The 141,002-nt window shown below is 52.8% G+C and overlaps 1 protein-coding gene and 1 long non-coding RNA gene across 3 annotated transcripts; one reads left to right on the forward strand and one right to left on the reverse strand.

The window, feature by feature from the left end:
* Nucleotides 1-9,977: 9,977 nt before the first annotated feature.
* On the reverse strand, nt 9,978-15,603 carry LOC122154013. The gene is made up of 2 exons (XR_006165902.1): nt 15,516-15,603; nt 9,978-14,024 (listed from the first exon to the last, which is right to left on the reverse strand). It is a non-coding gene; the product is annotated as an uncharacterized LOC122154013 (long non-coding RNA).
* LRFN5 (leucine rich repeat and fibronectin type III domain containing 5) lies at nt 15,353-70,679 on the forward strand. Of its 2 annotated transcripts, XM_042799143.1 has the most exons (4): nt 15,353-15,562; nt 61,516-62,923; nt 63,538-64,250; nt 70,259-70,679. In XM_042799143.1, the coding sequence occupies exons 2-4, from the start codon at nt 61,536-61,538 to the stop codon at nt 70,366-70,368; spliced, it is 2,211 nt and encodes a 736-aa protein (XP_042655077.1). In that variant the 5' UTR covers nt 15,353-15,562; nt 61,516-61,535; the 3' UTR covers nt 70,369-70,679. The 2 variants fall into 2 exon arrangements, with proteins under 2 accessions (XP_042655077.1, XP_042655076.1); XM_042799142.1 differs by lacking the exon at nt 70,259-70,679 and having other exon boundaries at nt 63,538-65,078.
* The last annotated feature ends 70,323 nt before the right edge of the window (nt 70,680-141,002 follow it).

The following is a 141,002-nucleotide window of genomic DNA, read 5'->3' on the forward strand; positions in this document are numbered from 1 at the left end:
GATGGTCTTCCCAAAGAGGCATCCCTCCCCTGGCGTAAGGGGTCCCCCTGTCTTGCTGGATACTGCTCTGAGAACTACTGCCTCATCACACCTTTCCTACGAGTCTTCACCATCAGAGTCATGGGTCTGAACTGCTAGTCCCCTGTTTATGAAAATATGCTGATCGTTGAGTCTGACTTTACTATTGAGATGCTAACCCTCTTCAGACCCAGATGAAGTTAGCAACTGGCTGGTCGGTGTATAGACTAATTTTTATAATGCAAACGTGAAACTTCCAGGAGGAATGGAAGCCCCTGAGAGTTGTTACACAAGTCTTAAATTCATTATTAACAATGTGGAACTGCTAATTGTAGAATTGTAATGTAGAATTTGGTAATTGCTTACTATACAAACACTTTAACGATTTAAAGAATGCATGTAATTACTGGCTTTTGACAGAAAGTAGGCTTGAAATAAGTCCAGGACTGGTAAAGTGAAGTGGCTCAGCATTCTCATAGAGTGTTTGCAGATGAAGTTACAAGCCAAGACTAAGTGGATCCACCAGCCAGTTGCCAGTGAAAGGGTAAATCTTGCTCACCCTCCTCTTCATCATCCTGCTTCCACTTCTGGGTGTGCTGCGTGTCTTCTATAGCAAAGGGCTGAAGGAGATATCAGGAAGCATTTGTTGGTACCATTTTCTGGCCCCGGTAAGAGTTTAACTTCAAATTTATTCCAAGAATAGCCTATGTTTTTTTACTAATCACATGGAATCAGTGTTGAAGATTATGGAGTAGCTGTATCTGAATTAGACACTGTACTGGTTTTGGCTGGGACAGGGTTGATTTTTCCTCGCAGTAGCTTGCATGGGGCTGTGTCTGGGACCAGTGGTGAAGGCAGTGCTGGTCACCCAGGGATGTGTTAGTCACTGCTGAGCAGTGTCACACAGCCCCAGGGGCCGTCCTGCTCCTCACCCTGCCCCGCCAGCGAGTGGCTGGGGGGGCACAAGGAGCTGGGAGGGGGCACAGCCAGGACAGTGACCCCAGCTGCCCCCAGGGATGTCCCAGACCACAGGACATTGTGCTCAGCAATAAAACAGGGGGGAAGGAGGAGGAAGGGGGACGTTCAGGCGATGATGTTTGCATTCCCAAGTCACCATTACGTGCAATAGAGCCCGGCTGTCCTGGGGATGGCTGAGCACCTGCCCATAGGAAGCAGTGGATGAATTCCTGATTCGGCTTTGCTGGTGTGCACAGCTTTTGCTCTACCTGTTAAACTGTCTTTATCTCGAATCACCAGTCTTCACACTTTTACCCGCCTGATTCTCTCCCCGTGGAGGGGAGTGAGCGAGCAGCTGTGTGGGCTGAGGTGCCCACGGGGTGATAGCAGGACAGCCAGACCCGGTGCTGGGCTGGCGGCTGGAGGTCACCGCGCCCGGCACAAGCTGATTACAGCTGTTTGCCGCACACCAATCTCGCCACCACCCCAAGACTACTGCGCCTGGCGGGCAGCGGTGGGGGCACGGCCCGTGGGCACGGCCCGTGTCCCTGCTGTCCCCGGGGGCCCCGCGCCCCAGGCACAGCCCCCAGCCCGCTGCGGGGGAGCAGGAGCAGGCCCGGGGGGGTGCTGAGCCCTCCGCCCAGCCGGTGCTGGGCTGGGAGCTGCTGCTGCCTTGCGTGAGCATATGTTCTGCGGAGCTGCCTGCCTCGACGCACGCGAAGGAAGCAGCAAAGCCGTATTTGGCCAGCAGGGAGTTTTACACATTTTTCATTAAACCTATGTTAAATATGGAAATACTGAAGAAAGGAGACGTGGTATTTCATATGTGAGCTCTTTTGCACATTTTGATGTTTCTCATGTTTGGAGATAAAAACAGGATTGACAAAACTCTCTTCTGGATTTCTGCTGGGAATGTACTTAGGTTTAGTGAATAGTCATGATAAATTTGCTTTAAGAAACTAATCTAAAATCAGATAGAGTTAATAAAATCTCTAGAAATGCTTTTCCGGTCACATGAGCAACATAAAAGGTTATTTCTTTTTATCCTCCTTCTGTTTTTTTGAGAAAGAAAATGAATTCATTGTTGTTGTTTTGGAGTCATAGCCCTCCTTGAAATGCAGCTCTCTCAGATGTGACCAGCAACCTGATCCCATCCTGGACTGAGCCAGCGGTTCAACAAGCTTGTCTCAGAAAAGAAGAGATATTTGGTGGTCATACATGGAGCAGATTTTTGGTTTTGCTGATTGAGAACATCTTATCCATGAGTATCTGTAGTTTTCCAGAAGGTAAAAAGCTTTTTCTGGCAGCAGCTCCCTTTGCTATGTAGTTTGAAATCGGAAAGGGGAATGATGAGAAAGCTAAGTGGAGACAACAGTACCTGTTTCTTTATTGTATATGAGATCTTTCTGTTGGAATGAATAAAGATAAAAACCCCACTTGAATATCAAAAAAATGTCTTTCTGAAACATCGATGTGCACTGCTTTATTTAGGTTCCTCCACAAAAGGAAGAATTTGAGTGAAGTTGCCCCAAATGGATGAACAGTTTTAAAGAGAACATAAGGAGTGAGAAAACTTGAAAAGAGTGGGGGAAAAAAAGATTATCCACCAAAGGGAACTACATCTTGGAGACAGTGAAAATCTTGAAGAAAGCAAAGATTTGCAGAAGACAAGTAAAAAGAGGTCTTTGCAAAGCATGTAGAATACCATGCAAAAGGTCGATCAGCAACACAGGGTGAGGCAGCTACTCTGTGCTGTGGCTGGGGTGAAGACTAAAGGAAATCTGCACAAGGCACACAGACTGAGTGGCTAATTCACTTTATGGTTATTGTTTTGATAAGACCATAGTGTTGAACGCTGGTGCAGGCAGGAGATGGGGAAAGGAAACGAGTTTATGGAGACAGAGGCTGTGGAAATGGATGAGGATGAGGAGCAGCTCAGACCACTAAGTTTTCTGCACACGGAAACCAGGTCTTCATCCCATCATTCATGGTACTGTTGTGACAGACCAGAAGGGAGGATTTTACTAACTGTCAAACTGAGAATGCAATCATTGGGTAGGGGAAAAAAGCTGCACTTGTTCCTGTATTTTAAGAAAGTGGCTGAAGTGAGATGGGGAAACCGGAATCTTTCGGTTAGTCCTCAGCAGTGTGCAAGGTTGCAGGAGAAATTGAAAAGAAATGGCAGCTAAAGACAAGTGGATGTGGATCATTTAGGATTCAAACAAGCCAGGTTCCAGAGAAGCAAATTGCAGCAGCATTCCCCAGCCAGTAACATTTTCTTAATGACGACTCCCCGGTCAAGATTATCATGGACCTGGTGACATACAGACCTAACGTGCAGAGGCTTCAGGAGGGAAAATGTTGATTTAAACGTGACAGGATGGAGACACCTTTGATAACTGCTGGGCAGGCGAGGCTCTGGCTGCATGGGGAGGGGACGGCCGGCCTGGGGGAGGGCTAGTGGGGAGCTCCTCAGGGGGGGGGGGTGGTGGGGTCACCGTGCTCGGTCCGTGAGAGGAGCCGTTGCAAAGAACTGGGGTGCAAAGCTTGGAGAGGACCGCAGAAGGGAGGAATGTCAATAGAGACAAAGGTCCCAACACAGAAAAATGGCCTTGGTTTCCATGGGGGAATAATAGTGTGAACAGATGTGAGACTTACCGCAAACACGGCTCCTGGTCTTGGTACTTTTCTGCTCCCTGGCAACCTTGCCTGGTGGACTGGGAGTTAAATTCGGTGATTCTTACTGCTTCTCTATGATGCCCAGCAGTGAGCCGTGGGGACACGGGTGCTTGGTGGAACCTCTGCATCCCACTGCAGGGTGGGCAGGAACTTGTAACACTGACACGGAAAAAAGCACCTGCAGATTTTACTGCTGAGTGATCAAACGGGTGAGTCCCAGAGGAGTCTCTTGGTGGGTATATATATAAAAGTGCTGCAACAGGCAAAAGAGAGCCCACCTCAGATGCTCCTGTGCTATCTCTCTGCGGTACCTGTAAACCTGAGCACAGTGAGCACCTTTGGGGCTTTATTTGGAAGAGAAATCAAGGGGAAATCCAAGGATGCATCTCAAAGCAGAAGAAACCAGAATGCCCCCCAGGATGTGCCCACTGACAGCGATCTGAAACATGGGCAACCCTCTGCCTGGTCCTAGAACCTTGAGGGCCAATCTGCCTGGCTGTGTAAGGACAGCAAAGCGTTAAGCTGAGCAGAGATTTTTGTGCTGAGTGTTCGCATTTCAGCTGCCAGCAGCCCTGAGCTCCCTCCTACCCAGAAATCAGGTAAGCAGATTTTCAGGTCAGCGCCAAGCGACAGCTCCCGCGCAGGCTAATCAGGAGGACTGCTGAGCGCAGGCTGGAGCCGCTGCTGACGGGAAGGTGCTTTTCATTAAGATGTCTGCCACTGGCGATGCAAAACTGACACCGAGCTGCAGAAACACATAGAGATCTCTGTGCATGGAGAGACTGAGATGGGGAGATTCTGCTACAGCAGGGCAGTCTCTTGGTAATGGGAAAGGCATTTCTGAAGGGTATTATCTCTAACGCAGAGGGGAGTGTTTCCAGAGCTGCCTTTTATTTGGTGTGAAGGGACAACCGCTGTTCCATGCAGCTATCTGAAGTGCTTGGTCATTGCCACGTAAAGGATGTTTTCTGGAGATACAGTTCACACTTCCTGTATAATTTCATGTTCCTATACACACTGAACGCATATTGACATTGCGTATTCACGTTGCTCACTGACTTCATAAGGGCACTGCATCTTTCCAGTCTTGCCTTCTGAGTCTGTAAAATAACAGTGGTGGAGGTCGGTTGTTTTTTTTAGAACCTGGAGCATCTGATTAACTGTTTGATACTCACACACCTCCTTCTGGAGAGCAGAGCTGGGTGAGACAGATGTTCTTCTGGGCAGGCAGGGAAGCAGCAGAGGAGGGCGATGCTTGGGAGTGGGGAGTGTGGTGGCAGCTCTGGACCCTCCTGGGAGCTGGGCTGACCCCCCACCCGGGGGTGCCCATGGGGTGCCTGCCTCTGTGGCAGCACATCGGGTGACCCAAGAGCCCCTGACCTTCCCTGGCAGCAGCCGGGGCAGGGGACGGGGGCCTAGTGGGCGTGGGGAGGCAGGTGGATGTGGGGCTGGGTGCTCGCTGTGCCCTGCGAGGTCTGTTCATCGCAGCGAGGCGAAGCCTGGAACCCCCTGGCCTCTCCCCATGCTTGGGCAGCGGTTTCCAAGAACCCTCTTCCACGAGGCCGCAGTGACCAAGCCCTCGACCCAGTTTGGGAGGGTTGGGGTGACCCCCCCCCCAGGTAGCGGACACCCCACCTCTTGGAGGGGCCGAAGTGCCCCAGAGTGGGGTCTCGCTGGACAAAGGAAACCCATTTCCCAGAGGGGACAACGGTGCAACCCCAGTGCGACCTGGCAGCACGGACACAAGGGGAAAACCATCTGATAACTAATCTCCTCTGGTTTGCAGAGTTTCTCAAACTCTTCAGATGATAAACCCCTTTTTTTGCAGCCATGTTTTCTCAAGCCTGTGTGGCATTATCAGCACTGCCTTTGTTCTCCAGCTTCCCCTGTGCAAGTCTCGAGAGCTGCAGGCATGTGACCTCGCAGGGCAGGACAGCTTGTGAGTGGGAAGAGAGGGGGTTTTTGGCTGAAGATGGCAGTACACATCTTTGTATCTCCTGACCCTTTCCTATTATCCCGTGGCCATACACAGCACACTAGCAAACATTACCCAGTGCCTGAGAAACATTTCTCTTTAAGGGCTAGCCATTAAAACAAGGGAAAAAGAAAAAAAAAAAAAGTCTGGAAGCTACAGTAAGAAACTTAAAAGTAGAAGACGCACATTTTTAACAATAAGGATAGTAAGTCATTGGAGCAACTTACCCAAGCAGCCATTTGAATTTTGTCTATTGAAGCTGTTTTTCTTTAGCCCAGCCTGGGTATGTCTCCAGAAGAACTTCAAACAGCAGCAAAACCCACAAGCGTGTGGGTCTTGGCCTGCTCTCTGTGGCAGGTCAGAGCAGGGATGATATACCTACCTCTTTTCCTTAAATGACAACCCGTGTTTGCCACCTTCGAAGGGGACCTGGGATTCAGCACTTGCTTCTGCTGTCAGAGCATGGTGCTGTGGCACTCGAGACCTTGCAGGATTGAGCATCCTGTCCTCGAAAGGCCAACACCAGCACAAGCCACAGAGAAGCTTGTGTTAGCAACAGGAGGAGTAAAAGGGTAATTAGCAGCGACGGTTCTTGACCCAGGCGTCCCTGATCTCCCTGACTCTTGTAAAGGGAGTTATTAGTCAAATACAGTGCTTGTGTGTGAAACAATTATCGCTAATTACCATCAAGTCATGGCATTCTGAGATTTTTAAACACAGCATGGAAGTATTGTGTGATTAGAGAGACCGTCAGGGCTAGGAGTTTTCTAAGGCAAGTGTCTAAGTGTTTTCCATGCAGCATATTCCTGAAAATACAAGATGGTTCAGTGCCAATCAGGTGACTTTTAATGCCCTTTAAACTGTACATAGTACTAAAAATAAAGCGGGCTGCCAGACTCATCTGGGGAAAGCAGATCAAGCCCTTGTTTGTTGCGTTTGTTTGTTTATTGTATTTCTTAATGAGCTCATAAAATAAAGCTTAATTTACAGAGTATTTTGCCCTGTAAATTTGAGAGATCCAAATGAACCGTGGCACACCTTGGTTAGGTCTCCTCACCCGCTTTGGCCATGCAAGGCAAGCGCCAGGGATGCCAAAGCAGAGATGTACACCCCGGGCAGTGGTGCCTGTGGCAGGGGAAGGACTGACTGCTGGCTGCAGAGCCGGGCAGCAACGCGGTGCCCGCAAAAAGGAAAGGAGGTGGGCATCAGGGAGCAAGGACGTGACTTTTAGCACCTCTAAACCTCTGGAAAGGGTGGCAGGGAGGGGGCTGTGAGCGATCCCGAGTGCTCAGCGCAGCCCTGGCACGCGGGGCAGGAGCCCCTGCCACCCCCAGACCGCAGCGGGGGGCCCCAGCAGGTCAGCTGGGGGGACCCCCCCTGCCTTGGTGGGAGGAAAATCCGCACAGGAAGGGTGCAAGCGCTGCCCAGAGACTGCTCCAGCAGCCGTGCGCAGCGAGCTGGGTCTGAAAGGCCACTGCAAGGTGCTCACTGCCCTGAGCAGACCAAGGAGGGAATCCTAGACTGGAACTGCCGTGTCATGGCTGAACCGAGCAATTCAATAGCGCTTGGAAATTGCTTAGTCTCTTCTTTATTAGATTTATCTCGCAGCTCTTCCTTCCTCCTCTGTTGGGTTCTTTATTTAGAATTTGCTCAAATATTTTCCTTCAGAAGATTTAATATCTCAAAGTGCAAATATCCAAACCCTGTATCATTTTGTAATTTCATACTCCATGGTTCTTTCATATGCATATCACTCATTTGCTATCCCTTTGAAGAATGCAGCTTGAGTAATGGAAGAGAAAGAAAACCCATTCAGTGTTGATTTTAATTGAACAAGCTCAGAAGCTGTGGGGATCCATGCCAGACTCCAGCTTACTCTCTTTTGAAGAGTTATTACTAGACTTCTTTTGCCTGTGTGTCTCTGTTATTTTTTTTTCAATTAGCAACTTCCCCAAAATATTAGTTACCTTATTATTTTCCAGTTATGCTTGTTTGGGATGCTTATGCCTAATAATCATTAAATCTGCCTTCTCTTGCTGTTTCAATGGAATATTGCATTCCTTGTCTGGGGAGAAAAAGCATCAGCCTGCATTCAGGAGTAAAATTTTGCAGTGACAATTGACTCATTTTTGATGTAGCTTTTTTGCTTCAGTGTGGTTATGGCAATGGTAAGCTTCTGTAGGCTTTAAACTGTGACAGTAAAGACTGTAAATTGAAGACTGTAAAGACTGTAAACGAAAGATTTTTTTTTTTTTTCTCTTGTGTGCATAAATGAGGTCTCTGGTAGTTCTCCACTCTCCCATCCCAGGCAGTTGAACATGAGCCCTCAGCTTGTTGCTTGGATATAAGAGAGGAGATGAGACATGCAGAAGGAAGACAGTGCAAACGGCTTGAATGATTGGATACTCTTTTCCATGCAAGATTTGGCTTAAGGAAAACACTTAAATCAGCAACTGGTAGAAGAGCAAACAATTTTCCAGTCTATTATGGAAACGAGCTCTCCACATGGCTCTTACGGAGCAGCAAGCATGCTAAGGGAATTCGAGCAGGCTGGTGATGTTGATTTTGCTATTTTCTACTGAGAAGTTGCCTCAACAAGGAAGGAATAAATTGCGTAAGAAAGAAATGCGAGCAAGGAAGAATTTTAAAAGACCAAAACCCCAAAAAAACAACCGAAGAAAGTGCAAGCGTTAAAGGAGCATGTTCTCAAAATATGGAGGGCACACCTAAATACTGCCAGAAGGGAGGGAGACAGGAAATGGAGTGTATCTTTACCTCAGCTGCTCTGTTCCGTTAAACGGGCAAGGCGAGGGATGCAGAGCCCTGGTGAAGCAGGACAAGGCACCTGTGCCATCTGCCAGGTGAAGCCCATCCCATCTGCATGGCACCCAACACTTCCGTCTGCTTAAGTCACAGAATCACAGAGCGATTTAGCTTGGAAAGGACCCCTAAGATCATCGAGTCCAACCGTTAACCTACTGCTGCCATGTCCACCACCAAGCCATGTCCCTGCGTGCAGTAGAAGCCTGCTCAAGTACGTGGGCTTGAATGATTGCCGACTCAGATCAAAGGCATCTCAGGTGGTGTTCTGCCATTTCCCCACCACCCTCCCCATCCTTCTGTGCCTGTCTTGGCTTGAGAGAGTTGGCAGGTTCCCTTATGTCAGGTGAGGCGATCCTGCTGCCGGCAGACTGTGGCGTGAGGTCTAATACTGGGAGGGAGCCCAGCAGGTGCCTTGCCACGCACCCATCGGAAGCACCCCGATGGGTGATTGGAAGGCTTCATTCAGCGATGGGCAGTCGCTGCCCTTGGATCCAGTGGGGTTAATATGCCTCTGAGGAAGAAATTTCGAGCCAGACTAGCTCATCAAGATACCTCTGCAGCACTGAGTCCTTTCCTGAGGCCGCTGGTTTGCTTTGGCGCCTGCCCACCCCAGGTAGCTGAGATGGGAAAGTAAAAAGCACTCCTACGTCAAGAAACGGCCTTTGTGGAGTGGCGGCTGGGCCAGTCCGCTCAAAACCAGAAGTACTTGTATGTCTGTTTACAGCTGGAGTAATGGGGTTGCCCACGGTGTCAGCAGCCCCCTCCTTTTCATCTAACCTCTGCCCCGGCTCCAACATTCATGTCGGTGCTGCCCTGCAGCCGCGGCAAGCCCGTGGCAGTTCCCCACTGCTTCGGACCCTGCCTGCCCTGGGATCCCTCATCCCTTGGTCTGGAGGTGACAATGAGACCTGGCAGAAGGAAACAGCCTTTTGCAGGTGACAGGTTTTTTGGGGGTAGGCTGTTTTTCTGAATTATGACTGGATTTATTCTCTATTTTTGATTTACAGCCCTGCAATACATCTCTTCCCATTTCATGTGCAGGGTCTCCATCTGCCACAGTTCCTCCCACCCCATCCCTGTGCACACCGAGCTGAACAAGCCGTGCCTGGGGCAAGCTCAGGGCCCGCGGGGCTGGACCTGGGGCAGCCCTGGGAGTGAAAAGTTCCCCCAGGACAGATGCGGAGCTGTGGCTGGACACAGCTGTCCCCTTGCCCCGAGCTCCATGCAGGGCCCTGCCCACCAGCCCTGGGGCTCGGGGTGGGAGGAAAGGCTCTTCAACAGCACAGCAAACTCTTCTCAGCTGCGCCTCTGGGCCTTTCCCAGACAAAAAAGTGCTTGCACAATGCAAAACTGGCCCATGTGCTCGATCGCAACTGGAAATCCAGCATTAATTTGTGTTAGTCCTCCAGCTTATATCTACCGATTAAAAAGTACTGAAAGATATAAACCGCTATTTTGGAAGCCAGGTACCACCTGATAGAAATCTTCATATAATCATGCAGATTTCCAAAAAAAATCCGAAGTATGTCAGTGCATTATTTTATTCCTCAAAAAGCAAACCTGTTAAAAGAACAAGCAAATAGACAGTGCAATTCCTGTCATCATTAATTTAAATCTAAGTTCAACTGGCTTTTTGTAACCAATTAAAAAACGTGAAAAAGGATGCACTTCAGCTATTAAGCATCGCTTTACTTGGTTTGGTTTCAGTGGGTGAACCAAGTCTGCTCGGTACCTCTGCTAGGCAACACATGCTGGCTAGAAACACGATGCCGGTTCACCTTAAATAGAATTAGAAGCAGTGACGAGGAAGGGGCCTCTCCGCAGGCTGTCTGCCTGGGCCAGGTTTAGGCGCTGCTCGCCCCGTGCTTCCCGGCTGGCGAGGGTGATAATGGGGTGCACCACGGGGTCCCCAGGGGGCCGGCGCTGGCTGCAGCCTCGCCTGGCAGCTGGGGAGCCTTCTCACCTCTTGCCTGCTGCAGCCTGGTTACAAGGAGACGTAATGCCTGGGAACTAGCAGGAACGGTCTCTGCCATTTTTTTGTATAATGCAACAGCTCCCCCATCTTACTGACTAAAGAACTTAAAATGGAAAAAAAATCCCCGGGAAACGCGTAGCAGGGCAACTCAACGAGGCTTCACTGCTTCTTCTGGAGGGAGAGGCTGGCACTGTGCTCCCGCCTGCAGCGTTCCGTTTCCCAGGTGCTCTGGAAGAGGGGGATCCACTCCACACAGCACAGCACTTGACATTTCAGTGATTAAGGCATTGAATTTTTGTCTTGTAAGGATGAGTAAACATTGCCGTTTCCAAAGACTTTTTGATGAGGCACAACAGCCTGCCTGAGAGCAACATTTACTGCCTCTTGCCTTAGGAGTTTAACCAGGGATGCTGCAACTTCTGGGCGCCCGGCTATTGCTCTCGCTGCTGTGCTGCACTGCTGCCGGTCTCCTTTAGGGTGTACACGCAGCACGCTGTACTGACAGCCGGAGGGGCCCGAAGAGGCAGGGCTGCTTGTGCCAATGCAAAGCCCTTTGCCGGGTGCCGAGTGGCGTGTGCCTAAAGAGTCACTCCTTCAGACCTCTGCACAGCCATCGCCACCGCCGAAAAGAGGTAGTTCTCCTTTCTTGCCCCAACAACAGTGTCCGGTTTTGCTTGCTCAGCACTTTGGCGCGGCTCCCAAGGACGCGACCTGCTTCAGCCACAGCTCGAAGCACAGCTCTGGTTTAGGAGATGGGGCCAGGGCAGAGGTCTGAAGCGATGAGGGACAAGCAGCCTCCTGTGTCCACCATGGGTGGGTCTGGAAGGTGTGGGGACCCAGCTTGGTGAGCACAGCACCCCATAACCAGCCAGCTTCAGTGAGGCGGCACTGTGCCCAGGCCTGAGGTGCCTCCTTCTCAGGTGATTAAGGGTTAGAAAGAGTGCATAAAAGCAGCTCTACATATTGTTTGTACAAAGCACTTTCCTCAAGAAGCATTCCCTATTCCAGCCCCGCCCCCCCCCCCCCAAAAAAAAATTTATGAGATAATTTTAAAATTTTACCTATGAAGGGGAAAATATTTTAGATTAAGGAGTTACTGGCTTTACCAGGAAAGTGGTTGAGCCCTGGTGGGAGTGAGAGGTCCCCAAGGCAGGGCAAATCCTAGGCGGGACCTCAGCTGAGTAATGCTGAGCATCCCCAGACCTGAGGGGGGTGTGCAGCCAACACCATCTATGGGGGTACGCTGCCAGGCATGCAGCAGCTCCCCCAGGACACAGACCTGCCCCCTCCCAGGGCACTGAGGTCTTTCCCAAACCAGCCCATGCCCGGGCACTGAAGGGAGCATTCAGGCACAGACACCCTCCACGGAGTCACCTGGGGCAGCCAGGAGCTCCCCAGGGAGAGAGCACAGTGGGTGGGGGGGATGAGGGGGGGTGGGGAGGGGAAGAACACATGGGAGGGGAACGATTTCAGGGCAAGAGCTGCAACAGCACAGCAGTCACACATTGTCACTTAGGTCTGGGTCCAGGATTTGCTCTGATTTCCATGCTCAGACACGGAATCAAATGAGGCGTTGACTGCTCCTGTTTGAAAGCTGGTGGGGTTTGCTCTAACTGGCCACGGAGCTATACTTGGTGGTGGGTAAGTGCCAAGTCAGACCAGCACAAAGAGCATCTGGGACAGGGGCAGCTGGGCAGAGCTGGACTACCCAGCAGCACGTAACCACGGGTCCTCCAGCTCCAGAGTCCACGCTCCCGGGAAGGGACACACACGATCTCCTGCAGCTGCAGCGGCTTGCTTTCCGCAAGCAGACCACAGCTGAGAGCATCCCGATGCCTTTGAGGCTGCCCTGCTTCCAAGCAAAGACCCCAGCACCTGCACTGCTGCTGCCGTGGGGCAGCACCCGTGAGGCAGCCTGACGACCAGGCTGAGGGAGCGGGAGATGGCTGGAAGGGACATGTTGTTAGTACGTGAAGTCAGAGCCATCACCCATCCAGTGACCTGACAGACTGGCTGTCCCTCTCACCCATCAGCAAGAGAACCTCCCCCACACACCCACAGCTCCCCACGCGCCCAGACACTCCAGGGAGGAGCCGCTTTTCCACTGGGTATGTTAGCAAGGCAGTGGTGCCATTTCAACCCCACGTCCAACACGGATTTCAGGCTGGCAAGGAAGCTGCAGCAGCCCTTGCTCAGAGTGCTGAGGACAGAGAGTTCAGGACGTTACTGCAGCTGCCTGCGAGGATGCAGAGTTTCTGGACTGTGCTGCAAGGGTGCCAGGTTCCGAGTAGTCCCGAACCAGTCCCCGTGGCGTGCTTGTGCTGGGTGGCAGCAAACCAATGCACCCTCCAGTAGACACAAAGCTCTGAGCGCAAGGTTCCACTGAGCTCCCGCTGGGCTTTTTCACCTCCCTTTCGCCAGGGAAGCCGTACCCAGACACTTGCTTCCTTTCCCGGTGCCAGCCGCGGAGCTGGCATCGCAGTTACACCAGCCGTCCTGCTCCCAGGGCAGCAGAGAACTGACAGAGCAGCAAATGCTTGAGCACGAAGCCCAAGAAGACTGTCTACTCCTGTAGACGTCAGCCAAGGTAACAGACGCTTTACCACGGAGCATCCTCTCATCTCTCTGCTCTCTCCAAAGGAGAGCACATGGTGAAAGCTGAATCGGGGCCGAGCACGAGACTGTCTCCAGCTCCAGAGGACAACTGTGCTGGAACAGAGTGTTAGGGAGGGTAACCGCAGAGCCAACCCTAGCCCAATCAGCTTAATGATGTGAGTTTTGTCTCAAGGGAGCGGAAGATTTAGACTCAGTCCCTCCCACCAGCACTTTAGCCTCTCTGCCCCTGTAACCACCTGAACCAGCTCCACGAAATGGCAGCTGGGACTTGGAGATGAACGCTACCCTAGGAGACCTGGCTCGGCTGCCAGGCCCTGGGGCAGCTTCGGGGGCTGCTGGAAGGGCAGAGGATGGCTGTTGCTCCGGGAGGTGCGTTCCTCCCTAGGCCAGGCTCACATGCTGCCGTGGAGACCACAAAACCAAACTCCCTTTCCGCTTCAGAGTGTGCAAGGCGAGGAAGTTTCTCAGGCCGCATGGACAGACCTGTGCCTGGGAGCAGTGCCGCGTTCCCTTTTCTCACCCGTACCGACGCTGGCCGTTGGATCCCAAGGCACAAACATCTTTTGCAGAGCGTCAGCAGGGAGGCGTGAGGACCGCCACTGCACCTTTCCTCTTCTGGGCCGGGGCTCACCCCACGCGCATCCCTAGCAAAACGCCAGTGTGTCCCAGCAGCATCGCTTCCGTCACCTCTGAGCACGCGGAGCTGAGGACGAGCTCTCCTCCACACCCTGTGGCAGCGCCTGCCCTGCGTGGGGCTCCGGCTGCAGGCAGCGTCCCGAGCGCCGGGGCTGCAGGAGCCAGGCAGAGGCAGGCAGCCCCGGAGGAGCAGGCAGTTGCCCGCTGTCCCGGCAGCAGGGCGTCCAGGGAGACGGGGCCCAGTGCCTGGCAGGTGTAGGGTGCCTGCCTACACCTCCCTCCAGGTGCAGGGCCGCTGGCAGCTGAGCGGGTTTGTTAGATCCTCTTGCTGCTCTGCTTCAGGTCCTGTAACATCACCGACATTTTCTCAGAAAAGAGCATTAGAGAAAGGTGTCAGTATTTCGTAGCACGAAACGCGCTCTCCTCCCCATCAGAGATCCCCGGAGACGGATAACGACCGCTAAATCCCCAAAAGCTCCCAAATGTATTGACCCCCCGAAGATAACTCAGCCTTTCCTTTTCCTGCCAGGATCATCCCCTCCTACAAGTCAGGGGGTCACCGCCCGTGCTCGCAGCCCGGGCGCGTCGAGGCCGGCGGGGCAGGGCCGCCCGCCCGCGGGGGGGAGCGCAGCGCCGGTCCCACCATGCAGGTCAGAGCCGAGCCGCCCCGCCGCCCCTTACCCTCGCGTGTCCGCGAAGTGGCTTCTGCGAACGCGTTTCCCGGAGAAATAACCCAGTCGGAGCCCGAGCGCCCCGCGCCGGGCTGGCAGCGGGGACACCCCCCCCCCGCCCCGGCGCTCCCCCGGCCGAGCCGTCCCGAGGGCCGCCGCCGCGGCGGGGACAAGCGGAAGCGCGTCCGTGTCCGTGTCGGCGCCAGTTCCCCCGGTGCCCGCCCGTTGGAGCGCAGCCCCGGGCCCGGCGCGGCGGGAAGGGGGGGGGGGGGGGTGCGGCTGCGGCTCGTCCGTGCGTGCGGCGGGGCGGGGAAGCGCCCGGCTCCTCCAGCCCGCCCCGGCGCGGCGCGGCGCGGGGGAGGCGGCGGCTGCCTCCCTGCTGCAGCGAGCGGCGCGGCTGCCCGGGGCCGGGGCCGGGGCCGGGGCCGGGGCCGGGGCCGGGGCCGGGGCCGGGGCCGGGCAGCAGCCGGCGGCGCGGAGGATGGGCGCAGCAGCAGCCGCGGAAGGGCGAGCCGCGGAGCTCCCCGCCCGGCGCCGCGGCTGCTCCGCCTGAGCGCGCCCGGTGCGGAGCGGCGCGGAGCCGCGTGGCCCTGCCGCCGGCCGCCCCTGCGCGCTGCGCGGCCGCTCCGCGGTAGCTGCACACCCCACCCCCGCCCCCCCCCCCCCGCCTACCAACCCACCCGCCCACCCACCCACCCTCCCTCCGCCGCCACCCCGGCGGCGGGGCTGACCGCGGCTCCTCGCCCCGTCCCCCCGCCCGTCCCGGCGGCAGCGCCCCGGCCGCTCGGGATTACGCCGCGGAGCGCTTGTAGCGAGGATTAACCTGGCGCAGGTACGCGGCAAGGTCAGCGGCCGGCGGGCGCGGAGCGGGCTCGCCCGCGGCGGGGCGATGCGCGCGGGCTCGGCGGGCTGCGCCGCTGCGTGCCCCGCGCCGCGCCCCCGCCTCCCGCCCGCCGCCCGCGCCGCTCCGCGTGTGCGCTGCCCGCCGCCGCCGCGCCGCATGGGGCCGTCCGCCCGGGCTGCCCTGCCCGCCCCGGCCGCGGGCGGCCGCCGCCGCCGAGCCGCTCTAGGATGCGGCTGCTGAGCGCCGGCACAGGGCGGAGAGGCGGCCGAGCCTGCCCGCCGCCGCGCCGCGGAGCCCGCCGGAGCCCGGCCGCGGCCGCACCTGCAGGGGAAGCGCTCCGGACGCCGTCCTTCCCCGGGAGGCGCCAGGTAATCGCGGAGGGGCCGCCGCGGCCGGCTGCATCTGCATTGCAGCCCGCGGTACTTATTCGCGGGGGAACGGGGCGCGGGGAGGGGAGGGGGGTTGGAGGGGGGGGGGGCGTGGGGGGGGGGCGGCCGCGGCGGGGTCCCGAGCCGGCCCGGGCAGGGCGAGCCCCGCAGCGCGGCGGGCGGCGCCGGGACGGGGGGAGGCGGCGGGACGCCCCTCCCGGGAGGGCGGCGGCCGCGGGGCGCGGAGCGGCGCGGAGGCTGCGCGGTGGGGCGGGTGCCCCGCGGCCGGGCCGGGCCGGGCGGTGCTGCCGCTGCCGCCCGCGGGACGGCGCCGGCGGCCGGGACAGCCGGGGGTGCTGCGGGGCTGGGGAGGCCGGGGGTGCTGCGGGGCCGGGGGTGCTGCGGGGCCGGGGGTGCTGCAGGGCCGCGTGTGCCGCGGAGCCGCCGCCCCCCCCCCCCCCCCGCCGCCGCCGCGGCGCGGTGCTGCCGCCGCCCGGGGAGCGCCGGCACCGCGGGGCCGGGCGAGGGGCCGCGGAGCCGCCGCCGTGCGCGGAGCCGGCCCGGGGGGCGCTCCCGTGGGGGCTGCCTCCGCTCCCGCCCGTGGCGGTCGGGGGGGGGGGCGCGGAGCTCCCCGCGGAAGGGAGCGGGAGATCCGCGGGTCCGGGCGCGCCCCCCCCGGCCGGCCACCCCGTCCCGCAGCCCTCGGCCAGGCTCACGCCGCTCTCCGCGGTGCGGGAGGGCTGCCGCTTGTCCCCGGCATCCCAGGATGCGTACGCGCCGCGCTCCCTTCCCCTCCCCTCCCTCCTCCGTGGAGCGAACACCTCTCATCTGCAGGAAAGCAAATGTAGGACAAGAGAAACCTTTTTTTTTTCCTGCTGGAAGGTTCCCGTTAGGGGAGATGGCAGAGCAGTTGTAGAGGAGCCGGCGGAAACCTTGCAGCCATGTTGATGTCAGGAGCACACAAACGTCCTGGTTCCTGGGAGCAGCCGGGGTCGAGGAGAGGCTGGTGGAGGGGGGAGCGAGCACAGGCCCAGGCCCGGTTTGGGGGCTGCCACGCCCTGGGCAGCATGGGCACGCTTGGGCTGGAAGCACACGTGAAAGCCCCTTCCAGTGTGGCAGCTCGCCAGCGCGGGCTGGGGGGCACAGGGTCTGCCGTGGGAGTTGACGCGAGCACTGCCCTCTTGCCTTGCTATCCGTGGTGTTGGACAGCAGCGCTTCCTCTCCTGCACCTTCGCTTTCCCCCTCCTGCCTGGTCCGTCGCGTGTTTGGGGCAGGGACGGTTTCTCGTTGCGTTGAGTGCCTGGAGCAGAAGGATGTGTTAGTCTCAGCTGTGGGTATGAACGTGACCTCACTGATCCCCCAGGCTGGGGGTGGGAAAGCAGGGTGCCTCCAGCTAAGCCCAGCCCTTTGCAGCCTCCAGCTGACTGTCACGGAGCTGGACAGGCCAGGCGTCCCTGCACCTTGGTCACTGTGCCGTCTTCATAGTGACCTTTCTCACCCATGCTTACGTTTCACGTGTTCCCAGAGCAGCGTGGTGTCAGCTCATTCCTTCTGAGCATCCTCGAGTGAGCGCTGGCGTGTCCAGGCCTGTTCCAGCCAGTGCAGCCTCGCCGCAAACCAGTGAGGTGGAGGGGGATCCATCCCAGGTCGTCAGAGCCTTTTTGGTTACCGCTGCATGTCCATGGGTGGCTGCCTGCGTGAGGGGGCCCTGGCTGGCTCTGGCAGCGCCAATCCTGGCTGTGGATGTGTCCACAGGTGTGGTATGGGGGTGCCCAAATGGGCTGCACATGCTGGGACTGCTTCTGCTGTGTGCGGCGGGGCTGCCCTGGCCTGGGCGCTTGGGGCTGTCCGCACCTTGTCCTGCCCCAGGGACCTGGCTGGGCTCCCCGGTAGCTTAGAGACATCCCCAAACACCGTGGGCTGTCTATGGGCTTCGCCTCGGCGTCAGCCCCAGGCTCCATAGTGCTGCCTCGGCCGGTCCTGGGAGGGGGAGGTGGCTGGGGGGGGCTCCAGAGCAAGGCCAGCGATTTCACTGCTGCTCTGGGAGTCAGGTTCAGTTCTGCACAAAGAGCCATACCAGAGCGTGAGTGTTGTCAGTGCCCAAACACCTTCCCAGTCTACATTTCTAAATGCGTACTGTACTCAAGGGATTATGCATTTGTTTAAATGCATAATAAATGCATTTAAATGCGTGAGGCTGTATCAAAATGCATACCAGAGCTTGCCAGTTAGGCCTCGAGTTGCAAGCCTCACCAAGAATCTTCTCCTGGCATATCAGCTTGCCTTTTTCCTTTCAGAAAGAGCAGTTACTGGTTTCATCGTGGCAGTGCAGCCAGCGGAAGCAAACCCTGGATATTTCAGGTGCCTAGTACAAGTTCAAAGCCGAACGAGTTCACCTGTTTACCAAAACACGAGCAGCTTTGGGAGTGGACTCCAGATTGTCCAGCTGCAGGGAGAGCTGGCTGGCTGCGCGCTTCAGTTTGGTTTATGACCAGGATGAAGGGCTGGGCTCTGTGATGCAGCACCGTTCAGGATGGTTTCTTAGGGTCTTGGTTTGCATTTTCGTACAGCTCTCAGCTGGGAGGGGCTCCCGTTTGCCACCTGGGGTGTGAACGGTGACAGGCTGCGGCCATAGGGCAGGGGAAGAAGGGTAAGGGGTGGTTGCTGGGTGTGTGGGGCAAAACAGCGGGAACTCGAGAAGAAATGTGGCAGGGCAGCGTGGCAAGAAGGAACCAGCTCTTCCCCAAACAGACCTGTGGGCTGCTGCCGCCACCGTGGCTGAGAGTGAGGTTTCTCCCCCCGAGGTGGGGAGACGCCAAGGCGGGTGTGCCGGGAGGGCCGGGCTTGGCAAGCAGGGGTGCCTGCAAACTGGAAGCGCCTGGGGGAGGTGGAGCACCCCGAGGTGCCTGGAGGGCTTGTCTGTCCATGGGGGCACATGGAGATCGTTCAGATGCTGGAGAGCTAATGGCTTGCCATTGCTGATCAATATCGCCTATGCTTTCAGGTGTGGTAGCAGGTTCAGTTTTATAGAGCAATCTTTTGAATATTCTCTGAGCAAGCAACCAGTCCAGAAAATCGTTCTAATAGCTTTGCTATTAACGGGCCTGCAGAACTTGAGCCAAATAGAAAAGGCTTGTCTAAGTGCTATTGAAGCATTTTGGGCCAGGCATATTCCATGCATTAGGGAAGATTTGTACTCCTCTGACCAGACATCACTGAGTGTTGTCTATTTATACACATCTAAATATATCCTCTGCAGTCTTCAGACTTTTCTAGCTAATAGTAAAATCACTTTTCAATACCATGCTATTAAAATGTGCTTGTTGACACTATCTGATGAGTTCTGTGCTGAGAGGGGTGTGTGTGTGTGCGTGTGTGCGTTTTAAATAAAAACTATTCTTGAGGCCGTTACCTAAAATGCGTTGGAAATAAAAGCATGTTGTCCATGTAGATGGATAGCAGAAAGAAACATGGTTGAACAGAAGCAATACTGGAGACGTACTCAAGCCTGGAAAGCCAAATCCAAACCAGTATAAGGTTTGTTGCTCAAGAGTGAGCCATTCTTTCTAGAAATGTATATCAAATAATCATGTACTTTGCCATGAAATAGAAACATTTGCTTCTAATTAGTCAGATACACCTTCTGGTACCCCGAAGTTTGAGACGTTGTTTTGAAAACAGAATGACAAATCTCGAAGAAGAAGTGGCTTCTGATTTGGTTGGGGGGTACAGCAGGTCGGGAGCCGGTGGGTGCCCTTGGCGTGGGTGCTCCGGCCGGTCGGCCCCATCCCGTGGGAGCTCTGAGGTGGGACCCGTCCCGCGATGGGACAGGGGGAGTTCGGAGAGGCGGGAGCGGGGTTCTCCTTCACAGGGGAACTCAGTGGCCCATTCCCATCAAACTGTGGGTCTCGGGGCGTGGGATCCCGATCTGAGGGGCTGGGGCGGGGGGGAGCGGCTGTCCGGGTCGTGTTTTGGAAGCGGTGTTACAGACCCAGCGGTGAAAGGCAGTGCCCTGATTCTGGGCTATCAGAAGTACTCCCACATACGCCTGCTCCAGAGGGGTGAGTCTGTGTCCGTGTGTGCATTTCTCTGGAGCTAGCGAAGGTCTTGCGGGGCTCCTGAGGAGGGATGGAGACCCGAGGTATTCCCGAACAACACACAGGATCACTCGGTGGGTTGTGGTGATGATAGTAATAGCTGTCTGACTGGCCTGCGGCCCATCATGAAATAGTAATGACAGTCATTTTATTTTCTGTGGCAGCTCTCACTGACGGTTCTTGGAGAACTAGGAGAGGCTACAGAGGGAGGGAGAGGGATTGGTAGTCACAAGGGAGGAGATGGGGTGAGGGGAGAGTGAAGGCTGGGCTCTCAGAGGAGGTGGTGGCCCAGAGCCCCCTGAGCCTGGTCACCGTGTGCCTGGGGTAGCCCCAGGACAGGCACTGTGCCCCCCAGGCTACTTCTGGCCCCTTGGTCCAGGGCCCGGGCTCCACAAGCCAGAGGCACGTAGTGTGATGAGACGGCGTGGTGCCAGCAGTGTGCCCTGCCAGGGACCGGCGGGCACGGGTTTGTGTGGCAGCTGCTTTAACTGCTGAATTGCCTCGTTATTTAGACAGCCCTCTGCACCCCACAGACTCCCTGATTGCGTCCCCCCATCCTGCCCCAATGTCCCCTGCCTTGGGGCGGCTGGCTGGGGCGCCTTGGTCCTGTGGCATAAGCAGCTCTACAAATAACACTTGCCCCGAGCAGGCTGAATAACACAAAAGGTGATGTGTCAAATGGCCAATTCAGGGGATAATGGGAACCTGGGTGAAAGCCTCTCCAGTTTCCTAAGGTGGGGACAGCAGTAGCTCTCCGGGCTTGGAGGTGGTTCCCAATGCTGTGAAACCCGTGCCCAACGCCTTGCTTTTGAGGTTGATCTTCTAGATGAAGTTTCTCACCAGGAACCGTCTCTTAGCAAAACATTTCCATAAAAACACATGATTAGCTAGCTTTGCTTTCAAGTGGAGTATCTTTTTTTTAACTTGAAGTTTTTGTTTAGGCTTCTCTGTCAAGATCATGCTGCACTTCTTTTGGATTGGAGACAGATAAAACTCTTTAGTTTTTATTGCCTCAGCATTGTTACGTTGCCAGATACCTGACATTCCCTGCGTATTTATTTCTAATTCTTTGTACTACCTAGTCTCTGTACTTGGCCAAGGGGGACAGAGAAGCAGGAGGCCTGAGCCTGACACAGGAGCCCACAACAGTGAGCTGTGACAGTCGCCTGACCACCGGCTGTAACACAGCAGACGTGCAAGGAAAACACACTCAAGGAAGAAAAAGCATGGTAGAAAAGTCGCACCGAGAGGAAGCCCCCAAATCTGTTTTCAGTACCCTGGTAACAGTGCTGCTGGTCCCAGGAATTGGGATGGGATTTCTTTAACAACACTGAGAAGTAATGCAGAGATGTTCTGCCACATGTGGGTGAGGTGTGGGTTAAACTTCTCTGGGTTTTAGCCAGAGTTAAGAGTTCACCTGTTACATGAAATCTCTGCCCCAGCAAAGAAAGGCACGTACAGTCGGCAGCACTGCCGTGCTCTGGTAACTGCATTGTTTTTGTTTTCACCAACGCACTTTTAAAATAATTTATGTAAAGACCCCCTGATATGGCTCCGTGGGAGCAGGTCTGAGTAAGGCGAGCAGGATTTGTCGCCTTGTCAGCTGTGACTCAGTGGTTCTGCCGGGTACGTGGTGTTTCACAAGAGAGCCTTCTATTCGGGACCATGATTCAGCTCTGCTGCTCTGTACAAAGCTGTTTTTGCTGTGCTGTGGGCAGATTTGCTGTGCTTGGGGCTCTTCCTGACGCGTCAGCATTGCATCTCCTCTCCGCCGGAGCCTGGCTGCAGCGACGCCGCTCCCGTGGCTCGGGACCAGGCTCCGAACTGCAGCTCCGGAGCAGCGGCTCCGCTCTCCTCCCGCCAGCCGAGCCTCAGCCGTGGCCGTTTTGGGGGACAGCTCTGTAGGCATGCTGGAAGCTGTCTGCAGACCGCTGGCACCCTAGGCAGGAGAGTGGCGGGGTCCTGAATGCCACGGCCGAACCCGGGCAAGCTGACGCAGAAAATGAGCATCTTCCACTGCGATGGCGTGAAGAAACGAGATGGAAACAGTACAGGCCCCAGTTCAGGCTCCAGTGGTGTTTGCCAGTGCAGGGTGTCCTGACAGGCACAGTCCTCTGGAGATCCAGATGATGACCTCCCCTCATAGTGTCACTCGTGGGTCTGGCAGCCCTCAGGCCCCGCAGGTGACGGTTTTGGATCCTGGGGAGGTTTTCTTGCACATCCCAGCTCCACGCTGCCCCTCTGTGACTTCTCTGCGTTTGAGCTGTGGGTGCATGCCCTGCTGCCGCCGGGGAGAATAACGGGAAGGGAGCCAGCTCGCAGCCTGGGGAGAGCTGTGGTGTGCGGTGCTGGGGCCGGGGCTGTGGGGTGGACATGCGGAGGACTGGCCCTGCAGGTGATACGTTGCTGCAGAGGCTCTGCTCGGCGTTTGCGCCCGTGCAGGGACGGCTCCTTGGGCTGCTCGTCGCTTGGTGCCCTGGCCTTAGCAGTGGTGGATTGGGCCGGCCCAAACAAATGTGTCCTTGTCCCCAAGCAAGTAGGAAGGATGGCACTTAGTGACCACTTTTGAGGGTGCTGTCTCCTTTCCAGTACTCCTTGCTCCCCTCACGAGCCCCCTCTCACTGCAGGTGGGCACTGCAGGTGCCCCACTTAGGCCTCCCCTCTGCATCCCCATGTCGGCAAGCAGCGGGGAGCCCTCTCGTTGGGGTCTAGCACATGTTGGAAATGCCCATGGGAACGTGGTTAGTGCTCTACGGCGTCTCTTTGGCTGTCCGAAATGAGGAGATTTGCTCCTGTCCCAAACAGAAGGAAGATGTTTCAGCTCGTGGTTTGGTGAACAGAAGCACGTGTGTAGCCCTGGATGCGTGCGGTGATGTTCCCACAGTGAGCAACTCGGTGTGACGGCCGTTCAGCCTGGCTGTTGCCCCTACAACTGTTTTTGCAATTACAAGTTGCAGAGCAATGCTTTTGTCTTACCCTGGTGGTATAAAGCAGTCTTTTGGGATTTTTTTTTAATAGTTTCTTCAGAAAGCTTCAGCACCCCGGAGGTGTAATTCTTGTACCTACAGCATCATTAGAGCGGAGCACTTCTGCCAGAGCTGAAGGAGAGCTCTGCTGGTGCAGGAGCCAAGAGTGGCTCCTTGTCTCGCTGCACCGACGGTGTCACGGGGCGGGGTGTCACAGCTGGGGTGTCATGGGTGGAGTCACGAGTGGTGTGGTCCTTCTTCCAGACCGGCACTTAACATGTTTCTGTAGGTTGAACTCTCTAGATGAGTACGCCTGCCGTCAGTAGGCCTGTCCCCGTGCCGCGGGGTGTTGGTGGCTCTGGCCCAGCTCTGCCATTTCCCTCGTTACTGCAGGCGTGTGGGGCCACATGTAACGTCACTGTGGGGCAGCACCACGCGTGCCAGGCACGCGTGTGCCCGGGTAGCCATGTCCCTGCTGCAGCAAGGTGCTGCCCGGGGCCGGGGGGCACGGGGCATTCTCTGGCACATCTCAGCGTGGAAAACCTCCTGGAAATAGTAGAGGAGTTGTGCACGCTGTAGAACACTGGATTTTAAAAGTTTAATAGGAAGCCATAAAAAATCACAGTGCCTAGCAGTCCTCTGAGTGGGGTGGGCGGTTTACGGTAAAGCACATCTCTGCAGAGGCTCCCAGCTTAGGAGGAGGTTTGCGTTTCTGTGTGTGACATACGGGGTCTTCAGCGAGTGTTGGCCATTAGCGTGGAGTCTTGAGGAGCCACGCCATGGTCCCCAGCCTGGCACGGCGGCGGCTTGCGGGTGGCCTGCCCTGCTCATCGTGGGTGCTGCCTGTGGTGGGCACCCGCTGGGGTGGTCCCGGGGGTGCAGAGAGGGTCCTGGGGGGTGCAGAGAGGGTCCCCGGATGTAGAGAGGGTCCCCGGGGCACTACTGCCCGGACGATCCCTGGATGCAAGTGTCGGGGGGACACAGCCAGCAGCCCCAAGGGCAGAGCTGTCCGCTGCCTGGCTCTTGGTCCCCCCCGTCCTGGAGCGCCTCCAGACCTGGCTGCGGGACGTGGCGCTTCCTGGAGCTGAGGTGGCCTCCAGGGTTCAGCCCTGGCCTTGCTGCGGGTTCAGGGTCTTGGGGTGTCCCCCCTGAGCCCCAGCAAAGCGCTGGGCACTGGGGAACCTCCCGGAGATGGGGATGTGGTGGGGGATGCCCTGCCCGCCGTGGGGACTGCAGCGTGTGTCCCGCAGGTGTCTGTCCCGGCTCTCTGGGAGAGCAGAGCACGCTCTGGCAGCAGCCTGACCTACAGACTTTCTGATGCGCTGGTTGGAATGGGAGGTTACTTCCCCCAGGGCTCACATTTCTGTTGTATTCATTATTGCCCATTACTGCCCTGGGTCACACACTCTATTTCTAACTTGTTTTATTTAAGAAGCATTCAGCAAACAAACACCTTCTGTGGACTGCAATAATCCCCGTGTCCTTCCCTGTTCATAGAAGGAAAACATGATAAATACCACGGAAAAAGACACAGTAGGTCAGGATGGATAGTTACAGCTGCCTGCTAGTTCCAAATGAAGATTGTATTAATTTCTAAGGGAACAAATTAGGAGAATAGTTTTTAAATGAACTTTACTAGTGTAGCATTGTGCAGTATATAAAAATGAGTAAAAGATAAACTGCTTAGGTAAATGCCCTTTGATTGCTTGCATTGCTCAACCTCACGATCAGCAGTGGCTCTGTTCGAGCATCTCAGCCCCTTGCTGCTCACATATGGGCTGCATTATTGTCTTCTGTGGTTACACTGAATGGTACAAAGAGCTGAACTGAATAAGCTTAATTTCTTCTAAGAAACATTAAAGAAGACTATGTACAGACCCTATGAATTTATTTAAATTTCATCTGGAAAGTTAAAATAATAACAATAAATAAATAACAATAACAAGGAGCAAAATTGTGGCCAGCAGGATTTGAGACTTGGAGTGCGGTGGAAAGGCTGGGCTTGCTCATCGCCAGCTGAAATTCAGGCCATACATGAAATCAGATACCCAAATGGTTCCCTGGTGGTCAGTAATGCTTCCCTGATTTACACTGAGAACGTGAAGAGAGGTGATGGATAAAAGAAGAGAGTGAAGGACAACAGCATTGCAATTACCATATGAATCAGAAGAATCACTCATCCTCTAAGGGCGCAGTGTGTTTCTCCGGTAACACTGGTTTGGCCAGCAATGCAAACTTTGGAAGCAGTGCTGCGTATTCAGGTGCAAAAGAGGGTTTTTTGCACAGGAAGCTCGATCCTGAACTGACATTTGCATGCGTGGGGAGTCATGGAGTGGGATATCTGAGTGAAGTGTGGTCTCCCTCCGCCAAGGCTCTGCTGGCTTTTCAAAGCATGCTAAGCTTCGTGGACATAGTCTTGGTTTACATCTACACTAGCAAGTTGTGTGGTGCAATGGAGGAGGCTCTCTGGGGCGAGATGGTGGGTGATGAGGACCCGGTGTCCCCACCATGTATGTTTGGGGAGTTAGGTGGGACTTGTGTTGGTAAGATCTGATGGACCGAGTGCGGACTAGGGGCCGGGGTGCACCCAGGAGGGTGCAGGGCTCCCCTGCCCCTCACGCTGCACCCGTAACGGGTTGGTGTGCCTGCTCTGGGATGGCTCTGCGGTGTGTGCCGCCGTGGGGGGTCACCCCCCGGCATGCTGGGGAGGCTGGCAGCCTGCGAGGGGAGGGTGCCTCCATGGGCAGGGCTGTGCTGGGGGGACGGGACCCTGCTCCTGCGGCGGTGGCAGCTCTGCAGCCCGTGGGAGCGGTGCTGGTGCTGATGCTGGTGCCAGTGTGGTGCTGGTGCTGGTGCTGATGGTGGTGCCAGTGTGGTGCTGGTGCTGATGCTGGTGCCAGTGTGGTGCTGGTGCTGGTGCTGATGGTGGTGCCAGTGTGGTGCTGGTGCTGATGGTGGTGCCAGTGCTGGTGCCGGGCGGTGCGAAGCGGAGCAGCGTGCTGGCTCTCCTCCCTTACTGGCTCAGCCCAGAGCTGAACACCAGCGTAGGACACTCCTTATCTCTCCAGCTCAGAAATGCAGTGCTGAGGGCATCCTGATGGGTTTGTGACACTCCCTGTGGGACTCTGTGCTCATAAACCAATTAAAGGTTTACATCGTTATAATGTGGAGAGTATTCCTTGTTTATTAAGTAATGCAGGTATAATTCAATTAGTGACAGGCTGACCTGCCGATGTCAAGATGTGGATGCCAGCCAGGTCAGAGTCTCGAGCTCTGCTTCCCAGTGTGGCGGCTCGCTCGCGCCTGCCCCTGCGGCCGGGGGGAGCAGCCGCCCCTCTGGTCGCTCTCACTGCCTGGTACAGAGCTGGGGGGAGGCCAGGCGAGGGGGGGCTCAGCAAAATGCCCGCTCTGTAGCACCCTCTCCCTAACGTCTGCCCCTGACCACTCCAGCTCCGAGCAGGGCGTGAGCCCCGGTGAAGATTTGCCCTGACCCTGTCGAGTCGTTTCCCCGTCCCTGCAGCCACGCTCGCTTGCTGCCTTCCCAGGGGGGGCCCTGCGCAGGGTGTGGAAGCAGCAGCGATACCCACCGTGACCATGTCTCATCCCACCAGCGACAGTGTCCCCAGGGCCTTCCCGGCGCTGGGGAGCCACAGACAGGGCTGCTCCAGGCGTGGGCCATGGATGTATGGAATGGCAGGGGGAGAACAGGACCTGGAGGTATGGAATGGCAGGGGATGAGCAGGACCTGGAGGTATGGAATGGCAGGGGATGAGCAGGACCTGGCTCGCCCAGGATTCCAGAGCCCAGGTGTCCAGCCCCTGTGCCTGCGCAGTTTCACTGGAATAGCTGCCCTGGGTTACTGCTGAGAACTAGTTAAACCGGGAAATTTTGTTAAGTCTGTTATTACCCTGTGCCTTCATGAAGCAGTTTCAAGCCAGGCTGGATATTTAATGTTCCGCATGCCTCAGAAAGCACCGTTTCACCAAATGGTGTCCAGAACGAGGTCTGTCTGCAGGCCTGGCATGTGCCCTCTGCACCCCGCCGTGGGGGGACCGTGGGGGACCACGCTCCCCTGCCCGTCCCCAGCTCTGGCTGTGCCGTGGGTGCTGCACCACGTTTCCAGCAGCCCGTGGCACCACGCTGTGGGGTTGGGATCCGCCAAGTGCGGGTGGAGCTGTAAGTGGGGGGCTGAAACACCCGTTCCCTTCGTTGGGGTCCTCAGTGCTCTGAGTCCTGCACACAGGGAAATCCTTCAGGTCGGGTGGTGTGATTACAGCCCATGAGTCCGGGGAAGGCAGAGGACTGCGGATGTTTTCCCCCACGACTGCGTGGCCCTGCTCTGACAAGGGGGAGCGCAGAGGTGGTGGTGGCTTGCAGTGCACAGGCTGGGCACACCTCTGCCAGCAACGAGGGGTGAAGAAATAGAAGTGTAAAAAACCTTTATGTCAGTAAGCCTGTACAGGAGTAACTCAAGAGTAGAACATAACTAATTTGGTGGATCTGCACATTAAATTGAAGTTTAAATCTCAGTGAGAAGTGACTTGCTCCCAGATGAGACACATACCATGAAACTCAGCCAGCACAACTCCAGCGTGTAGCTGGGACCGGGTGGGTACAAAAGGCGTTTCCAGACTGCCAGAACTTTCCAGAAAGATGGGTAGGTTTCACAGTCCAAAATAATGAATACTGGTCAGAAGCATGCTCAGGTTTTCCATGCAATCCCACGACAAAGATACACTTAGTTTGCAGCACAGATGAGGCAATGCCTCCCTCCTTACATGTTCAGTGCAAATACAGTGTGAAAAAAGAGGTTATCTACACACGTGTGTGCAAATACCGAGACAAAAGCAGCTCACGTAGCCTGGCAGTACTGGAGAAATATAAGCACCTGACGGGAGAAAAGAAATATCTCTGAGGACCAAAGACTGATTTGTAAACCCTGGAATAAATTGCTCTTATTTTGTAGCACTTACTTTCTCGGTTGCACTTTGCAGAGAGTTTGCTTCTCTGCCAGTTACTGTTCCTCAGAAGGAAAACCCCAAACTGCCAGTAGTCTGGCAGCTGTCTTTGCAGGAAACTGGGCGCAGAAGGCAAAATAAATAAGGCCCTGGCAGTAAACTGTTCCCCCTGCCAAAAAAAAGTAAAAGGCTGAGGAGAGCGGGAGGACGTACCTGTGCTGCGGGCATGGAGGGGAGAGGAGGAAAGCGGCTGGGGATGCTGCAGAGGAGCTGCCCTCGCACCCCCTGCCCTCCTCCGCTGCTGCCCTTGCCCGCTGCTGGGCAGGGGGAAGCTCGTGCCCTCAGCAGACCGATTCCTGCCTTCCCCGGGGGAATAAAGCCTTTATTTCCATCCTGGCAGTTTGTGAGGTATTAGATCATAAAATCCTGACTCTCCTTGTAGAAAACCCCTCACAGGAGAAAAGCATGTACTTTTTTGGGCGCAGGGGGAAATTAATGCTGACTTCCCAGTTGCAGTGAGGCCGTTCAGTGGTAACCATGGCAACCAGGCTTCAAAGACAAGGGGTTAAAATACAGGGTTTCCCAACTTTGGTATCCGCAGAGGAGATGTCCTTTAAATGCCTTTTCCCAGGAAGATGGGGGTTCTGGGGAGCGGGAGGGACGCGTGGCTCTCCTGGGAACGGGCTGGTGCTAGCAGCATGTCTGTCCAAAACGCTCAGCCGGGCAGCACCCTTCACACCAGCCTTCTCTTCCTGGGACTGACACCTTCCCCTACAATATTTGTAATGCTTGAAACCTCCCAGGTGCTGCGTCTCTCCATGAAGCTCAAGCAGCTTCTTCAAATCCTTCCAGAAATGACAAGATTTGAGCCTGTTTCCTTGGAGGGCAAAAGCAAAAGCCTGGGATCTCCGTGGTCAGTCCAGCCTAGCAGCTCTCCAGTGATGCTTGGCCTGAGTTTCTGTCTGCTGGCAGTCATCAGCTCTCCTGACATTTTTCTGTTCCCCGTCCGTGTGTGATTTAATGTCTTGTTTTCTATTTACCTGTGCCCTGGTGCCACTTCTAAAATGTGCAGTTGGTTAAGGCTGTAGTTTTGACATGGCATTAATTCCCATAAAGAAGTTTGTATACTAATACGATGCAACTATGTTGCAGTAGGATGGTGTCTAAATACTTCTAAATGCCAGTTCGTGTTGATGCATGGGTGGTGTTTCATTATGAAATTTAATTGCAAGTACACCACCTCTGGGCATCCAGGAACGACAGTGTCTCCAACACTCCTGCAGCCAAGATAATGGTGTATGAATGAGTTAATGGCAGGGTGAGGGGCTGCGGGGGGAGGATACCTGTTCCCACTTAACTAAGGGGACAAAGACAACGGAGGGAAGTCAGTTCCCCAGCAGTTGACAATGGAAATGGCAACGGCCAAAGTCACCTCCGGGGACCCCAGAGCCGGGGCCGTTTCCTGGGAAGGGGCAGTCCCACCAGGCGCCCGGACAGCAGCCCCGTGTCCGCGGCAGCAGCGGGGCCTGGCCCGGCGCTCCGGAGTCGGGCGGCAGCACCCGCTGTGCCCTTCCCGGAGGGTTAACGTGGCCGAGGCTTTGGGTGGGGAGGGGGCGAGCAGCATCCCGGCTGGGCTGGCCAGGGTTGGGCTGCCTGCACGCTGGTGGGACTTCCACAACGGCCCCTGGGCACAGAGGGGCTTCCCCACTCCTCTGGGCTGGGCCCTGGGGGAGGCTGTTACAACCCAGGCTGGGAGCCCAGGGAGTCCTAAAGGGTCTGCGATCCCCTCAGGTTGAATTAAGGTGAAATGACACCAAATGAATCTTTAAAATGCTTTACTTGTGATAAAAACAACTTAAACTTGGACAAGGATAGTAAGCAATGGGGCCTCTTATTGATAAATCTATAAGAAAGAAAAGAAAGAAAGAAAAGAAAAAGAAAGGAGAGAAAGAGAGTCCAGATCACCACTCCAGGTTCCAGCAGTCTCAGGTCTGGTAATCTTGCGTGGTGGGTGCACACCCAGCAAAGTTTTCTGTCACCTTTTATGTTCAACTTATCGGCTGATTTGCATACTAGACCAAGAGAGTCAGATCTGGTGCCAGGTGTTTATCCCTCTTATTGGTCTTTTTCCCCAAACATGTAGTTTCAATCAGTCTGAAAATATAGTTTCACTCAGGCTAGTTTCCTTCCTTCTGTGCTTACTTCGACTAATCACAAAGGCCACCACTTGTCCCTGAGGCTTTCAGTGCCAAGGAATGTTTGAGGCATTAACTCCTTCAGTTCTGTACAGAGGACTCACACGGGCTCTTCCTTTCCGGCGCTCTCCTGTGCTGGCCTGCCGGGTGATGAGGGGTGTTTGCGTTGGGCCGTGAGCCTGGTGTGTTGGTTGTGTCAGGCTGTCAGCGGGGAGGGGGACAGGGTCCCCGAGCTCCCGGAGCTGTGTGGGCTGGGCTGAGCACATGTTCCAGGGCTGGTCTAAGTGCGTGCGGAGGGATGTGCAGGCTGCCGGGGAGGGGAGGGGGCCGTTGTGGGCCCCCCCTGCCTGCAGCGCTGCTGGCCTTCCTCCTCAACAGGGAGGCTGCTGGTGCCGGGAGGAGGAGTGTGCTGGGAGTGCCCCAGTGCACGGCAGTGCCTGTCAGGGCGATGTGTCCCCGTGTCCCTGTCCTGCCCCCGTGTCCCTGTCCTGTCCCCGTGTCCCTGTCCTGTCCCCGTGTCCCTGTTCTGCCCCCGTGTCCCTGTCCTGCCTCTGTGTCCCTGTCCTGTCCCCGTGTCCCTGTCCTGTCCCCGTGTCCCTGTCCTGCCCCCGTGTCCCTGTCCTGCCTCCGTCTCCCTGTCCTGTCCCCGTGTCCCTGTCCTGCCCCCGTGTCCCTGTCCTGCCTCCGTCTCCCTGTCCTGTCTCTGTGTCCCTGTCCTGCCCCCGTGTCCCTGTCCTGTCCCCGTGTCCCTGTCCTGCCTCTGTGTCCCTGTCCTGTCCCCGTGTCCCTGTCCTGCCCCCGTGTCCCTGTCCTGCCTCTGTGTCCCTGTCCTGCCTCTGTGTCCCTGTCCTGCCCCCGTGTCCCTGTCCTGTCCCCGTGTCCCTGTCCTGCCCCCGTGTCCCTGTCCTGCCCCCATGTCCCTGTCCTGCCTCTGTGTCCCTGTCCTGTCCCCGTGTCCCTGTCCTGTCCCCGTGTCCCTGTCCTGCCTCTGTGTCCCTGTCCTGCCCCGTGTCCCTGTCCTGCCCCCGTGTCCCTGTCCTGCCCCCGTGTCCCTGTCCTGTCCCCGTGTCCCTGTCCTGCCTCTGTGTCCCTGTCCTGTCCCCGTGTCCCTGTCCTGTCTCTGTGTCCCTGTCCTGCCCCCGTGTCCCTGTCCTGTCCCCGTGTCCCTGTCCTGCCTCTGTGTCCCTGTCCTGTCCCCGTGTCCCTGTCCTGCCCCCGTGTCCCTGTCCTGTCTCTGTGTCCCTGTCCTGCCCCTGTGTCCCTGTCCTGTCCCCGTGTCCCTGTCCTGTCCCCGTGTCCCTGTCCTGTCTCTGTGTCCCTGTCCTGCCCCCGTGTCCCTGTCCTGCCCCCGTGTCCCTGTCCTGTCCCTGTGTCCCTGTCCTGCCCCCGTGTCCCTGTCCTGTCCCCGTGTCCCTGTCCTGTCTCTGTGTCCCTGTCCTGCCCCCGTGTCCCTGTCCTGTCCCCGTGTCCCTGTCCTGCCCCCGTGTCCCTGTCCTGTCCCCATGTCCCTGTCATGTTGGCACAGACTCCCAGGCAGTGGGGCGCATCCTCCTGCAGGAAACCTCCCGTTTGTGGCGCTGCCCTGTCTCATCACTTCTGCAGAGGTGATGATGCCTGTGTCCTACACATTTCCCATTTTTCACATTAGATCAATGTATTCCTGCGTGTTATCACAGAGGACAGAGCTGATGGCTGAATCCTTCTACTGTGAGTGTGGGCCGCTCTGCTGTTTCATTAAATGTGGTTACTGAGGGGCACCGGGCTTCAAAATGGAATCACTTTGCTTCATGAAGTCTTTTCCAATATATTTTCAGCTGTGCCATGGTGGTGCATGTGCTGAGTGTCAATATGTCGGAAGGAAATTGCACATGAAGCCAGCTCTTTGCACCAAGAAGATGCAGTAAGGACAGTCAGATCTCACTCAGAGACTATGTGAAAGAAAGGCTGCCGTGGTATCACTAGGAGATATTGCTTAGTGCTTTGGGGATTTGTTTGTTTGTTTTTATGTGTGCATATGTAAATGAGAGTTTAACTGATTGCAAATAGCGAAGTAGCACATTCCCCTAATTTAAATGGGTAAAGCAGAGTGAAGCATTGCAATATTCCTTCCTAGTGGCGTGAGCTGCCTCACACTGCTGCACGGCTGGGTGAGGAACCCCTGTCCCCCATGTCACCGCTGAATGCCAGAGCCTGGCAGATCAGACCGTGCTTGCGCTGCGTGGTACCAGTTCACCCCTTCTGCAAGCTGCCTGCCCTGCTCTGTGGCGGCAGCGGGGCAGGTCGCGGCATGGCTGCTGCTTTCGGGGAGCTGTGTGGGCCCCTGATGGCAGCCTGGCCGGGGGAGCCCCAGCTGGCGCCGCGGTGGAAGGTGGGGTGCCTGGGCAGAGTGCTGGAGCAGAGGATGGCAGGCATTCACCGCCTTCCTCTCCTTCAGTTCAAAGAGAGCAATTTCATGCCTTGAGGGCATCGCTCCTGGGAACAAATATATTCCTATTTTCTTGGGCAATGTTCCTGGCAGCGCTCCTGCCTGCTCTTTCTAACACAGCCTGCTTGTGGCTGCCCTTCTCCCCGCGCTCCTGGGTGGTACGGGTGGTGTTTGGGCAGCAATGGACCTGTTGCTGATGCCTCCAGCCGCTTCCCCCGGTCAGTTGTTCTGAGAGTGGCAGGGTGACGCTGGGCTGCTGCTGCTGTCTGGTGTCGGTCCTTGGCCCATCACTGTCAAAGCCGAGCGGGTCCTGGTGCCAGAGCAGACACACACCTGCTGCTGTGGTGTGCGGGGGTCACCCCCGGAGCTGGCCGAGCTGTTGCTGCTCCTTCCAGCGGGTTCCTGGCAGCACCATGACTGCTCTCAGTGATGGTCGAGAGATGCTGGTCTGCTGCCACTGGGTATTTATGTGTCTCCATGATGTTTCATGGTGTTTTTCCGTGACTAGAGAAAAGCAAACCCAAGGGTCAGCTCCTGCCCTGTTGTGTTTCCCAGTTAGTGTTGCTCAGCCTGGGCAATTCTGTCCTTATGGCAGATCTGAGCTGGGGGGAAGCTCAGCACCCATCCCTGCACCAGACAAGGAGTCCCCTCCCAGGGGTGGCAGGTCATTAGCAGTGAGAGACTCTGCCTGCAGGCTTGGATCCTGCCCGCAGCCTCTAGCTGGCCCACAGCTCTTCTCGTCTATGGACACCATTTATTTATTCCTTCCTTCTTCCAATACACAACTACCCTTTCTTTTTTTTTTTTTGGTCTTCATTTCTCCATGCTGCTTGTCCCTGGTTGTGAAAAGTAGGGAACGAGAGGATGGAGATTACTGCCTCCATCTGCCAGAGCAACAGCACTGTGGCTTTCTTTTAAAAATAATAATAGTTATTGTTACCCGTGTTACTGTTTTTATTTTTATATTTGTTTCTCAAACACTTCAAGGAAGTTTATTCTGGAAAGCTTATAATTAGCAGGTGCTGCTGGAGTTTGGGGAAAGGTGCTGGGTGGTTCCCCATAGCAACGGAGTGCTGGCACTGGGAGAGGGGAGGTGCTGATTCAGCATCCCTGGAGCTCACGCCCTGAGGGGAGAAGGGGTAGGCGATGGGCTCCGGAGGGAGCAGAGGCATTTCAGGGGTCTGCTGCGGGCAAGCTGGGGCATGGCAGGGGGGCTGCACTGAGAGATGTGGCACAGAGGTGTCCGAAGCAGGCAGCCACGCTGCGGGTGCCGAGCACCCACGGGGTGCCCAGGGGAGCGTGGCAGTGGGCTTCTTCCCGCTCACAGGCGATGGGCGTACTGGGGAGGAACACGGCAAGTCATTTGCTGTCAGTCACCTATAGCAGATGTGCGTGTTGTTCAGCTGCTCTCTGCCGCCGTGGGCACGTGTGCCCTGGCATGGGGCTGGCGTGGCTCTGCCATCCCTGGATGACCAGTGGATGCCAGGGGAGGTTCCCACGCTGGGGTTCAGCCTCCCCTCTCTGCCACGGGTCCCCTCAGCCCCCTGCTCAGCCCCACCTCATCCCCAACTCATCCCCTGCTCATCCCTGGCTCAGCCCCTCTCAGCCCCCACGCTCCTGTCCACAGGTTGGTTCTGGAGTGCGTGGCCGTAGCTGAGATGAAGCGGGGGTTTTGGTGGCAGATCGCCCCTCTGCCCGGGCCCCCAGCGCAGCCGCTGTGGCTGTTTTGGGACCTGTGCGGTTTGTCCCCGCCTGGCCATGGGGCTGGCAGGGGCTGCGTGATGGTGGGTGAGTGCCTGACCCGGGGCCTGCCCTCTGAAACACCAGTTTCTGATGGATCCCGATGTGGCAGTTGGTCTCCTCCATAGTGCTGGGCCAGCACCAGCCACTCTCTCCAGCTGGTTCCAGTATTAACCTCCAGCTCGTTAACGTCTTCAGTGCAGTAGTGGGGCTCGAGGCAGAGCTCGCGAGACACTGTGGTGCTGCTGGGGAAGGGGAGGGGGGCATGACTTTCCCTTCCCTTCAGCCAGCTCCTTGGATGGTGAAGTGTACGGGAGCAGCCGCCTTGCCAAAGGAGAGGGAGCAACAGAGAGGTGTCTGTGCCCTCCTCCACAGCGAGTGCAGTGGAGAGGGAGGCAGAGTAGAGAGCAGCAGCATCCCCTCCACCACACCAGGACCTGCCCCGCCATCCCCTGCACCAGCACTGGGACCTGCCCCTCCATCCCCTCCACCACACCGGGACCTGCTCCACCATCCTCTGCACCAGCACTGGGACCTGCCCCTCCATCCCCTCCTCCTCACTGGGACCTGCCCCTCCATCCCCTCCACCACACCGGGACCTGCCCCACCATCCCCTGCACCAGCACTGGGACCTGCCCCTCCATCCCCTCCACCACACCGGGACCTGCTCCACCATCCTCTGCACCAGCACTGGGACCTGCCCCTCCATCCCCTCCTCCTCACTGGGACCTGCCCCTCCATCCCCTCCACCACACCGGGACCTGCCCCACCATCCCCTGCACCAGCACTGGGACCTGCCCTACTGTCCTTTCTGCTGGTACTGGGACCTGCCCCTCCATCTGCATGCCTGGGGGGCACAGGATCCGTGGTTTAGCTGGGCTTGAGCCTCTGGGTGTTTCCTGCAGTTGTAACTCATGGGCAACTCTGTCTCACAAAATACCTCAGAAGTTTTCTGATTAAACTTTTCTGCTAAAAAAATGCCTTTTTTTTTTTTTTTTAATACAAAATGCTCCCCTCAAAATGTTTCAAGTTTGATAACTTTTCCTTACGTTTAGGACACGTTTTATAATGGCCTGCCCAGGATGATGGGTTTTGCAGGTACCTCAGTGTGTGGTGTTGTGCCAGACATCCCGAGCCCACCGTGTGAAGCTGGGGGGGCCTGGGATGGCTGCACCGCTCCATTGCTGCCACTGGTGCTGTGCAGGCTGCTGGTGATACTGGCCCCTGGCACGCTGAGGTGTTCGGGCTCCCGAAGAAAAAAGATTAATTCTTGTTCAGTTCAGGGTGAAACAAAAGTTAAAATGCTCTCGCAAAATCCCCTCCTGTCACCTGTGTCTCAGTGGTGCTGCTCTGCAGGTGGGGGCACACTATTTTTTTTTTTTTTTTGCTGTAGCAAACACAAACAGTTGAAAAACTATGAGGAATCTGCCCGGGCGGGGACCGTCCCCCCGCCCCTCTCGATCCCCTGCAGCAGCAGAGGGTCAGAAAGGCTCAGAGCCCCCCCTCAGCCCTGCAAAGGGCCCCTCTGGGGGGGGTAGCCCTGCTCCCCCCGCAGCCGCCCTTTCGCTGCTGAGCGGGGTGCTGCGGGGGTTGCACGCCCAGGAGCAGCCCCCTCCGCTGCATCTCCCCCCGCCTCTCAGCTCCCCGTGTCGATGGGCAGCAGGAGCGGGGTGGGGGGGCACTGGGAGCCGCGGCCGTGCACCGCTCCCGGGGCCTCATCCAGCCCACCCCGGCGATGGGCTTTCCCATCCACCCTCCCAGCCCTCCCTCTTGTTAAGCTCCTTTGTGACAAACCTGCCGGGGTTGGTGAGTAGGATGTGACATGAGCCACATCACGGGAAAACGCATTCCTGTGCCTAGAAGCCTAGAAATGAGGAAAAGTAATGCATTTTTAAAGAGGACATTCTGGGGAAAGCGAAGTACCTCCTTTGATTTCTGTGCATAATTTAAGGGTAACTCAATTAGCTTCAGTAAAGTCATGCTAATTTACCTGAAGTAAAAGTTTGAGGTTTCTTGTTTCTACAAGCATTTTCCTGCATAATGCTGCTCTTTCTCCTTTTGTGAAAAGGGAACTGCGTAATTTTCCTGATATTAATTAAGATAAGAGAGAATTATACCTAAATGTATTCAGTGCAAAATAAATAAATTTAAAACATGCCCAAACTCCAGATTAAAATCACTGTCCTGGTCACCGACTGAGCCCAGGCATCCAGAGCAGTGGGGGTTTCTGTGCCTAGCTGATACGGTGGCATAGCCAGGGGTGCAGGCTGCAGAGCCGCTTGGGATCTGCATGGACTTCGTTTTCATTTTTCTTTGAAAATTGGGGAGAGCGGGGGAGCCTTATTCAGGGACGAGATGCAACGGCGAGCAGCGGTGCTGCGGCCGCGGGAGCCAACGGATGGACGTGGTGCATTCTCTCTCCCGTGGTGCGTTCCCTTTTGCAAGTTAGCGACGGGTTTTGTTCCCCTGAGCCGCAGGTTGCAGCGCAGCCCCGGGCAGCTCCCGTGGGCGGTGGACGTGCAGCTTGGGTGGGAGGGCATGGGCAGAGGTCTCTGTCTTCCCCGGGCGCCCGTCGAAGGCGGCGAGGGGGTGCAAGCCGGAGCAACCCGCTGCGGGGTGTGCGGCACGGCAGCCAGAGCTGGCTCCAGCACAGCTGCCCCACAGCTGCCCCACAGCTGCCCCACAGCTGCCCCACAGCTGGCTGCCGCTGCGTTACAGCGTGGAAGCGGAGATCCCAGGCACGCAGCCCTCGCCGGGCCGGGGTGAGCCGCTTCTTGCTGCGCTGGTGGGTTTGGGTGGGGGTGCAGGTGTCCCTCTCTCAGCGTTTGTTTCGTGAGTTCAACAGAAATCACGCAGCAGCAGCACGGCTGATCAATTTTTGAAGCGGCAATTAAAATCTAAACTTCTTTGCCAAGGCCTTAAGTACGTCTCTTATCTAAAATGCTCAGACACATTGCTGAGTTAAGAACATTAGGACCAAGAGAGCCATTAAATTATCTGGCGCAGAAGAGAGAGCTATAAAACCTGCAAACTGACTGGATCTCACACTGCAGATTTGATGGTATCTTCTTTATACACTGACATGTAGAAAAGAAGGGAAAAGACCTTTCAGAATAATTCCTCTGGGCTGGAAGTTTTGAAAGTGGCTAAGGATTTCATTTTCTTTTTCCAAAAATCTGTGTAAAGTATTTTTGATCTTGTCCAGCTAAAGGGAAACCTGCTTTGTTTATTTTCACTTTTTCCATCCTACAAGATGTTTGATCTGTCTTTAGGAAAAAGACAAAAAGATGCAGCACTGTTCTGTCAGGCCTTCCCTGATTAATTAAAATGATCTGTGATAATTAAGTTCAGAAACTGTTCAAAACTGTAACTCAAAGATGAGGTAAGGTCATAAAAATAATCACTGTATAGTTTCTGCAGATTTCAGCGATGCTGTTCATTAGTAATCCAGTGTCTTTGCAAGTTCTGAGTTGTGGTTTGTTGCAAGAAATAGCCTCGTGTTAAGTTGTAGGCTGTACTTATTAGCCAGAGCTCGGTGCTTAATAACCAGCAAACACTTGTGTCGACACTACCCCAAGTAGTCCAAACAGTGTGGTTTATTAATGCGAAGAAACGGAGGGTGGAGACACGGCCAATTAACACGTGAAATAATGATGCACTTGCTTTAGTGACAACTTGTTTAAAACTGCGGGCCCAGAGCTGGGAGCTGGCGGGGCGCTGGAGGAGCTAGGGTGCTCTTGGGGTGCTGGAGTAGCCGGGGTGCAGGCAGGGTGCCGGAGGGCCAGGGTGCTGGTGGGACCCCTCTGCCCCATCCCCGGCGGCGTGCGGAGCTGGGGGCACAGGGCAGCAGCTGCTGCTGCAGCCGCCCTGCTCACCGCCCTTTCACGAGTCGCGTTTCTCATGGGTTTAGTTCTCGGCCCTGCTCCTCAAAAAAATTTCTGCACACCGAGGGTCTTCTTTTGTGCCTGTATATCTGCCTTCTGAAGTCACTGGAGGTTTTCTAATTAAAATGTTAAATATCCTTCAGTCAGGTACCAGGTGAAGAAGGAGAATTACATTTTAGATACAAATAAAAGCCTGTCGTAGGACTGGACCTAACTGTAGGCAAAGAGAGAAATACCGTCAAGGGTGATGCAGGAGAGGGAGAAATTTTCAGTGGTTATTTCTGTTTGCCGTTTGCAAAGAAGCAGAGAAACACAAACTCACGGAGACAGTGAGGTATTTTCTACTTCTACAGGAACTAAGAAGGTTAAAAAGTGACAATTTAAGAAAGACGTTTTAAAAGTGGCAGAACTGGATAACTGGTACCCAGGAGTATTAAAATAATTGGCCAAGGAGCTCCCTGAGACAGTAATGGTATATTTTTAACAAATCCTGGAACACTGTGGACAAACCAGAGGAATGGAAAAAGGCTAATGAAAATTGATAGAAAAATTAAATATGATTGGGTCCGGGGGGAGTTGTGCTGTCATCCCCTCCCGGGACGAATCCCTCTCCTCTCCCTGCCAGCCTCCCACCGCCTTTGCTCTCCTCCCACTCCCACGCCCTCACCATTTCCACCGCAGGCTCTTCCTGCAGACGTGGTGGTGGGAAGTGGTGGGGTCTCCTGCCCTTCCTGCCCCTGGCAAGCTGGTCCTTGGGGCGCGCTGTCGGGACGGCCCCGACCGTGCTCGGCCCCTCTCCCACACCCCATCCCAGCCGGGGATGCTCAGCCTGCCCCGGCCCCTCTCTCTGCCTGTCCCTGGTGACTTAGGGGGGTGCAGGATTTCTGGGCTTCTCCAATGCTTGCGTTCCCCAAGGCACCCTTGAGCAGCCGGAGCCCCTGGAGCCAGCCGGGATGTGTGCCCACCGCTGGCAGCAGTCCCAGCTGTGCGGGCAGAGTGGGGGGGAGCGAGCTGCCGCAGCCCTGCAGCCCCACCCCAGGCAGAGCATCGGCGTGAGCCCCCTCGCCCCGGCAAGCCCTTTCTCTGTGGGTCGCTGTGCTGGGGGCAGCTGCCACGGGCCCGCATCGGGGTCCCCGCGAGCAGGAGGGGCAGTGGGGAGGGGTGTGAAGCACCCAGTGCTCTGAACGTGAGGTCGTGGGCGCCAAGCAGCCCCTCGGCCCAGGACTCCACCTCCAGCCTCGACAGCTCCAGCTGGCGTGTTTTGCTGGAGCTCGGCTCTTCCAGGGCGAGTGCTTGCTCCTTGAGGACATGGACACCCCTGGCACCTTGAGATGCTCTCAGGGTGCTCCGTGATTTGCGGTGCTGTTTCGGGAACGTTCCTAGTTTTACAGGGGTCAGGGTGTCTTGCTGTCCAGCCCAGCTCCCAATTCCTCTCTGGGTTTATGCGTTAGACTTAGGTTTCATGGCTTCCCCCTCCACATCAGAAATAGAGGTTTTATTGTCTCCACTCCCATCTCTTTCCCCAGCCTGTCTCTCAGCAGTCTGTACTTCCCAGGGGTGATCACCCCTCAGTGTCTTTGGCCCTTCTCTCTGGGATCAGAGGCTTTAGCTGCCCTGTTTCATGTTTTTGTTAGGTACAGATTTTACTGTGGCTTGACAGATGTAGGAAGGATGATTTCCAGCCGCCAGTTCCACAAAATCCCACCCAGCGACCGGGGACCCCCTGAGCTCCACTCCAGATCTGTGGAGCGGGGAGCTGCCTCGGGCTGGGTAGCCAGCACAGCAAGCTCCTCGCTGCTGTAGCTCTTCGGAGAGTTGCAGGTTTGTTTGGCTGTTGTTAAAGTGCTGGTGTTGGAGGCTGTATGACAGAGGTGAGTCCGTAGCCCCGGAACGCTGGTCCCGTTGCGGCCCGGCAGAGCTCTGCCGCTCCCAACCGCCTCTGGGAGGTCCCGACGTGACCGTGGGACAGTGCAAACCTGCGTACGAACCCGCCGTGGCCACGCGTCCCTGTCCCCGAGCGAAAGTACATCTGACCCTGGTTCGATGGTCCTCACGTGTCCCGATCTCTGCTCATGGACCTTCGTTTGAGAGCAAGCCTTTGCATTTCACAGGCTTCGGAAGGTTCTGCTGTCTCCATCCTGCCCAGCACAGCTTTCCTTACACATTTCCCTACACCCAGGGACATCGTATAGTCTCCAAAGCATACCAGGTTTTTAAGCCCTTTGGCATCATTATTCCATGGCCTCTGAATAGTAAGCCGGCAATTATGGTAAAAAATGATAGGAACTGATAGTACAGGCTTGGCATATAATTTCCTGATTGTGCTACAGAGATAGGCTTAATGACTTTCTGCAGTGTTATCTTCTGCTGTGTCCTCTGCAAATTTACTTTTCACTCTTTCTGAGAGGGTCAACTCCCTGATTTTAGAATCCAGTGGAGACTCAATGAGTTGTGTTGTGAGTCACCCGAGGGAGCGGCTCGCCAGGTGTCCCCAGGATGGGGATGCTGGCAGCGGTCCTCGGTCATTGCAGCCTGCGTGGGCCGAGTTGCTGCCCGGGGTCTCCCTGCCAGACTGGGCTGAGCACCCTGCGCCCGAGCACCCTGCGCCCGAGCACCCTGCGCCCGAGCACCCTGCGCCCGAGCACCCTGCACCCGAGCACCCTGCGCCCGAGCACCCTGCGCCTGAGCACCCTGCACCCGAGCACCCTGCGCCCGAGCACCCTGCGCCTGAGCACCCTGCACCCGAGCACCGAGCACCCTGTGCCTGAGCACCCTGCGCCTGAGCACCCTGTGCCCGAGCACCCCTGCATTGGAGCACCCTGTGCCCAAGCACCCCTGCGCCTGAGCACCCTGCACCTGACCACCCTGTGCCCGAGCACGCTGTGCCCAAGCACCCTGTGCCTGAGCACCTTGCACTCGCCTGGCCTCCCCTGGCAGACAGCACCGGGGCAGTGCCTGGGGTTCAGCACCTCAGTAACCCTTTCATAACCAGGGCAGTGGCTGGTGTTCAGCGCCTCTGCCTGAGTAACCCTTTCATTTCTGTCTGCAACCCGACTCTGCCACTGATCCCCAATTTGCTCTCTGTTCTGTTTCCAGAGCTCTGCTAGCATTTTGTGCAGCTTATCATTAGTTTCTTCTGTTGTTTTTCCCTATATCAGGAAACCATAAATATGTATTTTGGAGCAGTCAGTTTCTTCAAGTGTGCGGAGCACTACCTCCTGAAAAAATCCCAGCAGCAGATTTTGAGCCAAAGGGAAGATTGCAAAAATAGTTTCTCCCTTATGGCACATTGTAAGTTTCTCTTTTAGGTGAAATTGCCCAACCCTGACAGATGTATCTGAAGTTTTATAAAATATACGTCCCAGTATTTCACTGAAACTGTCATCTTTGGTAGGTGAAGGAAAACACTCCTTTTAGTACGCCCGTTGATTTCCTTTAGATCTACATAGAGACCGGGGCCCCTCGGTTCCCAGCTGCAGCAGTGTGTGTGGTCAGTAAGCCCTCGGGTCTGTGTTTCCAGCAGCGCCGTTTCAGACTTGCTCCGTGGTCGAGCTCTGCTCTGGGTTCCGACGTGCGCTGGGGGATTGTCCCCTCGCTGCCTGCGAGGAGGACGTGGGCACGGGGCCCGTACGGGGACCCGAGTGTCAGCCGCCGCCGTTGCGGTCCTGACCCTCTTCAGTGCACGCACTCAGAGCCAGCGCTGGGGAAGGCAGGCCTTTCTGCTGGGTGCTGGTGTTCTGCTGGGGGCTGAACTGCCTCTGTTTCCTCCCCGGCCTTCAGCCAAGGGGAGGCAGCCGCCGCTCCCAGCCTCCCCCCGTGTCCCCAGTGTCCCCGTCAGGCAGGGGTGCTGGGACGGGGTGTGCGCTGCCGCTCCTGCCCCAGCTGCATCACTGGGGGCTGGGGACCTGGGGGCTGGGGACCTGGGGGCTGGGGACCTGGGGGCTGGCCCGGCTCTCCCCCTGGCCCGGCACTGCCCTGTTGGGCTAAACACAAACTGGGTGCGGTGATGGTGCCGTTCCCAGTCGTCACACGGCCGTCAGATACAGGGTGTTTGCTGAGTTGAGTTGCGGGGTGCTTCAGCATCCCTGGGATATCCCATCTCATGGAACTGCTTGGAATTTGCTGCAGGGTCAGCCAGAGCCTCTGGCAGGGACAGTCCCCTCAAACTGTCCCTTTGGGGAGTTTCCTTCCCTGGGGCATGCCGTGCTCAGGCTGCAGCGTGGGGCGCAGGGCAGTCGGTGGCTTTGGGCACGGTGGTCCCAGGGCAGCGGGTCCTTGCTGGGGCTTCTCCTTCCTGCCAGAGCCCAGCCGGAGCGGGGCCGTCACTCCCAGTGCCACAGCGCCTGTCCCCACCATCCCCGTTCTTGGGCTTCGTTGCGCCGAACACACAGTTCTGGCCCTCGGTGCTGCTGGAGTGTCAGGGAGCTGGGATGGATGGAGGCTGCGGGCAGGGACGGGCAGGGACAGGCAGGGACGGGCAGGGACGGGCAGGAGCAGGCAGGGGCGGGCAGGGACAGGCAGGAGCAGGCAGGGATGGGCAGGGGTGGGCAGGGGCGGGCAGGGGTGCGCAGGGATGGGCAGGGACGGTCAGGGGTGGGCAGGGACGGGCAGGGATGGGCAGGAGCGGGCAGGGACGGGCAGGGACGGGCAGGGGCGGGCAGAGACGGGCAGGAGCAGGCAGGGACAGGCAGGGATGGGCAGGAGCAGGCAGGGACAGGCAGAGCACATCCCTGTCAGGGCTCCGGCGAGTGCTGCCCACCGGGCTCCTCCAGCCTCCCCCTGTCACCCCACGCCCCAGGCCGGGGCCGTCAGTCCCCTTCCCGCGAAGGGGGCTGCAGGGGCTTCCAGGCAGGGTAACGGGGGGGATTCATTAGGGAGTTAAGTGCTAGCAGCAATTGAAAAGAGATGTACTTGCTGTATGCCCCTAAGTTTGAATTTATTAAAACTCCTTTCTGTACAGCCTATTAATTTTTGATGACTTTAGATAAATTACACTCAGCCTGAAAATAAATTAAAATAAGTGCATATAAATCATTTACTATTCCTGGCTTCTGCAAAACAAACTTTCATTTCAGCTCTTGTTGTCCTTCTTTATATTACATGTATTCTGCCGGAGCACATAATTCGTTATTGTGATGAAAATGTTTTATCTGCTTGAGGTTCCCTGGTTTTGTCTTTGAAGTGTCAGGGCTGCTGTAGACATGGCACATCTTACATCATTTCAGTAGCTAATTTGACCACATCCGTTTTGATTTACCAGTTAACAGGCCAGACCTAGATACTAAATAGGTATTGTTTCACGAGAGTTCTACGGTTTGTACCCGGTATTCCTTGACATTAAATTAAACTTTGGAAATTAAAATCCAGCTTATGTTTTATGACTCACATCCACAAATGATGTTCAGGCAAGTGCAGAGGCAACCCTAATAAATGCCCGTCTGGTTTTAGATCGTTTAATTTACTATATGTTTATGTAAGAGAACTGTGACTAAGAAAAGAATTGGCCTCAGTTAATCCTGCAACGATTGCAAGATGTATTACTAGGATAATAAATGCCCATCTGGAGTAAATCATTGTTAGTTTACTTTTCATTTGATTTTGTAGACTGTGCAGAAGTGGTGCAGTGGCAGAAATTAGTTGTTTTTACAGCGCTTGATAAAACCTATGGCCTGTTGAGGCTTGGAAATCTGTTGAGGATTACCCCCCAGTCTGGCTTTGCCGTGTCGTGCTGATGATGGCCCCTTTGGCAGTTTGCTCCGCTGCCCCAGGCAAGCCACGGGTGAGTTTGCTGGGCAGGTGAGGTGGTTTGGCCGCAGCACCCTGGCCCGGGTGCCCCTTTGTGCCCGTCCCCTTTCGGTCCCCGGGCCCGGTGCCCGTCGGGGAACGCGCGTGTCGGTGCCTTAACCAGCATGGTGTTTGGCAAAGGAAACCTCAGGAAAAACGTCATTTCAGGGGCTGGCGGAGGTCGTGTGGCAGGCAGGCTGCATGTCCCGCTGTCCATTCTGGGGTCCATTTGCTCACCCTTACTGGAGTAACTGGGCGCCCCAGTTCCTTGTACGTGCCCTCACTCCCCACGGCAGCTCGGCAGAATCACTGCCCCACTCCCCGCGCTGCCGGAGGCTTTAACCACACAGAGGGGTGCAGACAGAGCCCATCAGCTCTCCTGGAAGGCTCCTGGGCCGTCTTCCTCTCTCCTGCAAAAACCAGTTGCACTTGCAAAGCCGATCCTAAAGGCAGATGTGCCAGAGCTGGGGTTTGACTCTGCGACTCGGTGCCTTCCCGCACGCTCCCACCCTCACCGCAGGCACTCCCCGGTCGCGGCCGAGCTCCCTGACGGTGCCGGGATGGGGCTCTGTGAGCATCCTCCTGCCTCCCCCGGCTGCTTCAGCCTGCTGCCCTCCTCCGGTGCGCGCCAGCGCACAGGCGGCACAGCTCACGCGATTGGGGTGGATGGAATATTTTGATGTCGGTGTTCAGTCCGCTGCGCGCTGTTCACACCCTCTTCTCGAGGTGCAAGTACTTGCTTTCTCACGGGTCCTCCTGGGAGACCTAGCCATGCAATGCTCGAATGCTTCACAAACAGTATTTTTGGGATCTCCTATTGTAGAATGAATAAAATTGAAATTAGCGGGGTTTGTTTCACTTTGCGAGTGCTTTAGTCCTTGCAGAATGCATTTTGATTAATCCAAACTGTTAATGCTGGCCAAATTTTTAAGACGAGTAGCTGGAGAGGAGCAGATGGAGGAACCCTTGGGGTCACCTGCCCGTGTGAGACCGAGCACCATCCCTCCTGCACCTCCTTGAGCTTGCCCCTGGCCCCTTTCCCTGCCCACTGTGGTGAACAGTGGTTTATCAGCCACAGCCCCTCGGAGCACGTTGACCCTGGGCGTTCAGCCGCACCCCAGAGCAGGGGGGAATCCTGGGTCTGATCCCAGTTTTGGCTCCGTGGGTGAAGCTCCCTGAGCCGCGGATGGGTGAAGGCAGCAGAGCCGAGCCGTGCCATGCCCCTGAGCACCGAGGCCCCTGCGAGCAGCGGCTGTGCCGGGGGGCTGCGAGCAGTCCTGCCCCTCCCTGAATCACTCGCCTGCTCCTGCTCGCCCGATTTCATAGCAAAGCCTGGCTGCCCGGGTGTGTCACGCCTTCACAGCAAGAGCGCTCTGTGGTTGCAGATCTTCCTCATCACTTAGTTAAGAAGTGTCCGAGTAGCGACAAGGAGGAAGCTCCCCTCGCGCAGAGGTGTGGGGGTCCCGGCTGCCCACCCGGAGGGGTGCGCGGTGCCCCCAGCTCCCCAGCGAGATTGGAGCACGTGGCGGCAGGAGGGCTGGTGATGCACCGTGGGCTCCTGGCAGAGAGCAGCCCGCACAGCTCGGGCTCCTGGATTTCAGATGTCCCTGGCGCGTACCCCCGAGCACGGGGCTCTGCGGTGCTCTGGGGTTGCGGCGGGGGCCAGAAGTGGGTCCCTTCCCAAGCACGGGTGCTGGGGTGATCCTCAGAGGGAGGATGAAGGACTGAATCCTGAAGCAGAGGTGATGCTCGTACTTGTGGGTGAAGTGCTGCCTTTAAACTTAGGAGTGCGAGGACATTATTGAAAATACAGCCTTTTTATTAAAGAGCGTTCTCCTGAATTTGAGGGAGGGGCTGGATTGGGAAAACAGACCAGGAGTTTTGCAGCATTGAATTTATCTGTGTCCTGGGACAGCCGGAGCGGTTCCTGTTGATGGCACATTTAAAATACAAGGGACCCCTGGGTGCCCTTGGGCCTTCGCACGTGGATGTCTTTGGCTGTGGGTAAATCTGAGCTTTCCCTGCTCCAAAAGCCCTCATGTGACACAACCCTGAGTTAAGGTGAAGCTTCCTCCATCCCGTGTGCTTTCTGTGGTTTCCAGGAGTGACCCGGTGCCTCCGAGGTGAATCCAGAGTTGGCGGAGATGTTTGCTTTGCTGTTTTCAGGAAAGGGTGCCCGCAGCCAGAGCACTGACATTCTGATTTTGCTGCTTGCCCTGCCTGTCCCACGTGCCCGCCCGCAGCAGCATGTGCCGGGGTTTGGCATGGGGTGTTTCAGGACTCAGCATGCACCAGCCTTTCTTCAGGATCTGATTATGGATGGAATAATCCTTCTAGATGATTTTCATGCTGAGCCTCCTGTTCATCTGTGTGCAGAGGGAAGAAAGGACATTCTGGTGTCCCTGATTTTGGGATATATAGTTTCACGATCCCTTTTGCTACCCCAGGTCCCTGTGGGTACCTGAATGAAATAGCTCTCCTGACTCCTTGGCAGACAGATGATCCGATCCCCGTGCGTGTTCGTGTGCTGTCTGGGGTTTCCTCACCTCGCTGGCTGGCCGTGGCACTGCGACGTGCAGCGCGATGGGAGCAGGAGCCTCCGGCTCAGACACTGGGACTGGGCTCCAGCCTCCAAAACTCAGGTCAGGGAGGAAGATAAATCTGAGCCTTCACGTTGGGGCACAGAGCATCGCACAAGGGCACGCTGAGTTGGCTGAACTTCGGATGTGTCAAGGCATTTTCTTAGTCTCTGTTCAATTTAATATAACGTATAATTTCAAAATTATCTGAGTGAAACTACGAGTCACATTGTTTTGAACTTTTCAAATCTTTCTGCCTGCCAGCCTGGGGAGTGGTTTGTGCTGCTGCGTCCGTGCCCCGGGGTGACAAGGAGATGCAGACGTTGACGCTGGCCCTGGCACTGCTGGCACGTTGGAGAGTGCTGGGGCCGCTCAGCAGTGGGAAATATCCCGATCAGTGTCCAAACAAGCTGGAGCAAAGCACCTCATTGTGGTTCTCTGAATGGCATATCAGGGGGGGTTTGGTAGGAAAAATCAGATTTTTCCTCATGGGAAAATTGAATTTGGGAAATGCTGTTTTGCTGTTGAAAAGTGTTGAGGTGGTTGGGAAAGTCACCGAGCCCCCCACAGCCCCCCACAGCTGCCCACAGACACCCATAGACACCCACAGCCCCCCACAGACACCCACAGCCCCACACAGACACCCACAGCCCCCCGCAGACACGTGCAGCCGTGATGGGAGGGGCAGTGGCGTGTGGGGGTGGGCAGCACCTGGGATGCTCCCTCCGGGGCTTTGTGGAAGGCTGTTTGTGAAAAAAGAAAATCAGAGTAATCTATTTTGAGGGGTTTTGGTTAAATTTTCTAAGGAATTTTGTAATCTGAGATGAAAACTCCATCAAAGCAGATCTGCAGCTTTGGCGAAAGTCTGCTCTCTCAAGAATAGTTCTAACATTTTGATCTCGTAAACTCCTCGTGTTGAGGATAAACCTTGTGACTGTGCTTATTAGTAGGGCTGTCGGACTTTTCCACGTCTTACCTTTATTTTCCCTGGTTGATAACAACGTTATGCACCAAGTGTTGAGGCTGTGTTTGGGCTGAAGCGCTGGGTATCTGTTGCCTCCCTCCGGCTGAGGTCTGTCTGACTGGATCCGTACAATCACCGAACGGTTTGGGTTGGGAGGGACCTTTGAAGATCCTCTCATAATCTGATACAGTGCTTTTCAGCAGTTGCTGAGATGACTTTTATTTATTTTTCAGTAGAAAGCAAACCAGTGACTTATTCTGGGGAGGGCTTTGCCGTCTGCCTTGCTCGATACCCGTTAAAAATCCACGCAGGACTTTGCTGGGAGGAAGAGCATCACTGGTGTTGCACGTCTGTGAACCTCACCATCCTGCCTGGCCGGGGCTGGCTCCTGGGTGAGGGTCCTGTCCTACCGGGGTGCTCTTGGGCGACCTGCCCTACCTTCCCTTGTGCCACCAGAAGATCCCTGTGCCTTTCCTCCCTGCACCTGGGACGCGGGGAGCCGGGGCAGGCATCCCAGTGATCATCTCTGTGATGCCAGATCCTATGTGTGAAACGGGGCTGGCATTGCCTTCCCTTTCAGGGGATCTGAGGAAACAGGCGAACGTTGTGGACATCACTCAGAAAAGCCAAAGGAGAAGATGATAACTCTCTTCTGAGCAAGGCTTGAGCAGTGAGCGGTAAATAAATTGTGATGCCAGAAGTGAACAATCCGGATAAAACAAAGTATTTAATGGCTAATTATCAGGTGAGCACCACCCACCCTGACTCCTCGACAGGACTGGATCCTTCCGCAAGTACTGAGCGTGCACGTGGTGGTGTCGGCGTGGGGGGAGCCGAGCGGCACCGGCTGCAATTGGCGCTCCCGGGATCGGTGTGTCTGACCCCTGCACCCTCCCTCCGCCCCATGCCTTCTGGGCTTCGGCGTTTGAGCGGACACCTCCGAAAGGCCCGCTTTGTGCTGAATTCTCAAACCTACGTTTCCTTTAAAACGGAAGTCAAAAGTGAAAGGGGAAGCTGGAAGCGCACGTTCTGGGATGGCCCCAGGATCTGTGCTGTGAGCGAAGCCAGGGCAGCCCGTGCCCCAGCCCAGACGTGTCTGTTCTACAGGGAGAGCGGCCGCTTGCTCAGCCAGCACCCCCAGGCTGGGGCAGTCACCCCTCTTTTTGGCTCCCTGCCGTTGCGGTAGATCTCTTGGCTCCCTGCGCCCCTTCACAGCAGCTAGCCAGCAGTTGGGGCTGGTGGCCCCAAGGAGCCTCTTCCCCGCCCCGCACCCAGGCTTGCCACTTGCCCCCTCCGCGCACAGACCAGCCTCAGCTCCCAGGTCGCGCGCCTGCTCCCAGTGAGCTGTGGCAGCCGGGCAGGCTTTGCAGGGGCGAGTGCGGCAGCCTCGCCCCCCCGTGCTGCCTGGAACGGGCTGCTTTGGCAAACTCGGTGACAGAGAAGTGTCAAAGCAAATCCCTTCGCGTTTCCGTTGTGTTTTGATGTTGCAAAAACACTTATTTTTGAAAATGCCACTATATTCCAATTCAATAAGAATGTTTTGATAAGTTAAAAGCTGTTTTGTTTGAACAATTATTCACTTTATTCACTTAGGCTTGCTCGTGTTTTTAAGCTGTGCAGTTGACGCCGATATGACAGTCAGCATTTAGCATATTTGAATAGTGTGTCCTGTGGCAACACCTCAGGAGCTGGAAGATGCGATCGCTTGGTGTTCCTGGCTTTAAAAGGCAGTGTTTGTTTGCTGACGTACCCAAGGTGGTTTTTGGTGAGATCTCCCTCTGCGGAGCTCTGTCCCCGGGGGGCTGCGCTGCCGCTGCTGCTGCCTGGGTGCAGGGGCCGGGGGCTCTGGACACCCAGGGCCGGGGTGTGGGGAGGGGGCTGCAGCCGGGCTGCCCCCCACCCCCAGGTCCCGTCCCGTTGTGCCGCGGGGCTGGGAGCTCTGGGAGCTGATGGTGTGAGGCAACGGGACGTGGTAGAGGCGGTTGTGCTGCCTTTCCTGCATCGCGCACAGCCGCGTGAATAGTCACCGGGGGCTCGAGCAGGAGAGGAAAGGGTTCAGTGCGCACGTTTTATAGCGGGGGCTGGGGAAGGTGAGCACTGCCTGAGCCCGGCTGTGCTTGCAGGGCCCTGCCCGCCAGGACACCAAGCAGGCAGCCCCAGCTGCTTGTGTTTTACTAGTGCATGCTGCTTTTGGCGAGTGCAGAAGAAAAATTGTGGGTGGTGGTGGCGGGCAGTACAGGTGGTAACTCTGCTGCTGGCTGGTAGTTGCTAATGTACACCGGTTTGGAGTTGCCATGAGAAGTTGGTGTTTCACCGGGAGGGAACACTGCTGCTGGACCAAGAGGATGTGTTGCTGAGACTTTCTATTTCAAGGAGGAAATATGATGAAAAAAGCCAAAATAGGCTCTCAGCTCTGCCTACTTGAGCCTAGGGTAATTATTCAGCTACAGACTTAGCTTGTTGGGTTTTACACTGGACAAGATGGGAGCACGAGTATCTCCCTTACTTGTTAGAAGTAAGAAACCGGGAGGTGATTTCTCTGCGGGTTCAATGCCTAAAACCAGAGGCTCCGTGTTCAGAGGAGCGGTGAGGGGCTGGGGCGTGCGTGGCCTGTGTATTTTGGTTGCAGGGTGTCACCTTCAGCCCTGGTGATGCTGGGGCCGGGGTGCAGGTGGCGTGTGGCTGTGGCACCCACCACGGGACGGAGCAGTGGGTGCTGGGGGAGCGGGTGGGAGAGCACCCCCAGGGCCCCCGCAGCCCTCCCGTGACCGCGGCACATTTCTCACCATTCTCAATGCGTATTATTAATCATGTTTTAACCAGCGTTTTTCTCTGGTTTGCTCTTGTTTAAGCATCCCTCTCCCCAAGCTGTGGTGGAGCCAGCGAGGGGTGTGCCCCCCTGCCGAGCCCCACGTATCAGGGGGCCGCAGGGGATCACCTGTCTCGTTTTTCTCATGGCACAGCTATTAATAAATTACGGAGCTGCAGTTGTGTTCCTGTGCTGCTGCGTTGAGTCATCCTGGGTATCGCTCTCAGCTCCTTGCCTGTGCTACAAATGCCTAATGAGCTGCCTCCGCCGCAGCCCCGCGTGTCGGAGCTCCTCTTTGCCCTGCGCCTTGCTCAGCGTTTCATTCACGGTGTGTCAAACGCGTCCAGTTCAGCCACCGACGGCGGCAGCTGAGCAGCTCCCATGCATGGCTGTGGGCTTGGGGCCGCGCCGGCAGCAGGCATGCAGGAGGCATGCAGGAAGCATGCAGGAGGCATGCAGGAGGCGTGCAGGAGGCATGCAGGAAGCGTGCAGGAGGCGTGCAGGAGGCATGCAGGAAGCATGCAGGAGGCGTGCAGGAGGCGTGCAGGAAGCGTGCAGGAGGCGTGCAGGAGGCATGCAGGAGGCGTGCAGGAGGCATGCAGGAGGCGTGCAGGAGGCGTGCAGGAAGCGTGCAGGAAGCGTGCAGGAGGCGTGCAGGAGGCGTGCAGGAAGCGTGCAGGAGGCGTGCAGGAGGCGTGCAGGAGGCGTGCAGGAAGCGTGCAGGAGGCGTGCAGGAGGCATGCAGGAGGCGTGCAGGAGGCGTGCAGGAGGCGTGCAGGAGGCGTGCAGGAAGCGTGCAGGAGGCGTGCAGGAAGCGTGCAGGAGGCGTGCAGGAGGCGTGCAGGAGGCGTGCAGGAAGCGTGCAGGAAGCGTGCAGGAGGCGTGCAGGAAGCGTGCAGGAGGCGTGCAGGAGGCATGCAGGAAGCGTGCAGGAGGCGTGCAGGAAGCGTGCAGGAGGCGTGCAGGAGGCGTGCAGGAGGCGTGCAGGAAGCGTGCAGGAGGCGTGCAGGAGGCGTGCAGGAGGCGTGCAGGAAGCGTGCAGGAGGCGTGCAGGAAGCGTGCAGGAGGCGTGCAGGAGGCGTGCAGGAGGCGTGCTGCCACCTTGCTTGCCCAGTGCAGCGGGGAGCAGGACAAAAAGGAAGAAGGAAGCGGAGCTGCTGTGGCTCCGTGCGGCCAGCCCCGCCTGTGCTGCCGGCGTGGCTCGCGGTCCAGCCGAGCCGGTTGCCAGCCCGCAGCGCACCGGTGCTGGAGCGAGCGTGGGGCCAGCTGCGGGTTTGGGCTCCTGAGCCTCCCCTCGCCTCGCGGGAAGGCTCCGGCACTGCTGTGGAAAGGCAGGGCACGAGAGTCATGTCAGCACCTGAGTGCCTGGGGAGTGTCCGGGATCCCCGCGCCTGCTGGAAACTCTTCAGCCGTGACTCGGAGCCGTGCTCCATGGAGCTCGGTATTGCTCTTGCCTTTTTGAGGACTTGACATTCTTGAGTGTTGTCTGCTCCAGACAGTATGAAACAATTCTAAAATAAAGTGCTTTAAAAGTACGTAAAAGATAATTACCCTATTTTTCTCCTCAGTTGCTGAGCTTTACAGGCTTATTTTTAATCTGTACTCTGCAAGGGCAGGAGCTGAAGCATTTTGTTGTGTAGGAGACAGGTGAGAAACAGCACAAATCCAGAAACAGAACTTTTGAGGAAGAAACTTTGCATATGGCAGGAGAGGCAGCACCCCTGTGTGAAGGGGCCGTGCTGCCCCGGGCCCAGGCTCTGAGCCTGGTCCCGCCTTGCGCCCACTTTGCAAGGCTCGGGGCCACCCCACGTCTCGGGAATCCGTCTCAGGGCTGCCTGAGCACGAGGTGGGCTCCGCAGGTCCTGCCAGCCTCGGCAGCTCTCTCTTCTGCAGAGGGGTCTGCCTTCCCCTGGTTCAGTTCCCTCTACATCATTTCCCGTTGTTTCCTGAATAAGCTGGACAGCCGTGATGACGCAAGGGAGGTTTTTTTTTACCCAGGATGTGTGATACAATATATGTGAAGGTCGTTTGAGGTCAGTGACCAAACAGAGCATGGGAATCGAGGACAGATGAGTAATTTTAAAATCATCAGTGGCACTGCAGGCTGAGATAATCGCATCCCAGGTAGCAGGGCATGCACGGAGAAGTGAAAAGCACGCAGGAGGTGTGGGTCTGGCCCTGGGAGGGTCACGTTGTTTGCTCAGGGCTGCCTGCTGGCACCGGGTGAGGATCCGCCGCTTCCAGCAGCAAAGTGCAGGACGAGATGTCCTGGCGACCTGGTTTTGTGTAGCAGGTCCCAGGTTCCCCGTTAGCGGTGCCGGTGCTCACCAGGTGACTCTTAATACAGCCACCCACCGTGTCCCTGTCCCTGCCCGGCCCCGCCGCTCCCCCAAGGCCAGGTTGGAGGCAGCGGATGGGCTTGGGCCCGGGGCGCCCGTCCCGGCTGCGGGGGATCTCTGGTTCTGCTCGTGGGGCAGCGGGCGAGCGAGGGGACGTGGGGTGCCAGTGGCTGGCAGTGGGTGCGGCAGCAATCCCTCCAGCTGCCGAGGGTGCCCTGGCCCAGCGGGACGCGTGGGCTGTGCTCCCCCGGGAGCTGTGCTGGGGGGTCCTGCTGTGCCCAGCCTTAAAGCTGGAACAGGCGTCCTCTTACCTCCCTCTCTGCTCTGAAGGGCTGCCCAGGCGCTGGGACCGTCGCAGAAAGACGTGGGGCCGCTGGTTTCCCGTGGGGCGGCAGGCACAGCAGGTCGCAGGCCAGGGCACCCGCCCCAAGGCAGCAGGAATTTGCAAGGATGTTGGTGGCCTTGGTGCATCATCCATCTGTTTTACACTGATGAGATTTTGAAATAAAGCATTATATCAAAACACTCTAATCTTATGGGTTATAATAAAATCAGCAGACAAAATAAGTGCAAATAGCAACTTGCGAATTATGTTGAAGATTACAATCAATCGAAGGCAATAGAGTTGCTCACGAAACAGATGAACCGTGGGGAATAAAAAGCCAAACTGCTGCAACACCTCAGTTCTCAGTTCTTACTGCTTGGCTGTCTCCATGGCAGATGGACAACTGAGGAATGTGTAAAATTAACAGCAATAATGAGTTTAGTATCCTTTTAGTACAGTCCAAGACACAGCCTCTCTCCTACCGCAGCAAACCCCCAGGGCTGCTTCGGGCTGTCGGGCGTTTGTCCAGGTGGGTGAGAACCTGCCCACCCGAAATAGCCACCACGTCCCCTCGTGTCCGTGTCAGCCCCCTTGGCTGCACGGGAGCTCGTGGCTCCCTTCCTTCTGGTGATCCTTCAGCAGAGACACCAAACCTCTCAGCGAAAGGCTAAACCCTCAGCCTAAACGTCACACCGCAGCGTGATATATTTCCCTGTACACCAGACCCAGGCGTTGGGAGGCCCCGAGCTGTCCCACCTCACCCCACGTGCCAGAACACGGGTGGGACGCTGCTGCCCAGCACGGTGTAGCGCGGGAGAAGTCAGATGCGTGACAAAATTGGACCACGCTGGAGACCAGGTGCAAGGGCTCCCGTGCCCCACAGTCCCACGGTAGCTGGGGGTCGGTCCCCGGTCGCAGGTGGCAGCCCTGGCTTTAGGGGACGTGTCCATCATGCCCAGTAATGCTGGTCCCTGCCTGAAGGTGCTCGCGTCCCTCCCCGAGCTCCTCATTCCAGTTTGCTTGCCCTTGCCTCCGTTTGCTCCGTGCTGCTTTCCTTCCAGCCCTGGCCCTTCCTCTGGGAGCACCGTTTGCCTGGGTTACCGCTCGATCTGGTTCTGGTTCCGCTTGTGCCAGACAAACCGTCTCGGTGCCCTTGTAATCAGACACAGGCAAATGTTCTCAAGATAGAGGTTTTTCTTACAAAGTGTCTTTAGGACATGGGTATGTGCTTGAGTGAAGGACACCCGGGTAGTTCGCATAATCCCTCCTTCCTTCAGGGAAGGGCTTCCTGTGCACCGAGAATACAGAAGTGCTGTGTTTGTGAACCAAAGCATTGATCACTTGGAGGGAGTTGGTGTTCCATGGGTTTGTTTCCTTGTATTCTGCATGTAATAGTTTCATGCTATTCTCTATTCTCAGTACTCTGGATAATGTCATTATTTTTTACTGCCGTCCTGCCCAGCTCTTCCTAGTGCAAACCTTTCGTCCGGGTGTTGAGCCCAGGGGCCGGGGAGGTGGGGGGCGCTGCCTCCCCCGTGCCCGGGCTGCCCGGGATCGCTGGGGACTCACCGCCCAGGGGGGCAGACGTGCCAGCACATGCTATCCGTGTTGTTACACAGCAGCTAGTATTTTTTTCTAGCAGGTTAATATTTGCACTTTTCCTCAAAAACTTAGTAAGATACCAGTTTAGTAAGACGCCAAGTTAGATGCCAATTTAGTAAGTGGTTAGCTGATTAATAAAGAAATTAATATACTGACAGGGAGGGTGTTTTGTCCTGTAACAGAGCAATGACCGCTGCGTTACACCGGCTGCCGCGGTCCCAGGCTGGAGCGGGGGGTGGCTGGAGTGGGGGAACCCGAGCTGGGCTCTGGCTGCCCACGCTGCCCCCCGCCTGCCCCCCGTCCCTGCCGTCCCGGGAGCAGTATTTCCCCCCCCCCCCCCATCCCTTAGTGCCTCCCCAGCCACCTCCCAGCGAGGAGGCCCTTGCAGCCCTGCCGCTGCCAGCTCTGCCGCTGCCCCCCCGGCTGCCCTCCTGTTCCCGCACGCTCCGGGGAGGGGGTGCACACCCGTGGGAGCTCTCGGGGAGGGGGTGCACACCCGTGGGAGCTCTCGGGGAGGGGGTGCACACCCGTGGGAGCTCTCGGGCAGGGGGTGCACACCCGTGGGAGCTCTCGGGGAGGGGGTGCACACCCGTGGGAGCTCTCGGGGAGGGGGTGCACACCCGTGGGAGCTCTCGGGCAGGGGGTGCACACCCGTGGGAGCTCTCGGGGAGGGGGTGCACACCCGTGGGAGCTCTCGGGCAGGGGGTGCACACCCGTGGGAGCTCTCGGGCAGGGGCTGCCTCACCCTTCATTCTCGGCACCGTGCCCTGCCGCCAGCTGCCAGAACAGCAGAAGCTTTGCTCTGCGGCAGCCAGGAGTGCGGCGCGGCCCAGGGCTCACTGATACCGGTTCTACTTTCTGTAGAAATCTCCTTAATTAAAATAATTGTTATTGTTGACTTTAATCTTGCCAGTTTAGACCTCATTACGGGGAGAAAAATTGCCTCCCAGAATGCATTGCTTTGCACGCGCATCGTTTGCGGCTTAAGGCTGGAGGAAAATGAGAGCAGCTACGTGAAGCAGCTCATTAGCCAGCCTGCCGCCAGCGCTGGGCTGTACGCCGCTATTTACACGGGGACACAACCTCCGGAGCACACCTGACCACTGCTGCAGCAGCATCAGGCGCACCGAAGGAGGCCCTGGAGCAAGCACAATGTGATGTCCAGTAGCTTTTAAAATTCCCAGAGGTGAGAGGGAGTGCAGCTGTATCTGCTGCAGCATTTGAAGCCCTTTAACAAAGACTGGGCTACTGTATTTCCTCCATAGCGTGGCTCCCCGTGGTAATTAACCTGTTCAGTCCTACAGCAAATATTGCAAGCACCAAAGAATCAAAACAGCATGTTCTCCCCTCAAAGCGAATAGGCAGGCTGGACCTCAGAAGGAGCTGCCTTGGAGCTGAGGGCTCCCTTGCTGCTGGTGTTGGGAGATTTTGTTCCTCACTGGTGTGAGAGGGCTTTGCGGCTGCTGGATCGCTTTGTGCATGCTGCTGAGGCGAGGGACCATGGTCTTGGCCCGTGGTCCTGGCTGGTGGTCCTGGCCCATGGTCCTGACCGGTGCAAGGGCTGGGGCAGCCAGCAGAGCCCCCAGAGGAACCTCTGGGTGAGGTTCTTTGATCTGAGTGTTTATGTTTTCTTAGGTGCTTTGTTTCCAATTCAGCAAGCACTCAGGCGTGTTTACAAACCATTGACCTTTGTGAAATTGAAGCTCCTTGTTCTCTACTTAAGTAGTTTTAGCAGCTGGTATGCCATATATCACAGCATCTTCATTTATATGCACCCATTTTAGCATGGCTGCAGGATGCCTTTGTGACTGGTGTCAGCTATTTCCCCATCCTTCATCCCCAGCAGGTGAATATCATCAGCTTCTAGACTTTTTTTTCCCCCAGCACAGAACTGCATTTGCAAAGACCTTGAAAATCACAACTTCTGCTGAGGCCTGGAGGGGTAGGAAAAGCAGTCAATAATTTCTGTCATGACCTTAGTGATGACAGATTATGTCTGAGCCAGGCACCGTATTAGCAGCTGGATCTGAACAGCTATCGGTGTGCTGCGTTGGGTTTCCCTGGCACGCTGACTTTGTGTAGCACCTACCGTCTGAACAGAATCGGATACAGTGGAAGTCATTTGCTAATTAATTACTGTGTCCTGGATCCCACTGCTTCCGTGCGTTATGTAATTCACAATATGCAATGACCCTTTGTAGCATTGGACACGTCAGCAGACGCTGTACTATGTTATCATAAAATCTGTTACTCCCAAAGAAGATGGGGGCAAAAAAATCCCAGAAAACAGCACATGGGGAAAAAGAAGCAATCTCAGCCTAGCGTGCGTGACATTTCATTCCCATGTCCCCTGGATCAATTCCAGGCAGAAATTTCAAATTCATCAGCTCTTTTACAGGACCTCAGCTTGTTGCTGGAACCAGCGGGTGGTCATTTATTTTCCTAGCCCGCTGCCGGTCGCAGCGCAGCACCCGGGCCGTGCTGGGTGGGAGCCTTTGCCATGGTGGTGTCCCCAACTCGCCCCAGCTCGCCCACGAGCCCCCGCAGAGGTGCCCGATCCGGGTCTGCAGCCTGGGGAGATGCTGCACGGAGGGTCCGCGTGCCCCAGGGCAGGCGGCTCCCGGCGGCATCGGCGTGGCCCCTCTTGGATGTGGTGGGAGATGGCCCCCTCCAGTGGGTCTTGCACTCGGGGGGCCGGAGTGTCCGCCCTGGCTGCCCCCGCACCCCAGCTGGGCTCATGACACCTCCTCCGTGCTGGGACGGCTGTTTGGGGGCAGCGGGAGCCCGAAGTCCGCACGGGAAACACGGCTGAGATGGAGCCGGGACAAAGCCCAGAAGGCACCTGAGGAGCACCCGGCAGGGGATGAGATGCTGAATTGTTGCCCATCGCATCGGCACGCCGCGCCTGAGAGCTGCCAGGGCAGGGGTGGGGAGGGGGGTGGCAGGGAAGACAGGTCCCTGCCCCCACGAGCCCAGGCTCTGCCGGCCCGCTGTTGGACCCGTGCTGTAGCTGGGAAAAGTGAGAAAGGGCAAGGACTACTCTGCTCTGACACAGAAACAGCAGTCTGGGGACGGTGCCTTAGTTCGGGCATCGCAGGTCGATGGGAGGGCAGCAGGCAGGTCTGCCCCAGTCCTGAAGGCAGCGGGCGCTGCAGGTTTGCTCTTTGGAGGCATAATTTTTGCATCTGTATGGCAGTGAGCCATGCAGCCCGCTGTAATTTGTAGTTGGCTTTTATAGACAGATTGAAAAACTCAACTTATCAAACGGAGGAACCAAATTGACTTAAAATTTAGTGTATGAGAGCCTTTTTTGTGTGAATCACAGATGTCGCATGAAGAGCTTCACTATCCCTCTCCTGCAGATACCAAGTAGTAAATGAAAGCAATGCGCACCTTCCTAGGAAACTACATTCCTCTGTATCTTTTATGGTAGTAAAGTGCTTTCTTTTTCTCCTCTCTTATTTTTTTAAACAAGTAATGAGAATCAGCTAATTCTTTGCTTAGTTGAAAAGGTGTTTTCTCCAACAGGCTGTAAGCTGCGCCGAGGGGTGATGTCCAGCCTGGGCAGGACAGGCTGTCCCCAGCTCTGCATGGCAGAGGCACGCAGCCTGGGGCACCGGCCTGATCATATAAATTCAAGTGTGGTTTTGCTTTTTCTGTCAGTTGAAGTGTCCAGCACTGTTTTGCACCTGCAAATGTCAGTACATCTTTGCATGACATACAGATCTTAGAGTACTTGTGAGCATCTGTGCAAACACACATCTTTTTTTAAGCCTTGCTCATATTTCTGTTACAACTTATGTGACACTTTAAAAAAAACGAGTCAGGGTGGGTGAGGAACCACTTACCAGGGACAGCTGGGTGCTGGGCTGCAGTGGGAGCCCACAGGCACCTCTGGCTTTGGGTAAGTCAGCTCAGTGTGGAGACAGGCTCCGGTGCGGGGCTCGGACACAGTCCAAGAGAAACGGCGTGCCTGCTTCTCTCTGCCCTCCCCGTTTGTCCCCCAGCACCTGCCCCAGCAGTTTCCTAAACCGCAGTATGAGAGCACTGATGGACTTGGCGGGATTTTGAGATGCTGGTGCTGGGTAGTTTCTTATCACCTTGTCCCTCATTGGTTAGTTATATTTAAATTAGCCTTGCTTGCTATGTAAATTATCATGCATGCTCGTTAGAAGCGTGGGGGGCATGTCATTTTTGGTCTTGAATTGAGTCAGTGGTTGTGATCTCCCCCCACCGCCTTCATGTTTCCCCCAGTTACCATAGATTTTTGCTGACTTTCTGCTTCTTTGGCAATTACTCAAGTTTCAGCACCTTCTGGCAGGATGGTCCCTTTTTATCAGTGTGTTAGTTTCTCTTCAAGGGTGTATTTATTTGTAAAGCCTGCATTGCTCATACAAAGTAACCAGGCTCACACAATAAAGCCTGGATTCCCTGCCCTCCTTGGAGAATTTAAATGCAATATATATCATTCTAACTTGAATAGTGTCACTATAACCTAGGCACTTACTCAAACATACAGTTTTATACAAGTAACAACTGTAGCCCTGAAAATAGGAAGCGACCTGGGGTGCTTGTCCATGGTCCAGTTTCCCTCCACTGGGGAGCTGTGGCCATGGGACACGTTCACAGGCTGCGACTGGGGTGACAGACCTGGTGGGATGGGGGTGACAGACCTGGTGGGATGGGGGTGACAGACCTGGTGGGACGGGGGTGACAGACCTGGTGGGACAATGGTGACAGACCTGGTGGGACGGGGGTGACAGACCTGGTGGGACGGGGGTGACAGACCTGGTGGGATGGGGGTGACAGACCCGGCGAGCCTGGCCACGAAGCTGCGGCCATGGAGGGCTGTGGTGTGCCGGGACGGGACAGGCAGACACCGAATCTGCCTTTGTCCTCGTTACAGTCGATGGGGCTGGTGCTTGCCCAGCGCTGGGATCCACCGCGACCTCTCCATGAGCACGCTCTGCTCTCCTAATTGAGTGTCCTCGGCAGGCGCATGTGCTGCGCGCTCGCTTCCCTGTCGGGGTCCCTGATGGAAACACCGGGGAGCACTGGCCCTAAACCCGAGTCCTGGGGGACACTGCTCGCGACTGGCCACCAGCCGGCTCTTGCCCCATTTACCCTTTGAGCCCGGCCCTTCAGCCCGCCGTTCACCTATCACACGGTGTCTAGCTCTCGCCGTGTGCTGGGCATTTTGTCCAGAGGGTACTGTCAGAGACAAGCTCTCCTAAAATCAAAAAAACCCGTGTCCACTGGTGGGTTAACCTCATCCTAACCTTGTCATTCCAGCTATGGTACAAGTCTACATCTCCTTATGTCACCGCTTCATCTTGTAACAGTATTTCCAAACTTACAAATGCACCATGCTGATTTGGTTCTAATCTGGTATAGCTCTTCAAATGAACTTGGCTGAATCCAAGCACATTGCTTTAATCACAGCTACAAATCTAAATTAGCAGTAATAAGTTAGCAAATCTAAATGAGGATGGTGTCCCCTGCCAAGACTGTCTGGGGACCCCAGCAGTCGTGCCACCAGTGCCCCCGCCGAGCTGCTCAGTCCATTTGAAGCTGGTACGTGCCAGACCTACATTAAAAGAGAAGGAGCGGGTGGGTGACAGCCCACGGCCGTGACTGCAGCCGCCACGTCGGGAGGTGGCCGGCCGGGCGTCACCAGTGGGGTTTGGGGGTTGCTCTGCCGTGCTTCCTCCCCCGCTGCCCAGCATCACCAGTCTCCTCCAAGTCCATTTCGCCTGCAGGCCCACCCCGACCTGCCGTGCTGGCATGGGCCGGGCAGGACGGGATCCAGCAAACATATTTGAACGCTGCCTGGGAAGTTTGCTTTCTGCCACAATTCACGGCAGCAGGAACGGCAATGGTTGTGGTAGCGGTTCCCAGCACTGCAGGAGCGACGGGCCGTGCCCGCAGCAGCACGCTCAGCTGAAGACCGCAGCCGCGTTCTCAGGTTGTTTTTCCAATGGGGACTCAAGGCTTGGAGCCAGCAGTCGTGAAAACCTACAGTCCCCAGAAGTATCGGGAAAGAAATAAATGGACAGAGCTGAAGAGCAGGGTTTAGAGGCCAGTATTTTCACTCATCCTTTCTGCAACTTGTTGGCTGCTCTTGGTTTGCATGGTACTGTGGATGAAATGTGGACGGACTGGACAGCAGGAGCAGTAATTATTGTTCTGACGTTAAACGTCTTTAAATATCCATGATGAGTCAAGACTCCTGCTTAAGGCTAGCTGTGAAACTTTTATTTTATTTTAGATGCGCTTCATTAGTACGTTTCTGGGATGATAGTGAGTAATCCGACCCGTGCACATATAACTTGATCCGTCCGGGAGGGAGAGGAGCGCTCCCTTTGGGACGCGGAGTCCCCCCGAGCCCCGCTGCTTGCGGGTGCGCGGCTCCTCGCGGACACGGGGGGACGCGGCTCGGGGCCACGCACAGACCGGCCCTGCGGCTCTGGCAGAGCTTCAGCCGTGCTCACTGGGAGATGATTTCGTTTAGCTGGTGTGGGCGCTGTGTTATCTCCGTTGTTTCCATACTCCGCGAGGATCCTGGATCTGGCAATGGAGGAGATAAGGCTAATTGAACTGTCAGGCTTTCTGGGAGAAGAATGCAGCGCTGCTGGCTGTGGCAGCCGGGAAAACAGCGATGGTCTAAAATTAGCCCATGTTCCATTTTTATTTAGATCCCTGTTGTTGTGGGGGCTTTTCTTGGGTGTTTTGTTGGGTTTTTTTTGTTTTGTTTTATTTGCATTTGTGGGTTTTGAATGACATAAAATTAGCTCCTTCTGAGTTTATTCTGAAAATAGCATTAAGAGCTTAAATGTTCAGTGGAGGTGGCTATAAACCCATTGAATTGCCATGATTTAGAGGCCTCTGAGAGTTTCAGCTGAGCAAGTAAAGCACACGTGAAACATCCCTCATTTTCCATACGTACACGGCACTGTGGCAGAGTGACTCGGGAGCATCCATCGGAAAGCTCCGTCCCTGGAGCGGATTGCTTCCAGGCTGCTTTGTCATTTGCTTATAAGTGTCTGGGTGTCTATACGTGTGTGCGCAAACCTAGCTATCTCTCAGTTGTTCTTCTGGAGGGTGGTATAGAAGCTCTTGTGTCAGGATGTGGAGAATGGTAAAGACATCGGGCAACAAAATGAGGACGACACACTGTTACGTGAACCTCAGTTTCACGACCTGAGCACAGACAGTGTGCCTTTGCTTTTTTATTAAGTCATGTGCTTATCTTGCAGAGACTAACAGGCGTTTGCTCTCCCTTACAGGCTCTTGAATCTGATCTACAATGGAAAAACTGCTTTTGTTTCTGCTGTTCATTGGCACAGCGGTGAGAGCTCAGATCTGCCCAAAGCGCTGTGTCTGTCAGATTTTGTCTCCGAACCTTGCCACCCTTTGTGCCAAGAAAGGGCTCTTGTTTGTTCCTCCCAACATTGACAGGAGGACCGTGGAGTTACGGCTGGCAGACAACTTTGTTACAAACATTAAAAGGAAAGACTTTGCCAATATGACCAGCCTGGTGGACCTGACGCTGTCCAGGAATACAATCAGTTTTATTACACCTCACGCATTTGCCGACTTGCGCAATTTGCGGGCTTTGCATTTGAACAGCAACCGATTGACTAAGATCACTAATGACATGTTCAGTGGACTCTCCAATCTTCATCACTTGATACTTAACAACAACCAGCTGACTTTAATTTCTTCCACAGCTTTTGATGATGTTTTAGCTCTCGAGGAATTGGATTTGTCTTACAACAATCTGGAAACCATCCCCTGGGATGCAGTGGAGAAGATGGTTAGTTTGCACACTCTCAGTCTAGACCACAACATGATTGACCATATTCCTAAGGGGACCTTCTCCCACCTCCACAAGATGACCAGACTGGACGTCACGTCTAACAAACTGCAGAAGCTACCACCTGATCCTCTCTTTCAGCGGGCTCAGGTACTAGCAACCTCAGGAATTATCAGCCCCTCGACTTTTGCATTGAGCTTCGGTGGGAACCCTTTGCATTGTAACTGTGAGCTGTTGTGGCTGAGGCGTCTTTCGAGAGAGGATGACCTGGAGACCTGTGCTTCTCCCACGCTCTTGTCAGGCCGGTACTTCTGGTCGATCCCCGAGGAGGAGTTCCTGTGCGAGCCCCCTCTCATCACCCGGCACACCCACGAGCTGCGAGTGCTGGAGGGGCAGCGGGCAGCGCTGCGGTGCAAGGCCCGGGGGGACCCCGAACCAGCAATTCATTGGATTTCACCCGAGGGCAAACTGATTTCCAATGCAACGAGGTCTGTGGTGTACGACAATGGGACGCTCGACATCCTGATAACAACGGTGAAGGATACGGGCTCCTTCACCTGCATTGCTTCCAATCCGGCTGGGGAGGCCACGCAGACGGTGGACCTGCACATAATCAAACTCCCCCACTTGCTGAACAGCACGAACCACATCCATGAGCCCGACCCCGGCTCCTCGGATATCTCCACTTCCACCAAGTCGGGCTCCAACGCCAGCAGTAGCAACGGGGACACTAAAGTCAGCCAAGACAAGAAGGTGGTGGTTGCGGAAGCAACATCCTCTACCGCTCTGCTGAAATTCAATTTTCAGAGGAATATACCTGGGATACGTATGTTCCAAATCCAGTACAACGGTACTTACGATGACTCCCTTGTTTACAGGTAAGGCAGCCCCAGCCCGCCGGCGCGGGGCCCGGCCAGGCAGCTCGGCACTGCAGAGCCCAGCCCGTGGGAGCCGCGGGAAAGGCTCATGCGATTTCCTACCCGCAAACAGGGAATATCACCTTCAACGGTGTTATTTTCAGATGATCCAAACGGACCTCAAATTCTCTGAACTAACCTGATTGGCAGAAAGGTTGTAAAGTTAGATGAGTTAAACTGATGTTAATGCTCTCAGCTTTATGACAACCCAGGGAGAACGGTGCCTGTAAGCGCGTTCCTCGCAGCGCGTTCTGGCAATGTCCATGCTGGAGCGCTGGTGGAGCGCAGAGAGGCTTTGTGCTGTGGGGTGCAACACTCACACCACTCAAAACTGTCTTTGCTGGGCAATTTCTTTTACGTTTTTGACGCGGTCGCTCTCGTGGGGGGCTCTGCCACACCGAGCTGTGCCGGGGGGAGGGGCTTGGCGGCGGCTGCTGCCGCACGGAACGCAGGGCAGCAGTGCTGCGGGGACGGCGGCAGGAGCGGAGGAGCCGAGCCCGGGGGATGCCCCCCACGGCGGGGAGGTGCCTGCGGGTCTGCAGGGTTCGTTCACGCTGGTTTCCTTCTCCCCCCAGAATGATACCTCCCACAAGCAAAACCTTCCTGGTCAACAACCTGGCCGCTGGGACTGCATACGACCTGTGTGTCCTGGCCATCTACGATGACGGGATCACCTCGCTCACTGCCACCAGGGTGGTGGGCTGCACGCAGTTCACCACCGAGCAGGATTACGTGCGCTGCCACTTCATGCAGTCCCAGTTCCTGGGTGGGACCATGATTATCATCATTGGTGGGATCATTGTGGCCTCCGTGCTTGTGTTCATCATCATCCTCATGATCCGCTACAAGGTGTGTAACAACAACGGGCAGCAGAAGGCCACCAAGGTCAGCAACGTGTACTCGCAGACGAACGGGGCTCAGATCCAGGGCTGCAGCGGGGTGCTGTCGCAGTCGGTGTCCAAGCAGGCTGTCGGGCACGAAGAGGGCATCCAGTGCTGCAAGGCTGCCAGCGACGGCGTGACGCAGTCGCCAGAGACCGGCTCCAGCCAGGACTCGGCCACCACTACCTCCGCTTTGCCTCCCGCCTGGACTTCCAGCGCTTCTGTGTCGCAGAAGCAGAAGCGAAAGCCGGGGCCAAAGCCAAGCAGCGAGCCGCAGAGCGAAGCTGTCGGCAGCATCGAGTCCCAAAACACTAACAGAAATAACTCCACTGCCCTGCAGTTAGCTAGCCGTCCCCCCGACTCTCTCAAAGGGGCCCCCACGTACAAAAGAGCACAATCAAAGCCAAGTAAGTTCCTCACTTTGCCAGCTGACACATCCCGAGCCAAGCGCAGGCTTTCCCTGGGTGGCGAGCCGATGGAGCCCCGCTGCCCCGGCAGCGCCCGGGGCGCCGGCGGACTGCGGTCCAAACGGAGCATGTCCGTGAACGGGATGCTAGTCCAGTCAGAGAGCTCTGATGTGGATAGTGGAAAAGCAACTTTCTCCTGTTCTGAGTGGATATTGGAAAGCACTGTGTGACCTGCTTTTTTTTTTTTTTTTTCTTTTTTTTTTTTTTTTTAATTTTAATTTTGATTTTAACGAAAAACAAAACACCAAACGTTGTGTGAAACTCCCTCTCCTGGGGAATTGGATTTGGAAGTCCACTGCTGTCTCGCTGATTAATGGCTTGTTCATGCGGGGTTCTGTATAAGCTACCCAGTGCACACAGGGTTCTGTTTAGTTTTCATTTGATTTTATTTAATATCAAAACCGAAGGCAACATTCAGAGATAAAAAAAAAAAAAAAAAAAAGGAAAAAAAAAGATTAAGGGGTGAAAAAAGCAAGAAACAGCACCAGTGCCTTCCCTACTCTAGGACTGGCTTCCTGGTTCTGCAGTAGCAGAAAACAAAAGAGAGAGTTTTCACAGAAAAAGCCTTTTATAAAGGAAACGAAATTTCCTCCAAGCTAACAAATAACCACTTCTGGATCAATCAGTAAAATGATATTTTTTAAAACAGTCAGACTGTATATTTCTTTTCCGTGACAATGGTGTTGCCTTTGTTTTTAGGCAGATGCTGTACAGAAACAACAGCGCTGTGTTGTTATGTTGTGTAAAATAAAATATTCACTCCGTACACCAGCCAGCCTCGCGGTGACTGCCCGCCCAGGAGCCGTGCCCGGGGCCGGGAGGAGGAGGAGGAGGAGAAGGGTGCCCTGGGCGAGGGGTCCCTCTCCTCCCGCCGGGGTCCGGCTCGCTGGAGCAGGGGGGCTCCGCCAGGTCTCCCTTGGCGGGTGCCCGGCCCGCGGTCCCCGAGCTCCCTCGTCCCGCCCGGCCCGTGGTCCCCGAGCACCCTCATCCTGCCCGGCCCGTGGTCCCCGAGCTCCCTCGTCCCGCCCGGCCCGCGGTCCCCGAGCTCCCTCGTCCCGCCCGGCCCGCGGTCCCCGAGCTCCCTCGTCCCGTGGCGCTGGGGCACCGCTCCCAGCGCACCCTCCGCAGCCCCATCCCGCGGCCGTGGCTTTGCCTGGTGCCAGCGCTGGGAAAACCTGTTGCCGTTGGGCACGGGCGGTCTGCTCTGTTTTGGGAGCTGGCCCCCGCCCTGGCACTCGGTGCTGTGGGGGCCCATCCCCTTCCCATCACCATCACGTGAAACGCGGGTGAGGGGAGCCTACGGGAAACTGGGGAGCAGCCCCCCCCCCCCCCCTCCCTGGGCATTGCTGTGGTCCTGCAGACCTCCCTTGGGGCCTGGAGCTGTGACCCGGTGGGGGTCATCTCCTTCTTTCCTAGACTTTTTGGGGCATATTCCCTGTAAACTCTGCGGTTTGTTCGAGTTCTCTCTAATCCCCGTGCACAGTGAAGGGGCTGGAAGATGGTCTCGTCTTTAACCTGCTGTTTGCTCGCAGTGCCTGTGGGATAGAATAATTTCAGGCCACTATGTAAGGGCATAAACATGTGTCAATAGGTGATAGCGATTGAAAACCCCACGTTGGGAGGATGGCAGACATGCTTCTGCTGCTCTGCTTGTTCTAAAGAAAAGTCTACAATTAATATTAGTAACTCGTATGGTCATCCTGTTTAAATTAGAGGCAGCTTAACTAACTCTGCAACATTAGTGCATTCTCAGATGCCAAGTAATAGGCTTGATATGGGCTTTGTGGCTATTAAAGTGGTAGAGTAGTTAAATTTTACTCACTGTGTGCTCGTTCTTGAGGGCGACGTAACCCACCCTGGCTGTGGCCGGGCAGCGGCTGGGCCGGGAGCAGCCGTGGCAGGGACCGTGCCCCCGCACGCAGCTGGGGCGATGCCTGCCCCGCGGGACCCTCCCCGGGTTGCTCTCGGCGGTTTTACTGCCTGTTGTGGAAAAGCAGAGTCTGCGTGGGGGTGGTGTAAAGGACATAAAAAGAAGAGGCTGGGTTTTTTTTTTTTTTTTTTTAGAAAGTCCTTTTACATCTCTTGGGAAATGCAGAGACCAAAAAGGAAACGAAGACTCAAAATTAGAATACCCACTTCCTGCTGGAAAAGTGGAAACAACAACAACAACAAAAAAGTAAAAAGAGCCATCCTTAGATTTCCTTGGAAGGCCACATACTTCTCGAGGGGCTGCACACGCAGAAACTAGCTGTTAGAATAGTGCACCGTCAGAGGCAGTGATGTATTTGTCCGAGTGCTGGTGGTCTGACAAGGAAGGTGTGGTCAAGCATGGGAAAAACGAGCGCTGCCGTGCCCCGGCAAGGAGCTGCTCTCTGCAGACAGGACCTTCACTTTGTGCTTGGGTGTGGAGATAGCTTTAAAGGTTTTCTGCTGAGGTATTTCTTCTAATTGTGCATTTTAAAAACATCAAATGAAAATGCTTTATATGTTGTCTAAAATTGGACATAAATGTGTCTAATGTTTTGTGAAAGTGCTAAAGTATTAATAGCTTCTTGTGGTTTAGGGACGTTTATTTTTATATTTTTAATTTTTTATTCAAAGGAATCATTTTCTAAACACTGAAGCTGAGTGTTCTGTCCACAGTGCATCTGTATAAGCAGCTTAGAAGGACCATATGTCCCTGCACTTGATTTAATTCTCTGCTAATAGTGTAGAATTCTCTGCTAATAGTTAGACCTGGCTAGCTGAGGGTTCTTCTCGTGCAGCTTCCTCTCTCCGGCAGAGAGGAGTGTCCCTTGGGAATGCACTGGGCATGAAATCTGCCATTTCCACTGGAGTAATGGTGCAGCAGGACATCTCGTTTTATTCAGGCTCGATTCAGTCAAAGTGTGGAAAGCGTTATGAAGGAGGAAATTCTCTGTCCTTTCTGTTCTGCAAAACCAGAGGTTGCCAACAGTTTGAGGCAGAGAAAGTGCTGAGACACTCCTTGATCAGAGTAACGTCGGTACGTCAGGAGTGCGGGACCGCAACATTTCCTAATGCTTCCGAAATGAGAAATCGAGTTCCACAAACCGGAGCAGAGTGCTGCCCGGGGCGGTTGGGGGGTGCTGACGGGTAGGGCAGCCCTGGGGGTGCGCCCTGCGCCGCCTCTCGGAAACAGGTTAACCAGGGGTTTGCCTGCGAGGTGGGCTCTTGTTTCACAAGCGCCTAGGGAGAAACTACTTCAGATATTTGTTTACTCTTACTCAATTCATTTACTCTTTCCTAATCCTTTTCTCAGAGCATACGTGTTGTGTTACACAGGGCTGGTACAAACAATGTTTGGATGGAGAAGCAGGGCTTTGCTGGGCGAAAAGTTTGTTGTGTTGGTTGTTTTCTGTGCTGCCTTTCCGCTTGTGTTCCGGGCGTGTTCTTTACAGTGAATATATGGTGCTGCTCCGCTCTGGGTGCCCCTGTGGCTTTATTTCTGCCAGCGTGTTCCCGTGTGTCTGACCACCTGCCGCGCAGCCCTGTGGTAACGAAGAGGAGCCCTGCGATAACGTGCCCGGGAGAGGGGACACGGCCCCCGGGAAGGGCTGGCGGCGGGGTGGCCGCTGCGGGGGCATGCTGCCTGCCCGAGGGGGTCCTGCCGAGGTGCTGCCACGAGGTTGGCTTTCCCCACCGGCTGCAAAGCTGCCCGAGGCCACAGCAGGACCCTGCGCGGGGAGGGAGCGCGGTTCTTCCCCTCGTAATTGAGTCAACCAGCAGGACTAATGGTCACAGCTGCTGTTGCTTACTGTCGCTTCTCTTCCTGTTAATCGAGAGGAACTGGCGTCTCGGCAGTACCGCTCGCAGAGTGGCAACATCTGCCAGCATTGCCATAGCTCAAGAACATTTACTGTCCCATTCTAGTGTGTCGCTTGCAACCAGGGGTGTGCTATTGCTCTCCTCAGGCAGCAATAGCAACAGCCACGAAATCACACAGTGCCTATCCCCTGGTAACGGTAATTTTAATGTTGGTCAAAGTTCTGGTTTAAAAGCAGCAAGCCATGTCAAAGTCAGTAGGGTCCTGCTTACAGAAAACATGTTTTCCCTTTGCAAATGTGTTCCTGCCTGCCTTGCTGCGTGTTGGGGTGTCTGGACATGGTGCCGCAGCCCGCGCTGCTGGATCCGTCCCGTGCTGGGCCAGTAACCCACGGCAGCACCCCTGCAGCAAGCCCTTCTGCAAGTCGTTCTGTCCTGCTGCACCCGCCGGGGCCCGCGGGGCTGAATCGTCCCTCTGGGCATCGGGCACCCGCCGAGGGGTCCGGCTGGCACCAGCCCACCCCGCGGGCAGCAGGGATGGCTTTCCCTCCGTGCAGGCTGCGGGCAGGTACAGGGCACTGGGCACTGAATGTCAGATTAAATCAATGCTGCAAATAAGAATACACGTGCCCTGTACTGGCTTTCACTCTTTGAATGCATCTGTGGTCTTGCTCTCGCAGCGGTACAGATGCCCCCAAAACAGAAGTGTGCAGCTTAGTGGGGCTGAAGTGGTACAGGTTAAGGCACCTACCCCTGTCAGTAAGACAAGACCCACAAAAGGCAAATTGTACTGGCCTTGCTGACTGTAGACTTTTAACATAATTGATTTATTCACAAGAGCTGGGCATGAAGGCTGCTGCTGTAGAAGGAAGCAGGCTTAGCTTGGAAGGAAGGGAACTAAAAAGGGAAGAAAGCAAACGTGGCACATTGCTGGCTGCAGAGAGACCCCACGTCAGAAATGCTATATGAAAATAAACAGAATAAGCTCCTGTTTTTGTTGTGCTGGAACAAGCTGTGTCACTCAGGTCGTTTCAAGCACGGCACTTCAGAAAGCATTCCTGTCACAGATCTGGAAGTTGAGACCAAGTTGGTGTGCTTGGCTTGGTGCCGAGCTGGTTTTCCTCCCCGACTGCCGGTTTTATTGTGGGTGCCGGGTCGCTTCTTTAGAGACACCCAGTTTTGTGTGCGAGCCGTGCAATCTCCTCTGCAGGGGAAATTTCCACTGGGAAATGAGGGAAACCAGTAAGGGTTGTGGCCCCGGGCCCTTTGGTTTCCCCAGGAGGCCCTCAGAGGGGGTGGCAGCCCCAGCCTGCCCAGGGGGTGGGCACGGGGGACCCCCGCCAGCCCCGAGCCTTGGCATCACGCGGCCGATCTGTAGGGATCTGTAACCCGCAGCAAACCAAGGATGAATTTAAACCTTGGTGGCTGGTTTGTACGTGCGTAGCGCAGCTGCGGCTTTGCATTCCCCAAGGTAAGTGGGGCCGTGTCGGGGTGGCAGGGAGAGGCCGGGCACAGCGGGACCGCAGGCGAGGCATGCTCCTCCTGGTGAAAACCAGCTGCCCCACGGGCTGTGTGCTACGCCGCGGATCGGGGCAAACAATGTGGGAGCTCGGGGCAGGACAATTAAACATCTGCACATTCTCTCTACAGTGACTTTTGCATGCAAGCCTCACGCGGGCAAGTGCTGGACTCGTGCCCATCTGGTGCTCTGTTCTGGTGTTTTCAGTTCTGTGCAAACCGTGCGCAGAGCTGATATCCCTGTCATGGAAAACAGCTTGGCCTCAGCGAGGACAGAAGCAAGTCTAGAAACTGGAAAATTCTCTGATTCTGGAACAATGAGATTTCCTGGTTCCGTCTGGGGAAGTTTTTTTGTTAGTTTGATTTTCCTGGTAGCAGCAGCAGCAGCGTGGGTGGTGGCTCAGGAGCTGCCGGCTGGCGATGCCGGGTGCCATTAACCCTTTCTCCTGTTCCCTCCCGACGGCAGGCTCTGCTGCCTGCTCCTGCCCGGCAGCTCCCAGCGCCGTCAGTGCGGTGCTGTGCCGGCGCTGGCCCCGCCGAGCACCTCCCGGTGCTGCCTGCCCCGCCGCAGGTCGGCTTCGGCTGTGGGGAAGGGCCGGATCCTGCTCCTTGTCCCCTCATGGTCTCTGTTTTGTCTCTTTGCACAGAAGCTGGGGCCGATCCACAGGACGCCTGCCCTCCTCCGCTCCCCGAAAACATTGCCACCGATGTTCTTACTTGGCAGAAATCAATACGATTCCAACTCACCGAAGATTAATGTGTCGCACCACGCTCACCCCACCGAAACCTTTATTTGATGCTGCAGCCGAAGCCAAGAGGCCATCGAGGTTGGCTGCATTGGATAAACTTTCTTCCCCTATTCACAAATTGCCCATCTCCCATCCGCCACATTAAGTCTAAATACCTTTTTTTCTGGTGTCCAAGGTTTTTATAAAACTAAAAATTATGATGAAAAATCTGGTGGCAACAGCTGCAGTCCCAAGTCATGTTAAATGTCGCCAGTGGTGAGTTCACAAACTGTAAACATGGTAGCTTATATCACCTGAACAAATAAATGTTTTATTACGATGGCGTGGGCATGTTGGATGATCGGGAGGGTTTTTGCGCCGAGGTCGGTGCGTGGTGCTGCTTCTGCACTTGGCGCTGGGCGAGGGGATGGGCTCTGAGCGGAGAGGGAGAACCTCGGTTGCCCCCCGCCCGCAGTGGGGGCACTGGGGACGTGGTGGGTTACGGCACCGCGGGCTCCTGCAGCACCCTGCGCCCCCGGGTGCCGCGAAGCGCCGGCGTGCCACTCGCTCTTGTGCAAAGCCAGCCCCAACACGGGAAAGCGGGGGGCAGAGGGGACAGCGGGGGGCCCACCTGGGGCTGCGCCCCTCCCGCGGCTGCACCAGCCCCTTTGGCCACACTGCCAGCCCGGCCTGACAGCAGCTCTCCCTGTCGTCCCTTGCTTCTCAGACAACACCAAGGGGCTTTGTTGCTTTTTTCTTTTCTTCCTCATCAAGAATCCCATAGGGCTTACAGATATAATTATAGCTTCTATGAAACCCGCAGTGAATCAACCAGCTTTAATGTAACTTCTGAAGAACAGATTACAGCTGGTATAAATATTTACTACCGGCTGGACTGGCTTTATGTTGGCTGTGCAAAGGGCAGGAGATGGAGCTGCCCAGACGTGGCTCCCCTGGCCCTGCTGCTCCCCACGGTGGGGACTGGTCCCACTGGTGGCTTCCACCACGCTGTGCAAGCGATGGGCCTCAGCCCGGGCAGCAGCTCACCCACGGTTCGCCCAAACCCACAGACACCAGCATCTCCCCAGGACGGGGCAGCCCATGGGAGCAGAGTCTGAGCTAAGCCAGGAGCCTCACCCTTCGCTCCTCTTCTTCCTCCTCTGACGGCTGCAGAGCCAAGGGCTGCAGAGCTGAGAGCGGCAGCCAGGGCTCACCCCACGGTGTCGGTGGTGGGGACGCCGAGCTCGCCAGTGGGGACAGCACCCAAGGGCTTCTGCGCACGCAGAAAACTCAGTGCTGGTCTGGCCCTGCAGGCCCTGGGGATAAGTAGTCCGTGTTTCATCCAGTGCACGAGGATGCTATGCCAAGTGGTGACTTCAAGGGGGAAAAAACATCCATTTTTGATCAGGAGTTGGACTCATTGCTCTTATTCTCTCAAAGTGTGACTGGAGATCTTTCTGGTGCTGCACATAGCCTGGGTTTTATGTGGATTATAATAACATCACACATTGCTCTTCCTTTTCCTTACTGTATAATGTAATTGGGGTTTGAATTCTGGAAGAGGATGAGCCCAAAATAAACTACTTTTCAATAAAATGTTTAGTGGAAATTGAGTCCTCAAAGTCATCACCTCTTTTATTGCAGACCCAAGTGACTTCCCCGGTGAGGTTACAGGACAACTGACCTTTCTGAGAGCAAGCAGATGACCCTCGGGTCTGCGAAACAGCTGGACAGAGGGAATTCATGACTCAGAAGTGTGAGTTCCAAGAAGACCTGAGAGGCTGCTGCTTCCTTTTGACATCCCGTATTAGGCTGTGCAGCTGCTGAAACCCTTATTAAACCAACAAGCTCCAAACTCTTGCTGCACAGACTGTTTCGGCTCTCAGGATTTCATTCACATTAATATCATGTTATTACCCTCATTCAATGGCTCCAATTTCAAGCTTTCATGCACATAGCAGAGCTGCTTTTCCCTTGCTGATTCCTTTCTATATCCTTCTAATTAATTGTCAAGGTAAGTTCAACCTGTCAGCTCAATGTTAGTTAGAAATCCAGCTTTCACTGTTGCAAAATTGCTGAAGTTGTATTTTGGAAAAAAACCCTGGAAGGTCTGTGGAGTAGGGCATGCCAGATGTGCAGAGTCATGAGTAGTCCTGTTGGCGGACCAGCAATAGGGGCTGCTTTGCCAAGGATGGCTTAGTAGCTGTTCGTCCATACATTGAGAGCTTAGGGGAATATCATCGTTATCAACAAGCAAAAATGACCTGTTCTAGAGACCCAGAACCTGGATACTTACATGCAAATCATCTCGGTTGAAAAAGATTAAGGAAATTCTGGCCCACAAATAGTACTTTCTTAACCACCGGCCGACACTCCGTGCATCAGCATCCTCTGCCCAGCCTGGACGCGGGCCGGTGGCTGGAATGCTTTGAAGGCTCCACGGGGCTGCCGCCACTCAGCATCGGCACTGCTGCTCACCAAAGAAGTAAATGGATTAATATTGGAAAGTGCTTTTCCTCATAGGTTGAGAAAGGTCAGGAAAACATGTCCATGGGCACTGAGAAGCTGGTGGGAAGTTAGTGGTCCAGGAAAGGCAGATGGGGATGGTGCACCCCCCCACCCCAGCAGCCTTCTGGGCATCTTGGGCTCCTGGGCAGCCTGGCTGCTGCTCACAGAGTCTGCGTGAAGCCCAAACAATGGGGGGATGATGGGTTACATCTTGGTGCTCTTCCAGGGCATCTTCAGTGAGAAAATCCCAGGTGGTACAGCCTGCCAGCATTCATTACTGCAGCGTGCACTCAGCTCTTGCAGTCCTGCAATGCACTAGGGAGAGCTAGCTGGGAATCTTCTGATTAAACCTTGTTTTCACAGAAATACACAGATTTATCATGGTCTTGTTCTGGTTTTGTTGTTTCTTGTTGTGGCTTTTTTTGTTTGTTTGTTTGTTTTCAGTGGGGGAAAAATTAATTGAAGACAAGATTTCTGTTCAGAGACAAATTAAACCCTAGAGCAGCCTATACAGGATCAATTCCTGGGAAGCAGGAAACCCAGATTTGACGAGACCTGCAGTGGAGATTTTCCACGTCTAATGCAAACATCATTCAATATTGGCCCCAAACAGTAACCCCAAATTAGTGTGGGCAGTTTTCCTCCTCCTCTCTGCTCCTGGCAGGAAGTAATTGCCTTATCCTGTTCTTGCTACAACCGAAGGACGGCGGTCTTACTCAGTTGTGATGAATTGCTAATGAGTTCCAGACAGCTCTCGCTGCACAGCGAAGCTGGTCCTTGGGCTGCTGTGCCCAGGGTCCCCTTCTCCTGCAGTGCTTGGCAGAGAGGGAGGCTGTGCCCTGGCTGCAGAACAGCTTCCAGTGTGGCCCTAACCTCACCACACCAGGAGAACAGCAAGACGCCCGCCTTAACCCTGTCTTTGAAGCGCTGTAAACGTGGGCTCAAGCTGCGCCAGCAGATCCATGTAGCCCCAGCCCTGAGGGCCAGTTCTGTGTGGCCTGCGAGCCACGGCGATCTCTTTGCGCACTGATGGCAGTGCCCTTTTCACAAATCTGCATCATACCAGATCCAACTCCTGAGGAGGCACAGACCCAGGGACTAGCCATGAGTACATCCTTAGGATTAAACACCAAAATGAATAGACGCTGCTAACAGGTTACTCACTTTTTTGTTTGGGGCTTTTTTTTTTTTCTTTTTAATTTGCTATTAATCTCCTGGAAACTGAATGAGACTATGGAAGCACTTCCAGGCTGCACTTCCAGGTTGTCCCTCTACCCTAGGAAGGCCATGTCCTGGAGCATCAAGGATTCAGCTCCTCCGGGATGTCTCCATCTGAGCAGGGCATGTGGAATGTGTGGGAGCTGGATGTGCTGCAAGCCAGCCTCCTAATTGCTAGCCCTGCTTGTGAGATTTCCAGAGGCACTTTCACAGAAATCTGGAAACCTGTCCATTTTGTTCATGCATTCAGTGCTAGTGGCTATTGTCTGGTTAGCGTGCATGTGGAAAGCAATTAGCCAGAGAATCTGCTGAGTCCCAATTACTGCGATGCTGGTAAGAATGCTCCTGCCCTCACTGACTCAGAGAGTTCATTTTACAAGCTCTGCACCCTGGTTGCTCCCTACGCACCTCTGCAGACCCTCTGCAGCCGCTGTGCGTCATGGTGCGTGACAGAGCCCCTATGCATCTCCTGCTTCGGTGGGGGACTAGCTCACCCGAGATCCCCCAGCCCCGGGAACCGAGACGCTTCAGCACGACCCAGCCACTAGAAAGTCTTTGCCATGGGCTTGTGTCTCTGCCCGTTGTCCCTGCCCATGGTAAGGTTTTACACCTCTTGGTTTCCTGAAGCATTGTCTCTGGACATTTCTGAAACAGGATTTCCTTTGCGGTTGCTTCCCTTTGCAGTTAGCAGCCATTTCTCCCAGCCTGATCTAAGACCACATTTAATGGGCTCCCTGGACACGTGCAAGCATGTTCCCCTCTTGGTGCTCCTCCAACTGGGGGCTGCAGACAGGCTTGTGCTGGATGCGGGGTGAAACATCTTCTGGTGGGCTGGGGGAACTTGGCTTGAATGAGACACAACCAGCTGCCCTGGCTCCATTTCTCCACATCTCTCCCGTTTCCTTCCAACCCATCAGAGCCCACCACAGACTCGGAGCCTCCTGTGAGAGCTTGGTGGTCAGCGCTGAGCAGCACATTCCTGCTGACACACTGGTGCAGGGCTGCTCTCCTCCCTCAACTCCGAAAACTCGTCTACGAAAGCCAGCAGGAGAGAAGACAAGGTGGTGACCTGTGGCACGGGAAGCCCCCACGACAGCCACTGCTGCCAGAGCTGCTGGTGCTCCTTACCCACAGGGGTCCCCTGGGAAGACCCCAGGACAGCAACGTTGTCCATGGACCACAGAGGGACACCAGGCAGTTGCTGGGCGTGCTGTTAGCCCCCACCACCCTTACAAATCCTTGGATGGGGTCTACGTGTGCCGGACGGCTGCAGCCAGTTGCAGGATACAGCATCTCTGTACGGGGTGATGACACCTTTACCAGCTGCACAAGATGGACACAGTGACGGAGCAGAATTTTGTCTTCATCCAAGAAGCCCAGTGAAAATTAAAAGGATGGGAAATGAATACAGAAACAGTCCAACAGTGGGAATCAGGCCTGGGAGTGGTGGCCGGAGACATTCAGTTCCCTCTTTTCTGCTTGCAGGCAACAGCCCATAGATGAACCAGGTCTCTCTCCTCTACAGATCCTCCTGAGGGATCTTTCCAGGATGTCCTTCAGACATTTCTATTTGTTGCCAGCTCATGTAATTTCTTTTTTGTTGATACTGCCTCATAACACAGGTAACTTTTTTTCACCCCAAGGTGTTTTTCTCACTAGCACACCTGTAGAGTGTGTCATACCTGCTCTAGGCCAGCTGGTTTCCCTTACTGCCTCCACCCCCCTTGTAATTATTCCTCTTACACCTCCTGCTCCCCATCAACTCCTCTTTCTCCGCTATGTTAGTCGGGGCATTGCACACCAGGGCAAAATTTGCATGGTGTCCCTGCAACAATAGTTATGGCTCTGTGGGAGGGTTTGAACGGGCTGTGGTTGCCTGTTGCTCTGTATCCGTAACTCCTGGGCTGCCCCTTGGATGGGGCCGCTGCTCAGCGCCAGCCTGGCTCTGGCACCCGGCGTGTCTTTGGGCTGACTGAAACTTGCTCATCACCTTGGGCTTTTTTATTTTACAACACCTATTACATTACATATTCATGTCTCAGGAAAACTTTAGGACTCCACCCTAGGATACCAGGCTTGGTCAGGTGTGGAAAGCAAACACATTAGACTGTCCCAGGGCAAGAGAAATACCAGTCACCACCATGCCCGTGTCCCAGAACCACCTGTGCAGCAACAGGCTTGGGGACAGGATTGACAGCAATGAAGAGGCTTTTCCTCCCTGGCACGTGCAGTATCAGTCTTCCTTGCCAGTGAAAATGTGTCCCACTGTTATCTGTCAGCAAAGATACAGTAAGAATGGACTGGGTATGCTGGGAAATCGAAGCAAGGAACTGCCTTCAGTCTCTCTACTGAAATACCAGCTGTCTGCTGCCACCTCCCTTGTTACCAGCACCCGTCGCTCTTGGTCTTGACTGCAGGGAGGGAGCAACAGTCTGTACCCCCAAATCCTGACCAAGGTAAGAGGGAGAAAAGGGAAACTGCCTCTTAACCTTAGTGATGAGTACAATATTCAAAATAATCAGAAAATGTTATTTGACCAAGTGGGCGAACAAGTTGGGAATGGGAAAATGATTCCCAGTGATCTAACTGGTGTGTTCCCGACACTCCGATCTCATTGCAAATGGCACTTTGAACAAAAACTGCTTCAGCAAGACCACAGCTGTAGCTTACTGAGACCATGAGTCACTCCTTCACCTGTACTGGTGAAGGCTGAAACCGAGAAGTCAAAACACAGTTTTCACTTTTTTAAAGAAGAACTGACAAAAAAAAAAAAAAAAAAAAAAAAAAAAAAACCACAGAAAAGATATTGCCGGAATTGGGATAAAGCTGAGAAGACACAGGGACAAGCGTTCGTAAATTTGTCCTGCCCTTTTTCTCGCACCTCCGGCAGCCAGGCGGGGGTCCCAGAGGAGGCTGCCCGCAGCTGAGTGGGGGTCTGCAGGAGGCGCAGTGTGCCCTGCCGACACGGGACGCGGGGTCCCGGTGCCACGGGGGCTGCCCCAGCCCCGTCCCACCCGGGGCCGAGCTGCAGTGGGCTCCGCGCCCGAGGCACGCGTCAGCCAGGTGACCGCAGCCGCTGCCCACGAGCTGCGAGACCTCCCCGCGCGCCGGTTCGGCACTGGAGGCGAGCGTTAGGGACAAAGGCTGGTCGTCGGGCCGGAGCTGGCGGGAGCAGAAAGGCCAGCTATGCATTCCCATGCCACAGGGCACCTCCCGGCCGTGCACCCCCTCTTTCCACCCTGCCAACAGCCACCCGCTTTTCCAGACAGTTCCTGCCGGTTCTCACGTACCGTGAAAGCAACCAGACGTGAGGGGTGAGTGAGAGCCTCCCGGAGCAGACGAGAGGTTGTCACTGCTGGAGCAGAACCTTTCCCCCTGCCTCTGCACCCCTGATAAATGTGTGCTGCCCAGGGGAGACCGCACAGCAACTCCAGCAAAGGGCAAGCTCCCTTCTGGGACACGAAGGTGAGGGCTCAGGGGATCGACAGCGCATTTTAGGAGAGGTGGCACTGACCTTCTCAACAGTGCAAGGAAGCTGCACACACCCAAGAAGGCGCCTTCCTCGGAGGAGTCCCACCATGTGGCTTCAGCCTCGCCTGCACTGTCAGGGGCTCGGGGTCCAGGGCGAGAGCTCTCAGCAATGGGTGTCTGCGGGGGCTGCAAAGGGACCTCCACAAACAGAGGCAGGGGACTGCACCCTCCAGCTCCCACCCAGCTGAGATACCCTGGGAATTTTGAGGCGAGTGGGAAAAAGCTTTTGAATTGTGGGCTACCTTTTAAGTTACCGCATGTTTTCCAGTAATTTTCTTCCATAAACTATCTTGTATATACAAGATGTGAGGTGGACTGGTTCAGCATCGACACAAGCCATTGGATGACAGTTGTCCAACAGGCTCCTAAAAGAGACCTTCTCTGGCTACCAGAGAGTAAAAAATGTGTGAGATAAAGAGGATGTCAACATGCTGCTGTCATCTGCCTTGATGCAGACATTTCACTGTTGATTAATGACATGGCAACCCCTTTTTCCAGTTATATTGGAAATAATGCAGTCCTTTGGAATTATTTCAGGTTGCAATATCCACTGCTGCATCTGTGCACATGCTTCTGAATGGCAGTAATTATACAGCTCTTAAACATTCATTCTCTTCTAAGTGGTCAAATATTCATCTTCATTATTTAGGAGTAGTCAACCCTAAAAAATTGTCTGACCTTTAAAGTCCTAAAACCCTACGGAATTTTAAAATACGTGGAATCTGATCTGTGTCTGGACTGATGTCCTGTCACTCTCTCGGAGGACAAATGTGGTGGTACTGGGTAATTTACTGCTGGGGCTGAACCTTTCCTGAACGTTATTGAGATAAACAGGTTTTTGTGTATTAGTATTTTGTGCCCAGCCTCTGGAAGAGGCAGGGGAGAGGTAGGACTTGGTGATCCTGTATTGCCTCACCAGCTGCTGACCAAGCGACTGGGGCTGGATGTGGGCAGAAATCTTCCCCCCCCTCAGGCATCAGAGCAGGGAGGAAAGTCTGTGGGATTTCTGTCTGTGGGGATTTTTCAGAGTCCACGGGGAAAATCCCTGAGCAACCCGGTCTGAGCCCAGGGCTGGCCCCACGCTGAGAAGGGGCTGGGGCAGAGACTCCCCACGGGTGTCCGGTCCCACCTGGGCAATTCTGTGTTTCTGTGATTTGGGCAGGACCAAGGGGATGGTCTTGGCCAAAGGTGATGGTTGTGCTGGTTTGGTTCACTTAATTCTGTGTTTACTGCCCGGTGAGCAGTGATGCCCTGGCCAAGGTGGCACATCACAGGGAGGCGGCATAAATACCTGCAGAGGAGGGGACAGCACTGCCTCTGGGGAACAGCAGGTCCCACTGCTTCCACCGCTCTGTCCACATGAGTTATATCAACGTTTCGGCTTGCAGTTGTGCGGTTTTCTTGAGCGGGCGAGTAGAGAACTAGTGGTTTTCTCACATCAGCTTGTCGCTGTGCTTGGCAGTGGCACTGCTTGGTGGCTCTGTGTGGGGACCAGCCTGCACCCAAAGCAGAGAAGAGGTGAGTCAAGGTTGAATGTGATTGTTAAGTAAAACCACTGTATCTTCCTGTGCTGTAAATCAGTGCTGATGCATCCCGGGCCTCTTCTGCAAGACCTTTGGTAAGGGTCTTTTTAAGACGAAGGACAGCAGAAGTCTTTGCCAGCAGCAGCATGGTGGCCACCACGGGGCAGAGGGCTAGTGTGGGTCTGAGAGCCTCTCCCGAGCTGGCACAGCCTTGGGGAATTTCCTGGGAGACCTTCTCTCTCCTTCCAAGGTCCTGCCCAGGTGTGGTCTGCGTTTGGGTCTGAACCCGCAGTGAATCGACGGTGGCATCGCCAGCCGCGCCTGCAGCAGCGGGGCTCTTCCCCCCCCATTGCCATTTGCCCTTTGTGTCCCTCCTCGCAGGGAGGGGAGGGAAGGCGAGCCCCTCACCTCACAGCTGGCCGACCGCTGGCTTTCTGAGGACATCTGCCACGAGTCTGGTCACCCCCTGCCCTGGCACATAACGCACTGTCCCGGTTAGGTCAGTCTGCAGGAGACGTGTGCCCCCCTCCAGCCCACTGGCTCCCTGGCCACAGTGGCGAGTGCCTGCAGCCCCCGCAGCTCTCGGCAGAGAGGGTGGCATCTCCTCTCGGCAGAGAGGGTGGCATCTCCCCGGCGCCGGCGTGGCTGGCGAGATAACCTGCTGCATGGGGAAGTGTGTGCTGCACCGAGGGTACCTCCAAAATACCAAACATGCACTTGCTTTTTGCCTAAGGGCGTCACGCTGATGATGCCTCGAGCTGGGGTGATGCAGCCCAGCGCCGGCTGAGCACTGGAGCCTACTGAAGCTGGAGACATGGGGGTGACAAAACAGCTGTCCCACTGCCAGCCTGCAGACCAGTGACCCGGTGGAAATGTGGCCCAGCTGGGCTGGGCAGGGACACAGGGAAGAGGGGTGGGGAGGAGTGGGGAGGCTGCGTTTGATTTTCTGGACCAAGAGCAGCACTGGGCTTAACCTACTAGGAGCAGCTTAATGCCTGTGAGAGAAGTTTGTCTGCTTTGCTGGGCTGAAAGGCCAAGTTATAAAAAGGAAGGGATGCCGTCCCCAAGCACGTCCCAGACAGCCTCTCGCTTGGGGGTAGGTGTGAGGACCCTGCTTCAGTGCAGCCCGTGCTGGAGGGAGGAAAGCGGCCCCAGAGCTTGAGGGTGGCTCTGACTTGTGCCGGCTGCGTGGGTGGGGGGGAAGGCACGCGTCGAGGCTTTGGCTGGCTGTGCTCAGGGGTCCCAGGCGTGTGGGTGACCCCTCATGCCACGCAGCTCAGCAAAGCCGAGCCCTTCCAGGAGGTGGCTTGTGCAGCCCTGCTGGGCTCAGAGCAATGCCAAAGGCAGCGTTCGAAAGCCAGTCTGATGTCAACAGCTTAGGTTTTCTATACCGAAGTTCACAAAACTTCTGCGGTTTGGGGTGTTAATAGATTGCGGGAAGCTGAACGTCCCTGGCAGCGTGGTTTTTTTGCATGGGCATCAGGGCTCCTGGCTCTGTTACGTGGCACTTTCAGGTGCTTCACAGAAAAACTGCGCTGCGCAAGAGTAACAGCTCAGTCTGCCAGGGCTTTACAGGGGACTGGGTGGGATCTGTTCCTTCGTTTGATTAAATGGTCTAAGGCTGTTGAGCTTTTGTTTCTGGGTGGTATTCAATTTTAGAAATGCAGGGCTCCTGCTATCTGCAGCCTGCTGAGTTTTTATCTCCTTGGCTGTAAAAGGAGGGGGGGAGGGACTGTTTTCCTGTGTCTTTGTTGTTTTTTGACTTTCTCTGATCTCTTACTGCTTTTGCATTCGGGACTGTGGCAGTGCCCGGAGGGGTCTTCAGGCACTTGGCTCACTAGGATGGTGGGAGAAGGGGCCCAGCCCGGCCAGTTCATCTCTGGGTACTGGCCTGAACAGATCAGCTCCTGTGTCAGATCTGTCCCCTCATGCCCTGAACACTGGCTGCATCTACCTGTGACTGCAAACCCAAGGGCAGACCGTGGTTTCTCAGGAGTGCTTTGGCCTCCGGGCAGGCTGCCCATGAAGCTTGTCCGGGTGTGCAGTGCTCTGTGCTTACAGCTGATGTGTTTCCCTCTGAAACCTGCAGCCTTCACAACCCCTTTAGGGGAAAGATTTCTTTCCCTACAAGTACATTATTCCTTGTGAAGTTCACTAAAACCAGAGAAAATTTAAAATCAAATATGTATATCTAGCATTATTGTTATGTTGAAACCAGTTATAACGGGTAGGTGGAAGGCAAAAACTTGGAAGAACATGTATTTTGTAATTACATTTTAAAAAATTATTGAAAGCAAAAAAAAAAAAAAAATAGTTGTAGCTTTCTCAGGAGGCTTCTTACTATATAAAATCTAACCTGAGTTTCCAATTGACCTAATGGTCCTTGCACAGCAATTTATAAAATGCATTAAAAAATGTAGAGAAGGGCAGGTGGCCAGAGGAGACCTGAGGCTCTCAAGGTGGTGACAGTCCCTGGGTGCTCTCAGCTTGGTGCTCAGATGCGCTGCAACGCCTCGCCAGCAGCGTGCTGTGAAGCTTTTGAAGTCCTTAAAAAGTGAATATACCTGACACCACAATTAGAGTCATCTCTGGTGAATAATTGTGCTATAAAGCACAACTGTGAAGACAGCTAGTTTAGAATATGCTGCACTGTAGTTCCCGTTACTTGTGCTGGAAAAACTTTTGTCTGCAGCTATGCTGAATAACAATGCTGCTTTTTAAACAGGGTTGAAATATATTTGTATATTTTTGCTGATGTAGTAGATAAATGTAGTGCACAAGTATCTTTTCTGTCCCTATTACTCTCTAACATTAGATGAACAAATAACTAGTTTAGCTTGTGTGTGAAGACGCAGGTTATACTTCACAGTGATACAGCAGGGTACAAATTGCAAATAACGTTTTTGACAGGCTGCAATAAACTGAACTTAAAAAATCCCTGCAATATAGAGGAGCTGAGGCTGTGTTCCCGTTTCTCTTTGGGAAATGGCGGCAGCATTATTAATCGTGCACTGGCTGTGCCCGCGGGACTCGGGCAGGCTGGCCCGGCGTGCTCCGGCTGTGCGGAGGTGTGGGTGCCGGCGCGGGGGCACGGCCCGGGCCCCCTCCCCGCCCTGCCAGCCGTCAGGCAAAGCTGCTTCTAAGGGCACTGCGCAACGGCACCCTACCCAGCGCTTCGGACGTAGGAAACGGGGATCCGACTCCTAAAGGGCAGGTGAAATGCAGCCGTTGGCGGGGACGCCGGCAGCGCTGCACCGGCAAAGCTGCAGCACTAGCCCCTCGGCTCATGCTGTCTGCTATAAAAACCCGGCCTTTGGCTTAGGGTGCGTGAGAGGGTGTCGGGGGGGGGCTGCATGGAGAAATCTGCTCCTGTTTGCTGGTCTTGGTCACAGGGCCTGGGTCTGCCGGGTGTGCTCAACCTCGGCGCATCGCTGCTGGGCTGCGGCGCAGGCTGCGCACTGACTGTCAGGCCAGCTCTGTGCGTGCTGCCCCTGAGGCAAAGCCTGGCTTGAATAGAGCGGAGACCAGGTGTCCCGGTTAGGGCTGGCCTAGAGCTCCCGTGGGTCCGGCAGCGGGAGGAGCTGCAGCCCCCCGAGACCCCCCGAGACCCCCGGGGCTCCCCAGTGCCCTCACCCGTGCGCGGGGGTGGGGGGAGCACAGCTGGAGGGCTGGGCCCCCATTGGCTGATATCCCCTGTCATGTGACCTTGTGCTCACCATATAAAGGCAGGAGAGGGCCGGGAGGGGCTGCCACTCTCTGGGAGTGGGGCTGTGGGGCCTGTGTGTCTGGGATCGCTGGCCGGGAGCAGGCAGGTGGTGAGCGGCTGTGTGGTACGTTACCCGCTGATACCGCTGTCACTGTGTTGTTCTGTTACTAAACTGTTTTTATCTCAACCCGCGAGTCTCCCTTTGCCCCTCCGATTCCCTCCCTGGTCCCAACTGGGGGGACGGTGGGTGAGCGGCTGTGGGGCGTTTAGCTGCTGAGTAGTCTCAAACGACACCACCAGGCTGGTGGGACAGGCAAAGAGTCAGAGGGGACCTCCCAGCTCAGCGCTGGTGGCAAAGCTTGTGTTCCCATTGATGTAGTTAATGGCACATCATCAGTTTCTTTCTAGCCCTCACTGGTCAGGGGTCTGAAGAGTAGATGCTAAAATACGATCTAAAATGTGATGCAGGTGAAGCGAGGAGGCTTTTCTTCAGCACTAAGGGCACACTGGCTTTGGTGTGGTTCAGCTGTGGGGTCGTACCTGCTGTCTGCATCCCTAAATGCCTCAGAAAGCAAGGAAATGCTCTGTGATTTTTGTGATACTGAAGGGAGAACTTGGTAAATGGAAACATTTGGAAATAACCTCGCGGAAGAATGTGGATGACTGCTTGCGGCTGGCTGTGGCACTGCAGAGGCTCAGCAGGATCCCAGCAGGTCTGGACGGAATCCCACTGGGAGGCTGTGGCCTCCGAGGGCTCCTCACCTTAACCTGCTTCCACTGCCTGTTCACATTCAAATTACCACATGTACACAGCTAGAGGTTAATTGTTCTTCACAGATTATCAAAATCATGTGACCTTTTGAAACGTAGATAAATGTATATTTATTCCATGTTTAGGTCTAAAATATAAATCTGTATATTATAAAAATTAGCGCCATGTTTAGCTGGGCCTCCCAGACAAGCATGCTTTTCCTGCTCGTGAACTAATTACTGCAAAAGCATTGGTACAGGCTGCACGGACTGAGCCCTGTCAGTGGCACTGGCACATGGGGAGGGGTGTGGGACCCAGGAGGAGGGAGCGTGTGTCAATGTGGCTCATTTCTGCAGCTCTCTGAAACTGTATTTTCATAGTTCCCTTAAACCCAGAGTCCTGGGTGCTGGGCGAGCACAGGCAGAGCCCCAGGGCTCGCACCCCGCGCCTCGGTCAGTCGGTGCACGGCCCGACGCAGAGCTCCCGACACGCTCTCCGTCACTGGAAGCCCCTCAGCTACTGGGAGCTGGAGGGAAGCCAGTGTTTGATCCTACCTATGTGTTTTTCTTTTTTTCAGCAGCCCTTGTGCCTCCTGTCAGGCGGTCAGGCAGCTCTTGCTGGGGCTCTGTGTCCCATGGGAGCATCTCCCGGCGCTGGGCCGTGGGGCTCCGCACCCTGCGTGGGTGTGGGGAGAGCAGGGCCTGAGCAGGAGCTGCTGTGGTCAGAGCCGGTGAGCGTGTGTATGGACATCTCTCCAGGGGTGCAACGGCTGACTTGGGGTTTTATGTAGACACGCTGACTCTGAGCTTTCCTTTCCTCTGCCCACGCAGCAGCAAACCCCTGACCTTCTGTGGAGCGGGGCAGACGCAGGCAGACCACCGCTGGCCCTGGCACACTCTGTGCATCTTGTTCTGGGGAAGTTGCACACTTCGTTCTGCTCTGCTCTGTGTTTGCTCTAAGAAAACCCCTCCAGCTGTTAAATATTTTCTACCTCCACCCCTCTAAATAAACAGCAGAAGCTGCTGTTGTTTGGTGGCAGATGGAGTTGATGAAGTGCTCTCTCTGCTTAGCATTTGCATGGTGCAGAGCCAATGCTGCAGTTCTCGCTCTCCAGGGGAGGTGGGGGGTCAGAGCTGGGGTAGGCTCTTGCTGCTGCACCTCTGCCAGGGCAGGGCTCATGCAGCATCTCACCAGCCAGAGCTGCAAAGGGCTTTGCCAGGGCCATTTCCTGCTCGGTGCCACCATTATCACCCTCTGGGAAGTGTCACAATAAAACTTGATGCTGGGGAGCAGGGGGAGGCTGGAGGAACAGGCCCTGGGGAGATGGCAGGAAAGGCTCTGGCCACTTGCCCCGTCTCCTCAGCTCTGGGGAGAGGCGGTTTCAGCCCCAGGGCTGCATGGCACCAAGCAGAGGGGTGGCCTTGTGTGGCCCGTCCAAGCGGTGACTGGCACTGACCCCTCCTGCCCTGGTGACACTGCTGGCACCGGCTCTGCAGCTCCTACCGCCGTGCCGCCTCAGCCCGCGCGGTGCGTGCGCATCGCCACAGCTCCTCGTGCTGAGGGACGTGTCCGAGTGCACCGGGGCACTGCCCGAAACACCGAGGGGGCCAGAGCAGAACAGGATGGCACAGCGGAGACTTGCAGAAGGTGCACAGAGGGTTCCGTGTGCATGTTCAGACACAGGGTTCTCCTTCATCTTTTCCTTGTTCCTTCTGACTCTGTCTTGATGCTGTAACGCAAACAGGCTCAGCGTTCAGCCTCTGAACTGAACTGAAATGCTGGTTTTGAAGCCTCTCAGAATATAACTCCCCCCTTTCTATTCTGTTTTGCTTTTTTATCCAACCTGGTGCAATTCAGAGGTTAATTGTTTTCCTACTGTGGCATTAAGTACTTGTCTCTTTCTCCACACCACCAAGGTGACCTGACTTGACTGATGTGAACCAGAGCTCAGTTCCCCGGGGAGCTCTGGTCCCAGCAGCCCTGCCTCGCTGGGAGAAGATGCCCGGGCATGATGTGCAGGGTGGGGGACAGCAGTGCTGGCGTCTCCTCCTCACACAGCACTGGACCAGCCGCTCGGCCCCCCTGGCACACCTAACCCTCTGGGAGACCCAGCTCTTGGCCCGGAGGGAGGCAGCGGGAGATGGGCACCGCTATTTTTATGTCTCGCCTGCCTGTCGTGACAGCGCGGATGCCGGTGTGGAAGGAGCGTTCGCGCGGCTCAGCCCACGCAGAGGTATTTTTGTGCCGGAGGAACGTGTGGGTTTTGTTGCCGCCGCGTTCCTGGAGTGCCGACAGGCATGGCTGGCAAAACACAGCCCCCTGCTCGGGGGGTGAAGGCTCCGTCTGGGGCTCGCCTTCCCAGCTGCTGGCAGGACCCGCGTTTGCAGTGCCTACCGGCGCTCAGCTGGCTGCCCCCTCTGAGTGTATCGCGATATCCCGGTTTCACACCTGGTGTCGGGTGGGCAGTCGCAGGCAGGGCTGACTGGAGATGGACACTTCTGCATCCTGTCCCCAGAGGATGACCTCCACCGCAAGCCAGCGCTGCCATGAGCAAGGGTGGGCACAAAGCCCTTGGCCATGAGCTGGCCCAGGAGCCAGCTTTGCCCTGGTAGAGAAGGGAGGAAGGGCTGATTTCTGGGGGTCGTTTGCTGTGAACGCAGCCTGTGCATTGAGCTGGGAGCGAGAGGGCTTTGGTTGAGCCCCGGCAGCGTGTCGGTGACCCACACGACAAGGCTGCAGCCCTCCAGCAACCGGCGCGAGGAGCAGGGCTCAGGAGCAGGGCAGGGGCTGCGCCGCAGGGGCTGGGGGGCCGAGGGCGTGTGGCACTGATGGGGCAGGGCTGCTGCCAGGTCTCCGTGCACTGCATCGAGCGGGCACAGGCCACGGATGCTTCAGTCCTGCAGGACAGGCAGGCTTGCCTCTGCTCCCCAGAGGACCACAGGGACTTCTCCTGGGGCTGCAGGTCCCTCTGTGGCTCCCATTGTACGAGGAGGGTGGCAAGAAGTGGCATTTCAGGACCGAGGGCTATCAAATATGCTAACTGTCTCCAAATGTGTTTTAAGGAAAAAGGAGCATGGTGACTGAAAGAGGAAAAGAATAACCTGCTTGGTGCCCGTGATGGACAGGGAAACACATTGTGCATTTGCACAGCCGGTGGCCTGGAGGAGAGAACTGGGAACAGCCTGAGGTGGTGGTGCTGGGGGCCTGGGGCAGCTCGCTCAGGAGGACTGTCAGGTCCGCAGGGAGCTTCTTCCAGGACAGATACCTCTGCCAGGAGCAACACAGGTCCTGCTTGGCCAGGGGGCTCACTGAGGGCTCTGAGGCCATTTCCTGCAATTCTGTCATTCTGTGAGAACAAAAAGTACTCCTTTTAAACAAAAGTCTTCTAATTTTGTAAGGAAACCAAGTGAACCATGGGACTTTTGCTCGTAACCTTTTGCATCTGCCTTTGCTGCATTTAAGTAGCTATTTTGCCCAGCATGCCAAATGAGGTGCAAGTCATGGGATGAAGCCTCTTGTCCTACTGTGACACCTGCAAAGTTTCCTTGAGGTGGATCTAGGGGAAAAGAATCTTGAATCACACTAGCAATTGCTTTTGAAGGAATGCATGGAAAGGGGGAGTTCGGCTGCTAAGAGAATGGTGGCTTTCTCTTCAGAAGACAAGTGTGCACCAGTAGGCACTTACGGAGCTGTAAAACAAGAGAGCCCACTGTCCAGTGACCTCGTGACTGAGCAGGTACTGGGCACACGCTACCCGGTGGTTAAAAAGGCTTTCCTTTGTTGTGCTTCACTATTCCAGCTACAGTATGTCACCTTGGACTGGTTCGGAAGATGCTGACAGTGACCACAAGCATAAGGGAACCATTGCAGGAAACATTACAAAGACTGGGCATGAGTCTTGGGGCCTCTTTTTAAACCTAATTGAACCGTGCTGACAGGAAGGTGAGTGCCTGTGATGCTCCGCTGTTGAACCATCTGTGAGAACAATCGTGGTCACCACGCTGCTGGCTTCCAGCTCGTGTGATTTCTCCAGGCTGCCGGCTCCTGGGCTCCGGAGTTTACCCCTCCGGACGGAGTTTTCCTTACCCGTGTGTGTAGGTACCACCACGGAAGCCTCCCCCACCTCCGTGCTGCCGGTCCCTCCACGGCTGCCGTGGCCAGGATGTGCCTGCGGCACCGGGACCTGCTCGCTGCCACTTCACTCGTTCTTCCCGCTTGCTTCTGGTGCCAGTAATAACTGCGGAGCAAAATTAAGTTTCCTTAGTAGACTCTTGTGGGGATCTTATCAAAAGGCATTTGCAATTCTTCAGGACTTTTCCTTCTGCTGTATATAAAGTATGTTTGTGGCATGAAACAACGGTCAGTGACTGTCACTTATGATAAAATACTTATTACCATTCACAGCAGCGCTGGCCACTGCGAAGCCGAGTGCGTGGAGTCAGTAGTGAATACTGAGTGGGTGCTCAATCATGATGGTTTTTCACTCCCTCCACAGATTTCACAATGAAGTTGCCCAGGATTTCTACTTTAACAAGCTCCCTCCCTCCTCCCCCAGCCGGTTTGTTAAGAAGGATCCCAAATGGCTCATTGTCTCCCCAGCCTGCGGGAAGCGTGGCCCAGCTCCGGCAGTGACCTTGGCTGGGCACCCCGGCCCCAGCATCTGAGCTGGAGGAGCCGTCTGTCTGCCTGCACACACACTCGGGAGGCTGGGATGGAGGGGTCTTATGGGAAACCCAAATCCTTGTCATTCCTTAAAAAAAAAAATAATAGAAAAGAAAAAAAATCAGTGTCGTTTTAAAAAAAGAGAATTAAACAGAGCTGATTGAAGGTTTGTAGGGGGTTGTAAGTTGGCATTTTTTTTTTTTATGTGGGGGAACTATGGATGGAGTAAGAAGGGCCTTTTTTTGGTATAATCCATCCCTGAATGGTGAAATAGTAAAATCCAGTCCACCTCTGACCCAGGCAAATGCATTCTGGTTTCCAAGCGCATACTGATGCTTTAAAGGAAGTAAAAAAGAGGAGGGGAATCTGCAACACTTTAGTAGTCTGTTTTTACATTAAATCTCCATTACCTTTCTTCCACTGGGGGTGTGGATACCACTTCATTAGCTTGCTGCTGAGCAGCTAGGTGCTTCCTCAGCTAGGAGCACAGCTTCCCTTCACTGAGGGAGGGGTGGAAAGGTGATGGGGAGAGCACCCACCCACCCATCCAATCTCTCAGCGTTAACCTGCTGCTCCTGCCTGGCCCTGCCAACATCCAGGGACCAAGGTTTCTCACCTGGTCTCGCCTTACTAATAACTGACATTAAATAGGCTACGGTTCATGCTGTTGCTATCTGTATCAAGCCTCTTTCCCTTCTCCCCCAGCTGCAAGCCTGTGTCTGAAGCAATAAAAATATTTAAGAAATAATAGAGGGAGCAGGAGGAAGTGGTGTTTCTTTCTGCTTTTTGAGATTATCTCTATGGTGAATGTAACTATTTGATGTGAAATAAGAAATTGTTGTCTTTAACAGCTCTCTTTTTCATCTCATCTTATCTTTTGTTTTTTTTCCCCCCCTCCCAGGAAGGTTGTTTAGTTTTTCCTATTTGGTATATCTTCTTGTGCTTTAAATTTATCTCAGCATTATTAATCTTTACACCCTATTCAGAATCAATGAGGCAGTGGAAAAGGGAGATTTACATGAGAAGCAGTTTGTGTATTTTAACAAGGGTACTTGGAGCTTCCTCTGACAGTGGTCTCAGTTATTTCAAAAGCAGGATAAGCAGCTCATTTGAGGGTTTTTCGTTGTTTGGTGTTTGTTGTTTTTTTGTTGTTGTTGTTTTGGTTTTTTTCAGTCCCTTTACTGGCTGGAACCTCTTTAATTCTCTTATGTCTCCAGCTGTTGTTCTCACTGATACCAAAGTCATTGCAAACACATTTTTCCCATCAAAATGTGTTAAGAAAATAAATCACCACTGAAATGCTTTTTCCTGTGTGGGCTTTTGCCTTTAGTGCCTTCACTAAGCTAAAGTGAGATGGTCTCCCAGCACCTCTTCTGGTGATAGGAGACTCAAAGTTGGCAGAAATGGTGATGGATGGGAGAGGCAAAACGCTCCGGGTGTGGAATTTGTCACCTGTAGTTGCGGTGTCAGGCGAGGTCTCTGCAGACCCCCACCACGGGAAGCAGCGTGCGAGGGAAGGGGGGGTTGTGGGCGGCGAGCCCCGGGCAGGAGCTGGTGCTGCCGGAGGACCACGGTGAGCATCCCCCCTTGGTGCTGGGGCCTGCAGGCGGTGCGGGGGCAGAAAACAGTCGCAGGCTGGGACTAGAGGGAAGACGCAATTGCGCTTGCCCTGTTATATTAAACACTTTACCCACATGAGCCCCAGCAAGGCCCTCTGCGGTCACTTACACGTGCTCCTGACTTGTTTCCAGTACCGCCACATCCACTGAATCCAGCCTGTCTGAAGATGAGCTGACTGTCCACTAATTGCTCTTTATCGTTTTGGGGGAAAGTACCAGCTTCTAACAAAGGGAACAAGCAAGGTCACTGCACTGCTGCACCTATTATTCTGCACTGGCTCAGTTTCTCTTGCTGCATTTGAGTCCAAGAATGAAATCTGGTGCTGTGAGCTGCCGCGTGGTCCCGCGGCCAGGCCAGGTGGGCGCAGGGAGAAGCCCCCGGGCCACGATGGCACGTGAGAGACGGTGCCTGGCCAGTCATCAGGGTTATTGACTGGCCTGAGACCTCGCGTGGCGTTGAATGAGAGGTTGTGCTGGGCTGAAAACAGATTGTGATGGATTACTTTAATATTTTACCTCTAGCTCTGTTCAGAAACTTTCGACAGTCATGTTGTTTATTACAGATATTTTGTTGTAAAATACAAAAAGTGCTAAGTCCCTGGCTGCGTATGAGTAAACTTGGACTAAAAATGTTTCCTGACCTTGGAAGGGTGGAAAAAACAGAGGCAGGCAAATGCCTCCATATGATGTTTGAGAAAGTCATAAATCCAAGCTGGAATGAAAAGTAATTTAGTCATCCCTTTGGAGTTATTTTCCATAAGAAAATACACACTGAATATCAATTTTACATCCAGTTGCTTTGATATCAATGGTACTAGACAGCATGAATTTCTTAAAAGGCAGAATTTAAATTTATAGCCTCTGTCTGAGTTTGCGGGTAGCGCAGAGCCGCGCTGGCGGCTGGAGCCGGGCTCTGAGCGGGCTCCTCGGGGCAGCGCTGGGCGCTTTGCTTCGGGGGTGACAAGCTGGTTTGCACAGAGCGTGTTCTTTGAAACGCTGCTGCCAAAGCCACTGGGCCAAACCCGTGAGTGCATTACAGTTGAAAGATCTCTAAATCAAAGAAAGCTCTTAATTAGTCCAACAATTAGCTTAGATGTAAGAGAGAACAGTGTAGCGCCGAGTGCCCCTGCGAGCAGCTTTCTGAAGCTCCGTTTACCCATCTAACGCCCGGCTGATTGTTTTGAACGTTATAGGGGGCTAATGGTGAACAAGTCCCCCGGGCAGGATGCTGGTCCTGCCCACCCCTGCGTGCGCTGGGGCTGAGCCCCATCCCGGGGCGAGCGGGGGGCCAGCAGCCCCCAGCCAAGGGCCGGCTGTGCCCGCGCCTGGCTGCAGCTCCAACCTGCTGCTACTCAGGCTGCTCGGAGGTTACTCTCCGAGTTACATCTGCGAGCTGAGCCCGTGGGGAGGTGGGACCCCTCGGCGGGAGGAACGCCCGTGCGTGGGTCGCTTCTCCGCGTCCCACAAACCCGGAGGTGATGGGGGGGAGGTGATGTGCAGGGCTCGGCCATCGCTGGGGACCTCCTCCTCCCCGGCGTGTCTGTCCCCAGCATTTGATAATGGCCCAGCTCTCCTCAATGTTTTTCCTCACCAAATTAACTAACTAACACCTTGTTAGTTTTAATTTTGCTGATGCTAAAGCAAGCGCTGTGGGCCCTGCACCGGCCAGGGGCTCTCGAGCCTGCCCAGGGCTCCGCTGCCTGTTGCCTGACTTTGTTTTGGCTTTGGATTAACTGCTGTTTGTTAATTACATGCTAATGCTAACAAGGAGATCTGCTGGTTGGTGTGAATCATCTGTGACCCCGTAATTAATGAAAGTGCGATGCGGATGAGCGTGGGCGCAGGAGGGTGCCAGCAGCCCGGGGGCCCGGTGGGAGTAGAGCCCCAGTGCTGGGGAGCTCCCCCTCGCAGAAACTCCAGGGAATTTACCTAGAAAGGTTTTAGCCATATTTTTAATGATTTTTTAAGTAATGGCTAGATAATTTGGAGTGTGTTAGTGCTGTTGTAACTGGACTAATAGTAACTGCTTCTCATATTTTGATTAGGCTGGTAAAACGTTAATTAGACGAGAAATAAATTCCTGGTACCTCACATGTGTGCTCCCTTTTGCCTATAACAAGATTTTGAATCTAACAAATGAAGTGTATATATTTTTATGGCAAGCTGTAACACTTCCTCTGAGGTATCCTAGGTTTCACTGGATGATTCCAGCTAATTGTCATTGAATTCATTATAGAGAAAACTCTCTGCTGTTATTTGAAATGACTGAGATTTTTAGACAGGGAAAGTGACCATTCAGTGGTGATAACCTACCAGAAATCCTTATGGCAGAGCGCTGTGTTTAACATCTTGGCATTCCTCCTTTGTTTCAGCTGATGTAAGGCAATAATGATCATTACTGTGTCATTTTCCTGGAGTAGGGCTCGTCTTCTGAACTTCTCTTGGAGCAAACTAACTCTGTATTTCCTAACTGCTGGGTTGCTGTTTTGAGCTGGCGAGGCTGACCGCTGGCGGGATGGGCACCGGGCGCAAGGAGGGAGCTGCAGACCCGGCCACGCTGCCCAGCCCAGGGCAGCTCCAGCATCCTTTCGAAGGGCAGTTCCCCAGCCTGCAGCAGCTTTGGTTCGTAATTTACAATCCATTCACTGGGGTTGTTGTGCAAACATATGAAAGCAATTGCCTTTACATGATTATATACACACATGGAATACATAAACATAAAATGAGATTTGCAGAGGTTGATATAGCAGCCATACTTCCTACCGGGGGCAGATCTCTTCTTTGAAATGCCTTTTTTTTTTTTTTTTTTTCCTCCTTCTTCTTGTTGGCATTTCAGTGAAGGAAAGGTTTAAAATACAGCATATTTTAAGGGTATGAATAATCATTCTCACTATCTGATTTATGTTAACTTATGTAAAGACTAAGAGCTTAGGAAAGTCATCTTGTCATTTGAGGTTTTCTTTTACCCTGTTTTTGTTGAAGGTTTTTTGATAGGAAACCAGATGCAAAGCAGAGTACATGTAAGGAACAGACACAGCCACAGGACTGATGTTTTGCAAATCCCTTAAAACTTTCCACATATATTGATGTGAAACCTGTGATCAGACTGCATCAAACTGTTTGACATATGGATCTGTGCTGTTCGTATCTGTCAAGAGCACAAGAGACAGCACAGTAAGTCAAACAGCGGAATGTGGGAAACAACAGAATTCAGGTCCTAAGAAAATTGAGAATTAATAAATTCATGGTACAGCCCTTGGGAATCCATGTTCCCTCAGCCCTACTCTGGGAGTTGACGGGGTGGGGGGGGCTGTTTGTGTGGGGTGACAGTTTGGTGTTCAGGATGGAATAAAATAAAAAGGGCAGAAAACGCAGCGTGCTCTGGCTTTGCCAAGATCACACTTCACTGTTAGCGTGGGGATTTTTCTGGTGGTGCTGGATGTAGCAGCTGCTGCCTTGGAGGATCTCGCTTCTGAACTGAAAAGGACTTTACTCCAACTCGGGTGCCTTCATGCACCTTAGTGCCCTGAAAGAGCAGAGTACTCACCCAGCAAATCTACATCCCAGCTTGGGCAAAACACTGGTTTCTTGCAAACAGCTGTTTTCCGACTGCAGAGCCATAATCTTGCAGAACCATAATGTTACACTTCACACCAGATTTATTCAGCACTTCCAGAGCTGCGCTTAGGGTCAGAGGCGAGCCCCTGGACTCTACACCCAGAGCATCATTGCTCATCTTCAGAAGCTGTCTTTGCCCTGACATTCAGGACAGCTGTTTTGCAGAAATTGAAGCTGAAGTTGTGTCTAAGTCAGTCTGAAAATTTGCGGTTTGGGATAAAGAATATTAAATAACCTGACCGTGCTTAATTCAGAGGCCTGGCATTGCTCTTGTACGTTTGGTGCCGATGCCTGGCTGCTGTCCGTAGGAGGAGAAAGCCCCTGTGCTGCAGCGGTTTGCAGCGACATGCGTGTGTATCAGGGTCTCACCGCAAGCCCTGGCCTGAGCGTGGCTCCCCGCAGGATCTGTCCCCTCTCCCTTCAGGTGCGGTGCTCCCAGCACCCCCCGCCCTGCGGAGGAGTTGGGGTCCCCAGGAACAGCCACCCCAGCCCAGGCAGCACTGAGGGCAGGAGTGGGGTGCCTGCTCCTCCAGGGCCCGCAGGGATGGAGCAATGTCCCTTCTCTACCCCTCCCTTTATTTGTTTGCTGTTTTGGTTTTGGTTGATTGGTTTTTTTTTGTTTGTGTTTTTTTTTTTTTTGTTGTTTTTTTTTTTTTTTGGTGGGAGGGTGTTATTGAATAGTTAAATCTTGTCTCAGCTTGGGAGAGTCTCTGGTACAAGCTGTCTGAGGTGTTCCTCTAACGACCATCCTGAAGGGACCAGACCTGCCTTGCAGCTGGGGCAGGGGCAGGCTGTGCATTGAGAGCTGCAGAGCACCCTGAGCGCTGCTCTGTGCGTTGAGCAGGGGTTGTGCCTCAGCTGACAGCTGATGTATTCATATTAACTTGCTAACACCACAGGAGAGACTCATTAATTGCACTGAGAACTGATAGGCAATGGCTGAGACTTGTTATCATTATCTAGAAATGATGCTATACAAGCCAACATGGGATTTATAAAAAAAAAAAAAGTGTGATCCTGGCATTTGTCCTTTATAGACGTGTCAGCCCATGCAGAGCACAGCGCGTCCTCCGAACTGGCCGTGGGACACAGCGGCAGCTCGGCAGTTGGTATCGCTGGGATTCTTCTAATGCCAGGGGCAAAAGCTGGGCGTCCCTCCGAAGGAGAGGCGCAAAGGCTGCACCCTGCCTGTATTCCTCGGGGGGCTGACAGCCCTCTTTCACCTGGTTCCCGTGAGCAGCTCACCCGAAACAGAGGGAGGCTGAGGCTGGTAGGTCAGGGAGGGGCAGGGGGGTCCCCGCTGCCGGCGGTGGCCTCGTGCCTGCCATCGGGAATGCCATCGGGGTGCAGGGCACGGGGCAGCAGGACTGGGAGCTGCACCCCCCATGGAGAGCATCCCCCAGGAGAAAGCCGGTGGCTCTGCGCCGTTCCACCGCTCCCGCAGCCCGGGGGTGCTGGCCTCCACGGGGAAAGGAACTCAGCCTCTGCCGAAGGGGCTTCGGAGGGCCCTGAGAAACATTCACAGCCAAGCACAAGAAACGGACACTGCCCTGTGGGTGCCTTCAGCACGTGGAAAAAAAAAACCAAAAAACAAGCAAAAATAATTTATTTTCAGTTAGAATTGAAAGGGATCTTTGCTGATTTTCAGAAGTGTATTTATCTAAAGCACAGATGAAAGAATAACAAACCACAGTGGTTGAAAAGGCATCTGCCCACTTTTGGCAAGATCGGTGCTACGGCTCAATGTTGAGGCCACTCTGTAGGTTCATACCAGAGTAATGTTGGGAGAATTGTGATCTTAGCATTCCTGTAAGTGAAGGAAAGGCTCAATTTCTTTGTTTTTCAGATTAGTAGGAAGAGATACAATGCCTTACTGTCCATTAAAAAAAAAAAAAAAAAAGGAAAGAAAAAATCACCTGTGCCTAATGCAGTGCCATTATAAAGCAGTAGCCTCTGAGCTCAGTTTATCTGTATACAGGAGTTCGGTCTCCAGCTGGTACTTAAATGAGGCACTCTCCTCAGTGAATGAATTTTCGGAGAAAGTCCGGTGTTAGATGGCTTTTTATATAAGTGTTTCAGCAGAGGAGACCCCAGAGTGCTGGTCTGAAGTTGCAGCTTGCATTTAAAGTGTATATCCAGAAAAGCATGTTCCTTTCTCTCTGTCTTGGAAAAGCATCCAGATGAAACTATTACCATAATGGCACAGCGTATCAGCTGCGCTGCATGGACACACAAACCAGAGCGTTTCTTCAAAACCTAACTAATTTATTGGGATCTTGGCACAGGGTGTTGCACCAACAGGGAAGGAAATATTGTTCCGTTATAAAAGTCCCTGTGAACCCCCCCAGACTCTGCTTCCCTTTGCCATGGAAAGCTGACACCTGCATCCCACCCACCCCATCAACAGCCCTACAGGGACCCTGACTTTGTGCCCCCCCGGGACCTGCCTCCCTGCCCTGTCCCTGAAGCAGCTCCCGCAGGTGGGTGGTGGTGGGACGGATGGGCTGCAGGGTGCCACTGCAGGGATGGGGACACGGATGGGGACACAAGGGCTGCAGGAATAGGGACATGGATGGGGACACAAGGGCTGCAGGAATGGGGACATGGATGGGGACACAAGGGCTGCAGGGTGCTGCTGCAGGGACAGGGACATGGATGGGGACACATGGGCTGCAGGGTGCTGCTGCAGGGATGGGGACACACGGGCTGCAGGGTGCTGCTGCAGGGACAGGGATACACGGGCTGCAGGAATGGGGACAGGGATGGGGACACACGGGCTGCAGGGTGCTGCTGCAGGGATGGGGACACACTGGCTGCAGGAATGGGGACATGGATGGGGACACACGGGCTGCAGGGTGCTGCTGCAGGGATGGGGACACACGGGCTGCAGGGTGCCACTGCAGGGACGGGGACATGGTGCAGCAAGAGCCTGTGCTTTGCACCCACTGAGAGGAAAGGGGCTGCGCTGCTCGGCCACACCACTGGCAGCTGAAACCGAGCAGGATCAAGGGGACAGTGAAGCCTTAAAAACACCAGAGAGAAAACGTGGCTGGCACAGAAAACAGTTCCAGCAGGTCATTTCTACAGGGACGCTTGTTTCGAGGCCAAAACGCCTCACTGCCAGTTGCACTGCCCGACACTGGCTGCTGGTCCCCTGACACATATCGCTGCTCCTCCACGGGAGCTCAGCTCCCTCCCATCTTACCCCACTCCTTTACTGGTGAGCAAGTGAAGAGCGATGCTCTGAAAGCTTGGACGCAGAACCGCGGCTGGGCAATGGAGAGGAAAGGAGAAATATTTTTCTCCACTGAGCTTGTTATGAGTTTTGTCCTCATGAATCTTCATAACAAGAAAATAAATACATTTTTAACACAGTAATGGTACAGATAAGTCACAGGGAAACCTCAGGGCTTGGCCCAGCTGCTGAGCCCTGCAACAAATGCCATGAGATTTCAGGACTAGAGTGCAGGATGCAGGGGTAAACTTCTTTTGGGATCTGAGGTGGGGGAAGAGCACTAGATTTCTCAGACAAGCTTAATATCCCTGGGTTACTCATTCCCATCTATAATCAGAAACAGTAATGGACCTTTGCCGTCACTTTTTTCTCTTCCACAATTTTTTAGATCAGAACATTTGCAGGCAGACTATGCTTTTCCCTGGTATTTCTACATGTGCTGCACCCCACACAAGGGAGCCTGGCTCATGCCAAAAGTCTTGGCAGATATTAATGGAATACAAAGTCCTTAATCTCAATGCAAACACTTCCTATGCTTTGCTCTAAACCCTTGGTCGGTGTTCCCATTGCTAACTTGATCTGCTCAGCTTCTGTCAGACATCTGGGGGTTGGTGTCTCTTATGTGTCTTTTCCGCACAGTACTTTGATATCATGGATGGAACAATAAAGCGAGCATGAGAATGACATGACTAAAGGTAGTGTTATTTATCATTAAATCCAAAGGAATTCCTACATATCTTTAGGCACGGCACCTACAAAATGAATGTGTAGGTCTTGGTTAGAATTGTTAGATACACCAGGAAGGCGATTATCTCGTGTAATATATGTGATGTTACTAGCACCCAGGTGGAACAGAGCAGGAGGAAGAGGGGATCCTCCATTCTGGCCTTCGCACATACTGGAGAAACTCAGACAGTTACTGTGGGAGCACTATGCTACCATTTAATCATCTATACAGTCAGTGAAGCAGGCTAACTTGGTCCTTTCATGAGCCTCACGGATAACTTCATTTCATCATGATGTTACCTAGTTAAATACTGTGCTCATAACAAATGACTTGACAAGCTTAGGACTGACTTAAGGCATTTTGATTAAACCCCTGTATTATTTTATCTTCTTAATTATTTGCACCTTGGTCCCATTAAGCAAGTATATCCCTATATGTGTACATGAATACTGACCTTATAATTTAACTATAATAACATTAAAAGTTCCAAGTCCTAAAAATAGGTTGCAATGCAAGTATAAATTCAAATTCTACAGTGAATTACAGGGCATCGCACATGTCTCAAAAAAATCAAGTAGTCACAAAAATAAATCTATGCCCCATGAACTGGTAAACCTCAGGTACAAACACAGATGAAGCTTCCTTACCCGATAGCAGCGCAAAGCTGGGCGCTGTGGCAGGCCACAGCCAAGGCACGCTGTTGTCTTTAACGGGGACTTCTGGAAGGCAGAGAGTGCTGCAGCAGGCTGGGGCAGGGGAAGGGCCCTGCCCCTGCACGGGTGCTGCACCCTGGCTTAGCTACGGGCTCACATCCACAGCAGCTGTCTGAGCTAGCCGCAGACCCACTGCGGCTGCCCTGGAGCCCACCCGTGGGTCCCCCAGATCCTCTTGACACCGGCCACAGTTCAGCACAGGCACCACTGCAGCAGGGAAAACCCATTCTCCCCAAATCAGGACCCCTGTCTCCTTAGCCCCTAAGTGCACTGCTTCTGAGGCACCATCCTGCCCTGGGCTCCGCAGTGTGGGGCTGGTACCTTGCAAAAGGAAAAGTTTAGTTGGGGAGCACAGCCTCCAAAAGAACCAGCCTTACCAGAGCGTCCAGCACCCTATAAATGCACTCTCAGCTCCTAAGGAGAGGCACCTGGAGGCTGGGCTGCTCACAGGTGAGTTACATCAGCTAAATACACACCTACTGACTCAGCAATTACCAATCACAAAGGCCTTCTATAAAACCGGGTACAGCTGCATTTTTTTTCCCCCCTCTCTTCTCCTTCCTCTATCAGGTTTTCAAGTCTTGCTTGTGTTCCTGTATAAGGTAAGTCAGGAGATAGTATGAGGCTTGCTTATTCAAAAATAATCCCTTATACTTGCATAGGAATTTATATGTATCTGCTTACTCTTAAGCTATCTAGAAAGATGATTTCTGAAGCTGGCGAGAGCCTGGGAGGGATCAGGGTATTTGTGAAACAAGGAGTTGGTGAATTGCTAGGCTATAAGATTGGTGTATACAAAAATAAATAATCAGTTGTGCCAAGTAGGGCTGTGTGTGCAGAGGGGAATTGTATGTGGGCTGAGGCAGGTCTTAGTGAAATTTTCTGTAGTATTGACTGTCACTGTCCAGAAAAGGTAGTGTCCACTGAAAATTACCTCTAGATCAGTTAGTGCCCTTACTATGTGCAGAGAAGGGCTGCTTCTCTTATTTTATTCTCTAAGCACAGTTCCTTTACATTTGTTGGTACAAAGGGTCGTTGTTAGCAGCTCATGCTCCTTCTTCTTTGGCAGTGCTAAACTTCTGTCCTACAGGCTTGACTGCTCTCAGCTCTGCTCTAGTATTTCACTACTCCTCCTGCTCTTTGGCTGAATTCTTGACCTTGGAAGCCCTTCCATCTCTCCCGGTTCAGGGAAGGACAGGTGTGATTCTCCTGGGCTGGCTGGTCCTGCCTTAGTTCCATGCTGCATCCCGTGGAGGGGTCCTGGTGGCATCCTGGAGTTTGGGGACCTGCTCAGCACCTCCCTCAGCCACCCTTGGGTGCTCCCGTGGGCTCCTGGGCGCCGCTGTGCTACTCGGCGGGTGGGGAGATGTGGCCCATCCCCGGGCAAGGGCAGCTGCCCTCACAGCGGCAAAACTCGCATTGTTTTCTGGCTCCTGTTCTGCTGATTTCCATCGCTGGTGACCCGCGACGGTGGCTACAGCTCACGCCTCAAGGGCAGCCATCTCTGCTGAAGCTGAGCCAGGGTGCAGAGGTCTTGCACCAAGCTCCAGCTCCCTTCGAGGAGGGGTTTTGCCACGAAGCCTGGCAAGGTCTGCAGGTGCGCCTGCTTTGCATTCGGCGAGCAATTTCCTTTGGAAAGAGGCATCTTCTCTACTGCTGGGCGCTGCGTGCCTCCTGCCCCTTTTGCAAGCCCTGGGTGCTGAGAGGGCCCAGCTCTGTGCAGGGGCCATGGTGCTGAGCGCTGAGAGGTGCGCAGACAAGGATAGCTTCTGCCATGGCGAATCGCAGGCAGAACTGGGGATGGTGGAAAAAGCTTCATCCCACCTTTACAGTGGTGCCAGATGTGCAGCACACTTATTAGTCAGCTCCAGAGTTGTGCCTTTGAATCCCAGGCTGGGGAGGGGGTCCTGGGTGCAGTGTGCCACGGGGGGCTTCGAGGGCTGAAGTGCCTGTGCCATTGTCGGCTGGAGACCCATGGGTCGTCCTGAAAGCTGAGCTGCAGCTCCCTGGTCTGAGCAGCAAAAGGTGTGAGGAAAATAAAGGAATGCTCCCCCATTTCCCATGTCCTGAGCCCGATGAAACCAGCCTTTCCCTCATTCACAGGCTGCAGTGTGTCCCCCGGCTCTGGATTCTAAACCACATGAATCGTTTCTGTGGATGGGTTTTGCATACGAGGTTAGTAACTCCTGCAGCGGGGATAATACCCTCCCACTTACATAAATGGACACAATAGGCTCCAAACCTGCAGTTTAACTAGAGCGTCTCCTTCTCAAGCGAAAGGAAAAAATCTCTTCTCAGTTTGAAGACACCAAGTGCTGATCAAATGATACCAGCCTACTTCAGAGGATTTGTTTGATCCCTTTCTAAGTGGCTTAGTCTCCTTTACACTGAATATACAAAATCTTTTCTTATATCCAATTAAGATTTCTTCTAGGTACAGGTAACACTTCACTCCCTGTTCAAAGGATCTCCTCTCCCTGCTACAGGCGAGCTCGGTGCACAGGGCGAGCTGGCATGCAAAGGCATGGGGAAGGTGGGAAGTGCCTCGCTTGTTTTTCCGGTCAATTTGTCAATTGAACAGGGCATTTCAGATCCACAGATACAGAATAATTGGCTACACTGCATTTTTCTATGTAGGTACCTGGAAGTCAGCGTTGGAGAGCAGCTGGTTCTGCTGGGGTGATGCTGTGGGTGGGCAGTGAGCGGCCCCGGGGCAGGAACCTCACCGGCTGTTCCTCCCAGCACCCCGGTGCAGGCACCCTGGGGAGACCAGTGTGGTTTTTCTTCCAGCTGTACTGGGCCATACTGGTTGTGAGGGGTCTGGGGAATCGCCTTGGCAGGACTGCCCACACTGTCCTGTCCCCTCTCCTCCTGCACCATCCCCACCATCACATTTGGGTGCAACCGCACAGGGCTGGCCCCATGCCCTCATTGGCCACGGATCACCTCTTGATGGGGGAAACGGATGCTCTAGCAATCCAAAAGGACACTTTTCAGGGAGAGATTATTTTTCTGTGAGCAGTTCCCTGATGTCTGAGTGACATAAAACCTGTCTGCACTTTAGCTCTGCTGCCGCTGCAGACCCTGTGCAGCAGGAGCCCTGAGCCGAGTCGTCTCCTTCTGCATCTTCAGTTATCTCCGCTTACATGGCTGGTCAATTATACTTTAGCAATGCCTTTGAAGGAATTTTGTTTGCACAGGTGTCACTGAAGATTAAATTTAGCATATGAAGTCTATTATTTGCAACTCATGCTTTCCCTATCCCCAGGAAGAAACTTGGCTCAATTGTCAGAGCCTTGGAGAGGTTTGCAGAGCTGGCAGCTAGAAGTATAAACATCTTTTAACAGCTCTTTTAATCTAGCAGAAATAAAGTCTAGCGAAAGCCAGCCAGTGAAAGCTAAAACCTGACAAACTCAGACTAGACATAAGACGTGTATCCTGATGGCTGACTCCGATTAGCCAGAACTGCAGCTCACCCAGGGGTGTGGTAGGCTCTCTGCCACGTGAAGTCCTTACATCAAAACTGGATGTCTCTAAACATCTGGGAGCTGGTGGGTGGCTGCGTGTATTGGCTCCTAGAAGATGAGGCCCTGAGGTTGAAGGGGACTTTGCTCCTCACCCCCATTGGGGATATTTTCCCCTAGGATCCCGGTGAACAGTGACCACTCTCAGTGCAATGTATAGATGGGAGGTGCCTTTATTTCAGTTGGGTTCAGAGCTAATGTGCCTCAAATGCCGGTAGAGAAATCTGTATCTTTTCATTATTTCCCCTCTTTCCTTGGGTTTAGTGATCAATAATGTTGTTATTGACAATCTCTCTGAAAAATGGCTAAAATGCACTGTAGGACAAACTGTTCATTCATTACTCATTCGTGACTGGGAAACTTTGTGTATGATAGATTAGGCTTGTGGATTAGTTGTAGATGCAGTATATCTGATATCAAGCGTGAGATCCCAGAGCTGGTTTCCAGTGCTTCAGAAGATGGGGAGATCTCACATGAAGAGTGGTGGTACTAAGCAATTGGTCCTTCTTCCTCAGGAATCATCACACCCCAATAATTTCAACAGTCTTGCCCTAATGAAGTTCCTATTTTCCTTTTTGTAAAGTTCCTCAGCCCCGCCTTTAATATCGCAGCTCAGTGTAGCTGTTTTCTGTCTTCATGGCTGCCTTCTGACACGTCTGATAATAGTTTTGCATGTTACAAAAATACTTCTACTTTTGGTTATGCATAGTCACAGTTTGTATTAAGCTTCTATTTATTAGAATTACTTCATAAAATGCTATTGAACAAGGTCAGATATTTGAAGGGATTAGCTGATAGATCATCTTTCAAGTCAATCTAGTAAATGCAAGCTGATAAGTCGCATTGTTTTCTATCTGAGCAGTTTGGGGTAGGAATGCTATTTTCCTAAGCACAGTCACTACTTGGTACAACACTTCCTCAATGTAGGTGAAGGACCTAGCCACTACCATGTATGCTGGCAATGGCATCAGTGAATCCCTGAAGTAATTAAACATTGACTGCTCATTCCTAAATCAATCTGTGAGATTTATATGAAGGTTTATATGAATTAGTATATCCTTAGGAGTAAATTTCCAAGGCTTGAAATTCTCCATAGAGTAAGTTCAAAGATCCTCAATCCTTCTAAAAGTGGTTTGCTGGCTTTAGCCTGGTTGAGCACTTACAGATATACTGATTTCTGCTGTTGAGAAGTCTCTGCTGCCGAGCTGGGTTTGCAGCGGGGAATCGCCTGCTAAATATTCCTAATAGCATCCAGCTGATGCAGCCCCCGGTGATGTTAGTGAAGCAGCGATTTGTTGATAACTGGTCACAAGCCCCTGGGCAGCATCAAAGGTCCCTGGGAGCATGGGGGGACGCGCCGTGGTGGGGATGCCTGGTCCCACCCTGCGGTCCCCGTGTCTCTGCAGCTGCAGTGGTGGGCGAGTTCAGGGGGAGGAATTTGCTCTGTACCCTGCCCTCCCTGTGCCACAGTGGGCTGGGATGTTCCCCCATCGCCGGTGGGAGGTGTGCTGCAGCCAGATTTGGGGGGTGGGCCAGCCCATCACCGATGGCCGGCAGGACACTGTCAGGCACACGACGTGGGTTGCAGCGAGCTGCTGGCTCTCGTGGTGCAGACCCTCAGCACCAGCCACGGACCACGGAGCTGGAGATGTGTACTGAAGTAAAGTGATTTTTATCACAGAGTGGCTGCTGAGATTTCATGCCCCAGACCATCGCTCCCACTGTCTGGGGTCTTAGCTCTGCTGAAGCCAGAGATCTTAAAGCCAGGGATTTAAGAAAACTCCTTCCCTGCTAGAGGAAGCAGCATACACTGACTTTATTGGCAAGGGTGCCCTGTACCACAAGACACTTCTAGGATAATGAGGCCACCACTATTTCTTCCTACCCTGCAACATTTTGTCCAGGAGTTGCAACTTTTCCATCGCATTACACTGATCCCAACAACAAAATGGATTTGCCCTTGGAAGGAGTCAGAGCATGGCTTCAGTTGATATGGATGCAGAACAGCAGCCTTGTTGGAGACTTGCACAAATCATCACTGCCCGTGACACTGTTGTATGTTTTTTTTCCTCATTTCTTTGTCTGATGGTCCCTTAGGGAAGCTCTCCAGGCAGCTCCTGTCAGTAGTGCCCAGGACTGTTGTAGTAACTGCTCCAAAATATCTCGCCAAGTGTGGGAGCAGGCTGTAATGCAAATGCTAGCATGCCGGACTGAAATGTCCTTTGGGCTGTGATTTCTCTCAGTCTTCAGTGTTTCTTTATTTATGGGAGCTGTGGATATCCGTACATTGAAATCCTCACTGCACCCTAAGGGGGTGTATTTGATTTGGCTAAGATGGAGTTAATTTTCCCCACAGCAGCCCTCAGTGTCCTGTTCTGTGTGTTGGTAGCTCAAAGGTGCTGATGACACCCCAGCGTTTTGGCCGTCGCTGAGCCGTGCTCCACAGCATCCAGGCTCTCTCCAGCATCCCCCCTCACCAGTGGGCTGGGGGTGGGCAAGATCTTGGGAGGGGACACGGCCAGGACAGCTGATCCCCACTGCCCAAAGGGATATTCCATACCCCGGGATGTCTGCTCAGCAATAGAAGCTCAGAGACAGGAGGGTGAGGGGGCATTCGGTATTTATGATGTGTGTCTCCTGGAGCAACCACTGCGGGTACTGAAGCCCTTCTTCCTGGGGAGTGACTGGACATCACCTGCTGGTGGGAAGCAGAGAATGCATCTTATGTTTTGCTTCCATGCACAGCTTTTGCTTTATTAAACTGCCTTTATCTTGTTCTGTGATTTTTTTTTTTTTTTCTTTCCCTTTTATTTTCTTCCCCACCTGTCCCTTCCTGCTGAGAAGGGTGGTGATAGAGCAGCTTGGTGGGCACCTGGTCTCCAGCCAAGGTTGGCCCGCCACAGGAGGTGACTGCTTTCTCATTTTTGGGTAGAAGTTAAGCCCGGCTGAGCCTCGTGCAAGGCTGAGCTGGTGGCTGGAAATCACAGCAGGTCAGACAACACCGTTCTTGGCAGTGCTGAAGGGCTTCAGCTCTGCTGATGTTGTTCGTGCTGTGCAAGCAAGGAGCTTTCTCTGTCTTTCACTGTATTGCAGAAGAAGGAATGATGTCTGTGAAACTTAAGAACGGACCCTTTTTCCAAATGCAGCTTTTCCTGCTGGAGCTTTTGGGCCAATATTGCAGTCCCCAAAGGTATTGGAGGGGACTGTTCAAGTTTTAACCAACACTTGGTGGGGATGAATTCACATTTTTCAAGACTGCTGTTGGTACAATTGCTCTCAGATATTACCTTCTCAGTGGTGTAGAGGTTAAGTGTACATTAACAACCACTTTACTTTTGCACTCGCTCCAGAGGCTCACCTCTGTAGGTGTTTTTAGAAGAACTCACTTTTCTGCAATGTGACCTTTTGAGCAGTGAAATTACAGAAGCAGCAGACCGCTCATCAGACTCGCTTTTAAGACTTGTTCTTTCTGCTTGTAAAATAATCCAGGTAAGTCTTCACTTACTGTCTCAAATAGTTGCAAGGAGCCCTCCCGATTCCCTGTGGATTGTGTGCTGTCGATCTGATAGATCTCGATTTGTCATCGACATCGGATCCTGTCGTGTTCCCGATTGCACTGGAGGATCCCCTTGGCTTGCCTTCCACAAAGCAGCTGTTGCTGCCGTGGGCCATGACGGTGATCACAGCCAAAGCTCACGGGTGCTGGCGACCGCTGAGCCTTACAGAGTTCACAGTGCTGGTGTTTTATTTGTGGCACCTTATGATGCATTTGCATTTTTTTCCCCCCTCCCTGATGGAAATTCATAATGTAACAGCAATTTCTCATTGCTGTGGGCATTTAAATCTGCTTTACATTGTTATCATTTTTGGAGTGTTCATTTTGTACCTCTGAGAGGTCTCCATCTGGCATACTGAGTCAGCTTTCTTCAGAAAGGCAGAGATGATGCTCTTTGAATGCCCTCAATCTTGTTTCTTAATTTTGGTGGCTTTTTTCCTCTACAATCCATGAAATGGTGTATTGGTCCACAAGCCTTGTCTGGTTTTGAGACCGCTGATCTTGCTGAATTTCGACCACTCCGGCAAGGGCCGTGCGGTCAGTGGCTGCTGAAGCAGCGGTGAATCTCAGCAGAACAGATGCCTTTTTCTTGCCACTCGTATCATTATCTAATTGCCCTCCTCCATCTCCCTGTTTAGCCCTGGCCTGGATGAGCTCTCCAAGCAGTCAGCTTTCCCTGGGCAGCCCCAGGTGTTTCCAGTCTCTCCCCCTTCCCTGTGCATGGCTCTGGCTCAGCACCCAGCAGGCTGCAATCCCAGTTTTGCTACCCTTGTGCTCTGCAGCTCAGACCTGTCCCCCCACCCTGGCTGTCTGAGCCCTCCTTCCCAAGGGCTCTCAGCTGTAACCCTGTCCCTCGTGGATTTTACTTGGGAATTTTTACCATTGACAGACTTGGAAGCAGGCCTATATGACTTGCAGATGTGTAGGAAATGTATTTATTGGGCAATAAAAAAGAGATGTCTGCTGCTGAGGTGGCCAGGGCTGTCAGCATTAGAGGGCAAGGCGGTGATGTGCTGATGGCTGTGGCTTGTTTCCCTGAGGGCTGGGGGCTGTCACGTCCCCCTCAGATGAGGGGCACAAGTGACTTGGATTCATAAATCTCCAAGGGGAGGACAATGGTGAGATGAGTCTCAAAGTCCATGCACAGAGACTTACTAAGTCCCCACAATATACTAAATGGATACACAGTAATTGGCTAAGTATATAACAAATGATGGCAAGGGACACTTAATGGTAAGAAGGGGAAAGAGGAGAGTTAGAGAGAGAGAATAGGGATCACCGGTCCGGGGTGCTGCGCTGGTCCCGTCCGAGCGCATCAGGGTTCCATCCATCCTGCTCCTTTCTCTCTTGCTCGCTCACTCGCTTGCCTGCCCCACTCCTCACCCCCCCCCCCCAGTTTATACACACCTCCCCTGGGCCCGTCCCCTGGCCGACCCCCACACCCCCACACCCCATGGCTGGGGAGGGCTAAGGGGCTTCGTGGGGTGATGGAACTGGCGTGAGCTTGTCAATCTTGGCCAGCACATTCAACTGTGAGGTGCGTTTGGTGGCTGATGGAGCAAAGGCCGCTCAGGGGACCGATGGCCCTTGGAGCTTCACCCGCTGCGCCAGAGCAGAGCCGTCCTGCCTTCCCAGGACTCCCTCCCCCAGCCCCCCCCGGGCTATTCCGTTCGCCGTGTCGGCCCCAGACTCCACATTATTCCCCCCGGGACTCGAGTTTCGCTGTTGCGAGTGTTTGAGGCGTTCCTCGGCTCGGAGGGGCTCCGCTCCCCCCATCCCTCGGCTCTTTCCCGGGCTGTTGCCCCAGCCCCTGTTTCGGGGGGTCCAAGTCAGCTCTGCCAGGGGCCAAGTAGGTGCCTGTGGCTGGGCACTGCTACCCGCACTGCTGGTCCTGCCCCCCAGGGCTCAGCTCCCCCATGCTGGAGTGCGGCGGCTTTTTTTTTTGGGGGGTGTGTGTGTGTGTGTGGTGTGTCTCTCGTTTCATACTGTTCATCACTCAGGAATTTCACTTCTGTCTGGTTTTGATTTTATTTTCACAGTGTAAGCTGGCTCACTCTCCCTTGGAGAGCCCAGTGGTGGTTTTGCGGTGAAGGTTGGCACAGTTGTACCTCTAAAAATGGGATGGGGGGCCTGTGGCATGCAGAAAAATGTACTTGCACTGTTGGGTCTGTGTTACTGCTGGGTTCTGGTTTAGGCCTGCAGAAACATACAGGGCGTGACTACACATGCGAGTGCCTGTCCTGGTAGGGTTCAGGTGGTTCCTGTCATGGGGGACGAGAAGATCCCTCAGTGGTCTCCCAGGCTATTAAAGGGGGCTTAACCTATTCTGCCTTCTCCTGCTGAAGTGCTCAACTCATGACAAAGTATTTTGCTTATCGAAGAATTTTTAGCAGCCGTATGGTCTCCTCCTCTTACAGTTCCTTTGATGAAAACTGCTCATAGCATGAAGCCCACGGTGCTGTGTGGAGAACATCACAGCACCAGCCTGGCCCAGCCCCGAAGCGTGTGCTCAGCGGAGAAGCGTTTGCCCGCACCAAAGTCAGAGCGAAGAACGCTGCGAGGCTGCCAGCCACCGGAGAGCCCAAAAAGGCATCGTGGTGCCAAAATACGGACAAGTCTGTGGCTTACCTCTCGCTAGGTCAGTGTTTTCTGCCTCTCGTCACCCTACAGAGCACAAAGAGTTTGTTGTCTGTCTTAGACTGGCAGTTAGCCTCCTCCTCTGGAGGCAGGAGGTGGGTTTTGTGGCACGTGGGGAGCACGGGGGAGGCAAGTGGGGGGTGTGTGGGTGCCACCAGTTGCCCCAGAAGACCCAGCACGGAGCCCCTGGTCCTGCCCGGAGGGTGAGTGTGCAGGGGGAGCACCCGGCCCCCCGGGGTCCCTCGCCAGGGCTCCCGGCACAGACCGTGTGCCGAGGTGTCTCTTTAATGCTGGGCTGGGACCTATTCTTTCTCTGTTATCCTTTTGCTGCAGCTTTGAAAGTAATTAACACTTCTTTTGAGAGCAGAGGCTTCTCAAAGCATTTACCATCTGGTATCACTTACCACATTAATCATAGTCCAAGGAACAAACTAGTTTTGACTTGAGGTTTCCCGAGTAACTGGATTTCTCCATTTCAGATGCTATTATTGATAAGTCTGAAGTTTTGCGAGATACCTTATGTTCATGTCACTGCTTGAATGGAAGAAAACAAATAAAAATAGTCCAAAACCCCCAAATCTGAAAACAAACCTTGGACTCCTCTGATTTTACACTGAGGCTTGGGAAAACATGATGTCTAAATTTTTGACAGTATTACAATTTAAACTTTCATGACCCAAACTGGAAAACATACCTCTGGCAATATTTTAATATTGATAGGCAAAATTGTGATTCATCAACATCAAACTGTTTAGTTCATTAGCCAACAACTTCTATGCAATGTGGGAATACATTTAAAAGTGAATGAGATGAGACCAAGTATTAATTATGCAGTCACCGCACAAATTAGTAATTTTATGTTGCAAAGAGCTTCCTGTGTGTTAACACTTTAGAACCTGTTTCTTATTTTTAAATTCTTTTGAAGTACATGGATACACTGTATTTTTAAATCAACTTTTCTCAGAAATGGTAGGCAGAACTAAGTATGAAAGACTGACATAACACCATGTTTTTGGTGGAGGTGAAGCTTTTAAGTTCTCCGATTTCCATATGCGTGTGTGATTTTCGTACACAAATGTCAGTATGAATCATCCCTAATAGTTTTGTGCTGTATAATGCTTTTACTGCCTTTTGTAATGCTTGCCTTGACCACATGAAGATGTTAATACTTGTGAGTGTCTATCCTCACTGAAATGCTGCCATCTGAAAGTCAAACGAAGGAGCGCGGGCAGCTGTGGGATGTGAGGAGAGGGTGGGAGGCAGCCCGTTAGGAGGGCTGAGATACTCGGGATGTGCAATTCGGGCTCTGGGCTGGCGTGTGGGTGTCCCCGCCGTGAAGGGGCAGGTCGTGGGTGCGTGGGTCGGGGGTCTCGGCGGCAGGCAGCGGGGTCGTGGCCCCCTCTCCTCGCCCACCAGCAACGCCCCGACCCCCACGCCGGACCAGCTCGGGGGAAGCTTCTGCGGTGGCTGCTGCAGGGAATGGGGACAATTCACGCATATTTCAGCTTTTCCCTCTCGCTTCCAAGTCTCAGCCCTCGGATAGAGGAGGGGAGCTCCCTGCAGCCTGGGCGTGCAGAAGGGATCACCCAGAGGGGAGCCCACAGACCTGCTGTCCGTGACACTGAAGCAAAGACCCACCTTCCCGGGAGGAGCCAGGTGCTGCAAAACAGCTTGGCATGGTGGGAAAGTACGGTCTGTCCCCGGGACAGAAACTGTGTTTTCATCTTTGCCATATTGCTGATGTTTAATTTTTAATTGCTCTGCAATGTGGCGATCTCCATAACAAAGCATAAAAAGAAAAAAAAAAAAAAAGACAAAATTTGTCCTGAAGATATGAAAGCTGCTGGATGTTCTCAAAGCCAGAGCTTGAGTTGAGAGCCATAATGAGCCATTTGAGAGCCATAATGAGCCATTTGAGAGCCATAATGAGCCATTTGAGAGCCAGAGCTAAGGCAGCCACTTCCCACGGTGCGACGTGCACGGACTTAGGCTGGAGGACTCTGGTGGCACAGAAGCTTTTGAGAGTGAAACGCGCTGGAAGGATGCACTGGGGCCAGAAGCCTTCACCCTGCCCCTGAGGGGTCTGAATTTCAAGAAAACTGAGCCCCAAAAGGCACAGGAATCCTTCACCTTACACCATCCTATTAAAAAGCTACAAAGAGTGGCTGCCAAACTGAAACTTAACCTCAGTAGTTTTAAGACCAAAGATCTGAAATTCCATCCTGCCTTGCTGTTAACGTATTGGTTTAGGTGAGATTTAAATTGGAACCAAATGTTACACATATTTGGCTGGAGCAATTTCTTCAAGAATGTTTTCCTAAATTAGGGATGAGGGTGATAATGCTCCTACTTCTTGGCTGTTGCCTGCTACTGGCTGAGATTTCATCTGCTAACAACCATGTTTCTAAAAACTCACAATCTGCTTTTACAGCTACTTCACAGAGTATGTGAAAACACTTTTTAACAACATTGCATTCACGAGCTTTGCTATTTCCATGATATAATTGATTTTGCATGTTAAATTATTGTGTTTCTTCTTCTTGACAGAGACGTGCAATTTTATTAAAAAAGATTATTTTTTTTCCTCAGATAATCTTTTCAGTGAGCTTTACATTTTTAATCCATAGTGCAAGGACTAGAAGAGATCTTTTCCCCCTGAATACCCAAGGATGTGGGCAGGGATGCCCTGAGGGTGCCTCCAGTCCCTAGAATATTCTGGCTCCTTTTGCTGTTTTGCATACTTCTGTGTGGTTTCTACAAATACTTTTTGTAAATTAATTCCTCAAATGTTTCCAGTAAAGGGGTCAAAACATTTATGGGTGCTAGAAAATCTAATGATTTGTTTTCAAATTCATGAGGACTCCTCATTTCCTTCATCAAAGATGTTGATTTGTTAAGTTTAGCCATATAACTGTCCCTGTGCAGATGTAGTGGTAAAACCTAGCTGTCTCTAACAAGAATGTTGTATACGTTTAACTGTAGAGCAGTGAGCCATAGTCTGCATTTTTCCTATTCATTTACCTATTCCAAAATCTATAAGCTTATTTTTAATAATTTTCAGAGCATTTCTGCCAGTGTACGTCTTGCTAGAAACTAGCACTATGGGTGTTATTTTAGCATGTTATGAGAGGTGCCTGGGAAGCATCTTTCCGGTGGTTATTTCTCCATCACCCCCGGTGCTGCACGCCCCTCTGCTCCATCAGCTGCTTCTTGCCCGAGCACGGCGGGGGGTGTCTTCCCTTGGGTGCGCGGGGCCGTGCTGGCTGCTGAACAACGAGCTGCACGCTTGTGCTTCGGGGGGGGGGGGAGCAGGTTGAACCTGAACGTTGTCCCTTTGCTGTCAATGTTCCTCTCGTGTGCTCCTGTGGGCGTGCTGCAGGACCCCCTCAGGCTGGCTGGGGGGTCCCAGGGCTAGCCGGGGCCGCGTGGCACGGGCCGTGCCAGGCTGGCTTTGCCCCGTGCCATGGGTAGGAGCTGCTGGAGACGCTGGTCCTCGTGTGGTGGTCTGAGACAGGGTGACACCCCCCCCATTTGGGATGCCAGGCTCTTTGGTGGGGACTGTACTTTGTGGGGTCCCTGTCAGGGACAGGCGCTGGCCTCCACGGTCCCAGCAAAGGGGTGGGAGAGCGGGGAACTTGGTCTCTGTGCTGCAGCATCTCCTGGAAAGCTGCTGGGGGGGCAAATTGCTGCCTGCTCGGCAAGACCCCCTCTGCCTGGAGAGAGCGAGATGCCCATCCAGGGATGAATGGGTGATGACCAAATGTGTATCTGCTATGGGAGAGTTGTGAGCTCTGTCACACCACCTGCTTTTCACTAGATGAGTGCCTGGAAAGCCTCTGCAGGAGCCTGGGATCGGTGTTATGGCACTGGTGGCTGCTCTTTGGGGGCACAGTGGAGCCAAACCTCCTGTCCCACTGGAGCCTTGGCTCCCAGGGGCTCTCAGGGATTCTCAGGGGCATGGGACCCAGCAGTGGCCCTGTGCTCCTCTGTGGTGCCCACCCTGGTAAGAAGAGGGATGAGGAAAGGAGCCCAGGGCATGAAGGGGGCAGGAGCAGGGCTGGGGTGACCTCCCCCTTCAGCAGCACAGGGTGTGGGGCACTAAGCTTCTTCATTCTAGTCCACGGTTCATGGTATGAGATTGATGCTTTGTGATTAACCTGAATATATGTCAGGATAAAGGGTGTTTTTTTTACACGTGGAATTATTTTTGAAGGTGGGGCAAATTGTCATGAATGCTAAGTAGAAATCCCCTAGCAAATGGGTTCAGTGCTGCCACCAGGAAGGCAGCTGTGAATGCGAATATGAAAAATCTGCACTTCTCCTAAGGTTTGGCGGTGCTCCTTACCAGTGAGGTTTGTTCGTGGGTTCACCAGGTCAGAGAACAAAGTCTGTCTATGTCAAATCCCAGAAACATGCGGTCTGAAAGGGCCTTGGATGTGCACATAAGCTGGTTTTATTGTATCAGGGAGAGTGGCCCAGAGAAACAGAGTGATGACAGAGGAAGAGCCATGTGAGAGATACCTCTGGCTCCTGCCCCCAGGCCAGTGGCCACAGCCTGGCGAGACTTTTGCCGTGACAACCCAGGCAGAGCAATCATAATATTTTTTGCTTGGAATGAGTAAAAGCAAATCAGCTCATGTCTGTAGCTTGCTGGCACCGGGGAGGAAACTGCCTGGTACTTAGCTGGTAATTCTTCAGACTATGTGTAGATGTTTCATGTAATTTTAGATATCCTGGTAATTGGCAGTGATTCACGCCGGCTCTGCTGCTGGCTGCCTCCCCATCAAAACAGCCCCCCTGCAGCCGCGGTCTCTGCCCACCCCCCCGCCCTGCGTCAGCACACGGGCCGTAAGCCCACGGCCGGTGATGCGGTGACGCAGGGCTGCTCAGCCCCGCTGCTCCGCGGTAGCCAGCCCCTGGCCCACAGTGCTTTGGCAGGTGCCACCTTCCCGCCCCACCGAGCCAAGCTGGTGACGGCCGTGCAGCCGCGCGGGGGGTGTGCGGGGAAAGGGGCAGCTCTGCCGTCATCCTGGGACCAGGGCTGGAGAGGGCGGGTAAATCTGGAGCGGAGAGTCTGCTTCTGCTGCTGCTGTAGGCAGAGGAACCCCCAATCTGCTGGTGTGTGCAGGATGCTTCGAGGCGTGAGTGGGGAATTTTTCCAGGCGGAGGACGGCCCTTTTCTCCCCACCCTTGTCCTCAGCCACGAGGAGAGATGATGCTGAGTGCGTGCTTGAGTCTGTCCTACGAGTAAATTCAGTGAAACTGTACGTTGCCAGGGTTAGAGAACAAGAAAGGCTCAAAGTTCAGGATGAAGGACCACACACGCTCCTGCGCTCCTGGCAAGGTAAAAAGCAGCCAGATGTGTCTGTATCCACTCGTCATCCTCTGTAGGAGGGCGGAGAGGGAAACGGGTGGGTGCGGAGATAGCACGGACAATGCTTACCAAAGCTCAGACAGAAAAGACTGAGCAGGCCTTCAGGCTGATCACAGTTTCTGGAGACTGTTCAGAAGATGGAGCTGAGGAACGAGACATGCAAATGGTGAACAGAGCTCATGACATGAGCAAAATCTTCTGTTGTTCAAACACAGCTAGACAGGAGCAGGGAAGAGGCAAAGGTTATGTCTTTGTGTTAATAGGTACAGTTAAGCGTCCCTGACCTTCAGTCACAGCTGCACTTGTTTCTCCTGCTCTCCCATGCAGCGTTTGTTTTATTTTTGATTTTCGCTAGTTTTTTTCCTTTTCTTTGGTTGCTTTTTTAGCAGCTGTTTGTGGAGCCAGAGGTCTCCACAGGGCAGGCAGGATGTAAGACCAGTTCTTTGACTGCCCATGTGAAGCGAGGCTCTCCCCCTGCTCCAGTTACCCCCAGCAGTTGCTGAGTGGTGAGGTTAGCACCGTAATCACCTTTGATGTAAGCTAATGGCAGTCACTAGATGACAGGGTGGCTCACCAGGGACAGACCTGCACGTTCTCTTAGTTTATAAATTAATTGCACTGATTGGAAAGAGCAGAAAAGCTCCTGCTGTTTACTGATATCTCAGAGTTGAGAGCGGGGAGGCGAAGCCCGGCTGAAGGCAACGGGGGGTACCCCTGTGTGCAAAGCTGGGGGGGGCTGCGGGGCTGGGGTGGTCTCTGTCACACCTCTGTGAAGCTTCACATTTTGCATCAGCCCCGTACTGCTGCCTGACCTCCGCTCCGCGCGGCCCCTGCTGCTAATTAGATTACAAAAGAGAACTCCCAAAATGCTAAATGGGCAGGCTGTGAGATTTGCAGACACTGCACTGGCCGCACAGGGAAGCAGTAAATTCTGCAATGCATCGCCTCTGCGTGATACGGCGAGAGGTGGGGAGGCTTTCTCGGTGAAAATGCGGAGTGATAGGAACAGTGGATTGGGTCCTTGGGGGCCAAGATCTGGGGATACTGTTGGTATGATGGCTGAGCCCACTGCTCCCATTTCATAATGCATAGATTTTTAAAGTAAAACAGCATCTCAATACAGAAAATTTTGGTCTAAGATCATAATAATTTAAGCAATGAATTGTTTAACTCATACAAATTCACACAAAAGAAAAAAATGCAACCCTTCATGCCTATTGTGTGGTGATGGGAAGGAAACAGAAATTATGCTTTGACTTTGTGATAGCAGAGGGCACCAGCTATAGACGCTATAAAATTAAATAACATGGGAGAAGAGGAGCAGCTTTGCAAAGGTACCCTACCTGTGGGGAAACAGGTTCCTTTCAATCCATTTCCTCTCCTCTAGAAGTTCTAAACTTCTGTATCTAAATTGTGTCTTATTCCAGCTGTTATTTGTATAAACCTAACCATTAGTTTCTATTTTCAGTGATAGGATGTTCATCTTAGAGGGGAGGTGGAGGCAGTCTGACAGCTCCTACTGAGCAGGGATCCCGTAGCAGTTCAGGTGTTTGGGTTTCCCACACACAGCCAAGCCTTCACCCTCCTCCAGAGAAAATGTTTCTCCACACATCTTATACAGGGAGGAGGAACTGAACTTGTTCAGAGCTGTTGTGTGCGACTTCACTCTCCATCTTGGTGCGACAAGACTGGAGTTCTCTTGACAGGAAAGCAGTCAGTCCAGGTTTACAGAGCAGGAGTGAGAAGTGGTTCAAGACTATTTTTTTCTGCTGCAAACTAAGAAAAGCTGCCTGTGGCAGCAAGACCTTCAGTCAGTTTTGTCTGGGGTACAGTGCTGGAGCACTTCTTGTGTAAAGAGGCTCCTAGAGGCAAGGCTCGAGAGGTTCTCTGCATCCCATCCCTTGTGTCCTCGCTCAGAGAGAGAAGGATGGGCTCAGTGCAAGAGCTTTGCATCTGGATTTTTGAAGTTGGTGCAGTGGCCCTGTGTCATGGTATATCCAGGAGACTGAGCTGGGAGGCAGTGATTCCTGGCAAGATGCCACAGACAGTTTATGTTCCCAGTTGTAATAATAAAAGTCTTCCTTTCTGGTGTTCTGCAGTACAACATCGACTGCATTGCTGGTAGTGGTATGAAATACTCCTCTGTGAATTAAATATGCTTTTGTGTTTTCTGGCATCAGTCTCTGGGTGCTCCACTGCCATTCAGTGTTATCTCCCAGGATGGCAGTAAGATGTGTTGTCAGCAGCTGCTGAGCTGTGCCTTGTAGGTGAAAGAGAAATGAGGGTTCGGGAGAAGACAATAGCAGAATTTATTCTGCAGGTGGGTGAGTGCAGTTTTGAAAGGAGGTGTTTGTTTTCAGGGTGAGATGTATGTGTGACTTTTTTGGTGTTCAGATGCTTTTACGTGTATGCATTCTGCTCATGTTCTGTTAAGGCAAATGAGAGGCAGGATGTGAAAGACAAATCAGGGAGAAATGGGCTTTTTTGTCCTCCAAAACCTTGTGAATCAGAAAGTCCAGGAGTGGCAGAAGGGCCAAGGTGGTACATGACAGGTTAAACTTCCCAAACAAAGGCTGGAATTATTTTGTTTTTGTTTTGGAAAGCAACAGTAAGACCAAGAGAGACACTGAAAGCCTGCTCTGAGCCAAGAAAATGTTTACAAATCCCCCTGCAACAACCAAATCGATAAATCTATACATTCTGCTCTGACTTATCAGAGTCACAGGAGCCACAAATAGTTGTTGGTTGTTGGAGGTGTTTGTGGAGAGGCTGGTTTTGTTTTTTGTTTTTTTTTTTTTTTTTTTTCTTTTTTCTCTCTCTGGATTTTATTTTACTATATGAGGAAGGCATTTATTTAAGAAGAAATGAAAACCAAACAAGGCTGTATTTGGCGCAATGAGAAGGTTTCTACAGAATTGCTTTTGTGAGAGTTAAGGTTGTTGACATAACTTGGAAAACAAAAGCTGGCATCATGAGGCACACAATGAGTGGGACTGCATTTCAGCTAGCAGCAGAGAGGTCTGGCCGACGGCTCGGTTGTGACATTGCCATCGCTTCGGCAGTGCAGCTGTGGTGGGGGGATGTACACGTGAGGATGCTGCGGGGCACGGCCGGAGGTGTTGGGGACCGGGCTGGGGAGGGACGGGTGGCACTGGGGACCGGGCTGGGGAGGGACGGGTGGCACTGGGGACCGGGCTGGGGAGGGACGGGTGGCACTGGGGACCGGGCTGGGGAGGGACGGGTGGCACTGGGGATCGGGCTGGGGAGGGACGGGTGGCACTGGGGACCAGGCTGGGGAGGGACGGGTGGCACTGGGGACCAGGCTGGTCCCCCCATCTCGTGGGGAGGAAGGCTGGGCAGCGGCAGCACAGTGGGCACAGCCTGGCTGAGCTGTGCCTTGGAGGGCTGGGGCACCTCGGCAGATCTCCTCCAAGCCCTCAGCGGGCATGCTGTGCCAGGAGGCCTCTGGAGCTTCCTATGGCTCCCTTCTTCCTCCTTCAGGTTTTTCAGCCTGAACGCAGAGCCAGGTCCTCCTAACACGTGTGTTTCTCCTCGGTTAGCTGTTCTAACGGTTCACCCGACTTCGGGTCTGTGTGTTAGGACCCGCATTGCTGCAGCGGCTCGGCACGGCTCCAGAACGTGTCTGGCTGCCCTGTCAGCTGGATCTGTGGCTGTGGGGTACTGCTTCCGCAGCACAAAGCACCAGCACTGAGAATGCACCAGTGCTTCTGCCTCTGCATGTCCGAAACCCCAGAAAGGTTGCCTCATCAGATGCTTTCCTGGGGAACACCGCCGTCCCCACATGCTGATCACAATTGGCTGTGCTTCAGCAGCCACCCAAGGCCATCCGTGCATTCCTCAAAGACATCAAGCTGTATTCTCACCATGCCTGGCACTGAGGCCCTCCTCAAATGCCTCCTCAGTCACTGGTTGGGATGCTCGTTCCCCTCCTTTGCTTGTTTGCTGACTCACAACCTCACTCCTGGTGCCCTTCCTCATCCTCGCTTTCCTTGGACGAGGTACCTTTATTTCCCTTTATGACACCGGGGTGAGTTGTAGCGAGGCTGCTGTACATCACCTGTGAGCAAACCAAACGCCAGCTCCAAAGACGGTGTCTGTGTTACCACAAGCCATCCTCTGCTGTGGGATCAGCCTTGTCCTTTTCTCAAGGTTTGGGGGGTTTGGCCGAGGTTGGCAGGTGGCTTTCCAAAGCCTCCTGTTTTGATTTATCAGCTCCTGTACCAGAAAGTGCCCCTGTCTGAGTCAGTTTCTGTGCTGGCAAAGAAAAGGGGCCATGGGAGCCACCAGGGCATAATTAAATCATAAATGACAACAGTTGGATTTACAAAGACATTGCTCCAGGCCAACCAGTGAGCTAACACCAGTCCTGTGCTGGAAAGGTAAATGCGGAAAAACTGGGCACTCCAGTTCAGATAAATGACTAATTCTAATTTCTAGATTTAATTATTAACAGCAAACTCTTAAATACCCACTGCAGACAAGTGAACCGCTGTGCCTTCCTTGTGTTTGATGTACTAAGCATAAATATTCAGCTCAGTCTCTCAAGAAAACATGAGGTTTTACACAAGAACAACTATCCCAGATGAGCAGGATTTATAGCTCCAAAATGGTCTGGTTTCATAATTTGCAAAAGCTTTAACCTTTCAAGCATTTCCAAACCTATTTTAGCATGCAGGGAGTAGTGATGCAGAGACATTAACATTAAAACTTTGTGTGTCTCCAGTGAATACTCTTACAACAAGAAGCATAACATATCCTTTTTCCTATTTCATTTTCTAATATTTCAATGCTCTTTGCTTCCATGAAAGAAAAAAAAGTGAATATATTCTTATAAAATTAACAAATATTACAAAGCTTTAGATACCAATTAAGATGAATAATTTAACGTGTAGATATCAGCGCATGACAATTCTGCACTTCATCTGCCTGTTCACGAGCTTATGGTGAAAACTTGAGGCAGATTTGCTGAAGCAGTTCACATTTCCTTGAAGGCCATTTAAATGAATTTTCAGATTTCCTTTCAGTCTTCAGGTGATCCCACTAATGACTGGAAAAAGCAAACAAACAATCAAACAAAAAAAAACCACAAGGGGAAGCAAAACCAGATTGAATAAATCATATGGCAATCCTTGGTAACCCAATATCATGTGCACCAGCTCTGCAAGGGTGTAGATCAGACATTTATCTTGGTTCCCATCCCTAAAAGGTGAAGAGCCCCATGCTGAGCTACCCGACAGGGTGCTTCATGCCTGCGAGGAGCCTGCTGCCACCTCTGCCAAAGCAGCGTGGAACAGGATCACCCCCACCTTGGCTGCCATCCTCTCTACAGGCTGTCACAGGGGATGCACAGAACCTGCCTCCAGCCTGGCCTGGCGTGCACGTTTACAGGGCAGCCAGCCTCGAGACTCAGCCGTCTGGAGCAGCGGGGGGGTTTGCTGGTGCAGGTCTCCTCCAGGCACTGGTTCCCGCGGGGAAGGTGGCTGGGCAGGAGGAGGCATGGCAGAGCCAAGGTAACCACAGGTCTGGCAAAAGAAGGGATCTAAAATGGCTGGGTGGGCTGACATTTCCCGGAAAATGCCTTTGTTTGAACAGATGGGGTCCACCGTTTGCTTCTCCTGCTGCGAGGTGAGGACCTCATCTGAAAGTGGAAGGTGGGATAAGTGGCTCCTGTCTTTAATTGAAACAATCATTATACAGAATTCCTGTTACATCGGACCTAGAAAACCAGGTTGGGAAAATGTCCCTCTGAATATGTAGATAATTATTATGTCTGTCTTTATTAAAGAGGCAACTCTGAAACTCCTACATACTGTCCTGATGTGGAGATCTTGCTACCTGCCTTTAGCCTGTTTGCAGCTCTGAAGGTTAAGCACTAATACTAGAGCACAGGGATTATGCTTGTAACAGTCTGTTCAGCTCTTAACTGCATTGCTCTTTTTAAAAAACAATCTATGTTCAGATTTGGGAAAGGAAGTCTGGTATGAAAACTGCTAGATCACATGCATCTGCTGCACTTGGGAACGATCTATATCTGTCATCTTCACCCTGATGGAATCAATTGTACCAGCAAGTATTGACAGCCCCGGGCAGGAGAACAGATCCAGCAACGTGCAGATGTATTTTGATGTTGTCAACTAATGTGCAAGCTTTTCAGAGGTACTGTGCTTCCTCTTTCCTCTTCTGTCAGCTGAAGTCCTCCAGCAGTGAAAAAGCAATGGTGAAGGGCAGAGGTTTCCAGTCACAGACAAGTCAGGCAGGAGTGATCTCTGCAAGCATCTGGCTTGGGGATGCAGTTGAGTTGGGATACTTCTTCACCACAGGCTTGAGGACAGCCTTGTTTTTCGCACCGGAGAATCTTTAGAAATGCTTCTTAAGTACTTCCCTTTGCCTAGATCCAGACAGCCCTGGACATCTGGGCCACTCTAGTGCAAGTTAGAGTACCAAGTGGAGAAGCAGTTTGAACTTTGCAGCATGTAGTCTCCATATTCCTCCCGGCGCTGGGGAGCAGAATGCCGCACAGCCCTTCTGGCTTGTGACCCCACTTCTTGTGACTCTGGCTCATCTTGCTGGAACTTAACAGCTGGCAAAACCTGTTTGTGAAACATTTTGGGGGCTGGGTGTATAATCTGATTAGAAGATAGCAATATTTTGGAGTGGGTTGTTGAACGAGTGTCAGAGGGTGAGACAACAGACGTTGGTGTTTTTCCTCTCATCGTATTCCAGCTTTGTGGCCAAAGCAGAGAGCTGTTTATTGTTGTTGGCACGAGGTGATGATTTCTCAGAAGCAAAAAGCTCTGCAGCCATTGTTGTACTTTAGAAACAAAAGATGGCAAATGTGGGCGATGCGATGTCTGTAGGCTGTTACTTCTTCCAGCTTCTGGAAGAATTTTACTGTGACTCTAGGATTTGTATGGCCGAGCTCTCGCAAAGGACATGGCGAGAGTAAAATCTAACAAACTTCAGTACTGTCAGCTGAGCGAGTCTTCAGACTTCCCGTCGCAGACACATTTGTGAAAACTGCTCATCATCCCACGATAGCCTGGTAACGCCAGAACTGTTTCATAATTAAAAATAGCATGGAGACAGGCTTTTCCTTGCACTGTTCTTCAGTTACCGTCTTCCATGCAGCAACCTGTGATACATTTAGAGATAATAAACAATGATGGTAAGTTTTATCACCCTATGAAGGGTGGATTTTTCAACCTTCCTCTTTAGAGCTAAACCAAAATTTACAGGATTGCATTTCCACAAAAGGGCATTTGGCAACAATTGTACTTTGGTCGTGCATAAATTAAAGTGTTACAGAACACTATTAATAGTTTTGATGGTGATTTTGTTCAGAGGTTTTCCTCAAATATCAGCATAAAGAGCACAGTGATGCTGTATCAATCTAGCTTTGGCAGAAAAATGTGTCAACCAGAATTGTGCTTTGAATATACAGCAACAAAAATCTGCAAGAAAATTTCACAGCAGGACACCTTATACCACCATGACTGCTAAAGAAGGGCAGCTGGAGACAGTAAAGAGTGCAACTCTGGGGAGATTTCGGCAGGGTCTCTGGAAGGATGCTCTGGAGTCCTTGACTTCAGAGGGGAGTTGATGTGCACTGCACTTGTCTCGTGGTGCTGGAGCTTAGGGCAGGCTGCAGTCAAGTGTCTCCATCAGATTTTCTGTGCTATCTTCATGTCCTTGCAGTGAAAACTGGCAGGACAAGAGTCCAGGCGTAAGAGTCCTGGAGCAACATCAAATAGCCAGCACTGAAATAATTATTCTGCTGGCTCACTTAATCTGTTCAGTCAAAGATGCCTTCTGTCAAAAGTGGAGTGATTAAAGTGATTTTTGAGGACAGCTAAAATAAACTGAATGGGTAAGAAACCGATAACTGACATGATACACCATGCAAAACTAGTCTGAAAGCCTCTGCCACAGTAGAATTCAGGAAACTGAAGAGAGCAGCTCTAGCAGAAATATATTGAAACTGCTAGAGATTATAAACAAGGTTAGATTAATGCTGCACAGCAGAAAATGCTCAGAGGAAATGGGGCATAACGAGTACAGGAAGCAACACCTGTAGCACCTGTAACCACTAATTACTGTGCAAATTGGACTAATTTCTCACTTTCTGCCATCTAAAATCTTAATCTTTGTGCACTGAATTGAAAGAAAATTCTATCACCATGTAACCCTTGCAAGAATAAAAGATTCTTCTTTGAACAGCTACACCCTTGTCCAGCAAAAAATAACCCACCTCTGTTAATGTTAAATGCCAGTGTCCTGGGTTGAGTGAGTGGTGGAGTTTTTTGGTGGCAGGGGAGGGGGCTATCGGGGTGGCCCCCTGTGAGAAGCTTCTCGAAGCTCCCCCAGCTCCACGTCAGCTCCATTTCTGTTTGGGAAACTGAGCCAATCGGCTGCGCCTCTGCGATAACGTATTTAAGAAGGGATGTGGTGACAGGCAGTGGGACTTGTGAGGAGGAGTCGCTGCAGCTGCATGAACACCAAGGTCAGTGGAGGAACGGAGGAAGAAAGGAGGGGGGAGGTGTGCCGGAGCAGAGACCCCCCTGTATCCTGTGGGGAGACGGCAGGGCGGCCCCCCCCTGCCACCCAGGGAGATCTACGGTGGAGCAGACACTGATTTATGGCCTGTGGCTCCTGCTCAGAAAATCAAGGTTCTGTGCCCGAAGAAGGCCGGGGTCTCATGGGAAAAGGCAGCCCCGCTGCTGTAATTCTGCGCTGGGAGGATTGCAGCATGCGGGGGAGTCCCACGCCGGAGCAGCTCGGGAAGGGCTGCAGCCGTGGGAGGGAATCCAGTCGGAGGAAGTTAGTGACCCATGACGGAGCAGTGTGGGGAACGCTGCGGCCCGTGGGAGGAATTCAAGTTGGAGAAAGTTTGTGGAGGACTGTCTCCTGTGAGAGGGGGACCACGCTGGAGCAGGAGGAACAAGTTCCGGACACTCCCCTCACCGAACATGAAGGAAGTGGCAGCACTGCCTGCACCCCCCATTCCCTGCCCCTGCGCCACTGGGGGAGGAGGTAGAGATATCGGGAGCAGAGCTGAGCCCGGGAAGAAGGGAGGGGTGGGGGGAAGGTGTTCTCAAGATGTGGCAATGCTGCTCACTGGCCTATTCTGTTATGTGTTGTTAGTGTCTGTAATAAATGTATGTTCTTTTTTTCCTTCCCCTAACCAGTCTGCCTTTTGCTCGTGATCATAAAAGGGGGATTTTCTCCCCATCCCAGTCCTATCTTGAACCCCAATCCTGGCTCTCTGTCCCTTCTCATTGCCGGAGGGGAAGGGAGAGAGAGCTGCTGCATTGTGGTTGGCTGCCAACCAAGCCTAAACCACGACAGCCAGCTATGTAGAAGAACTATTTTTAAAGAGCCTCTCTGTGATGGGTTTGTAAATTACTTAGCATTTACCTTTATACTGTTTCCTTTTTTACCCCATCTTTGTTTTGATGATCAGAAAGCTTGAATCTTTGGAGATGAAGTGCAGCCACTCCTTCATCTTTCTTTGCTTTTTCAGGAAGAACAGAAGCGTAGCATTATCCCATGTTCTGTCTGCTCAGCCTTGGGATCTTGGAGAAACACATTAGGTACACATTTGCATAGGGCTCTTGAAGAAAGTTCAGTTTTTAGATAATTTCCTGTAACCTCTTGTCATACCGTTTCAGCCCAGAGGGCTTAAGAAACTTCTCTTTTCAGGCAGTGGATGCTCAACATGCACCTGAAGCAAAGATGCTGCCGTGAAGTCAATGTCAGGATGCTCATCTGCTGGTGCAGGACAGCAGGGCTGCCCTCTGTTTGCCCTACTGAATTACTGAAGAAATTGATAAGAAGTAATTTCTTATTAGTAAGAAGTAACTACTTGTCTCTCACATGGACTAATTAAGCATTAAAAAGAAGTGATTCGGAAAGAGCTGCACAATGCATAGAGGTCTGTAAAATCTGCATTTCAGAAAAAGGCTAAATCACTGCCTGCTGCAGAGTATTGGAGAGGGTTGCATGGTAACCCGAGTGCAGGCTGCAGCACAGGCAGCAACCCACAACCAGCTGCCCCGTGCTTCATGTAACAGGCAAAAAGCACAAAGGTGGAAGGGAGCTAGATAAACTACAAGCACTCTTAATGTGGTCTTTTCCCAGAGATATGAATGAGTTCTTATCATCTGAGGTTTTTTAACATGTCTGCATGTCATTTGGAGAAGCAAGGTGTCTCTGAACTGGAAAAAACTTATGAAAATTTCAGCGTCCGGTTCAGTGGGGAGAAATGGAAAGTTGCTTATTTTGGTAGAAAGAGAACAGAATAGAATAGGAAAAAATCACCTGAAAAGTATGACTGGTGAATGACTGGCTCTGTAGCAGCTCTTCAGAAAATGATCTGGGAGCTCCTACGAGTTGCAAGACGGCCAGATTTCACCGAAGTCCTGTTGGTGTGAGAAAGTCAGTGTGTCGGCGCCTGCGAAGAGCAGCACGGGCTGGAAGGCAGGGGAAGCGTCCCCGCCAGCCAGACCCTCACTGGTGGCCGGGCCGGGGACCTCGCTGCCGGCAGTGGGCCCGGGAGCAGCAAGAGTAGCCGGTGGTGCAGCAGCTCAGCCCCTGGAGGAAACACTGATGTATAAAATAGTTGCTCACTGGGGAACGGAGAAGATGTCATCAGCTGAAATACATCTAATGTTATCTGAAAACCCGTGGTGTACACCAGACAAGTCTGTTTCTACTACTTCGTGTCCGCTTAGGAATATTTTAATCTGCAATTATGGAACAATTAGTATGAACACTGCAGGGCCAGTGGTTGGCTATACAGAAGTATATCGCAGTTATCAGCACAGCAGCTGAAGGCAAAGCTCTGAGGCCAAGTGATGACTAATCTTCAGAGCTCTGTTTTGAGGGAAGGTCATGGTAGCAAGAGAAATAAACAGTTAAACCAAACCCTAGGCTCCTCAGGCCCTGTGAGGAAATTCTGCATCTCTGGCTGAAAATCAAATAACCTGCTTCTCAGAAATACATTGCTTCAATGTGTTTCTACATGACTCTAAGTGGCACTGCTTTTGGTGTTTAATAAATCTCTCCAGAAAATGTCATTCGCTATAAAATTATATATTTTGAATAGAAGCTAAGGTCCCAGCATGCATAATAAATTATTCTTGTGTCTGGGCCCATGGTCTTTTATCCCAAATAGGAAATCAGACAATTGCTGAATAGAAACTTCTTGAGTGTTCTCAAATTCTCAGCTGCCACCACCCACCACGTCACAGACTGCAGGATTTCAGCTCTTTCCATCCAATATATATAGTGTACAAATATACTTGTACATACATACATACATATAAGCAGTAGGGGTACATACATTGCACATCACAGCAGAATCGGTCTCCAGTGGAGCTGATTACACAATGGACCCCCCTAAAATCTGGCGATGCTACCCTAGGCTTGATCCTGGGAGCAGATCCCCGAGCTGGCGGCAGCCCGGGGTGGCCCAGCGCTGCTTCTCGCGCGCTCAGCGGAGGGATGCTCGAGCACGGAGCGGGGTCTCTGGGTGCAGGCACATCCAGGAGAGCTCACACAGTGGCTAGTGACTGACCCTCTGAATATGTCCCTTGAACCCATATCCTGGCCCCAGCTCCTGGCTCTGTTTCTGCTCACCTATAATCAGACAATTTGGGTTGACTGAAAAGGAAGCCTTGCACAGAGCCATCCTGAGATGCTCCTAAAGGCTTCTTGTGAGATCCACAGCCTGATGAGCGACTGTGCTGATCACAGATCATGGACAGAAGGCTTTTCATTTCTTGTTGTTTTATTTATGTTCCTTTTCATACAACCTAGGCCTTACCTGACCAAGTGAAAAAACACACCTGAGGTCACCTAATCCAGTACTTTCCCATCCCATGTGTCTTCATCGTTGTGAAGGCAGTGATGACCCTGCTCCACTGGAGATCCTCGGAGCTCCCTGGCCTTGGGAAAGCCAGTGGCCACACACCCGCGCTCCTGTGGACCGGGAAGGCTTGTGAAAAGGTAAAGGCAGTGTTAATAAGGTGGCCTTCCTCACCGCTTTTTGGCAAACACCAGCAAGAAACTGTCTTGAGCTCTGCAGCTAATTTCTCCTCTGCAGCAGGGCCCGACCTTTCCCCACGCTGGCATCTTCTCTGCTCATCACGGTTCTAATTGGACATGCTTGTTTTATCTTGCGTTGCTTTAGCATTGCAACATCTTGCTTATTCAAACTTTCCAAAATGTTGACACCTTCGGAGGTATTTTTTTCTGGAGAAAGCATTGTATTTTATTTTCTTTGTAACCCATTTAATGATGAAGGAACCCAAACAGGTGGCTTTCAAAGTTTTGAGATGCAAGACGCATATGTCTCGCTGTCATAACAGTTTGTCTCATTACATGGGGATAAAATTCAAGGAAGTTGATGTATTGCTTACAAAGGAAGCAACAGCAGTATCAAGTGATGCTGTCCTGTTTGTTCTGTGTTACAATGATGTTGTAACTTGAGGAATTTGGTTGCCTGAATCTCTGAAAGTTCAGCTGAGGCCAACACAATAATAATATTAATTATTTTGTTGTAAAAGAAACAATGCCTTTTATATCTTTTTATTGTTTTGTAGCCTTAAGCATCTATTTACTAATGCTTTGTGCTTTACGAGGTTGAAAATATAATGTTCTTTTTCTCTTTGTTTACTTTAGCTCTTTATATTTGATTTTTGCTCACTCTGATTTTTTCTTTTCTTTTTTTTTATTATTATTTTATCTTTTTATCCCGAGGCTCTTCAAGACTTTAAATCACATATATCACCTGGATTATCACATATATCATCTGAATTTCTTTGCAAAATTCAGCTCTATCTGAAAATGGCAATAAGTGAATTATCCATGGCTTTTAAGGTGTTCTGCTTTTGCTGAATCATAGCTGTTTAAAGCGTGCCCTCGGGGGCATTGCTGGTACCTGCCTGAACCCCCAGGTTTGCCACGGTGTTTTCACAGAAACATTTATTTGTGGGAGAGGCTGCAGGGGCAAACGCAGGGTGGGGCGAGCCCGAACCAGTGCCCGTGGGCAGCGGTGGTCTCGCGGGGGGTGGCCACTGCATTGCCCTCCCTGAGCCCAGGCACAGCCCCGGAGGCAAGAGCCGAGGCAAATCGAGCACGGCCGTGAGCCTGAGCTCAGGGTGCCCCACCTCCGCGCCACGTTAGAGAAAAGGGGGGTCCCAGCTGGGAAGCGTCGCCTCCCCGGGGACCCACACGTGCTGCACCACGGCCACGCTGCCACGAGGCTTCCAGCTGCCTGCCAAGCGTCAACGCTTTGTCTCTCGTGGCCAGGTAATTCAGAGACACAAAGGTGAGAGGACAGGGACGCCAGCTCTGCAGCGGTGGGGCTGGCACATCCAGGTGCAAGGTGGCTCAGGAGCCCCCGGCCGTACAGGGCTGAGACGAACGGTGTGTCAGGCAGCCGTGTGTTAAAAGGAGCTTCTGTTGTACAACCCGAACGTCATCTAGTCTAATGCAGGAAAGCTAGCGCTGGATGCAAGTGGATTTTCCCCTCCTTTATGAATATCTTAAAACGTTGTTTACAAGAAAATGTGGTGTCTCAGCACTCGTTCTGCTCGCTCTGCACAGTGTGGTGTGCGGTGTGTTCTGCGTAGTGCTCACCCGAGTACATAAACTGTGTGCATCTACAGCGTTACCAGCATGAGTCCTTCCCTCGATGCAAAACCACGTGCTGCTCTGAACCAGAAGCAGTTAAGTTGTTGTGGTTGATGTTATTTGTCTTTCACAGAAGGTGTAGATAATTCCCTCCCATGACTTCTGGGTAGAGAACAAAGGTGCACCTTCTGTGAAAGCAAGGGTGAAAAAACAGACGGTAATCCTACCTGCTGGCTGTAACATTGATTTGAAGCCTTGCTGCAAGGTCAGAGGTCTTACTCAAGCATCAGCACCAAGGAATCATTGTTTGAAATTTAGTAAGTGATAATAATAGAGCTATTGCAAAGGTAGCCAGCTTGAGTGACCCTCAGCCCGTCCATAATCTTCTACAATATTGTCGGAGAAGCCTGTCTGATGAGCTGCTCCTGCAGCCTGAGGAGAGCAGCTGGAAACTAAAGGCTTTTCAGGTGGACTTCTAGGGGATCCAGATTTGCTGCAAGTGAAGTAATTATGTTTTCATTACTCCGGGGCTATAATAAAAAGAAACTCTGGTGATGACAATTCTACAACTGTTGCACTGAGGATTCAGCTGGCACAGCTTTGTAAAACAGGATTAATTAACTTTCTGCCAGAAGCATGCTGTAGTGAGCTGTCCTGTCCGTCTTCTAAGGGAAGCTGTGCTTCACCCTAAACAGTCGCTGCCGCTGCAGAGGGACGAGTGATAAAATACCACTTGCAAGAGCGTGTCCTTGGGTACATGTGAGCAATGAAAAGTTGTCTGGCAGCACGTACTACCTACAATCTGCATGTGAAACACAGGTTTTAAACATATTTGAGAATGCCCAAGACGTGTTAAGATTGGAGAGCCCAGCTAAGCCAGTGCTGGGTGCCTGCTGCTGCCACAAGCACTGCAGCTCAGGCGGGGGCTGAGGCGGGAGGTGGGCTGGGAATTTTAAACTAGTGATTGAGGGATGTTGCAGCAGTGCTGGCTTGCCGGGGCAGGGGCGCGGGGGGTGAGATGGGCTGCAGATCCCCCTCCTTCCTCCATGGGGAGGAGACCCCCACGCTCCTGCCCTCCTCAGCAGCGTGTGCCAGGCGTGGGCAGACCCCCTTGGGGGTCCCGTGGGGCACAGCCCTCCCCTCGCCCCTGCCAGCACCCACCACACATCGCCCAGCACCGCCCCAACCTGCACCCAGCGCCCCTGTGCCGAGGGTGCTCGGAAAGGGCCTCCCTGGAAACCACCCCGCAGACGAAGCCGCATCGCCGCTGAAGCGTGGGCGTGCTCTCATCCGGGCCTCCCACCCTTTCCGTACCCTGTTGTTCAGCTAACCCAGGTTTCAGCCCTGTGAATGTGTGATGGTTTCCATATCTGAGAGCTTGGGTTTTGGGAAGTGCTGCCAGCCCTCCCACACTTTTTTTTTTTTTTTTTTTTCCCCCCTCGTCTTTGCAGATGTGGACTGGGGTATAAAATAAAGAAAAAGCGAAACACACATTGGCACCAAAAGCAAAATAAACAAACATGAAAATGGGGAAACTTCCATACCTTTTATTTATGAGGTCAGCTCTTAATTGCAATACTTAGGCATGATTAACAGGTGTCTTGATTACCTTACCAGAAACAAATCCTTCTTTGCAGAGAGGATTATGTTTCCGAGAGGAGACTGTGGTTTGTGCTGGAGACTGTGGCCAGGAGGGCAGCTCAGACCCAAAGCAGCACTTCAGTGTCCCTGGCTTTGCCTCTTGGCCGGTCTGGGGTGGAGTGATGTGTGCCAGGCAGGGGAACAGGCAATGCGTTAGCCCAGAACCCCCCAGTTTCCTGATGAGTTTCTTTCCCAGAGGACTGGTGTGTTTAATCCTGGCATAAAACCCTCTCAGGGATGTCACGGGATGAATCGCCGGTAACGAGATTACAGCAGAACCGAGTGTTTGCCCTTCTGTGCTTTGGGACGTGAGGCTGTAAGGCCATTTGGTGCAGAAAGGGTTTTTTCAGTAATTAAGTAAAGAGACCCAAGCAGAAAGCCTCTGATCTTGCAATGTAATTCCAGAGGATTGCCCTAAAGGGGCAGGTGTGAGGGGATGTGGTGTGGTGTGTGGAATTAGGGGCAGAACTGTGTCCTACAGAAAAACATAAACCAGTGCAATTAAAGCCTGTGCCATCCTGTGCACACATCAGGGACCGTGGTCGGGATGAGGAGTGAGGTTTCACTCTGTAAACTGTAGGGACAGATTTTCTGCTGTGGAGATGGTGGGGGAGGAAGGAAAGGAGATTTTCTCCTCTAGAGCCTTCCCGTGCTGCACCCGCATTTCTCCTAACAGAGAGAGCATTTCTGCTTGGCACTGCTGGAAAGAAAACTCCAGCATGCCATCATTTTTTTTTTTATTCCGGGGATGGGGATGGGAGGTGTTTGCTTTCCCTTCTTGTAAAACAAAATCCAAACCTCTGAGTTTTATGTCAAAAAAAGATGACACTCAGCAACCAACGTTCCAGGACAGCCGTTATCCCACGGGCATAGTGCTTGACTGTGATATGAGGGACTCCCATCCAAATCTGTGCTTTGAGCCAGGCAGAGCCCTCGCCATCAGCCTTGTGCTGGGGAGCTTTGGAGCAGGTGAGACTTATTGGTGATGGAAAAAAAAAAAAAAAGAAAAAAAAAAGGAGTCTTGAAAAAACAGTGCTTTTTCCTGGAAAATACCTTGTTACCAGGAGTTTTCACTTCCAGAAGAAAAATCCCTCCCCAATCCACCAAAAGACCTTATATATCAAAATTCTGACCCTAATAATTATGTTGAAAGAAAATGATTTTGCTTTTTCCCACAGAAGAATCTCGAAATTTCGAGCTCTGATGATATGTGAAACTGTAAGAGGATGCTTTGAAAAACATACCCTGACCCTTCAGAATCCATATGGTGCTGTTCCGACCCAAAGAAAACTGGATGTGCCGCGGCGATGCTGCGTGGCCAGTCGCCGGCCAGAGCTGCCGAGCAGAAGGCTCCGGTGCCGCGGGAAGCAGGGTGTGCGCAGAGATGGCCCACGGCTGCCCGGGCTCGTGCCATGCTCCCCCGGCTGCAGTGGGGACCAGCTGTGCTGGGCACCCTTCGACGGGTGCTTCCCTTCCAGTGACCTCGCCGCACCGGCTTCTAGCTGAAGCAGGGTCTTTGCCAGAAGCTTTGCATCATGGATTCTGCTATGAAAATATGTCTGTGCGTGAAAAGATGAAGGACGTTTCCTTGGGCCGTTGTCTGCTGATGTCTTCTCATGTAGGAAACATGATTACAGGCCCACAGGGCTGCATCGCAGCCCTTGGCTTGTTATGATCACAGTTTGTCCAGGCAAGTCATTCACAGTGCAGGAAGAGCCTGAAAAGCTGTCTGCACTCTCAGTTAATGGTCAACATATCTGCTACCGCTACAAATTGTAGAGAAGATATTGCAGCCCATGTTTATTTTTATCTCTGAATGACAAGAATAATTAATATTAATATTAATAATAATAATATTAATAATAGTAATATTTTTTTTTCTAGAGCCTCATGGCAGCTTGAAACTCTAAGCCTGTTACTTGTTCCTCCCTCCTCTGTTTTAAAAACTGAGTTTTGTGGCTTGTCATCTGCAGACGAAGGTCAGGAGCCGACAGTGCCTCTCTCCTGGGGGAGGGCTCTGGCGGTTCCCCCACGGCGGGCAGGGAGGTGCTGGTGGTCCCCTGCCCCCCGCCAGCCGCGTCCTCTGAGCGGAGCGTGCTACCGAAGACTTCACCAACTGCAGGGGTTTTAATGCTGTTCTTGGCAAATAGGTGTTCCCAGGAGCCTTTGGGCGAAGGTGAGTGAGCTGAGGTCAAACAAGCTGCTGCTCAGTTTGCACTTTTCCCTGTGCTTCCTCCCCTCGTGTAAAGGCTCAGTTCGTTAGCAACCATTCTCATTAATCCACATTCTCCCTCTTTTCCTCCTTTTCCATGAACAGGAACTGGATTTTATTCAGAAAGGTGCCAGTGGTTTTCTCTGTGAGTCTGGCTGCCTGCAAACAGTCTGCTTTGAGAAGAATGGTTGTCTCAGTCTGAAAATCTCTACCGCTCTTCCCAAAGTCAAGTTTAAGTCTCATAATTGCCACGCTTTTCCTCATTCTCAATTAAAGCACAATAATTCCGCCTCTACTTAGCCTGTTAACTGTTCAGATTCACTGCCTGGGCTTTATCCACAGGTTAATGGATTTATAGATTATAAAGCCAGAAAGGACCAGTGTTTCTTGCTTCCTAACAGAGGCCTCAAGGTGTCCTTCAACGAACTCCTGGTTGAACTAGGGTACTGCTGAAGAACAACAACAACAATGAAAAAACCAGTCTTGTCCTGATTTAAAAATCCGCAGGTCCATGGTAAGTTTGTTGGATCCTTAATTATTCTTGCTGTAAAGAAGTATGCCAGGCCCCTCACCACCGGTGATCAACTTCAACCATCAGTCATGCTGACTTCCCTGGACCCCTGGTAAGCAGAAAATCCCCTTTTCACCACATTTATGCTTCCTCAGGAGGTGTCCCCAGACAACCACATCTCCCCTTAGCTCTCCCATCAGCAGTTCTACCACGACAGGGGCTCTGTGCCCCTCATGCTGGTTTTTGGCACTTCCAGCCCCCTGGGCTCCCGCACCCCCCAGGCAGGAGCAGCCGTGCCGCTGGGGCTGGGATGCTGTTGGTTCTCTCTGCTCTGCCCCGGGATGCACAAGCATCGTTTGTCCTTGTCGCCAGTGCTGCCTTGGGAACTTCATTTAGCTAATTACCAGCAAGAGTCTGCGGCACGTTTTAGCAATGTTAATTCCAAATATAGATCCCCTGATCTTGCAGACAGATACCTTCTTCTCAGACATGAAGCTGCACATGGACACATTAAAACGATTATCTGACCATGCAATCCAGATTTCCCTGCATCAGTCAGCCTCTTTGCCACCCACCTCTCCCCCAGCCTGCGCAGTACCAGCCCAAAGCCAGGCTGGGGAGCGGGCTCAGGGCCACAGGCAGCAGACCCTGGTCACCTGCTGAGAACATACAGCCATGGTGTCACCACGCTGCAGGAGGGGCTGCGACACACAATACTATTAATTAAAAAAGTCAGCGTGTCACATACCCAATGGATGAAAATGCAGATGGTTAAAAAGTCTCAAAATGCTGCTGCAAGTGGCTGCAGGGATGGCCCCGGGGCATGGGGACACTGACCTGGCCTGTGGATGCTGCTGAAGTTTCCTTGAACACTCTGTGAGACTTTTAAAACAGGAATCTTGTCCAAAAAGGAGATAATTAGTTTTGCAAACCAGCACCAAGTGTATTTTATTCTTTTAGTTCTCTCTTGATTAACTTCCATAACAGCTGTTCTGTTATTTTTTCCGGCATTGATGTTGGACTGACAAGTCTATAATTATCTGGGCCATCTTGCTTATTCTGTTTTATAATACTGATATATTTCCTTTCTTCTCACTTCATGCCAGATATTCACAGTGAGATTTTGAGTCAGCTCTTAAAAAAACCCTCTGAATGTTACAATATATATATATATATATATATCCATCTTCTGCTATGCTAGGTGCAGCATAGCTTGATTTCAGAAAATTGTCATATAAAGCAATTATAAAACCTGACGATAATAGTTGCAGAATGAGACTTTCAGTGTATATCAATCTTGCCAGAGCTCCTCCTTGCTCTACATCTTCTGTCTTGTTATAGAGTCTAATGCCTAACGATGGTTTGGTGGTCTGCGCCAGAAATCCGTTAACACACTTTTTAGTATTATGTCTGTGATTGTTTGTTTAGAGTGTTTCTCCAGATGCCTTCCACACTCTCCTTTTTAACTTGCTCAGACACTCTGTGTTTAATATATCCAGCGCAGTTGTAAGACCCAAGTTTGGGGAAGTGTCTTCCAGAGTCCAGTGCCACAAAATGTAGGATTTCTGCAGGTTTACTCTCCTTGCGTGTTACCCAAGCTCACCGTGTCGAGACATAAGCAACCGACCGTGTGTTTTCTGTAGGTGGTTGGGCTGAAGCTGTCGTGTCACCCTCCATGCCGGACGCCTCCCCTCGGCACGTTTCCTTCCCTCCGCAGCCCGGCGCCCGACCCGCCGCTGTCCTGCCCTCGGCGGCCGTCCCCCCGCCACGGTGACGTGCTTTCCACGGGTCCGTGTCCGAGAGCCCACCCGTGCTGCCTGGCCACGGCCTCTGCTCACAAGGGCGAGCTTTTCCCACGCCTTTGTGTAAGCCGCATTACTGTATTTTTGCCAAATCTGACATAAATTTCCTAGAAGGACAATTAAGGAGCACAGTAAGCAATCTCACACCCGATCGATGTTATTAATTGAGGGACTATGAAACATTTAAAATCTATATGGGCATCCCAGGGACAGGGAGCAGGCGCAAGGGTGTTTGTGCTGCCCGGGTACTTGATGGTTTTGACTTCAGAGTACTTAACCGTGCATCCTTAACATTTGTTTAACGCTACCTTTGTCAATCGAGCGTATTTGAACTTTTAAGGAGTTAATTGCTTTTCACACTTCTGCTAGTAGCTATCTCCTTGATCTAATAGAAAACCGAACTTAATTGGGCTTGTTCCAGGGAGATTAAAAAGGTCTTTTCCACCTATAGTATCTATGATTTAATGAAGTGTGCATGTGAGTATCTTTTTTAATGTGTTCACCAAATAAATAGAGAAGCACTCCGGTACCTGTGTTTCCAGCTTCACACAGCTGCTCTATAGTGACAGTGCAACAAATATTGATGATCGCCAGACAAAAAATACAAATTTATAAGTGTCCTTTAATGTTTTGTGATGTGAAGTTTAGCAGTCCAGATGCATATATACATCTGACTCTGCTTCTGGACGTACACTGAAGATGATTTCATGCTCAAAGTCGTGCTTAGAAGTCATGCTCTTGGCAACAGCAGTGGATGAACCGAGGAGATTCTGGTGTTAATTACACACTTATCAAATAGCAAAAACACTTCAGGTGTGTTCGCTTCATCTAAATCTTGCTAAGAGTTAGCAGAAAATATCTTTAAGAACTGAAACATTTTTACGAGAATGTCTCTAAGCACTCTTACCTAAATAAGGATAAAAATTAGTATTTATTTCGGTGTTTAATATATATACAGGTGAATATTGTTCCTAAGCATGTCACTACAGGCCTCTCTGACTAAACAGATGTAGATGCCAGTTCCCTGTGTGTAGTATTTCCACCTGAAGCATGAGAAGTTTAGGAAAATCAGGCCATAATATTCATTTGAAATCTTGGCCTACACTAAAGAGCTCTATGAATTATTCAAAAGAGAGATTGAGGGTTGCACACTTTTTAATGCAATGCAGGGAGGCAGGAGGCTCCCGGAGTTTCCTATGGCTGCTAATTGAAACCCATAGGATTTAAAAAAAAATGTGGAGAACAGAAAAGATGAAAGAGGAACCCAAATGAAGTTCCCCAGTATGTTTTAAAGAAACATTTTTTAATGGAGATTTCAGTAACAAAAAAAAAAAGTATCTGTAAATAGCCTTTGTACTGAAGTATTCATAAGGTAAAAGAATACAAATACCATGGTTTCCCCTTTCAGCTGTAATAATGTCAGCATCATTTACAGTTCTTACCTGCTTTGGAAAGATCTGGGTGAAATATATACTCCTTTGTAAGGGCAAGGTCCTGCAGTGCCAGTACCTTAACACTCATCAGCCCTCATCAGGGTTTTCTTTTCACAGCTAATTTCAGACTAGGATAGAAAAGGGTGAGTTTTACCCAGAACGAAAGATCTCATTGAAACCAACAATGATTTCCATCCAGTTATGAGAAAGAGAATATTTAAAACAGGAGTGAGAATACTCAGGACGTGACTGTTTGGAAGGTGTGCAGTGGAAAGCCCAGGAGATCTGTGCCAATTTTTGCTTTAATTGCATTCGAGACGTACACCACACTGAGTGCTATTGCAAAAACCAGGCTGTTTCTAGATCTTTCTGTTTTCTTGAAAGAAGAGCGTGAGTTCTTCCCCCTTTCTCCATCTCCCTAAAACAAAACTGCAGCTAGTGACTAGCTACCCCAGGTTAAGGCAAAAACCAGAAGAGCCCTAATGGGCTTCTGTTACCTGCTAAAGGTGGGTCCATTTCTGGGAGCAATACATTTTCTTAGTCAAACACCCCTGCAGTACCTCATTCTCTTGAAATCAGCCCGCTCCTTCCTTACGATGCTCAGAAATGTTATTTATTATTCAGCCGTGCCCAACACGCCGGCTGTGGGGTGACCCCGGGGCTGGGCAGAGCGTTTAGGGACCATGGGGACACCAAAATGCTGCTGCAGGGACTCTGGCCAGGAGCACCTCGGGAGCACAACCCCGCTAGCAGCCTGCCTGCGACGGCCGGAGCCTACACTGGGGTTCTGCAGGAGGCAAATTCTCCTGTTTCAAAGAGGGAGATGGGATAGCAATCCTCAGCTGTCTCCAAGCGCACACATTTCTTGTTGCGAAGATAAGCATGATGATTTGCTGCTTAAAACGTCTTTTTCTTCTGTGTTTCAAAGGCAGCTAACAAAGAAAAAAGCACCCAAAAGACAGGAGAATAAATTGATATTGGAGACCTTTATGGAAAAACAAACTATACCACATTTCAGGTGATATTTTTATTTATAATAAGTGGGTTTTTTGTATTTACTGTGAACTCTAGAAACAGAAGAATAGTAAGAGTCAACACTGGAAAAAAGCCCCACTCTCTTCCTTTCACTGAGGATTTGTCTACACATACCTAGTTCAGGATAATATGATTTAATGACAAGTTAAAAATAAATTCAGATATTCCCTCATTAATTTTTTTACTGAAATGATCAGTATATTGATAATTTGCTTGCAAATTCTGAGGGCAATTTCTAAAATGAATGCAACTAGATATGCAGCGATGGAAGATTATGCATATCAAATACTACTGATGAAATCCCAAGTTATGCATCCAGGTCTTTCCAATGCAATGAACAGACAAATATATTTCCAACATCTGATGCCTTTTTTGCAAGGAGTGTAAACTGATTTTGTGAGTGGACTTTATGTGTTTTGTGCCTGCGAATTATACCTCTTCTCTGTTTCTCTCTCTCGGTGCGTGGAAGTTGTCTTCATATAAAGCCAGGGGGATCTTTGCTTGTCTGGGGCATGCTGCTCAGAACGGCTTTCTGCTTTTGCTCCTGCACGTGTGTTTCTGGGTGAATACAAAACATTCTTCATCCTCCCATATTCAATGTCTGCCAATATATAGTCCTTTTGCCCCCTTTGTAATAACATGCATAATACCTTTCCCTACACTGGCTTATTATTTAACATTTTTTTTTTTTTTTTTTTCCCAATACTATCAATCCTGTAGGATTAACTTCTTGGAAGTCTTCTGGGACAAGCCTTGGTGCTGAGGCCTTGCAACTCAGCCCAGTGCTCATGGCTTGTGACAAGCCATGGCAATATTGTATTACAGGGCTACAGAGCTACAAACTTTAGAGAAAGTCTTCAGTGGACCTTCAGCACCGCAGTTAGTGTAGAAATAGTGTTGTTTTCCAGGCACTAGGTATCTTCCAGCAGACTCGCTCACCTCACAGCATCAGCCCATGCATGGCCAGCAATTCCTTTTCCTCGTGATGTGGGGTTCACCGCGAGTTTGACCTCTGTGGTTTCGTGAGCACAGGCGCTTTCTGTGTCCCTTCGCTTCTGTGATTTCTCACCCGATTTCATGCCTGTTCTCTCCCAAACAAATATTTATTGTGCTGTCTCTCTCCTACGTCATAACTCTGTGCTTGTAGTCTTCCATTTTATAAAGTCACTTGGGATAAAGCTGGTATGGAAGAAGACACTTTAACCAGAAATGAATGTATGTTGAATTGAATTGATTATCCTTTAGCTATGGACAAGGACACACTAGGGAGCAGAAAAAAGAGATCTGAAGGATCTGAAGCATGAAAAGTCTTTAATAACCCACAGTTTCCTGGGCTACCTCATTTCCAAGGATGGTACATGGCATTTACTGCTCTTAGTTCACCCTCGAGAGGGAGATGGTGTCCCTCCTCGTCCAAAGCCAAAGCCAAAGTCCATAGTCAGAGATGGGAATGCTGGGGTGTCAGTGGTGTTTTCCCTCTGCTAATGCTCCACAAAGAAGAGAAGTTTGGGTAAGAGCCACTGACATCTTCCTGACTGCCTGACTAGGTGCGGTGGTTGACTGTGTGTGTACCTCTGCCTTTTAAATTTGCCAAAGTAAAATGAATCTTCCTGGAGGTTTGTTAACAGCAGCCAAATGAACATTTCTGGATTCATTCAGCGTGGGTTTCAGTCATGACTTGTGAAATATGAGTGGGTGAGCCTTGTGCTGATGTGGTCTGAGAAGGACACCAGTCACCTTGGAGAGTGTCCACAAACATGTCACTAGCTCCATAACACAAGTTGCTCACCATATGATTTCCTGCAGAATTAATTCTAATTAAGGAAAACAGAAGTTTATGAGCATATTATTACTAAGTATGTGATACCCCTTTTGGGCTAAAGTCAAATAGGCTATTTGTTCCAAAACCATGTGTGCACAGTTCACGTTTAATTTCACAGCTCCACACTCCAAGACCACAGATATGAATGAACAAGCATTTAATGAATAAATACACGTATACTTGTGACATGCATGCCAAATTTGTCCCTGAAGACTCCTGTCCAAGATATTTATAATTTGGCAGTAGGTGCTCTCACCCAATACTGAATAATATTCACACCTTAATCCTGAACTGCTGTCTTTCTTCTTCTGAGCTGGAGTTCAACATGGGTCAGAGGCTGAAGCAGGGAAGCAGTAGCAGGCGTACGAACCGTCACCCCATGAGTGGCACAGGTAACACTCCGACCCCACTTGCTGGCAGCACAAGCACTATTTACCAGAGCTGTGCAAGTGTGGGTGGAGGAGACAAAAAGCACCTTTTCCTCCTCTGCTTTGAAGGCAGAAGCTTTGGGGCTGACAGAGCTCTACTGTTCCGTGAGCCGGCTGAGCAGAACAAAAAGCATCATTCAGACGTAACACTGACCACTGTGCAGAGCTGTCAGCTTAACTGGCAAAGCCCATCGTGTGCAAGTGTAAGGAGTGAGCTCACTTCTGACATGTGGGAACCCCCCCAGAATATTTGAACCAGAAAAATCTGAAATGGATCTGCAGATTATGGAGAACAGAAAAGAACAACTGTATCTACAACCCCTGGAGACAATGCTTCATTAGCATGAACCAAACCTGTTTGGGGATGCAGTCCAGTCCTCTCTCTTAAGAACCCAGCATTCATCTTAAAAACCTTTTCCAGCCTTCCAGGCCAGGGCAGAGCAACAAGGGAAGAGCAGTGTCCAGCAGTGCTGGGCAGAAGCCCTCACTGACATCCCTCCATGGCACTGGCCACCACTGGTGGCCCTCGATGACAACCCCAGCACTGCCACGCTGCAGGAGCTCAGTGCTGGCACCACCGGGGCCGGTGCCGTTTGGGGACAGGGGCTGCTGCTCCCCTCCATGTGCCACGGCAGGTACAGGCAGCGCAGACGGTCTGATATTGCCAGTGGCCTCTGCTTGAAAGCCTGCTCTCGGCTGGGGGAATCACACTTGGGAACATAATTTCTCAAGACATCAAATAAATCCCTACCAATGCTTCACTGCCCCGGAGCCAGGAGCTGGTCAGAACAACCCCGTGTGAGGCGGAGCGCCGGTGAAGCATGGGTCTAGTCTCTCTGCAAGCCCCTCCTTTACTGGCAGCGGAATCGTAATTTCAGGCAAGCCTGTGCACTGGTGCGCTGCATCACCCTGTGAGCTGATGTTCTTGACGCCTCGGTGAGATGCTTTTAAGATAAGGTCCTGCAAACGTGAGGGCAGCTCTTTAGATGCCCCCCGGCTGCCCCTTCCCAGTGCTGCTGGGCGGCAGAGCCCGGCTCTGCTCCCCAGTCCCCGCACGGGTGGCAGGCGGGTCCCGCAGGGCAGCCGTGGGGGCGAAACCCGGGGGTGATGTCCACAGGGCACGCTGCAGGCTCCACGGCTCTTCAGACAGGCCTGGCCGTGCGTGGAGGTCACACTGTCCTCTCACACTCACTCCGCAGACTCGGGGTTCGCGGTTACCGAATGGGCTTGTGATGAACGGAAAATCAATAGCCTGTGCAGCCAGCATGCCGGGCTCGCCGCGCAGCCGGGGCTCTCCATTACAGTAGCACCCTGGTGTATAAATAGACTGCCCTGGGGAGGTGAATTCACAGGACAGCGAGGCACTTCTTTGGAAGCAAATGATTAATGCTGGATGTGGCTGTGGAGTTTAAAACGTGCCTCAGCAAAGCTGAGTCTCAGGGCAGTTAGCTCCGGGCTGCTGCCTCTGGATCAGACGCCGTGCTCGCTTCTCTGCAGAGCAAGCTGCAGGGAGGCTCCCCGCGAGGAGAAAACCTGCGCCACTCATTTCCCATTTCATCTCCTTAAATTAACACAAAATATATTATCGTTTCCTGTTTAATTTGAGAAACTGAAAAACAGCTCTGAAAATTTTTGCGGCAGAAGAAATATCACATCAGCATTCCCAGAAACGCCCTCGGATCCTCCATGAGCAGCTCGTCTCCTCCACGGAGGATGGTTGCTACAGGAATGGAGATGTTCAGCAGCACTTGCGAGGGAACACAGCCTGGCAGCAGATTCCTACTGCTGTTCCTAGGCTCTCTCTCTCCTTTTGCCTTTGATGGGGAGGAGTTTTTCACAGGTTTAGGTGGGGGTCTCTGAGGTCTGATGCTTGGAATATTTGACTGTGGAAACTGGCTGATGAAATGCATTTAAGTGTGTAACTGCCTTGTGTCCCCAACATAACTTTGAATGTCAGCTGCTGTGTCAGAGCACTGAGTCTCTCCCTTTATAACGTGGAGGAGAAACGCCTGCAATCCCAGAGGCTTAAAATCCCATTTTCTCTTGCAAGGACTCGGAGAAGCTCAGTGTAATTCTTCTCCTGTTCCTCCAGAGACTGGCAATTGTATGGTCCATTACTAAGATGCTTAAGCAAGTGTTTACAGTGAAAAAGAGCACTATATAAAAATAAAAGGTTAAAAAATAGCTGCAGGGTTTTAATCTCCTTGTAAAGGTGATGATCACTATATGTTTTACCTCTGACATATTTTCTTTAAAGATAAAGCTACACAGATAAGGTTATAAAACATAAAAAAAACATTTCTAAGAAACACTGATTTAAAAAGTTATGGTAAAATATATAAACAAGCAAACAAACTTTATTACATGACATAACTATTAAGAACAGAAGAAAATGTAGAATAATCTGTTAAAAGAGTATGATAAATATTTTCAGATGGAAATAATAATAGCAAAATTGCACATTTACATTTTATTTGTAGATCTTTGTATATAAGAATAATAGGCTATTGCTGAATTATCACAACTATTATGTTTAATATGAATCCTAGTAATCAATAAAAGGTGAGGAAAAATCCCCCAAAAGTCAGAACACCCGATCTGGAGATGAAACGTGACATCTGTAACTAGGAGCAGCTATTCTGCTAACGGAGTGTCAGACAAGTATCTCAGACCTCCCACAAGTATCAACCAAGCTAAGCACAGCCCTTAGCTAGCGGCCGGGGCGGAGATCGCCAGGCAGAAGCAGCCTTTAAGGTGAGTGTCAGGCTAATCCCTGGGGGGGTTCTGCACCTCATCTTCCCAAATGGGCTTTTGCCAACTTAGTGCAAGAAACACGCTGCAGCTACATGCTCGAAACTGCAGCTGGGACGTATAATTGTGCTTTGTTCTTGACTCATTTTTCAGCACCGTGGGCATTTTTAGCATTATGAACTAACCTGCCTGACTGCATTACACCTTCGTAAATTGTTCTGTACGTCTGAATACATCATTTTTGCTTCTCTGCCTAAGCAGGGTTAATGTTGGTCCAACAGCCTCAGCACCGTGCCGAGCCGGAGGAGCTGCCCGTGCCCGGGAGCCTGCGGGGGCTCGGCCTGCGGGGCAGAAGGAAGAGCCCCAGTGCCCCGTGCATGGCACCGTGCAGGGTGCAGGAGCCTCCCCCAAAACGCCCATGGTGCGGTTGATTAGTCATCACTGAAAATCGGGAAAAATGGATTCTTGAT

The sequence above is a fragment of the Tyto alba genome, unplaced genomic scaffold, assembly GCF_018691265.1.
Source record: "Tyto alba isolate M040663 unplaced genomic scaffold, T.alba_DEE_v4.0 Super-Scaffold_29, whole genome shotgun sequence".
Taxonomy (NCBI): Eukaryota; Metazoa; Chordata; class Aves; order Strigiformes; family Tytonidae; genus Tyto; species Tyto alba.

Bases quoted from the DNA above. Each gene is read 5' to 3' on its own strand.
- LRFN5 (XM_042799142.1), top strand. From the start codon at position 61,536: ATGGAAAAACTGCTTTTGTTTCTGCTGTTCATTGGCACAGCGGTGAGA. The intron at 62,924-63,537 runs GTAAGGCAGCCC...TTCTCCCCCCAG, and splicing joins GATGACTCCCTTGTTTACAG to AATGATACCTCCCACAAGCA.